The 121,896-nt window shown below is 51.9% G+C and overlaps 1 protein-coding gene across 3 annotated transcripts; it reads right to left on the bottom strand.

Moving 5' to 3' along the window:
• Positions 1–241: 241 nt before the first annotated feature.
• CUL9 (cullin 9) lies at positions 242–89,483 on the bottom strand. 3 transcript variants are annotated; one of them, XM_063444157.1, is made up of 41 exons: positions 89,407–89,483; positions 85,208–85,795; positions 84,863–85,017; positions 84,120–84,623; positions 79,409–79,544; positions 78,987–79,174; positions 77,423–77,795; positions 77,135–77,309; positions 74,064–74,271; positions 73,079–73,269; positions 70,052–70,275; positions 69,520–69,757; positions 69,044–69,149; positions 68,104–68,331; positions 67,753–67,843; positions 65,744–65,915; positions 62,165–62,270; positions 61,402–61,497; positions 61,147–61,322; positions 60,048–60,181; positions 59,266–59,451; positions 57,474–57,580; positions 57,085–57,267; positions 55,962–56,119; positions 50,327–50,534; positions 49,315–49,495; positions 49,024–49,169; positions 48,689–48,800; positions 48,367–48,566; positions 47,238–47,494; positions 44,610–44,964; positions 43,838–43,978; positions 33,780–33,944; positions 33,539–33,702; positions 29,819–29,912; positions 29,574–29,648; positions 29,388–29,498; positions 29,013–29,130; positions 7,456–7,589; positions 6,551–6,645; positions 242–1,040 (listed from the first exon to the last, which is right to left on the bottom strand). In XM_063444157.1, the coding sequence occupies exons 2-41, from the start codon at positions 85,785–85,787 to the stop codon at positions 839–841; spliced, it is 7,473 nt and encodes a 2,490-aa protein (XP_063300227.1). In that variant the 5' UTR covers positions 85,788–85,795; positions 89,407–89,483; the 3' UTR covers positions 242–838. The 3 variants fall into 3 exon arrangements, with proteins under 3 accessions (XP_063300227.1, XP_063300229.1, XP_063300230.1); XM_063444159.1 differs by having other exon boundaries at positions 69,520–69,754; XM_063444160.1 differs by having other exon boundaries at positions 78,987–79,144.
• Positions 89,484–121,896: the final 32,413 nt, after the last annotated feature.

Below are 121,896 nucleotides of genomic sequence, written 5' to 3'. Positions count from 1 at the left end.
AATATTCCAACAAGGAACGGACTCTGTCCGTGAGTTCAGCCACACGCTGCGTGCCCCGCGGCCTGACCCCACAATACATACACAACTGGAGAATCCCAATCAAGGAAAAAACTGCAGAAATTGTAATAAAAAATAACTCTTAATTATAAATATAAATGTATAGATTTTTCCAGCCTGTAGAGAGTCTGGAACTGAAGTCTTCAGTTACATGAATTAGCAGTAAATTAACTCCAGTCGTGCTGGAATCTGATCGGTAAGATGGCCCCGGATGTTAAGGACAGGCCCCAGGTACACAAAGGCTTTAAAAGAAAAGTATGAGTTAGGAGGAGAAGGCATCGAGAATAATTAAAGATCGAGTAAGGGCTATGAGAGATGGATTGGGAAAAAGGAAGTGTGACAAGGGATAGCAAAGTGTCTAACTTAAAGGACACCAAGATAAAACGGTTTTAGAGGAATGACTACAGGAGAATACAGCGAAAGTTCAGCTGTCCAATCAAACCAAATCCTTCTCCTCAAGTCTTACAAGTTTATAAGATCCAGGAGAAGATTAAGATCAGAATACAAATATAGGGTAAAAAAATTGGGTAATGTGAATGAATTGCAACAAAAGCGGAGCCAAGATAGAAGAGCAATCCTGTATGGAATGGGGAAAAGTAAGGGTTACAAGCAAATTGCAATATGAAAAGCTTGGGTCAGGGTAAAGCCCTATTAGACATGGAATTATGAGAAGCATGGTGGTGAAGGAGTGTGAGAGGTAGACAGGTCAGTGGGAACAGATAATCCCCTTGGCAATGGTTTGAAATGTAAATCAGGCTGCCCAAAGGGAATGGAAGAAGGTTTACTCATAGATATCTGCATCATCGTCCTCGAATATAAATGAATCTGGCTCAAGATTTTCTGATTCATCATCCTCATCATATGAAAAGTCATCCTCATCCAGGTCATCGTCATAATCCTCATGCCACTGTGGGACATATTCCTCGTCCTCGTCTTCCTGTTCGCCAGCGGTGTCACCAGAATCCGAGTCACCAACAACAGCACTGCCAAGAGAAGAACAGTAAGTGACACAAAGATGGAGAAGACTCTTAAAGCAGCACTGTCACGCCAGACTTACCTTTCTCCTATTGTTTCCTCTTCTCATCCTCTCTCAGAATCGGTTCTCCATTTCTTTAAAACAAAAGTCATAGAAAGTACTCACCCTTCTACTTGACACAGGAAATCGAGCAGACTTAAGCTCCTCCTTTGGTCAAAGAAAGTCAAGGTAGGAAAAATACACAAGACAAAGTAGTCCCTACTTTGTGTTATGTTTTAAAGAAAACTAGATCAGAAATAAAGAAAAGGAGAACCGATTCTGAAAGAGGAAACGACAGAGGAGAAAGGCAAGTTCGGTGTGACAGTGCCACTTTAAATATCTGAGGAGCTCTGCAGGAGGTCAGACTGAATGGACCCCAATCAGCTTGGGAGGGAGACCAGGAAAAGAGATCAGGGTGAATAGCGTGGGTGTGAGTGAAGGCTGAGATCAGGGTGAATAGCAGGGGTGTGAAGGCTGAGATCGGGGTGAATAGCGGGGGTGTGAGTGAAGGCTGAGATCGGGGTGAATAGCGGGGGTGTGAGTGAAGGCTGAGATCAGGGTGAATAGCGGGGGTGTGAGTGAAGGCTAAGATCAGGGTGAATAGCGGGGGTGTGAAGGCTGAGATCGGGGTGATTAGCGGGAGTGTGAAGGCTGAGATCGGGGTGATTAGCGGGGGTGTGAAGGCTGAGATCGGGGTGAATAGCGGGAGTGTGAAGGCTGAGATCGGGGTGAATAGCGGGAGTGTGAAGGCTGAGATCAGGGTGAATAGCGGGAGTGTGAAGGTTGAGATCGGGGTGAATAGCGGGAGTGTGAAGGCTGAGATCGGGGTGAATAGCGGGGGTGTGAAGGCTGAGATCGGGGTGAATAGCGGGAGTGTGAAGGCTGAGATCAGGGTGAATAGCGGGAGTGTGAAGGCTGAGATCGGGGTGAATAGCGGGAGTGTGAAGGCTGAGATCAGGGTGAATAGCGGGAGTGTGAAGGCTGAGATCGGGGTGAATAGCGGGAGTGTGAAGGCTGAGATCGGGGTGAATAGCGGGGGTGTGAAGGCTGAGATCGGGGTGAATAGCGGGGGTGTGAAGGCTGAGATCAGGGTGAATAGCGGGGTGTGAAGGCTGAGATCAGGGTGAATAGCGGGGATGTGAAGGCTGAGATCGGGGTGAATAGCGGGAGTGTGAAGGCTGAGATCAGGGTGAATAGCGGGATGTGAAGGCTGAGATCAGGGTGAATAGCGGGATGTGAAGGCAGAGATCAGGGTGAATAGCAGGGATGTGAAGGCAGAGATCAGGGTGAATAGCGGGAGCGTAAAGGCTGAGATCGGGGTGAATAGCGGGAGCGTAAAGGCTGAGATCGGGGTGAATAGCGGGGATGTGAAGGCGGAGATCAGGGTGAATAGCGGGGTGTGAAGGCTGAGATCAGGGTGAATAGCGGGGATGTGAAGGCTGAGATCAGGGTGAATAGCGGGGATGTGAAGGCTGAGATCAGGGTGAATAGCGGGGATGTGAAGGCAGAGATCAGGGTGAATAGCGGGGGTGTGAAGGCTGAGATCAGGGTGAATAGCGGGGGTGTGAAGGCTGAGATCAGGGTGAATAGCGGGGGTGTGAAGGCTGAGATCAGGGTGAATAGCGGGGATGTGAAGGCTGAGATCAGGGTGAATAGCGGGGGTGTGAAGGCTGAGATCAGGGTGAATAGCGGGGGTGTGAAGGCTGAGATCGGGGTGAATAGCGGGGGTGTGAAGGCTGAGATCGGGGTGAATAGCGGGGGTGTAAAGGCTGAGATCGGGGTGAATAGCGAGGGTGTGAAGGCTGAGAACGGGGTATATAGCGGGAGTGTGAAGGCTGAGAACGGGGTATATAGCGGGAGTGTGAAGGCTGAAATCGGGGTATATAGCGGGAGGTTGAAGGCTGAAATCGGGGTATATAGCGGGAGTGTGAAGGCAGAGATCAGGGTGAATAGCAGGGGTGTGAGTGAAGGCTGAGATCAGGGTGAATAGCGGGAGTGTGAAGGCTGAGATCAGGGTGAATAGCGGGAGTGTGAAGGCTGAGATCAGGGTGAATAGCGGGAGTGTGAAGGCTGAGATCAGGGTGAATAGCGGGAGTGTGAAGGCTGAGATCAGGGTGAATAGCGGGATGTGAAGGCAGAGATCAGGGTGAATAGCAGGGATGTGAAGGCAGAGATCAGGGTGAATAGCGGGGGGTGTGAAGGCTGAGATCAGGGTGAATAGCGGGAGCGTGAAGGCTGAGATCGGGGTGAATAGCGGGGATGTGAAGGCGGAGATCAGGGTGAATAGCGGGGTGTGAAGGCTGAGATCAGGGTGAATAGCGGGGATGTGAAGGCTGAGATCAGGGTGAATAGTGGGGATGTGAAGGCTGAGATCAGGGTGAATAGTGGGGATGTGAAGGCTGAGATCAGGGTGAATAGCGGGGGGTGTGAAGGCTGAGATCAGGGTGAATAGCGGGGGGTGTGAAGGCTGAGATCAGGGTGAATAGCGGGGGTGTGAAGGCTGAGATCGGGGTGAATAGCGGGAGTGTAAAGGCTGAGATCGGGGTGAATAGCGGGAGTGTAAAGGCTGAGATCGGGGTGATTAGCGGGAGTGTGAAGGCTGAGATCAGGGTGAATAGCGAGGGTGTGAAGGCTGAGATCGGGGTGAATAGCGAGGGTGTGAAGGCTGAGATCGGGGTGAATAGCGAGGGTGTGAAGGCTGAGAACGGGGTGAATAGCGAGGGTGTGAAGGCTGAGAACGGGGTGAATAGCGATGGTGTGAAGGCTGAAATCGGGGTATATAGCGGGAGTGTGAAGGCTGAAATCGGGGTATATAGCGGGAGTGTGAAGGCTGAGATCAGGGTGAATAGCGGGAGTGTGAAGGCTGAGATGAGGGTGAATAGCGGGAGTGTGAAGGCTGAGATGAGGGTGAATAGCGGGAGTGTGAAGGCTGAGATCAGGGTGAATAGCGGGAGTGTGAAGGCTGAGATCAGGGTGAATAGCGGGATGTGAAGGCAGAGATCAGGGTGAATAGCAGGGATGTGAAGGCAGAGATCAGGGTGAATAGCAGGGATGTGAAGGCAGAGATCAGGGTGAATAGCGGGGGGTGTGAAGGCTGAGATCAGGGTGAATAGCGGGAGCGTGAAGGCTGAGATCGAGGTGAATAGCGGGGATGTGAAGGCGGAGATCAGGGTGAATAGCGGGGTGTGAAGGCTGAGATCAGGGTGAATAGCGGGGATGTGAAGGCTGAGATCAGGGTGAATAGTGGGGATGTGAAGGCTGAGATCAGGGTGAATAGCGGGGGGTGTGAAGGCTGAGATCAGGGTGAATAGCGGGGGGTGTGAAGGCTGAGATCAGGGTGAATAGCGGGGGTGTGAAGGCTGAGATCGGGGTGAATAGCGGGAGTGTAAAGGCTGAGATCGGGGTGAATAGCGGGAGTGTGAAGGCTGAGATCGGGGTGAATAGCGGGGGTGTGAAGGCTGAGATCGGGGTAAATAGCAGAGGTGTGAAGGCGGAGATCAGGGTGAATAGCGGGGGGTGTGAAGGCTGAGAACGGGGTATATAGCGGGAGTGTGAAGGCTGAAATCGGGGTGATTAGCGGGAGTGTGAAGGCTGAGATCAGGGTGAATAGCGAGGGTGTGAAGGCTGAGATCGGGGTGAATAGCGAGGGTGTGAAGGCTGAGATCGGGGTGAATAGCGAGGGTGTGAAGGCTGAGAACGGGGTATATAGCGGGAGTGTGAAGGCTGAAATCGGGGTATATAGCGGGAGTGTGAAGGCTGAAATCGGGGTATATAGCGGGAGTGTGAAGGCTGAGATCAGGGTGAATAGCGGGGGGTGTGAAGGCTGAGATGAGGGTGAATAGCGGGAGTGTGAAGGCGGAGATCGGGGTGAATAGCGGGAGTGTGAAGGCTGAGATCGGGGTGAAAAGCGGGGGTGTGAAGGCTGAGATCGGGGTGAATAGCGGGGATGTGAAGGCTGAGATCAGGGTGAATAGCAGGAGTGTGAAGGCTGAGATCAGGGTGAATAGCAGGGATGTGAAGGCAGAGATCAGGGTGAATAGCGGGGGGTGTGAAGGCAGAGATCAGGGTGAATAGCGGGGGGGGTGAAGGCGGAGATCAGGGTGAATAGCGGGAGTGTGAAGGCTGAGATCGGGGTGAATAGCGGGGATGTGAAGGCGGAGATCAGGGTGAATAGCGGGAGTGTGAAGGCGGAGATCAGGGTGAATAGCGGGGTGTGAAGGCTGAGATCAGGGTGAATAGCGGGATGTGAAGGCAGAGATCAGGGTGAATAGCAGGGATGTGAAGGCAGAGATCAGGGTGAATAGCGGGGGGTGTGAAGGCAGAGATCAGGGTGAATAGCGGGAGTGTGAAGGCGGAGATCGGGGTGAATAGCGGGGATGTGAAGGCGGAGATCAGGGTGAATAGCGGGAGTGTGAAGGCGGAGAGATCAGGGTGAATAGCGGGGTGTGAAGGCGGAGATCGGGGTGAATAGCGGGGATGTGAAGGCGGAGATCAGGGTGAATAGCGGGAGTGTGAAGGCGGAGAGATCAGGGTGAATAGCGGGGTGTGAAGGCTGAGATCAGGGTGAATAGCGGGGATGTGAAGGCTGAGATCAGGGTGAATAGCGGGGGTGTGAAGGCTGAGATCAGGGTGAATAGCGGGGGTGTGAAGGTAGAGATCAGGGTGAATAGCGGGGGTGTGAAGGCGGAGATCAGGGTGAATAGCGGGGTGTGAAGGTAGAGATCAGGGTGAATAGCGGGGGTGTGAAGGTAGAGATCAGGGTGAATAGCGGGGGTGTGAAGGCTGAGATCAGGGTGAATAGCGGGGGTGTGAAGGTAGAGATCAGGGTGAATAGCGGGGGTGTGAAGGCTGAGATCGGGGTGAATAGCGGGGGGGTGAAGGCTGAGATCGGGGGTGTGAAGGCTGAGATCGGGGTGAATAGCGGGGGTGTGAAGGCTGAGATCGGGGTGAATAGCGGGGGTGTGAAGGCTGAGATCGGGGTGAATAGCGGGGGTGTGAAGGCTGAGATCGGGGTGAATAGCGGGGGTGTGAAGGCTGAGATCGGGGTGAATAGCGGGGGTGTGAAGGCTGAGATCAGGGTGAATAGCGGGGATGTTATGGAGATCGGCTGTGACTGGGATGAATAGCAGGGATGTTAATGAGTTAAGCTGTGACTGGGATGAATAGCGGGGATGTTAAGGAATTCTGCTGTGACTGGGATGAATAGCGGGGATGTTAAGGAGTTTGGCTGTGACTGGGATGAATAGCGGGGATGTTAAGGAGTTTGGCTGTGACTGGGATGAATAGCGGGGATGTTAAGGAGTTCGGCTGTGACTGGGATGAATAGCGGGGATGTTAAGGAGTTCGGCTGTGACTGGGATGAATAGCGGGGATGTTAAGGAGTTCGGCTGTGACTGGGATGAATAGCGGGGATGTTAAGGAGTTCGGCTGTGGCTAGAGTAAACAGCAGAGAAGCGAGAGAGGGTAAAAAGATCTTACTCTGTGGCCGTTGGGAAGGCAGCGCTGCCTGTTGGTACATTAGATAATTTGGGGTCTTTAAAGTCAGGCTGAGAGAAGAAGCCAACTCGAAAATCCTAAAAGAAAACAAGCAATACTTGAACCAAAGCTAGTTTGTATTTGGATTCCTTACTTGTCAAACCCTTTCTAAATATTGTTATTAAAGCAAAATAGGATATATTTCTAAGGACAATGACACATGTAAGATGAATCTGATTTACATTGTCGTCCTGTAGAAATACAAACCCTGCCACTGTATAATACATCGCCTCCTCAGCCTTCAAATACTGCGCTGCTACTTTCGCTGAATCACCTACCTCCAGATACTTTTCTCATTCGCCACCTGCCTGTTATAAGCTCAGGAGGTGATGGGATCAAGCTGACAGTAGCTGTGCAGTAATCATGTACATATAGATAGTTTAAAGGGCAACTCCAAACAAAAAACGGTTTGGTTAGACTAGAGTAAGCCTCTCTATCCTGCCCCTCTCCCTGGAGCTTCATTAAATAAATAAAATAAGGGATACACTTATTCCATGTTCCAGCATTGAGGTCAGGTTCTGCTCGGGGAGAGATGAAGGGTGAGGATGAGCTGAGGGCAGGATAGGGGTAGCACTGAGGAGGAGCGGACACCCAATATGCACAGAATTGACATTAGCCAGCCTGAAACTCTTGTTCTAGGCTAGCTAATGACGCCTCAATGATGCTAAGCTGAAACTCCACCTCCGGCAGCCAAAGTCATATGGAAACACTGCACATACAGACTCCTTGACCACTTCATATCACTGACGTGGTCATGGTGCATGGAGTAACCCTTTAATATAGTAATTGGGGTAAGGGCTTTTGAGTGCTACATGGGTATGGGCAAACAATGTCTGGCCGGTTCTCACCTGAGTTGAATGTTGCAGGATGCCACTCAGTCTCTCTTGTACCCGTCTCACCAGTTCCAGGCCACTGTTGTATTTGTCAGCACTCAGCAGTCGCACGCTGGATGACAGATCTTCACTCTGCAGTAGGCTGTCCTCTGAGGAAAGAAGTAGGCACTCCATCACAAGAATTGCGATAGCAAACAGTACTTATAGTGTCACTTTAATTAAATGACTGCATCATACCACAGGTATATGTCTGAAATGTTAGCCAAATCAGGGCAGAACCAGGCCTCCATTTGCCTTGTGTAGGTTGACTGAGTAACAAGGGAATGCAGTTAACAAACATTGTTAAAGGAACACTATAGTCACAAAACACTTTTAGTTGAATGGAACAGTTTTGGTGTATAGAACATGCCTCTTGCAGTCTCGCTGCTCAATTCTCTGCCATTAGGAGTTAAATCCCTTTGTTTATGAACCCTAGTTACACCTCCCTGTATGTGACTTACACAGCCTTCCTAAACACTTCCTGTAAAGATATGCAATTTACAGAGCGGGAGATAAAAACTTAAGTAAGTTCCACAGTAAAATCTGATTGAAAATAAAACCATTTCTTCATGGAGGCTGTGTGAGTCACAGACAGGGAAGGTGTGGCTAGAGCTGCATAAACAGAAACAATACAGGAAAGGCCCTGACAATATATTTATTGTTCCTGGTAGATATACCGCTTTGAGACCCTGAAGATTGGACTGAGTGAATTTCATTAGAGGAGTCAACATTTTCAAAAGACTTTTGCTCCGAGTCCTACCTTGATGATTGAGATAGGATACTACTGCCCGGTGGTCTGTTTGTACCAATATCCAAGTGTTTTTGAAATGGGAATAAATAGGGCTCTTTAAATTGCTCTCCAAGGTTGGCATGTAATTTTCGCTCTTTCTGAGACCATCTTCCTTATTTCCACATTGAACCATAATAAGCTACCCATCCATTAAGGCTCGCATCCGTGGTTACCATATTACAATTTGGCTCTAACGGAAAACTCGAGATCTTTTTTCTTTCGTCCACCATTTTAAATTGTCTATTATCTGTGGAATGAGGAGAAATCTCTGTTCCCAGTTGCCTATCTTCTTCTAAAACCATCTTAAAAACTATTTCAATTGGGCGGAGCCTGAACGGCAAACTGAACGGTCGCATCTTGAGAGAGCTCCTGCCACACATCGTGGAAAAATAATACCAAGACCCTAACCAAAGCCTGAAACCATGCCGGGGTACGCTACCCAGGTAGCGAGCGCCCTGGTGAATCATTTGATACCAGACATGGGCATCTTGGACGACCACAACTTGAATAAGGCACTTGGCGGCCTACGGGAGACGGAGAAGGGGAGAGGCGGCCGCTCTCTCCGATCCCGCACCGGGGTAACTGAGACGGAGACACAGAATACCAGCCTATCCCGCCCCCCCCCCCCCAGGACCGGCGGGGGTTATCCCGGTCCACCACTCAGAAGCAACTGGGCCACGACACCTAGACACAATGAACAGCATAATGGCGGACGCCACGTGCACACCAGAGTGCGACACAGAGGTGCCGGACCTCTCAACAAGACTCACAACTCTATCTAAAGCCTTCTGGGCAAAACGAAAGAAACGGGCACGGAAGCTCAAAGCAAGCAAACACTCACGAAGCGAAAAACCCAAGCAACCCCGCCGTAAGCGAGTTACTCCTCGCACTAACAGCGCACCAAGATGGCGCTGCAGGCGGAACTGCCCCTCGCCTACAAACAAGCACACGAAGGGACCGCACACACCTAAGCAAGGACGCAGGATTCTACGAACCCTCCACACACACAGCAACTGCCTGGGTCGAGCCAAACAGTCGCAGGAAGCACCCTACCTCACACAACGATGGAAGACTAAGATGATACAGCGGACCCCCATTTACCGCAGCCCCACCTCGTCCCCTGCTGGCTGACCTCCGACGTGAAGGATATGCGGACCAAAAACTGAGAACCCAGCACTGGTGGCGCCCCCACATACAGCAAGCTGAGCTATGGCACACGTACTTCGGCAGCTTCCCACTGCGGGACATCGGCTAAGCAGCCTACAGGGACATTCAGCTTGAAGGCTGTAACGGAGCTCCGTGTACTCCGACCGAGTACCCTCCGTTGATGGACGCTTCCTAGCTTGCGCCGAGGACCACAAGCACCGCACACTCCACAACCGCCGAAGCTTAACTGGAGCCTCGCCGTCTTCCTTCCACCCTGGATCGGCTTCTGTCCTCCAGGACCGTGTGGAGAAGACCTCTCCTCCAGGAGTGCGTATCCGGAACAAGCTCTTAAAAGAGCTAAGTGATTTAAAGCTCAGGGGAATATGCAGAGCAGAGCAATCCCCAGTGAGATATAGCAGTTCCCTCCAATAACGAGACAAGGCTACGTATTGAGGGTCAGAAGAGGTCTCAGGTGCTGGAACACCGAGCCTGGTTTTTATTGCAGTTGTTACAAATACAGGTCCATGTGGCGAAACCAGCTTCGCCACTGTGAACTGGAGAGGCCTGGCTGCTAGCCTCCTGCCCTGCGACTACGGCCCCTGGACATATTGCTCTAGAAACACTATATTTGGGCATGTAATAATTCATATTGCTGCTACTGGCCCTTTAAAAGCAGCGATGGACATATTGGGACTTTTGGGACTACTGTACCTTTAAGACTGTGGAGCGTAGTACAGTAATCCTGCCTTTAATACTTTAATGTCATGTATGTATTTTTGTATGCAGTTAACCTGGGTTATATATATGTACAGCATTCATCTGATTGTTCGGTAGAATCACTCCATTCATTGTATTGAGGAAACTACCGAACAACCAGACCACCCAGGACTAAGTGTGCCTCCAATTACCGTTTGCAACAATGTTGCAAACGGGTAATTGGCAATCAGTGTAGTGTGGTCTGTGTCCTCTGGGTGGCCGCCATTCGGGAAACAAACACGTGGCGGCGGCCATCTTAAACTACCGAACAGCGGTGTTTTGCCGTCGAGTGTCTGGAACTGAAATCGGACACTCGACTAGGCAAACACCGCTGAGACCTCCATACTCCCAGAAATTCGTATAGAAACTACCGAATGACCCGCCGTTCGGTAGAAAGAAACATACGAACTAGGGCATTCATGCGAATCCCCCTTAGTCTCTATAACCCAAGTAATTCGTCTGTTTCATTCACTTGTTTGTGACCGACCGCAGGGCCAAAATGCATGGAACTGTTTTCGGATACTTTACCCATGCGGTCGGTCAAATCTTTGGAACTTCATATCTCCCGAACCATTCATCCGAATGACCTGATTCTTGGATATGTTGTCCCCCTGAATAAGGGCTATCAGGGGATACCTGTTTTGGAGGTGTAGCATATGTATTTGGGGTACATCCAGGAATTGGGGAAAAGGATGTACGGTATAATTATGTTAAGTGCTAATCTAAGGGGAGGAAATGTGTGGGAGGTACATCCATGTGATTGGTTAAATTCATCCTCCCCCTGGGAGTGTCCTGTATGTACTTGTTTGTAATAAAAGCCAGACTGGGTGTCCCAGTCCAGAGTTCTTGCTTAACCCTCAAAGCGATGTGTCGTCTCGGTCTTTGGGGGAATGGGATTGTATGCTGACTGCCAAGAGTGTAAGCCGATGTCTGCTTTTCTTGTTCAGCTGTTCCAGTGTTCGTGTGGTTCCAGTCGGGAGAATGGTGTTTGCAGTAGCTGCCTGTGCATCTGGAAAGGGGATTATCGCCTAAACTGGGTTTTATCCTCTTGTAAGTGAAACGGTCCGTTACAGTCCACCCACAGGGAGGTATAAAACAACCAATCACACATCAGTTACATCCCACATATTCCCTCCCCTTATCCTGAGAGGAAACTATTATACATACAGTTAAAACATACTTTCTATCCAACTTTCAGAACTCTAAAACCATACATCACATTCACATAAAAATACATATCCACAATCAATCCATTCAGGGGAACAACATATTAAAAAATGGCATGAATCAGACCAGGGGTTCAAAAGTTAGTAAAATGATCTTTTAAAACCCCTGCCAGAATGGCTTTCCGGCTCAGACCGGTTTTACAGAGCCCTCCCTCCTGGAGACAATGGAGAAGTAATCCAATTACCTCCCAGGACAGAGACAGACTCCATTGAGCACATGGGACACAAAGACAGTAAAACACTTTAAAATACATAAAGTCCCCTTTTACACATAACACACATATCCCCAGATAGCTGGGATCTGAGCGCACAAAACTACCGAATAGCGCGCAGATCCTATTCGCACAGTTCAATTGCCATGGTGCTAAAGTCTTTCATTATATGAATAGGCTCCATGGCATAGCTATCTGGGGTATCACCGCTCACACAGGGCAAGTACCGAATTACCCCACTGTATTTAAAGGGCCAGAATGAGTGACATGCACTCTGTTAGGGCCGAATACTGTTTTTAAAGGGCCCAATCTCCCAGGGCCATAGTCATGAGGAAGGAGGCTGGCAAACAGGCTTCTCCACAATCCAGGGAAGCAGGGCAATTTATCATTTAAAGGGCCAGTTACAAATAGCAATTTGTAACAAATGCGACGCGTGCTTTAACCCAATCATATGGTGTCCGGCGGACATATACAGGCAATAATGTTCAATAACTACAGAACTCTGGTCATGTGCATTTGGACTAGAGTATTATCATTGCTCCGTGTTTTGTAGCACTACTGTTTACTTATTAGACGTTAAGTTTAAGCAGCACTCAGTACAACCAGTATCATTCACTCAGTTTACATAATAGACTTGGCATCCTCTCTTTAGCATCATGCTTATCACCTGACAATATACTAGATCACACCTGACAATATACTATAGCCACTAGACTTAATTTGCCTAGCATGTATTATAATCACAGAACGTTATCTTGTACAACCATCACAGACAGCAAGAAATACTTACATCTTATATGCTAACCTTGAGTGGCAACCCTCATAAGTTTAAGTCTATAATATTCTCGTTCATTAAGCATGATTGGTTACTATCCCTGCTTCTAGATTAAGCTACTGGCAATTTGCATGTTTTTATGACCTCTATGTTAATGCAATGCCTTACTATGACTAAGCTTGTTCTCTTACAAAAAATGTGCAGCACATCTTGACCTTATTTGTTTAACGTTGTCATTACAACTTTTGTCATAAGTCATGAAGTCAATAAGAAAGCCTGTAATTTAACACTGCACGCAAAAATAAAGAATTAAAAAAAACCAAAACCTATTTCAATTGGATGAATATTCCACTGGGCCGATGGTTGAAGTAAGAGACCCCAGCAGGCTCATAAAGATTCTTGCTGTCAGATAAGATTTCAGGAAAAGATCTGCAATTTTCTCTTGTATTCTCATGATCCACTCTGGAAAATAAATGTCACTTTCCCTTTGATAGTGTATTACCGCTGATAAAAATAGCTTCCTTTGGGATGAAGTTAGAGAGCTACTCTCCATGTTTACTTTCCAACCATGCTTGACCACCTTTTTTGTATCAAGAAACACTATGTGAGGAAATGGACCAATTATCAGGATATCGTCGTCTAGGTAATGATAGATTTAGATTCTTTGTTTTCTAAGAAAGGCAACCAGAGTAATCAGGATCTTCGAAAAAGTGCTTGGAGCCAGAATCCGGCTGAATGAGATATTCCTGAATTGATAATGTCTCCCTAAAACTCAGGAACTTGAGATGACTGTTTATAGGAATCTGACAGCATCCTTTAAGTCGATAAATGTCACCCAATCTCCCTTTTTTATATTCGGCAGGATAGAACTTATGGATTTCATCTTGAAAATTTGGGGGTTTAATAGGGGATTCAAATTTTATAGATCTGGAATAAGTCTCTATTTCCCATGTGGTTTTGGTTCTAGGAACACCGTTAAATAGAAGCCTTTGTAGCATTCTTTGTAAGCGATTTCTTCTATCACTTTGTTTTCTAGAAGCTGAAAAATTATTATTCTAATGCTCTTTCTTTTTCTCCTTTGGCAACTCGAGGTCAATTGAAAGTGTATGGTTCAGAGAAGTCATCAAATTTCATCCTGTATCCCTCTTTTAAAATCGAGAGGACCCAGGAATCTGTGACGTGTTTGGTCCAGACAGGATACAAAAAGTCTTCCTTCTAGAATACCTGGCTGGACCTGGAAATGTTAAGAAACCTTTTGTGGCAGCAGCAGCCACTTTTAAACTGTGTTTATTTGAATATGTATGTACCACTTTAAGAACCAAGTGTATGCATGCGTAATTTGTGATTCAGGTCTATGGCGTTCATATGCTGGCGGCATAAAAACCCGTCAGCATTTATGTAATCGTTCCACGAACAGTGAATTTCATCTCTGTTCGTGAAACGAACAAACTACCGAAGGGAGACCACACACAGGAGGTCGTGTGGCTCCCATTAAGGATTGCAACATTGTTGCAATCGGTAAATTAAGAGGATTCAGGGTGGCCGTCGTTTCGACTACCGACCACGCGGCGGTCAGACATCTTGGATCCTTTGTTAGCCCAGTGGTATTTGGTCGTCGAGCGCCTGGAACTAAAATCGGCTACTCGGCGGCACGAATACCGCTGGACTTCCAAGCCGTTCGGGAGCCCCGGTCCTTCGGTAAAGTGGTTCCCTACAGTTGATCGGTAGTTTGAATGTAACTTGAATGTAATGTTGGTTTCGTGCGGCATTCGGTTATTTTTGCTGGGATCTGAGCGGTACTTTCACAAAATGTACACTCAGACTCCAGCTATCTACCGAACGTCCGTTCGTTCGTTTGAATCAGACGAATATTATAAGAGTTATGCATTTTATTGTAAATTGTATGTTCTGCTGCACCGAGGGATAATCCACTTAACTGTATATTCTAGTGGGAGTATCCCTCGCGTGCAGCAGGGGCTGCTGGGAGAAATATCCAGATTGTTCAGTTTCCCATGTAGTCCCCTACTGTATAACCCCTGAAATGTCTGTAGGGAAACCCCTTGCATGGGAAATCCCATAAATACTGGAAGTGTGTGATTAAAGCCTCAGTTGACCTCCGAGCTATGTGTCGTCTAGTTCTTGGAGGGAAGGGATTGTAACTACGCTACCTGTCTTGTGCCTGTTTTGGATTTCCTTTCCTGTCTACCAGCGGAGATACCTTGGATAATACCTCTACTCCGCTACACCTTTATTGGAAGGTCTTGGACATGTTTCTCTAGCCGATTTTGATGATGTTTATTGTAAGTTTCTCTAGTTTGAATTCCTAGAATATTTCCTTCCAGGTCTATAAACTCTACTTTATTGAAATGAGCGATCTCTGTATCTTGTCTTTCCAGGTGGATGATGACTGTCTCCTATCTTTTTGTATTGTATTTCCATCCTTCAATTTCCTGAACAAAATATCTCCCTGCACAGGTAGAGCGTTAACAGATGCCTTTAAAGCGTAATCTGCTCCCTATGCATGTGGGCATAATGCTCTTCTGGAAGCTACTGAAAGAGCCAGACTTTTCACAACTATCTTTGTAACATCAAGTGATGAAAAAGTCAGTTGCCAACTTCAAGTGTTTTAGTCCTTCTATAAAACATAGAATGTGACGGCAGATAAGAACCATTCGGCCCATCTAGTCTGCCCAGTTTTCTAAATACTTTCATTAGTCCCTGGCCTTATCTTATAGTTAGGATAGCCTTATGCCTATCCCACGCATGCTTAAACTCCTTTACTGTGTTAACCTATACCACTTCAGCTGGAAGGCTATTCCATGCATCCACTACCCTCTCAGTAAAGTAATACTTCCTGATATTATTTTTAAACCTTTGTCCCTCTAATTTAAGACTATGTACTCTTGTTGTGGTAGTTTTTCTTCTTTTAAATATGGTCTCCTCCTTTACTGTGTCGATTCCCTTTATGTATTTAAATGTATATTCTCTTCATACTCCTCTTTCTAGCTGGATGCAAAGGTGAGCCGAGAGAGGTAGGCTTTTATTAGATCACATTCATTCTCTTTTTTTTTTTTCCCAAAGTCTCCCTGATTAGAGAAATGAATTGCTCTACTAACCCTGAATTCAAGGATCTAGGAATATAAGCCGATTCCTCCTCTTCCAGAATATCTGAATTTTCTTCTGACTCTCAAGGTGCTTGTTCAATTCTTTTGCAGGATTTAATTTTTTTAGTAGGAGATTGTCAGGATAACCAGCTGATCCAGCACGTAGAACTGTATCACACTTATGACTAAAAGGAAACATCTTGGGGGCGGCGCCTGACTTCCGGTGCGAATGGCGGCTTCTTGTTAGAGCTCCGCACTACCAGGTCCCTTAATAGCTAACATCAGCAGCAATTCCCACAATATTTACCTTTCAACGATCGCTGAATCATCCATTGCGGACGGAGAACACGTTGACATGGGAGGTGGAAGAAAATCTAAACATGGCTCCGCCGTAGCACCCATCTTTCGCAACCGCAAAGCGGGAGACCCATCGCAGGCAGATGAGAGCCGTGACTACGACTCCGATTCCACAGCCAGCGATATGAGCCACCAAAACCCTGCTAACCCTATCACTAAAGATGATCTCCACAATCTGCTACAGGAGATCAAACTGAATATGGCGACGGCATTTAATAAACACCTGGCCCCACTCAGGGCAGGCCTCACAGACCTTGTGCAGCGCACCAACGTCATAGAGGAGAAAATGGACCTCACCTCAACCAGGTCCGACGTGCACGAACAAGCTTTACGTGAACTCTGGGACCAAGTGAGACAACTGGAGGATGCCCAAGAAGACCTGAATAACCGGTCCCGGCGCAATAATATCAGAATCGGGGGAATCCCCGAATCCATCGACATGGAAGCCCTCTCCTCCACCCTCAGAGAAACATTCTGCAGCTTAATCCCAGAAGCACCACCGGCTGAACTCCTTTTGGATAGAGCCCATAGAGCATTGAGAGCCCCTACTCCTGGCATTGTGCAGCTGCGAGACGTGATAGTCCGGCTGCACTATTTTCATATCAAAGAAGCAATAATAAAAAAGCAGCCCGGGACAAGCCACTCCAGATAGAAGGACACCAAGTTCTCTTTTTCCAAGACCTGGCCCCCAGCACTCTGGACACAGCTCCCTACTTTTTTGCACTCACCTAGGAACTGACTCGACAGCGGATCCGCTACTCGTGGGGGCACCCGTTTCAGCTTATGGTGCGCAGAAATAACCAGACGTACACGCTGCATGACATCGCGGATGCCGGAGGATTCGCCGAACGGCTGGGTCTACCCCGCATCTACGCCAACGATGGCAGACCTGCCAACCGCACTCCGAGATCACCTCCACCCAGAGGAGACGGAGAGAGACCCCACCGACGCCAATCCCCGGCTGGAGATCTAAACACTGCTAATCGGGACTGACCAAACCAAGCCTGCTGATCCACACACTTAACCCAGGAACCACTGCACCCCCAAAGGGCACAAAGCGACACACACACATTCCCCTGGACATTTGCAGGCCGCTTGTCCAGGACACTCCTCAAACCGACCACCCATGATGGCCCGCATGGACAGCGCTTGAACACAAGCTAAGATACCCTTTCATTTTATTTTTGTAGTAGTCATGATTCTGGTTAGCCTGATATTACAAATGCTCTCCCTCATGCCTCAGCGAATATGACGGGGGCCCCCCTTCACCCAACAGCCCTAAGAACATCCCACCCACAATGATAATCACCTAGCGGGCGACAGGGCTCCCCTAACGAACCCCAGCAAGGATGCCACCCAGTTTAAAACCCACTATCACGCTCACTCGCCCGATCTCACCCCAGCAAAACCAAGGCCCAAACGAACGGTCTACGATATCGACCCACGCCTGATCGCTGATATATGTAACCCCCTGGACCACTTTGTCACTATGCCTAAGCCTGCATTGGGCCATCACCTGCTCCACACGCCCGAGGAGCGGGTGAAAGCAGCTCACGCTTGGGCCAGACCCTCAGCCATAGCGCATGAGACACCCTCCCTCACGGCAAAGGGGGTGGGGGACGGAGCGGGGTGGCGCCGACTAAGACTTCAATCACGCAGAATTGCAACGCATTATTACCTAAAGGCCTGTACGCGACTCTGCCTGACTGCCACTACCTCCTGTTACACCCTAGAGACCTTACCTTACACATCTACGGAGCAGTCAGGCGAATTACCCCATCACCTACTGGCCAAACGTAAGACCAGTAGCCTGGCCCACTAGGGCTTCCTATCTATACCTCTCCATCTTTTATCCCCACCCAAACCTACCCACTATGCCACTCACCTTGAAGTGCGTCTATCAACGCTAAGGGCCTGAACACACCCACTAAAAGACACAGACTGAGCACGCAGACAACACATAGACATCTTGTTACTACAGGAAACACACTACACAGCAGCCCACTCGTTCCCCCTCACCAACCGTTACTATAAACAGAGCTACCTTGCCAATTCCCTGGACACAAAGATAAGAGGGGTTGCAATCATACTGAAATCAACGTGCCCCCTGACGGACATCGAATGCGCTACAGACCCTCAGGGATGAAATGAAACAATAGAAGGGAAAATAGGCCCATTACAATACGCCTTCTGTTCGGTACATGCACCGACGGTTCCAGACGGAACGTTTTGGCAACAATTCGCAACACACTTGCAGGCATACTCCAGCAAACGCCTCATTGTTGGGGGAGAATGCAATGCAGTACACACACCAGCCATAGACAGATCATCACAACGCATCACCAGCTCACAACCCTCCAGGAACGATATTCACTTTGCCCAGTTCTTGGCCACGCAAACACTAATTGATGTATGGAGAGCCCAACAACCGTCTACACGGGACTTCACCTTTTACTCGCACCCACACGCCTCGCACTCTCGCATAGACCATTTCCTGATCTCCCCAAACGTACTACCTCAAGTGACCAAAACCAACATAGGTACCATATCACGGTCCGAATACGCAGACATATCGCTCACTATATCCCTGCCTGACCTCAAGCGACCATGGTCATGGAGACTTAACCCACTGCTCCTTCATGACACATTGATCAGAGACGCCGTTGCCATCACGGACTACTTTGACATTAACGCACCCACAGCACCTTCGCCAAGGGCCACGCACAAAAAACAGTAATCCGGGGCACGCTCATTAGCCTAGCTACTGCCCAATATATTCAACAAATCACAGAGACGTTGATAGAGCTACAGAAACTAGAACGCAAACAAACACGACCCACGGCCAGCCACACTAATCAAACTAAATGCTACCAGAGACCTACTTAAACTACATGCATACAAACACAACCAAAGCCCTCATGTGGCTTAAACAGAAGTACTACGAAAAAGGAAACAAAGCAGACTCTATGCTAGCCTGACGGCTCAAGCAACACATTGCAGCTAAAAGAATATCCACCATACGTACAAAGGATGGGTTGCTTAGCGACTCACCTGAACACATAGGCAAAACATTCCAACACTACTTCAAAACCTTATATAACCACTCCACACATCTCCAACAAGACTCCACCGCTCACCTGAAACATATCGACAACCTCCTCCAACGCATAAAACTACCAACCCTACACCACGAAACCAAACAAGCGATAGCATCCAAAGCCACGGTGGAGGAAATGGCGATTGCCCTTGGGGCCTGTAAATCCAATAAAAGCCCGGGATCGGATGGATACACCGCCCTTTATTACAAAGAGTATAGTTCCCTGCTCCTCAAACACCTCTGCGCTGTAATTAACACCTCCCTGAAAGGAGAACACTTGCCAACCGACATGACCACAGCGAACATCTGCCTGCTCCCCAAATCTAACAAAGACCACACAGAACCCGAACATTATAGAACCATATCCCTACTAAACGTAGACTTGAAAATCATAAGCAAGATAATGGCAAACAGACTTAATCCCTACCTGGGGAGCCTGATCCACCCCGACAAGGTAGGCTTCATACCCCATAGACAAGCCTCCGACAACACACGCAGAAACATAGACATCATATGGCTAGCGCAACATCGCCAAATCCCCACAGTTGTGATATCGTTAGACGCCGAAAAGGCGTTCAATCGCCTCTTATGGCCCTTCCTCTACCGCACATTTGACCAAATGGGATTCCCAAAGGAATTCCTTTCCTTTCTCCAAGCGACTTACCACTCCCCTCATGGAGCCCTCCTCCTACCCAACATCACCCCACCTAGGTTCCCAATTTCCAACGGCACACAACAGGGATGCCCCCTCTCACCTCTCTTATTCGCACTTTCCCTGGAGCCACTACTTCAGGCAATACGTACCAGCCCACAGATAGAAGGGGTGACTGTGAGGGACGAACCCTACAAAGTATCGGCCCACGCAGATGACATACTCCTAACACTAACCAACCCGGACCAATCAATCGACTCCCTCTTAGCCCTCATCCAAGAATACGCACAGGTAGCTGGATACAAATTAAACTTCGCTAAATCAGAAATCCTACCGATTCAACTCAAGGAACCATACTTAAACCATCTTAAACAAAAATATCCATTCCAGATATGCCCCTCAGCCATCACATATCTAGGGATACAACTGCCAGCTAACAACTAACAACTACATTATACGCAAGGAACAACACCCCGCTTCTCCACAAAGCACACAATGACTTACACCAATGGGCGGCGCTGGGCATATCCTGGCTGGGCCGCGTGACATTCAGATACGCAGCGTCGCATCAATCCCAATCATACAACAATCTGGCACAGCCCCACTCACTCAATTTGAACTGGACTGCGCAAACCACCCGACCAGAAAAGGTCAAATCTCCGACCTTTACACGACCCTAGCAACCCACCCCACCCAAATAACACACACATACATTGCAGCATGGGAAAAAGACCTGGAAACTCAAGAAGACAACTCCGACTGGGCTGACATATGGGAAGCCACAGCATCACTACCGATCTGTGACACGCACGTCGAACAGGCATACAAGATGCTGTTCCGCTGGTACCTTACACCCCAATGCTAAGCCATCATTCACCGATTCCAGCTTATGCTGGAAAATGTGCGGGGAAACTGTAACGTTCTTCCACTGCTGGTGGACCTGTTCTAAACTGAAACCCTTATGGATCAGCGTCACTACACTGATAATAAAACTCCTGAACAAATCCTACCCCTTAGACCCCTGGGCTCTCCTGCTGTCAAAACCCATAGAGTCCCTCACCAGAGCAGAGAACAAACTGGGCACACGCATTGCCCTGGCAACACGCAGGGCGATTGCGGAAGTCTGGTCCACAACCCACATCCCAACACAAGCAGTTGTCAAAAAATACAGTACAGCATGCTCATGGACAAACTTACAACACAACTCCAAGACACACCCAAATACTTCCACAAAGTGTGGGACTCATGGCTGGACGGAGATACCTCCCTACCATGGTAACGACACCAATATACTCAGGGGAAAAACACAATAAAGACAGAGGTCGAGGGACGGAATAGCTACAGACCAACAGAAGATTGTGTGCCAGGCACGGCTACCTTTAGCCCCACAATACCACAATACTAAACACCCGGCTGAGACGGCATGCGGTGGCGGAGATCCCTGATACCCGATCCACCTTTCCTCTCCTCTGATCTCCCTTCCTTTGATCTTCTCCCCCCCACTACTATGCCTATCTAGCAACTAACCCGACCAACCCCCGCACGGCACACTCAAAGATACAGACTACAACCATGCGTATGACGTTCCAACCAGGGCAAACAGGGCCCCCGGGGGGAAGAATGCCGCAAGCCCATAGCGGGCGGTTAAAACCCTAACGGGTACACAAAGAAGGACAATAAACCAACAAAGGACAATACTTCTGCCAAGTGGTGATCACCCACCGGACCACAACCAACACAACCACACTGGATAGGCAGCTACTACAAGATTATCGCAGAAGGGATAATGACGAACAGGGACCTAGATAGCACTACCACAAGGGTCCACTACAGCCATGAGCAGCACAGACCCAAAACCAAACCCCCAAAGGGGAGACCACCGCTCTACTGTTGAAACTATATGTCTACATGTGACTAAACCTATACTGTACAGAATGCTGTAATCCTTGATATACAAACCGTGCACTAACCCACCTTTTTCCATTTCTGTAAAACTGTTACTTTATGAAAAATGCAAAAATAAAGAATTCTTAAAAACAAAACAAGGGGAGGCGGGGCCTGACTGTAATGGAGGAAGGTTGCATCTCTACTGAGCTCCTTCATGAGCCTGCTATACATAGCTTATTGTGACCTCCCTGGTCCGTACTTCAACGACCCTTGGAGAGATTTATATCCCCCGATCTTATCGACACTCCTGGAGTCAGTGTGCGGCTCATTGGAGGCTCACACAACCCTCCAGAACACATGGGGCCTACAGCGCACCGAGTGAGAGAGGCGGCCGCTCTCCCGGCTTGGAAGTGCAAGGACAGAACCACCACAGATCACGAGCCCCGTTACCCCCCCACTTTGGACCGGTGGGGGTAATCCCGGTCCGCCCCAGGAGGGCAATCAAGACCCAGTAGTAGTGTGGGGCGAAACTCTACACACTGGCGGGGTCCACCGCAACTCACCAAATATGGTGGAGGACACATGTTGCCCTACCTCAAGCGACATAGAAAACAGGCTGGACAGACTCTTAGAAGCTTTCTGGCAGAAGCTGGAACGAAGAATGCGCCAAAATGTCTGGATACAGCCCAGTGGTCTCCCACAACTCCAGCCAGCAGCACAAGTGAGTCGGCGGCCATCAGAGCTCCCTGTGCAGAAGGCCCAAACATGGCGGCAGGTCGGAAGAGGAAGCCCACCGAAACGCAGAAGAGGCCTCAACTCTAAGCCTGCTATATATGGCCGTGACACCACTCCGGCAGCAAGCAGCAGGAGGAGGAGGAAAAAGCGATGAACACCTAAACCACGGAGGCTCAGTGCTGCTGGCATCCGCAACACACCTACACCACATCCGTCCACCTGCATGGCCCAACTCCTCGACCAGCACAAGATCTCCCACGGGTCGGGAGCCGGGGGGGAACCGTACCCAAGAGTGGAACCGCAGTCGGGCGTTCGATCCTTCCAGGCTACATGACAGACCCTCACTCTAAGCAGCACGAAACTGCACACGGGACACTTGGCCTCCAGGAACTATCGCTGCGCAATGAAGGATTGCCGATTACCGGTGTGGGCTGAGCGGGTGTGGTGCACAGCACGCATGCCATCGTTACAAGCTCCCCCTGATTAGGGCATGCCTACTGCCTCCCGGACTACTACACCCGACACAGGTTAAAATTGCTGGACACTCAGAGATGCACCTACACCCACCCACTTACCTAGTTATGTCCCACTACATAGCCCTATAAGGGGATGCGGGTCAGATACACTCATATAGCTCAAGTTCTTTCGTTTTTTTTAATTAATTTTCCTATCTGTTAGTATAGCATCACTTTTGACAACTATACTTATTGTCCATACATAAGTGGGACAGAGGAGGCCCTGCGATATAAATAGGAGCTGCCTCTTACCTAATAAAGCACTGGAGACGTGTAGATCTATTGTGAATTTTAAGGAGGGCACTACATGGGTGGGAGAGTGGTGACTATACCACATACTTAACACTTGACCTTTGTCTAATCAGGCACAGGAGAGGAGGGAGCATGAGGTGCTTAGTACTGAGGATACCTCCGGGTGGAATAAGCCAGGTACCCTATTGATATCTCTCTCTCTAATTCTCTGCCACTCAGAGTTTCACTATGACACACCTTATGCCGGTTTCTCCGTCCTTCCACTACCCAGGTGCAGCCCTACGAGGTTCAGTCCAAGTGTAGTACCACTAATTTGATTTTGTCTTGTTTAGTTATGCGACATCTATACATACCAAGCTCTCTCATTTCTTAGCAAACCTTTAAAGATAAATATGCCTAGCATGTTCAATCCATAGGTTTCCAAGTCTTGCAACATAACCTCTTTCAAAAAATAAATGTGTGCACGTAACTGCTGAATGCCCTACCACATGTAAACGCTGTACTACAAATTACTTGTCAACTGCTGTTGGAGCATGACAAGATTATATGTATTATCTTGCACAGCAAAAATAAAGAATAAAAAAAACAAAACAAAAAAAAAACGTCTTACCGGGCCTTAGAATGTAGGGGTCGGTGACAACAAAATGGGGGACAACGATAAGGGATAGCCAGAAGTCAGGGATACCAGAATACAGGGAAGTCAAAACGAAGCCAAAGTCAATAACCAGAAATAAAAGCTCAGGAACACACTATCTGACAACCACTAACAAACCACGACAGGGCAATGAGAAGTAAAAATGCGTTTAACCCCTTAAGGACACATGACGTGTCTGACATGTCATGATTCCCTTTTATTTCAGAAGTTTGGTCCTTAAGGGGTTAAATAGGGACGGGGCCTGACCGCAGAGCTGAGAGGAAGCTACCCTCAGCAGCTCCTGCAGAAATCAACAAACAAAGCAAACTTTAAAGGCCAAAACAGAGACCAAGCGTGACAGAAAGGCCACCACAAGTGCGGTGACACAGAGAGGAACAAGCTGACACCAAACATGTGACAACATGAGCACCTCTCACTCGCCAAGCATCTGAGGCCTACACACATGGCAGGCCGCAACGAGCCGCATACCTGACAAAGGGACCCCTCCAATACCACCCACGGAGGAGTGCAACACAAAAGCTGAAGCGGCGGGTAGCAACCCTACACAGGCCCCCACCAGGGAAGGAATTGACCCCAAGACGCCGCAGAGCCCGGGGAAAAATAGTAAAGGCTCCAAGGCAACCAAGGCCTCGGCAAGGTGCATATGGACTGTCTCACCAAACCGCTTCCAGCCATAGCACACGTTCACACCGTGAGAACTTTGTATCTGCTCAGATGTTACTTTACCTGTGAGCTGAATTCTGGTACCATGTAGCACTCTATGCCTAGTTTGCAGAATTCCTCACCCGTTAAACATGGTCTCAGATATCGATGATACCACAATCCTGAATGTTTAAATATAACCCGTTTGTAGGCTTGAAGCAGAAGCTAAGCATGTATGCGTATTTTGATACAGTTACAGGCATACAGCACCAGCGAGTTTTATATTACCTAACTAAGAACATAAGTGTTTATCACTAATAAAAGTGCCAGTCAGCACAGCCTGTTAAAAAACCCTTGTTTCACGTTCTTCACATGCCGACATACCTATGCATGATTCTCGTTACACCTACTTAACATGCTTCCTAGTTATACTGAAACATCACCAATCAGCCCAGCAAATACTAAAATGTATACTCTTGTTTACACCCCTCGTACAGTCGGTCAGTATAGCCAGATACTTACATTATGCCGCTCTGTCTCTCCGCCGACTACTTTACCTACACCTGTATTTTTCATAATATAAAAATTGTGCAAGCCTTCTCGTATGCTAAGCCTGAGGACTGCCTTTGGGGTACCTCAGTCCTCACTGTAATATCCGATTGCACTGCAAAAAAAAAAAAAAAAAAAAAATGCGTTTAAATAAGCCCTTTACAAATCAGATTGGCCGAAATCGGCCTTTGACCCCAGAATGTGCGTGCGCGTCTCCCGCGTGATGTCACACGCATGCCGACGTCCTCCTCAACATGGGCGGACGTGGGGCTATAGTTTAGTGTGGATCCGCAGCGGCCGGCATCTATCAACATGTTGCAGGAGTCAGGTACACTGACCCATGGCCGCTGACCGCAGTTACCGCAAGCTGAGGATGAATATGTTACAGAGATTTAAAGCCTTCGGCTATAGCCTCTGAAATCTATTTTTAAGGTCATCCTCAGTTAATATAATGGTTTAAGTTATCCTTGTGCTTTCTGGTTGACTGTTCCTGAGATTTGCTGGGGCAGTGGAATATAGGGCAAAATAATATTTATTATAGGCCCAACAGGCACTCTTAATCCACCAGAAATGAAATTAAGCGGCTCACCAATGTTTTTTCCCCATCAAAGATTTGATGGACTGCCTAGCATCCCGACCATGTACTGACATCAATCGCTGCTTCCTAGTACTTGCAAGCACCATAGGCACTGTACTAGAACACCATAACCACCATAGACACCCACAAGCCACCGCAGCTTGGTTGGGGATCTCGCCGTCCTCCACCCACACTGGACCCAAGACCCTCCAAGATCCAGCTTCTAGTAGGTTGACCTCTCCTAGTCAGGAAAGCGTAGCAGGAACAGCTCTTATAAGAGCTAGTGATTATACTCAGGGAAGTATTGTGATATAGCAATCCCCAGAGTGAATATAGCTCTCAAATCCCCCAAACATGAGCCAAGACTTCATGAATGGGAAAACGAATCTCTCTTTAATGGTAGCCACACTGGCCTTTTATGCAAGTCCCCATGCAAAGGGCACTCCCACATGGACCTTGTGGGGGACTCCAATACAAAGTCACAGACCAATGACAAAGGTGTTTAAATGTATGACAATCCCATATACAAACATACAATCCTTCCCCTCTGCCTGGGAGATAATTGGATCAGGAACTGTACTTATCTAATCCAATTATCTACAAGCACAGAAAAAAAACATACATTTTTACAAACCCCCAAAAAGGCCTTAAAACACACAAAAGCCCCACAAAAGTTACATCCCCTGATAGCCCTGATCTGGGTGACCAACATAACCAAAAATCACCCAGATCAGAGCAGGGGTTCAGGGATTTTTGACCGACTGTGCACATGGTTCTATGACCAAAACAGTTCCAGAGAATCAGGGGTAACGGTTTGTCTCCCTGTCTGGAGTACAAAAGTACATAACTCACATGAACGGAGCCTTTTAAAGTGCATCGGGCCCATAGTCCTGAGGCAAGAGGCTGGCGAGCAGGCCCCTCCAAGAACCAGTGACGAGGTTCAGTTCGTCACAAAAGATTTTTAGTGGACTGTGCATTTAAGCATGAAATAGACTTCCGCTTGCGCAGTCACAAATGCCCAACGCCGAGATCAGCTGCGCCCACTCCTGCCTCAAGAGCAGAAAAAGGGCTCACTAGAGATCAGTGCTCACCTCCTTCGCTACAAACTGAAATAAATGTAAACAAATAGCTGACAAAACCTAGAATGAGCGATTCTCCCTAAATTTTGCCATACATATAAAATCTTTCAGGGGGGTGCATACAAGGGGGGATTTTTAAGGTATAAGCTGACCTCCATAAAGCCATTATACGGTTGAGTCCCCAGAAAAAAGGGGAATTATTCAGTTGACCCCCAATACCTCCATAGTATGACATGTCCAGGTGAATCTTGCAAAGAGTATTTTCTGGAAAAAAAAAAAAGAATTGGAATATCATGCAAAAGTTAATTTATTTCAATAATGCAACGTAAAAGGGGAAACTAATATATGAGAGAGACGTATTACATGCAAAGCAAGATAGTTCAAGCCGTGATTTGTCATAAGTGCGATGATTATGGCTTACGGCTCATGAAAACCCCAAATCCTCAATGTCAGTAAATTAGAATATTACATGCAATCAATAAAACAAGGAGTGTACATAGAACAATATCAGACCTCTAAAAGTATAGGCATGCATATGGACTCAGTACTTGGTTTGGGCCCCTTTTGCATTTCTGCCTCAATGCGGCGTGGCATGGAAGCTATCAGCCTGTGGCACTGCTGAGGTGTTATGGAAGACCAGGATGCTTCGATAGCGGCCTTCAGCTCTTCTGCATTGTTCAGTCTCATGTCTCATCTTTCTCTTGGCAATGCCCCATAGATTCTCTATGGGGTTCAGGTCAGGAGAGTTTGCTGGCCAATCAAGCACAGTAATCCCACGGTCATTGAACCAGGCTTTGGTGCTTTTGGCAGTGTGGGCAGGTGCCAAGTCCTGCTGGAAAATGAAGTCAGCATCCCCATAAAGCTCGTCTGCGGAAGGAAGCATGAAGTGCTCCAAAATCTCCTGGTAGACGGCAGCGTTGACCCTGGACTTAATGAAGCACAGTGGACCAACACCAGCAGATGACATGGCTCCACAAATCAACACAGACTGTGGAAACGTCACACTGCAGTGTGTGCCTCTCCATTCTTCCTCCAGACTCTGGGTCCTTGGTTTCCAAATGAGATGCAAAAGTTGCTCTCATCAGAAAAGAGGACTTTGGACCACTGAGCAACAGACCAGGTCTGTTTTTCTTTAGCCCAGGTAAGACGCTTCTGACGTCATTTGTTGTTCAGGAGCGGCTTGACAAGAGGAATACGACATCTAAAGCCCATGTCCAGGATCCGTCTGTGTGTGGTTGCTCTTGATGCACTGACTCCAGCCTCAGTCCACTATTTGTGAAAGTCCCCAACACATTTGAATGGCCTTTTCCTGTTAATCCTCTCCAGGCTGCGGTCATCCCTGCTGCTTGTGCACCCTTTTCTTCCACACTTTTCCCTTCCACATAACTTTCTATTAATGTGCTTTGATACAGCACTTTGGGAACAGCCAACTTCCTTCGCAATTACCTTTTGAGGCTTTCCCTCCTTATGGAGGGTGTCAAGGTCAGCAGTCTTCACCATGATTGTGATTCCTACTGAACCAGACTGGGAGACCATTTAAAGGCTCAGAAACCCTTTGCAGGTGTTATGTCTTACTTAGCTGATTAGAGTGGGACACTGTGAGCCTAGAATATTGCACCTTTTCACAATATTCTAATTTACTGAGATTGTGGATTTGGGGATCCCATGAGCTGTAAGCCATAATCATCGCACTAATGACAAATCACGGCTTGAACTATCTTGCTTTGCATGTAATGCGTCTCTCTCGTATATTAGTTTCCCCTTTTACGTTGCATTACTGAAATAAATGAACTTTTGCACGATATTCTAATTTTTCGAGTATCACCTGTACGTTTCATACACCCCTTGAGCAGCTTTGGATCTCTTCGGCGCAAGTAACTCTACCCTCTCTCCGAATCTGTCCCTGCCTGCTGGAATAGCATCCAAATGTCTATATCGTTCAGACCCCAGGTGGTGAACACAGCATCACTCTCAAAGATTAATACAACTGCAGCGCCTTTATGGTTCCATCTTAAATATACATAAGTTGCCAAAACAACAGCAAACCCTGAGCATCGTCTCATGTGTCTCGTGCATTTAGTACTTCGTCTGAGACCGGTCAGAGCTCTGCGCCCTGCTGAGCAGCCTTCACACTGTACACACCGCACTACTGGTGGCAGCAATGTAGGTGCAATCGGTGCAGAGGACGAAAAACTAAATCCTTTCTTTTCATCACCACAAAGCAACCAGTCAAACGGGGTCTATCACAGGAGAAAAGAGCAGCAGAGAGCACTGACAGATTGGCCACACTAAGGAAACAGGAATTGTAGGGGAAAAAGTGCCATTGAGTGTCCAGCTGGGAAGTTATGTGAACATCCTGGCCGATCACTGCATAAGCTGATGGAGCAGCACCCCTGGCTTGCCATGATCAGAAAAAAGGTGTCTCTATAAATTGAACCAAAACCTGGGAAACAGTCCTAAAAAGCTGCCGCTTGAAATGTGTTCCACAACCAGCAAGACGTCTTACCACCTATAAAGGATTACTCACCCAGAAGGATTTGCAGTGCACTGACATGAAGTTCTAGATTTTCGGTTTGTGTTTCAAGCACATCGAGCCGTTCTGAATCCTGATTGTAATAACTGTATACACAGGAGTACCCCAACACCTGGAAAACAGAGGTGAAAGATTACAACTGGCTGTCACCAGGATTGGTCTGAAAACCAGGGGTCGGGGGACAGGAAGAAGAGGGACTGGGGAAAGATTGCTTCTATGGGAAGAAGAGGGATTAGGTAAACTGTACTATGGGAAGAAGAAGTGAAAGGAAGAGTGGTTTCTATGGGGAATGAAGATGGATGATGGTGAAGTGCAGAGATAAAATGAGGGGCTATTGGAGATTAGTTTGGAAGGGGGAGGGACTCTCACCTTGCGGCTCATCTCCAAGACCCGGCAGGCTGTGATGAGAAATGTCAGAGGGCGCAGTGGAGGTTCTACACTCAGAGTACATAGGCGATTTCGCAGAGAGACAGCAAAGTCCTAAGATGAGACATTTATTAACCTTCTCCACGGAAACACAATGAGCGGAAACAGATATGAATTGCATGTTCATACCTTGGCGTGGTGCTGGAACGTACATCGCTCATTGTAATCCTGGAACCGCTTCTCCTGTCTTGCGGCTTTACTGACCTACACGAGCAGAAATAATCAGTAAACTGTGCACATACTCCACACACAGCACAAACACTGATTGTCAACCTATCACTTAATGACACAGCACTACTTGGTCTAGGGCTGAACATCCCCATCACACATGTTCTAGGAGTCTCGCTATTCTCTTACCTAGTTATGATTCTTACCATGGCTGAGCAGTTGTAATAATCTTTATGGGTTGGTTTCCAGGGTTTGAGGCACCGCCAGCAGAATCCATGGTTACATTTGGCACATGTCATACTGAATAAATAAAGGAGATAACCCGGGTAAGGTAGATAACCAACAAGTTAATAGGAAATGGAGCATAATAATTATACCATATTGCCTCCTTCCTGCAACAGGCTACACTGGGTAAATACAGTCCTTCCTTCATACAGCAGGCTACCCCCAGTAAATACAGTCACTTCCTTCCTTCAGCAGGCTGCCCCCAGTAAATACAGTCCTTCCTTCAGCAGGCTGCTCCCAGTAAACACAGTCCTTCCTTCCTACAGCAGGCTGCCCCCAGTAAATACAGCCCTTCCTTCCTACAGCAGGCTGCCCCCAGTAAATACAGTCCTTCCTTCAGCAGGCTGCCCCCAGTAAATACAGTCCTTCCTTCAGCAGGCTGCCCCCAGTAAATACAGCCCCTTCCTTCCTACAGCAGGCTACCCCCAGTAAATACAGCCCTTCCTTCCTACAGCAGGCTGCCCCCAGTAAATACAGCCCTTCCTTCCTACAGCAGGCTGCCCCCAGTAAATACAGTCCTTCCTTCAGCAGGCTGCCCCCAGTAAATACAGTCCTTCCTTCAGCAGGCTGCCCCGCGTAAATACAGCCCCTTCCTTCCTACAGCAGGCTACCCCCAGTAAATACAGCCCTTCCTTCCTACAGCAGGCTGCCCCCAGTAAATACAGCCCCTTCCTTCCTACAGCAGGCTGCCCCCAGTAAATACAGCCCTTCCTTCCTACAGCAGGCTGCCCCCAGTAAATACAGTCCTTCCTTCAGCAGGCTACCCCCAGTAAATACAGTCCTTCCTTCCTACAGCAGGCTGCCCCCAGTAAATACAGTCCTTCCTTCAGCAGGCTACCCCCAGTAAATACAGTCCTTCCTTCCTACAGCAGGCTGCCCCCAGTAAATACAGTCCTTCCTTCCTACAGCAGGCTGCCCCCAGTAAATACAGTCCTTCCTTCCTACAGCAGGCTGCCCCCAGTAAATACAGTCCTTCCTTCAGCAGGCTACCCCCAGTAAATACAGTCCTTCCTTCCTACAGCAGGCTGCCCCCAGTAAATACAGTCCTTCCTTCAGCAGGCTACCCCCAGTAAATACAGTCCTTCCTTCCTACAGCAGGCTGCCCCCAGTAAATACAGCCCTTCCTTCCTACAGCAGGCTGCCCCCAGTAAATACAGTCCTTCCTTCAGCAGGCTACCCCCAGTAAATACAGTCCTTCCTTCCTACAGCAGGCTGCCCCCAGTAAATACAGTCCTTCCTACAGCAGGCTGCCCCCAGTAAATACAGTCCTTCCTTCCTACAGCAGGCTGCCCCCAGTAAATACAGTCCTTCCTTCCTACAGCAGGCTGCCCCCAGTAAATACAGTCCTTCCTTCCTACAGCAGGCTGCCCCCAGTAAATACAGTCCTTCCTACAGCAGGCTGCCCCCAGTAAATACAGCCCTTCCTACAGCAGGCTGCCCCCAGTAAATACAGTCCTTCCTTCAGCAGGCTACCCCCAGTAAATACAGTCCTTCCTTCCTACAGCAGGCTGCCCCCAGTAAATACAGCCCTTCCTTCCTACAGCAGGCTGCCCCCAGTAAATACAGTCCTTCCTTCAGCAGGCTACCCCCAGTAAATACAGTCCTTCCTTCCTACAGCAGGCTGCCCCCAGTAAATACAGTCCTTCCTTCAGCAGGCTACCCCCAGTAAATACAGTCCTTCCTTCCTACAGCAGGCTGCCCCCAGTAAATACAGCCCTTCCTTCCTACAGCAGGCTGCCCCCAGTAAATACAGTCCTTCCTTCAGCAGGCTACCCCCAGTAAATACAGTCCTTCCTTCCTACAGCAGGCTGCCCCCAGTAAATACAGTCCTTCCTACAGCAGGCTGCCCCCAGTAAATACAGTCCTTCCTTCCTACAGCAGGCTGCCCCCAGTAAATACAGTCCTTCCTTCCTACAGCAGGCTGCCCCCAGTAAATACAGTCCTTCCTACAGCAGGCTGCCCCCAGTAAATACAGCCCTTCCTACAGCAGGCTGCCCCCAGTAAATACAGTCCTTCCTTCCTACAGCAGGCTACCCCCAGTAAATACAGTCCTTCCTTCCTACAGCAGGCTGCCCCCAGTAAATACAGTCCTTCCTTCCTACAGCAGGCTGCCCCCAGTAAATACAGTCCTTCCTTCCTTCAGCAGGCTGCCCCCAGTAAATACAGTCACTTCCTTCCTTCAGCAGGCTGCCCCCAGTAAATACAGTCCTTCCTTCAGCAGGCTGCCCCCAGTAAATACAGCCCCTTCCTTCCTACAGCAGGCTACCCCCAGTAAATACAGCCCTTCCTTCCTACAGCAGGCTGCCCCCAGTAAATACAGTCCTTCCTTCAGCAGGCTGCCCCCAGTAAATACAGTCCTTCCTTCCTACAGCAGGCTACCCCCAGTAAATACAGCCCTTCCTTCCTACAGCAGGCTGCCCCCAGTAAATACAGTCCTTCCTTCCTACAGCAGGCTGCCCCCAGTAAATACAGTCCTTCCTTCCTTCAGCAGGCTGCCCCCAGTAAATACAGTCACTTCCTTCCTTCAGCAGGCTGCCCCCAGTAAATACAGTCCTTCCTTCAGCAGGCTGCCCCCAGTAAATACAGCCCCTTCCTTCCTACAGCAGGCTACCCCCAGTAAATACAGCCCTTCCTTCCTACAGCAGGCTGCCCCCAGTAAATACAGTCCTTCCTTCAGCAGGCTGCCCCCAGTAAATACAGTCCTTCCTTCCTACAGCAGGCTACCCCCAGTAAATACAGTCCTTCCTTCCTACAGCAGGCTGCCCCCAGTAAATACAGTCCTTCCTACAGCAGGCTGCCCCCAGTAAATACAGCCCTTCCTACAGCAGGCTGCCCCCAGTAAATACAGTCCTTCCTTCCTACAGCAGGCTACCCCCAGTAAATACAGTCCTTCCTTCCTACAGCAGGCTGCCCCCAGTAAATACAGTCCTTCCTTCCTACAGCAGGCTGCCCCCAGTAAATACAGTCCTTCCTTCCTTCAGCAGGCTGCCCCCAGTAAATACAGTCACTTCCTTCCTTCAGCAGGCTGCCCCCAGTAAATACAGTCCTTCCTTCAGCAGGCTGCCCCCAGTAAATACAGCCCCTTCCTTCCTACAGCAGGCTACCCCCAGTAAATACAGCCCTTCCTTCCTACAGCAGGCTGCCCCCAGTAAATACAGTCCTTCCTTCAGCAGGCTGCCCCCAGTAAATACAGTCCTTCCTTCCTACAGCAGGCTACCCCCAGTAAATACAGCCCTTCCTTCCTACAGCAGGCTGCCCCCAGTAAATACAGCCCTTCCTTCCTACAGCAGGCTGCCCCCAGTAAATACAGTCCTTCCTTCAGCAGGCTGCCCCCAGTAAATACAGTCCTTCCTTCCTACAGCAGGCTGCCCCCAGTAAATACAGTCCTTCCTTCCTACAGCAGGCTGCCCCCAGTAAATACAGTCCTTCCTTCCTACAGCAGGCTGCCCCCAGTAAATACAGTCCTTCCTTCAGCAGGCTGCCCCCAGTAAATACAGTCCTTCCTACAGCAGGCTGCTCCCGGTATATACAGTCCTATATCCTGGGTTCCATGCTCAATACATTGGCTACTTTTTTTCTGGGGGCACTGCCAAAAGCTTTAGCCAGTAGTTTCCCAAATCCCTTGTAAATTCGTAACGTACTGAAGACATCCCTCATTCTTTTCAATGGGGGCCTGACAACTTGGGCAGTGCTTCGATATGAGTTTGGTTAGGTGTTTGCTCTGTGCTTCCACAGTCATCCCTTCGTAGAAACCACCATCATCCATCCACTGAGACATGTGGCTGCAGCTCGCTGGGTAGTGAGCCTGAAATATAGAAATACATCAGCAGACAGGAATGTCAGGAAGTTGGGGGGAGGTCAGAGGACTCTGTGCACACTTACCTCTGGAAAACTACAACTGAAGCAGGAAAGCCAAGAACATTTGGAGCAGGCAGCCCCACTGCCAAGACCCTCTTTACACAGCACACGGTCACAGCCCTGGGGGTTCGTACACCACGTCAGGTTAGAGCAGCACTCAACAAATCCACGGAGCAGGGCCTTGTTATACTACAAATGGAAGAGAACATAGGATAAATATCTTTGGTATGTATAGCTGGGAGGGGAAAAAGAAGAGGGGGATATGATAAAATCTATCTTTCTCATACCGCGGAGACAGAGAAAACGGAGCAATAGCACCAGGTGCTGGAGACCCAACTCTGTGGTTAAAGGGACACTGTAGTCACCTAAACAACTTTAGCTTAATGAAGCAGTTTTAGTGTATAGATCATTCCCCTGCAATTTCACTGCTCAATTCACTGCCATTTAGGAGTTAAATCACTTTGTTTCTGTTTATGCAGCCCTAGCCACACCTCCCCTGGCTATGATTGACAGAGCCTGCATGAAAAAAAAAAAAAAACTGGTTTCACTTTCAATCAGATATAATTTACCTTAAACAATTGTATCTCTTTCTCTGTAAATTGAACTTTAATCACATACAGGAGGATCTTGCGGGGTCTAGCAAGCTATTAACATAGCAGGGGATAAGAAAATCTAAATTAAACAGAACTTGTAATAAAGGAAGGATAAACTTTAGATGACTCTTTACAGGAAGTGTTTAGGAAGGCTGTGCAAGTCATATGCAGTGAGGTGTGACTATGGTACATAAACAAAGTGATTTAACTCTTAAATGGCAGAGAATTGAGCAGCGAGACTGCAGGGACATGATCTTTACACCAAAACTGCTTCATTAAGATAAAGTTGTTTTAGTGACTATAGTGTCCCTTTGAACTACTGCAAAATTGTTTAACCCTGAAGGTAAGATAGCCCCAGGACAACAACTTACATGATCTAAGGTGTGAGAGGTGAGGGTGTTCCTATAACAGACTGAAAGCAATTAATATGTATAGCTCAGGGGGAGATGGGAGAGGGGGATATGATAAAATATAGACTGAAAGCCATTACTATGTATAGCTCGGGGGAAGAAGGGAGAGGGGTAGCAAATTTTTTCACATAGAGAGCCGGTCACTCAGAAACATTGACCCACCACAAGCTCAGCCAAGATGGCGGTGAGGAAGATGCAGAACAAAGGTTCTGCATCCCGACATGGACCAAGGCCTAACACAGGGGGTCATGCAGAAGATGCTAGACGACATGTCAGCCAAACTCCCTGCCCACCTAGACACCACAGTGGATGACCTCCGCAAGGAAATTTAGGACATTGGCACACGAACTTCCACCATGGAAGACAACATGGCCGACATGGTCACAGCTCACAACGACATAGCAAGCAAAGTAGAGGGAATCCTAGAGAGAATGGAGACTCAGGATACCAAGCTGGCGGGCCTTGAAGACAGCTCCCGGAGGAATAACCTCCACATGATGGCCTACGTTACAGGCCTCTTCAAAACTCTGGCCCCGGTCCTACTTAATGACATCCTCCTCCTAGACCGTATACACAGGACTGCGAAACCAAAGTTCCTACCACTGGACTCTCCCAGGGATCTCCTCCTCCGCATGCACTACTACCATGCAATAGAGAGCGTGCTGCGAGCCGGGAGAGCCAGGAAATCACTGCAGGAGCAATACAAATAGTTGGCAGTGTTCGCGGACATCTCGGCCTCCACGGAGGAGAGCTTTCAAAGACATTACAGAGCAGCTGCGGTCCAATCAAGTTAACTACAAATGTGTTAGTGGCTTTGGAATTGACATTTACATTTACACTCTGGCCAAACTTGGGACTACTGTTTCTGACTACAGCACAGGAACAATGGCAGGACTACCTTAAGCCCCATACATCCGCATGATCTGATCTGATACACTAACATAGAACCCGGCTTTCTCACAATTACATAGGTACACAACTAGAATTCAAGACTCTGGGTCGGGTGAGGGCATGAGATGCCAGATAGCAGAAGCCCCCAGGGGGGAAACCCAACTGAGACTGTGCAATCAAAGCTCAAACTATTGACCTACCACCCTCTTTGCTGGACCAGACGAATGCCCACGACCAGCCCACGCAAACCCAAACCCCCCACACAACCATTCCCCGTTCACACTCCACATCAAGATGAAATCCCATCCCAAGAATAGTATTCCAGAGACAGAACGCCAGGTTCACTCTCCATACTAAATTGAAAGCCATAGAAGTTCGAGGGGGGCACCAGGGACTTCCCACAGGTTATGGGAAGGATGGGAAGTTAGCACGGGGAGGGCCCTGGGGTAATTCCTCTTGAATCAAATCGAGAGGAACTCATGAGCAAAATGTGATGAACTTATCTGGCTTTCAATGATAATTACTCTGTATACAAACAGTCTCAAAAATAGTAATTACGCAACCTATGTTTACCCCACCCTTTGTCTTTCTGTACCCTGTGCATGCTTCTTCGAGCCCTTCTATCAAAGGGACAAAAAATAATAAAAATTGTCAAACTGAAAAAAGAAAAAAAAAAATAGCTTGGATGGATAAAGGAGAGGGGGATATGATAAAACAGACTGAAAGCCATTAATATGTATAGCGGGGGGAGAAGGGAGAGGGGGATATGATAAAACAGACTGAAAGCCATTAATATGTAAAGCTCGGAAGGGGGTGGGGGGGGGGTGGGGGGTGAGAAGGATATGATAAAACAGACTGAAAGCCATTAATATGTATAGCTCGGAAAGGGGGGGGGGTGGGGAGGGGGGGAGAAGGGAGAGGGGGATATGATAAAACAGACAAAGCAATTAATATGTATAGCTCGGGGGGAGAAGGGGATATGATAAAACAGACTGGAAGCCATTAATATGTATAGCTTTGGGGGGGGGTTGGGGGGGAAGAAGGAGATATGCTAAAACAGACTGAAAGCCATTAATATGTATAGCTCGGGGGGAGAAGGGAGAGGGGGATATGATAAAACAGACTGAAAGCCATTAATATGTATAGCTCGGAGGGAGAAGGGAGAGGGGGATATGATAAAACAGACTGAAAGCCATTAATATGTATAGCTCGGAGGGGGGGGGGGGAGGCGGGAGAGAAGGGAGAAGGGGATATGATAAAACTGACTGAAAGCCATTAATATGTATAGCTTGGAGGGAGGAGAAGGGAGAGGGGGATATGATAAAACAGACAAAGCAATTAATATGTATAGCTCGGTGGGAGAAGGGGATATGATAAAACAGACTGAAAGCCATTAATATGTATAGCTCGGGGGAGAAGGGAGAGGGGGATATGATAAAACAGACAAAGCAATTAATATGTATAGCTCGGTGGGAGAAGGGGATATGATAAAACAGACTGAAAGCCATTAATATGTATAGCTCGGGGGGGAGAAGGGAGAGGGGGATATGATAAAACAGACTGAAAGCCATTAATATGTATAACTCGGGGGGGGGGGGGGAGAAGGGAGAGGGGGATATGATAAAACAGACTAAAAGCCATTAATATGTATAGCTCGGGGGGGAGAAGGAAGAGGGGGATATGATAAAATGTAGACTGACAGACATGAATATGTAAAGCTCGGGGGGAGAAGGGAGAGGGGGATATGATAAAACAGACTGAAAGCCATTAATATGTATAGCTCGGGGGGGAGAAGGGAGAGGGGGATATGATAAAACAGACTGAAAGCCATTAATATGTAAAGCTCGGGGGGGGGAGAAGGGAGAGGGGGATATGATAAAACAGACTGAAAGCCATTAATATGTATAGCTTGGAGGGAGAAGGGAGAGGGGGATATGATAAAACAGACTGAAAGCCAGTAATATGTATAGCTTGAGGGGGGAGAAGGGAGAGGGGGATATGATAAAACAGACTGAAAGCCATTAATATGTATAGCTCGGAGAGAGAAGGGAGAGGGGGGATATGATAAAACAGACAAAGCAATTAATATGTATAGCTCGGTGGGAGAAGGGGATATGATAAAACAGACTGAAAGCCATTAATATGTATAGCTCGGGGGGGAGAAGGAAGAGGGGGATATGATAAAACAGACTGCAATTAATATGTATAGCTCGGAGAGAAGGGAGAGGGGGGATATGATAAAACAGACTGAAAGCCATTAATATGTATAGCTCGAGGGGGGGGGGAGAAGGGAGAGGGGGATATGATAAAACAGACTAAAAGCCATTAATATGTATAGCTCGGGGGGGAGAAGGAAGAGGGGGATATGATAAAATGTAGACTGACAGACATGAATATGTAAAGCTCGGGGGGAGAAGGGAGAGGGGGATATGATAAAACAGACTGAAAGCCATTAATATGTATAGCTCGGGGGGAGAAGGGAGAGGGGGATATGATAAAACAGACTGAAAGCCATTAATATGTATAGCTTGGAGGGAGAAGGGAGAGGGGGATATGATAAAACAGACTGAAAGCCAGTAATATGTATAGCTTGAGGGGGGAGAAGGGAGAGGGGGATATGATAAAACAGACTGAAAGCCATTAATATGTATAGCTCGGAGGGGAGAAGGGAGAGGGGGATATGATAAAACAGACTGCAATTAATATGTATAGCTCGGAGAGAAGGGAGAGGGGGGATATGATAAAACAGACTGAAAGCCAGTAATATGTATAGCTTGAGGGGGGAGAAGGGAGAGGGGGATATGATAAAACAGACTGAAAGCCATTAATATGTATAGCTCGGAGAGAGAAGGGAGAGGGGGGATATGATAAAACAGACAAAGCAATTAATATGTATAGCTCGGTGGGAGAAGGGGATATGATAAAACAGACTGAAAGCCATTAATATGTATAGCTCGGGGGGGAGAAGGAAGAGGGGGATATGATAAAACAGACTGCAATTAATATGTATAGCTCGGAGAGAAGGGAGAGGGGGGATATGATAAAACAGACTGAAAGCCATTAATATGTATAGCTCGAGGGGGGGGGGGGGGAGAAGGGAGAGGGGGATATGATAAAACAGACTAAAAGCCATTAATATGTATAGCTCGGAGGGGAGAAGGGAGAGGGGGATATGATAAAACAGACTGAAAGCCATTAATATGTATAGCTCGGAGAGAAGGGAGAGGGGGATATGATAAAACAGACTGAAAGCCATTAATATGTATAGCTTGGAGGGAGAAGGGAGAGGGGGATATGATAAAACAGACTGAAAGCCAGTAATATGTATAGCTTGAGGGGGGAGAAGGGAGAGGGGGATATGATAAAACAGACTGAAAGCCATTAATATGTATAGCTCGGAGGGGAGAAGGGAGAGGGGGATATGATAAAACAGACTGCAATTAATATGTATAGCTCGGAGAGAAGGGAGAGGGGGGATATGATAAAACAGACTGAAAGCCATTAATATGTATAGCTCGAGGGGGGGGGGGAGAAGGGAGAGGGGGATATGATAAAACAGACTAAAAGCCATTAATATGTATAGCTCGGGGGGGAGAAGGAAGAGGGGGATATGATAAAATGTAGACTGACAGACATGAATATGTAAAGCTCGGGGGGAGAAGGGAGAGGGGGATATGATAAAACAGACTGAAAGCCATTAATATGTATAGCTCGGGGGGAGAAGGGAGAGGGGGATATGATAAAACAGACTGAAAGCCATTAATATGTATAGCTTGGAGGGAGAAGGGAGAGGGGGATATGATAAAACAGACTGAAAGCCAGTAATATGTATAGCTTGAGGGGGGAGAAGGGAGAGGGGGATATGATAAAACAGACTGAAAGCCATTAATATGTATAGCTCGGAGAGAGAAGGGAGAGGGGGGATATGATAAAACAGACAAAGCAATTAATATGTATAGCTCGGTGGGAGAAGGGGATATGATAAAACAGACTGAAAGCCATTAATATGTATAGCTCGGGGGGGAGAAGGAAGAGGGGGATATGATAAAACAGACTGCAATTAATATGTATAGCTCGGAGAGAAGGGAGAGGGGGGATATGATAAAACAGACTGAAAGCCATTAATATGTATAGCTCGAGGGGGGGGGGGGGGAGAAGGGAGAGGGGGATATGATAAAACAGACTAAAAGCCATTAATATGTATAGCTCGGAGGGGAGAAGGGAGAGGGGGATATGATAAAACAGACTGAAAGCCATTAATATGTATAGCTCGGAGAGAAGGGAGAGGGGGATATGATAAAACAGACTGAAAGCCATTAATATGTATAGCTCGGAGGGGAGAAGGGAGATGGGGATATGATAAAACAGACTGCAATTAATATGTATAGCTCGGAGGGAGAAGGGAGAGGAGGATATGATAAAACAGACTGAAAGCCATTAATATGTATAGCTCGGGGGGGGGAGAGGGGGGGGGGGGAGGCGGGAGAGAAGGGAGAGGGGGATATGATAAAACAGACAAAGCAATTAATATGTATAGCTCGGGGGGAGAAGGGGATATGATAAAACAGACTGGAAGCCATTAATATGTATAGCTTGGAGGGAGGAGAAGGGAGAGGGGGATATGATAAAACAGACAAAGCAATTAATATGTATAGCTTGGAGGGAGAAGGGAGAGGGGGATATGATAAAACAGACTGAAAGCCAGTAATATGTATAGCTTGAGGGGGGAGAAGGGAGAGGGGGATATGATAAAACAGACTGAAAGCCATTAATATGTATAGCTCGGAGAGAGAAGGGAGAGGGGGGATATGATAAAACAGACAAAGCAATTAATATGTATAGCTCGGTGGGAGAAGGGGATATGATAAAACAGACTGAAAGCCATTAATATGTATAGCTCGGGGGGGAGAAGGAAGAGGGGGATATGATAAAACAGACTGCAATTAATATGTATAGCTCGGAGAGAAGGGAGAGGGGGGATATGATAAAACAGACTGAAAGCCATTAATATGTATAGCTCGAGGGGGGGGGGGGGAGAAGGGAGAGGGGGATATGATAAAACAGACTAAAAGCCATTAATATGTATAGCTCGGAGGGGAGAAGGGAGAGGGGGATATGATAAAACAGACTGAAAGCCATTAATATGTATAGCTCGGAGAGAAGGGAGAGGGGGATATGATAAAACAGACTGAAAGCCATTAATATGTATAGCTCGGAGGGGAGAAGGGAGATGGGGATATGATAAAACAGACTGCAATTAATATGTATAGCTCGGAGGGAGAAGGGAGAGGGGGATATGATAAAACAGACTGAAAGCCATTAATATGTATAGCTCGGGGGGGGGAGGGGGGGGGGGGGGAGGCGGGAGAGAAGGGAGAGGGGGATATGATAAAACAGACAAAGCAATTAATATGTATAGCTCGGGGGGAGAAGGGGATATGATAAAACAGACTGGAAGCCATTAATATGTATAGCTTGGAGGGAGGAGAAGGGAGAGGGGGATATGATAAAACAGACAAAGCAATTAATATGTATAGCTCGGTGGGAGAAGGGAATATGATAAAACAGACTGAAAGCCATTAATATGTATAGCTCGGAGGGAGAAGGGAGAGGGGGATATGATAAAACAGACTGAAAGCCATTAATATGTAAAGCTCGGGGGGGAGAAGGGAGAGGGGGATATGATAAAACAGACTGAAAGCCATTAATATGTATAGCTCGGGGGGGAGAAGGGAGAGGGGGATATGATAAAACAGACTGAAAGCCATTAATATGTATAGCTCGAGGGGCGGGGGGAGGGGGGGAAGAAGGGGATATGATAAAAAAGGACTGAAAGCCATTAATATGTATAGCTCGGAGGGAGAAGGGAGAGGGGGATATGATAAAACAGACTGAAAGCCATTAATATGTAAAGCTCGGGGGGGAGAAGGGAGAGGGGGATATGATAAAACAGACTGAAAGCCATTAATATGTATAGCTCGGGGGGGGGAGAAGGGAGAGGGGGATATGATAAAACAGACTGAAAGCCATTAACATGTATAGCTTGGAGGGAGAAGGGAGAGGGGGATATGATAAAACAGACAAAGCAATTAATATGTATAGCTCGGTGGGAGAAGGGAATATGATAAAACAGACTGAAAGCCATTAATATGTATAGCTCGGAGGGAGAAGGGAGAGGGGGATATGATAAAACAGACTGAAAGCCATTAATATGTAAAGCTCGGGGGGAGAAGGGAGAGGGGGATATGATAAAACAGACAAAGCAATTAATATGTATAGCTCGGGGGGAGAAGGGGATATGATAAAACAGACTGGAAGCCATTAATATGTATAGCTCGGGGGGGAGAAGGGAGAGGGGGATATGATAAAACAGACTGAAAGCCATTAATATGTATAGCTTGGAGGGAGGAGAAGGGAGAGGGGGATATGATAAAACAGACAAAGCAATTAATATGTATAGCTCGGTGGGAGAAGGGAATATGATAAAACAGACTGAAAGCCATTAATATGTATAGCTCGGAGGGAGAAGGGAGAGGGGGATATGATAAAACAGACTGAAAGCCATTAATATGTAAAGCTCGGGGGGGAGAAGGGAGAGGGGGATATGATAAAACAGACTGAAAGCCATTAATATGTATAGCTCGGGGGGGAGAAGGGAGAGGGGGATATGATAAAACAGACTGAAAGCCATTAATATGTATAGCTCGAGGGGCGGGGGGAGGGGGGGAAGAAGGGGATATGATAAAACAGACTGAAAGCCATTAATATGTATAGCTCGGAGGGAGAAGGGAGAGGGGGATATGATAAAACAGACTGAAAGCCATTAATATGTAAAGCTCGGGGGGGAGAAGGGAGAGGGGGATATGATAAAACAGACTGAAAGCCATTAATATGTATAGCTCGGGGGGGGGAGAAGGGAGAGGGGGATATGATAAAACAGACTGAAAGCCATTAACATGTATAGCTTGGAGGGAGAAGGGAGAGGGGGATATGATAAAACAGACTGAAAGCCAGTAATATGTATAGCTTGAGGGGGGAGAAGGGAGAGGGGGATATGATAAAACAGACTGAAAGCCATTAATATGTATAGCTCGGAGAGAGAAGGGAGAGGGGGGATATGATAAAACAGACAAAGCAATTAATATGTATAGCTCGGTGGGAGAAGGGGATATGATAAAACAGACTGAAAGCCATTAATATGTATAGCTCGGGGGGGGGAGGGAGAAGGGGATATGATAAAACAGACTGCAATTAATATGTATAGCTCGGAGAGAAGGGAGAGGGGGGATATGATAAAACAGACTGAAAGCCATTAATATGTATAGCTCGAGGGGTGGGGGGAGGGGGGGGAAGAAGGGGATATGATAAAACAGACTGAAAGCCATTAATATGTATAACTCGGGGGGGGGGGGGGGGGGGGGGGAAGAAGGGAGAGGGGGATATGATAAAACAGACTAAAAGCCATTAATATGTATAGCTCGGGGGGGAGAAGGAAGAGGGGGATATGATAAAACAGACTGAAAGCCATTAATATGTATAGCTCGGTGAGAAGGGAGAGGGGGTATGATGAAACAGACTGAAAGCCATTAATATGTATAGCTCGGAGGGGAGAAGGGAGAGGGGAATATGATAAAACAGACTAAAAGCCATTAATATGTATAGCTCGGGGGGGAGAAGGAAGAGGGGGTATGATAAAACAGACTGAAAGCCATTAATATGTATAGCTCGGAGGGGAGAAGGGAGAGGGGAATATGATAAAACAGACTAAAAGCCATTAATATGTATAGCTCGGGGGGGAGAAGGAAGAGGGGGATATGATAAAATGTAGACTGACAGACATGGATATGTATAGCTCGGAGGGGAGAAGGGAGAGGGGGATATGATAAAACAGACTGAAAGCCATTAATATGTATAGCTCGGGGGGGAGAATAGAGAGGGGGATATGATAAAATGTAGACTGACAGACATGGATATGTATAGCTCGGAGGGGAGAAGGGAGAGGGGGATATGATAAAACAGACTGAAAGCCATTAATATGTATAGCTCGGAGAGAAGGGAGAGGGGGTATGATAAAACAGACTGAAAGCCATTAATATGTATAGCTCGGAGGGGAGAAGGGAGAGGGGAATATGATAAAACAGACGGAAAGCCATTAATATGTATAACTCAGAGGGGGATCTCATTGTACCTTCTCAAGAACCTCCTTAGAGGAGATTATCTTGCAGATAAATTCTGAGGTGGGTTGTGCCAGGCAATCCGTGGTGGGGCATGTACAGTTTAGTACCAGGTTCTGCTCAATTCGCATTGTCAGATACTCCTTCCAGCAACTCTGAAGAAAGCAGGTATTAAAGACAACATGAGACCTCCACTACGAATATCAAATCTTTTTCAGTCACCAGAACATCACCCAATGTAAAATGGGGCCATGGGGGCGTGGGAACATTTTTACCAAAGACCATGTCCCGGTGTCCTGCAGCTATGAGATGAACAGCAATTTTGCCGGAATTTGTGTTTTATTTCTAAGAATTATTCAGTTTTCTTCATTTCCACATTAAAAATTAGAGTTTAATAAAAACCATACTTTGACTGTAACTAACTGTGCATATTATATAAGAGTAATTAATCCTGTCATACATGCATACAGGGCTCAAAATGTACATTTGTCCATTGGCTTTCAGCGGCCAAGATTTAATGCATGGTTACTAGCACCAGGTGTCTAATGTTAATCCCTAACACAAACATTCTCTCTGGGGTTTGACATATTGTCTGTATCGGTGAGATTATTCTGTTTCACCTAAGTCAATTTAGTCTGGAATAGGGGAAGCACCTGTTTTTACCATTTAATGTCCTTTATGGAAAAATAATATATATATTAAGATTACCGATTTCTGAATGAACTGGAGGTGGAACAGCAGCTTCAATGCAAAGTTTGTGACAGGACTTCACTGTGTGAGGCTCACCTTACAGCAGAAGTGCCGGCAGCAGAGAGTTGGAGGGCTGTCTGTGGCACTCACAGGGCTCATACACACTGGACACGCTGGCAGGGGGCTGTCCGGGAGGTGCATCTCTTGCACTTCTAATCCCGAGGCCATGAGCAGTATCTGTGGGTCGTCCGTGTATCGCTGAATAAGAAGGTCCACATTCCACTTGCAGTGGATGAGAAGGTGTTGGGCCGTGTCTGGACTGATGCTCAATGTTTCTGACACTTGGTTAACCATCTGAGACATAAGCGCCCAAACTTCTTCCTGGCTCAGTGTGCGCCCCATGGGAAGCAGAACAGTCTCCAGCACTCCGTGCTCCGCTCCCCCAGCCGAGCTGCAATGCACAAAGGACACGGGTGTAATATGTACCGAAAAAAGCACAAATAAACACAGACTCCCAATTGAGGCGAATGTGTGATGTCTACCAGATATCCAAAATAGGGGGTAACCCTGGTTAAACTTGAAAAGAAAGAAAAAAGTGATTGAGGGTTCTAACAAGTAGACCCAAGATCATAACATGGATATCTGAAAAAAATGGTCTAGATAAAAATAAACATAAATAAATAAACAATTACTTTATTAGATGTTGATATACAAAAAACCTAACTACTTGCTCGCTAATAAAACAAAATATGTGAATCCCAGGGGGGAGCTATAGAAAGCTCAAAATGTCAAAGTACCATACTGAGCCATCTAACATAAAAGTGCCTGAGGTAGAATAAGATAATGCCAGTGGCTGATCCTATCAGGGAGGTGTATACCAAGACCACCCAGTATAGGACAAATCCTTTTATACCTCTGAAAGAATGGCTGTAGTTGCAGAACATCTACATAAAATGTAACAAAGTGTATCCAGTATTAAACAATAGTAGCGCTTATATGAAGATTGCAACAAATAGAAAAAAGAAACGCTAGAGAGACTATATAAGAAAACTGGACTGAATCCTGGTATACTCAGCATAAGGTAGCTCAAAGTACTACACCTGGGGGAGTCTTACTCCCCCCGAATAGCTGACTAGGTGACTGAAACTACAATAGTCTAATAAGTCTATCTTACTAGTACTAAAATAAAGGAGGACAATATAGCTAATAAACTAAATGTAACCACTTAGTAAAAAATGCTCCCTGATAGGTAGAAGACTGCTGACTAAGTAGCTGAAACGGCAAATATCTTATATATAATCTATCCTTCTAGTACTCAAAATCATGCAGACAGACCACGTAGCTGAATAGACCAAATGTAGCCACTTAGTTGAAATGCTCGCTAATAAGTAGAAAACTGCAACAAAAAGGCTCCTAATAACAGCTGACAGGACCCCCCATAATCAATGGTTAGACTATTAGACTATTGTAGTTTCGGTCACCTAGTCAGCTATTCGGGGGGAGTAAGACTCCCCCAGGTGTAGTACTTTGAGCTACCTTATGCTGAGTATACCAGGATTCAGTCCAGTTTTCTTATATAGTCTCTCTAGCGTTTCTTTTTTCTATTTGTTGCAATCTTCATACAAGCGCTACTATTGTTTAATACTGGATACACTTTGTTACATTTTATGTAGATGTTCTGCAACTACAGCCATTCTTTCAGAGGTATAAAAGGATTTGTCCTATACTGGGTGGTCTTGGTATACACCTCCCTGATAGGATCAGCCACTGGCATTATCTTATTCTACCTCAGGCACTTTTATGTTAGATGGCTCAGTATGGTATTTTGACATTTTGAGCTTTCTATAGCTCCCCCCTGGGATTCACATATTTTGTTTTATTAGCGAGCAAGTAGTTAGGTTTTTTTGTATATCAACATCTAATAAAGTAATTGTTTATTTATTTATGTTTATTTTTATCTAGACCATTTTTTTTAGATATCCATGTTATGATCTTGGGTCTACTTAATATGTACCGAACACACAACAAAAGGACATTTAGATAATGTAAGCTAGAAGGCTTTGTAATTAGAGGATACTCTGAAGAGAGATAAACCAATAATTCTCTATTGCAATACTTCAAAAAGGCACACTAAGCACTATATGACAAAGAGGTTAATAAAGACGCCCACAGTCTGGTCCAGTTTCTCTATTTTATTAGCAATGTCAAATTAATCCAAATTTGGATGGGATTGATCGGCAGGGAGCGTCAGCCAACATAAAACCAAACACCATAACCACTACATGTGCTGTAGAGCCAGCAGACCTCACCCAGGCGCGGCCAGAGCTGTGGGTAGACTGCTATGGAGGTCATAGGATGTCACATGAATGCTTCAATGGCTTATTCATTCGGTCCCATCATCCTATGTAATAAGTGGAATTCCTGCATGGGATAAATACCTGCTGGGATTAAAAAAAAAAAAAAATCATAAACCATAGTTTGTGATCTCACGGCCGGGTGAGATCAAGGTCTGCTGGTAAGACTCACTATGGTTTGTGGTTTTTTTTTATCCAAGCAGGTATTTTTCTCCAGCAGAAATTCCACTTATTACATAGGATGATGGGACCGAATGAATAAGCCATTGAAGCATTAATGAGACATCCTATGACCTCCAAAGCAGTCTACCCACAGCTCTGGCTATTGCATGGCATTAGGAATAATGGTACTGCACGCTCAGTCTCCTACCTAGTGGGGGAGGACTTCATGCTGGAGTCCTGCTTCTTCTTGCTGGAGTTTTGAAAGCTGATGTGGGCTTTGCCTTTGTGTGGTGTGGAAGGATCCTTTGAGAGATATTCCAGGATGTGCGGACTTTCCTCGCTGCGACGCACGTAGCCCTGGCTGATGAGATGCATGATACAAGACAGGACATCAGTATGGCTACAACCAAAGCTTAGGAATGGGGGGCTTTTCCTGGATTCCAGCTTCTGACATGCTTCAGTCACCTGAAAGGTAAACAACCAATCACAGCTCAGAATAGGAACATCCATGGAGAGAATTCAGACAGGGCTTAGCTGCACCCTGACAACAGAGATAAATAACAAGGGGGGGGGGGGGGCAGCTTCACCATTAGGATTTAGTTTACAAGTTCTCAGCTAATTTATGCTAGTTCTGCATAAAATCAAAGTATCTGGACAGATTTGTCTCCTTTCAGTCTCATTTGCTGTATTTAAAATTAGCAATTTCTGGGTTTCAGTTCCCCATTGGCGTTTGTTAAAGTGAACCTACAATTAAAGAAGTAAAACAAAAACAAAGTTACCTTACATCGCCAGGTTATACACTGAATACATCGTACATCACACAGACACACAATGTATTCAATGCAAAATACGGACATAAACCCGTTTAGCTGGAACAGAGGGGCTAACTCCTGTCACGTGTGATTTGCTCTGCTTGGGGACAGGGAAACCTCCTGTGTGACGCCAACACACTGGCTTTGTTTACAGCTTGCTGGCATCTGAACAAAGTGACGTCAGTCATTCCTATACTTCCTAGCCAGCGCTAGCAGCATTGACTAGTGAGTTAACATAGCAATTGCCATATGTGGAGAGCAGGACCGCCCGTGGGAGTCTCTTTGGCTTATCCTTGTCAGGCAAATACACAGCATAGAGTCTATTTTTAATAACCATTTGCTAGCACAACGTAAGAGCAGACGTAGTGTGGGTCATGACAGATTCTCTGTAAACCTCCGTCTCCGCTCGGTCTATGCTGACCCTGTGTAGATATCAATATAATGCAAGGAGAGTACTTATTGAACTCTGGATGTCCTGGCGAATCCAGGTGATTATACCAGAGACATGCCGGACAGGTTTCTTACCCTGAAAACCAGGTTATCAATATGGATTTCTTTTTCCTCCTTCATAATTTGTGTGATCAGGCAAAAAATTATATTTCTTTTTCTTTCCAACGATCGTCCCTCATCCTCTTCTACATTTAGATAAGTCTGCTTCGGGAGAAATTGTAAGATTTTTCCTGGACCTCTCTCTATCAGTTCCTCATCATTTAAACACAAACGTCCTGTGAAAGATAGAAAAACAGCCAATAAAGAGGAGAAACTTTCAAAGTGAAAAAAAAAGAATGGAAATGGTCACTGGGTTGTGAGACGAAGACCCTATTATGCTGTAAAAGAGATGGCTCACCTTTCTGGTTATGGGTTAGGATGCTACCCTTGGCAGTAAGTGGGGCCAGCGCATGGTTCATTAGAACTGGTGACAGTCCCGTAGATTGAAGGATGGACTCCTCTGAAATTTCCTGGGAATAAAGGGAAGTGTGAAACTCACAGTAGCGCGGATGCGGTCTGTTAGTGAAGCAAGATGGCTGCTTTCCCTCTTTAAATTCTTGCAAAGCGAGAAAACACCTCAATCAAATCGTTTTTTGTTTTTTAATTTTTGCTCTCTTTTGATATATCTGCCCTTTCTTGTGGAGTTTTGGAATACCATGCCCCATCATTTTCCAAGCATTCAATGCATCTCACCTCTTGCTGGTTAAAAAGCAGCAAAATAACCATCTGCAGCGTGGACACACGGAGAGTCAAGTCTCCATATTGCAACTCTACGTTTCCCAACCATGTCCACTGTAATCGGCGGCTCTGTGCAAAATCGAAGCCAAGCACAGACTGACCTACAGGACATTCAGATATTAGACACTGAGAATACTTTGCGTACATTGATGTCAGTTTACCTCTCTGCTTCCTCATGAACATTACATGATATATTGCATATGTGTGCCTACGTTACTCAGACAGTATCAGTATTCCAGCACTTACTCTTCGAGTAGAAATCTGTAAAGTGCTGCAGGCTGACGCCAAGCGATTCTGGTAGATGTTTGTTCGGATCATTCATGTAGCAGAAGGAAGACACAGCCCAGCATCGGGGGGACAGGACAGAAATCTGGACGTCCAAAACCTCTTGGTCCTCAGCTAAAGGCACTGAGTCTTCATCCATGAGCTGGGTGCAGAATGATCATAGGGCACAGAAACAAGAAATGAGTCTCTCAAAACATCCAGCACTTCCTTGGACCTCACCTTATCATACGCCTCCTTAATCTTAAAGGGACATTTAAGTCACCGGAACAACTACAGCTTATTGAATTTGTTCTGGTGAGTATAATCATTACCTTCAGGCTTTTTGCTGTAAACACTGTCTTTTCAGAGAAAATACAGTGTTTACATTACAGCCTAGTGATCCCTCCACTGGCCACTCCTTAGATGGCTGCTAGAGGTGCTTCCTGGGGCAGTGCTGCACAGTGTGACTGACATTCAGGGTCTCCCCCCTCTGCATGCAGACACTGAACTTTCCCTTTATAGAGATGCATTGATTTAATACATCTTTATGATGAGATGCTGATTGGCCAGGGCTGTATTTAGCTCTGCCCCTGATCTGCCTTTTTGACAGTCTCAGCCAATCCTATGGGAAAGCATTGTGATTGCCTCAGAACAACACTTCTGATGAGGTCAGTCAAGCAGGCAGATCGGGGCATAGCCAGCAGCTGCAGACGTGAACAAAAGTAAGAATTTGCTATATTTCGGAGGGCAAGGGGTAGCCAGATGGTGATTTTAACACTATAGGGTAAAAAATACATGTTTGTATTCCTGACCCTATAGTGTTCCTTTACATAATTTACCCATTACTTGCTCTCCCAGCTATTCAATGGCCTTGCTTTATCTCATTGGCATCCTCTACAAACCCCCTAAACGCATTTCCTCAACAATTATTTTCTTATTGCTTCTTTTTACCCTCTTTTTCCACTTCCTCATCATTCTCTCTCCACTCCCTTACCTCACACTCCTCTTCCTCAGACAGTAGTCCTGTATCAAGCTCCTGAAGACTGTATAGATGTTGTTCCCTCTGCAAATCCTTTGACTCCTGTAGGTTTTTTAGCATCTGCTGTGGGAATCTGTTCGGGAAACAAATCCCAATGTGGTCGACCACAGAATTCTCTAGCCAGCAAGGACCCAGGGAGAGGAGCCGATCTGCCAAGTAATGCCTGAAAAGCAAAGCATCAGTGGAATGAGCCAGACCTTTTCTGCAATATGAAGCATCATGGGAATGAGCTGCCCCGACCGTGTCTGCAATATGAAGCATCATGGGAATGAGCTGCCCAGACCGTGTCTGCAATATGAAGCATCATGGGAATGAGCTGCCCAGACCGTGTCTGCAATATGAAGCATCATGGGAATGAGCTGCCAGACCGTGTCTGCAATATGAAGCATCATGGGAATGACCTGCCAGACCGTGTCTGCAATATGAAGCATCATGGGAATGGGCTGCCCAGACCGTGTCTGCAATATGAAGCATCATGGGAATGGGCTGCCCAGACCGTGTCTGCAATATGAAGCATCATGGGAATGACCTGCCAGACCGTGTCTGCAATATGAAGCATCATGGGAATGGGCTGCCAGACCGTGTCTGCAATATGAAGCATCATGGGAATGAGCTGCCAGACCGTGTCTGCAATATGAAGCATCATTGGAATGAGCTGCCCAGACCGTGTCTGCAATATGAAGCATCATGGGAATGGGCTGCCCAGACCGTGTCTGCAATATGAAGCATCATGGGAATGGGCTGCCAGACCGTGTCTGCAATATGAAGCATCATGGGAATGGGCTGCCAGACCGTGTCTGCAATATGAAGCATCATGGGAATGGGCTGCCAGACCGTGTCTGCAATATGAAGCATCATGGGAATGGGCTGCCAGACCGAGTCTGCAATATGAAGCATCATGGGAATGAGCTGCCCAGACACTGTCTGTAATATGAAGCATCATGGGAATGGGCTGCCCAGACAGTGTCTGCAATATGAAGCATCATGGGAATGAGCTGCCAGACCGTGTCTGCAATATGAAGCATCATGGGAATGAGCTGCCAGACCGTGTCTGCAATATGAAGCATCATGGGAATGAGCTGCCCCGACCGTGTCTGCAATATGAAGCATCATGGGAATGAGCTGCCAGACCGTGTCTGCAATATGAAGCATCATGGGAATGAGCTGCCAGACCGTGTCTGCAATATGAAGCATCATGGGAATGAGCTGCCCAGACACTGTCTGTAATATGAAGCATCATGGGAATGGGCTGCCCAGACAGTGTCTGCAATATGAAGCATCATGGGAATGAGCTGCCAGACCGTGTCTGCAATATGAAGCATCATGGGAATGAGCTGCCAGACCGTGTCTGCAATATGAAGCATCATGGGAATGAGCTGCCCCGACCGTGTCTGCAATATGAAGCATCATGGGAATGAGCTGCCAGACCGTGTCTGCAATATGAAGCATCATGGGAATGAGCTGCCAGACCGTGTCTGCAATATGAAACATTATGGGAATGGGCTGCCCAGACCGTGTCTGCAATATGAAGCATCATGGGAATGGGCTGCCCAGACCGTGTCTGCAATATGAAGCATCATGGGAATGGGCTGCCAGACCGTGTCTGCAATATGAAGCATCATGGGAATGGGCTGCCAGACCGTGTCTGCAATATGAAGCATCATGGGAATGACCTGCCAGACCGTGTCTGCAATATGAAGCATCATGGGAATGACCTGCCAGACCGTGTCTGCAATATGAAGCATCATGGGAATGAGCTGCCCAGACCGTGTCTGCAATATGAAGCATCATGGGAATGAGCTGCCAGACCGTGTCTGCAATATGAAGCATCATGGGAATGGGCTGCCCAAACCGTGTCTGCAATATGAAGCATCATTGGAATGAGCTGCCAGACCGTGTCTGCAATATGAAGCATCATGGGAATGGGCTGCCCAGACCGTGTCTGCAATATGAAGCATCATGGGAATGAGCTGCCCAGACCGTGTCTGCAATATGAAGCATCATGGGAATGAGCTGCCAGACCGTGTCTGCAATATGAAGCATCATGGGAATGGGCTGCCAGACCGTGTCTGCAATATGAAGCATCATGGGAATGACCTGCCAGACCGTGTCTGCAATATGAAGCATCATGGGAATGACCTGCCAGACCGTGTCTGCAATATGAAGCATCATGGGAATGAGCTGCCCAGACCGTGTCTGCAATATGAAGCATCATGGGAATGAGCTGCCAGACCGTGTCTGCAATATGAAGCATCATGGGAATGGGCTGCCCAAACCGTGTCTGCAATATGAAGCATCATTGGAATGAGCTGCCAGACCGTGTCTGCAATATGAAGCATCATGGGAATGGGCTGCCCAAACCGTGTCTGCAATATGAAGCATCATGGGAATGAGCTGCCCAGACCGTGTCTGCAATATGAAGCATCATGGGAATGGGCTGCCAGACCGTGTCTGCAATATGAAGCATCATGGGAATGGGCTGCCAGACCGTGTCTGCAATATGAAGCATCATGGGAATGGGCTGCCAGACCGTGTCTGCAATATGAAGCATCATGGGAATGAGCTGCCCAGACGGTGTCTGCAATATGAAGCATCATGGGAATGGGCTGCCAGACCGTGTCTGCAATATGAAGCATCATGGGAATGGGCTGCCCAGACCGTGTCTGCAATATGAAGCATCAAGGGAATGGGCTGCCAGACCGTGTCTGCAATTTGAAGCATCATGGGAATGAGCTGCCCAGACCGTGTCTGCAATATGAAGCATCATGGGAATGAGCTGCCCAGACCGTGTCTGCAATATGAAGCATCATGGGAATGAGCTGCCCAGACACTGTCTGCAATATGAAGCATCATGGGAATGGGCTGCCCAGACCGTGTCTGCAACAAGAAGCATCATGGGAATGAGCTGCCCAGACCGTGTCTGCAATATGAAGCATCATGGGAATGGGCTGCCCAGACCGTGTCTGCAATATGAAGCATCATGGGAATGGGCTGCCCAGACCGTGTCTGCAATATGAAGCATCATGGGAATGGGCTGCCCAGACCGTGTCTGCAATATGAAGCATCATGGGAATGGGCTGCCCAGACTGTGTCTGCAATATGAAGCATCATGGGAATGAGCTGCCCAGACCGTGTCTGCAATATGAAGCATCATGGGAATGAGCTGCCCAGACCATGTCTGCAATATGAAGCATCATGGGAATGAGCTGCCCAGACCGTGTCTGCAATATGAAGCATCATGGGAATGGGCTGCCCAGACCGTGTCTGCAATATGAAGCATCATGGGAATGGGCTGCCCAGACCGTGTCTGCAATATGAAGCATCATGGGAACGGGCTGCCAGACCGTGTCTGCAATATGAAGCATCATGGGAACGGGCTGCCAGACCGTGTCTGCAATATGAAGCATCATGGGAATGGGCTGCCCAGACAGTGTCTGCAATATGAAGCATCATGGGAATGAGCTGCCCAGACCGTGTCTGCAATATGAAGCATCATGGGAATGAGCTGCCAGACCGTGTCTGCAATATGAAGCATCATGGGAATGAGCTGCCAGACCGTGTCTGCAATATGAAGCATCATGGGAATAGGCTGCCAGACCGTGTCTGCAATATGAAGCATCATGGGAATGGGCTGCCCAGACTGTGTCTGCAATATGAAGCATCATGGGAATGAGCTGCCCAGACCGTGTCTGCAATATGAAGCATCATGGGAATGAGCTGCCCAGACCATGTCTGCAATATGAAGCATCATGGGAATGGGCTGCCCAGACCGTGTCTGCAATATGAAGCATCATGGGAATGGGCTGCCCAGACCGTGTCTGCAATATGAAGCATCATGGGAACGGGCTGCCAGACCGTGTCTGCAATATGAAGCATCATGGGAACGGGCTGCCAGACCGTGTCTGCAATATGAAGCATCATGGGAATGGGCTGCCAGACCGTGTCTGCAATATGAAGCATCATGGGAATGGGCTGCCCAGACAGTGTCTGCAATATGAAGCATCATGGGAATGAGCTGCCCAGACCGTGTCTGCAATATGAAGCATCATGGGAATGAGCTGCCAGACCGTGTCTGCAATATGAAGCATCATGGGAATGGGCTGCCCAGACCGTGTCTGCAATATGAAGCATCATGGGAACGGGCTGCCAGACCGTGTCTGCAATATGAAGCATCATGGGAACGGGCTGCCAGACCGTGTCTGCAATATGAAGCATCATGGGAATGGGCTGCCAGACCGTGTCTGCAATATGAAGCATCATGGGAATGGGCTGCCCAGACAGTGTCTGCAATATGAAGCATCATGGGAATGAGCTGCCCAGACCGTGTCTGCAATATGAAGCATCATGGGAATGAGCTGCCAGACCGTGTCTGCAATATGAAGCATCATGGGAATGAGCTGCCAGACCGTGTCTGCAATATGAAGCATCATGGGAATAGGCTGCCAGACCGTGTCTGCAATATGAAGCATCATGGGAATGGGCTGCCCAGACTGTGTCTGCAATATGAAGCATCATGGGAATGAGCTGCCCAGACCGTGTCTGCAATATGAAGCATCATGGGAATGAGCTGCCCAGACCGTGTCTGCAATATGAAGCATCATGGGAATGGGCTGCCCAGACCGTGTCTGCAATATGAAGCATCATGGGAATGGGCTGCCCAGACCGTGTCTGCAATATGAAGCATCATGGGAACGGGCTGCCAGACCGTGTCTGCAATATGAAGCATCATGGGAACGGGCTGCCAGACCGTGTCTGCAATATGAAGCATCATGGGAATGGGCTGCCAGACCGTGTCTGCAATATGAAGCATCATGGGAATGGGCTGCCCAGACAGTGTCTGCAATATGAAGCATCATGGGAATGAGCTGCCCAGACCGTGTCTGCAATATGAAGCATCATGGGAATGAGCTGCCAGACCGTGTCTGCAATATGAAGCATCATGGGAATGAGCTGCCAGACCGTGTCTGCAATATGAAGCATCATGGGAATAGGCTGCCAGACCGTGTCTGCAATATGAAGCATCATGGGAATGAGCTGCCCAGACCGTGTCTGCAATATGAAGCATCATGGGAATGAGCTGCCCAGACCGTGTCTGCAATATGAAGCATCATGGGAATGAGCTGCCCAGACCGTGTCTGCAATATGAAGCATCATGGGAATGAGCTGCCCAGACCGTGTCTGCAATATGAAGCATCATGGGAATGAGCTGCCCAGACCGTGTCTGCAATATGAAGCATCATGGGAATAGGCTGCCAGACCGTGTCTGCAATATGAAGCATCATGGGAATGGGCTGCCCAGACCGTGTCTGCAATATGAAGCATCATGGGAATAGGCTGCCAGACCGTGTCTGCAATATGAAGCATCATGGGAATGAGCTGCCCAGACACTGTCTGCAATATGAAGCATCATGGGAATGGGCTGCCCAGACACTGTCTGCAATATGAAGCATCATGGGATTGAGACACGGAGAGATCGGCTATAATGTAGCAAGAGATAGACAAGTCTAATTGAAAGTCTTTATCTCAATGCTCATATATCTTGCCATATATTTATTCACTATCTCAAAGACTTACTGTGTATTCCACTAACCTGTAGAAATGCTCAAATGAGTTGGCGAGTTCAAGATCAGAAAGGAAGAGGATAAACTCCAGGAACTGCTGCAACTGGTCCAACGCTCGCAAGTCAGATGAGTCTGAACGGACCTCCTGCATCCTCTGGTCAATATAGCGAGCAAAGCGCTCCATGACCTGCAAAGAGATAAAAATATGACCTCTCCACCGGGCGCAGAGATTACAACCCCGCCCTCTCCACCGGGCGCAGAGATTACAACCCGCCCTCTCCACCGGGCGCAGAGATTACAACCCGCCCTCTCCACCGGGCGCAGAGATTACAACCCGCCCTCTCCACCGGGCGCAGAGATTACAACCCGCCCTCTCCACCGGGCGCAGAGATTACAACCCGCCCTCTCCACCGGGCGCAGAGATTACAACCCGCCCTCTCCACCGGGCGCAGAGATTACAACCCGCCCTCTCCACCGGGCGCAGAGATTACAACCCGCCCTCTCCACCGGGCGCAGAGATTACAACCCGCCCTCTCCACCGGGCGCAGAGATTACAACCCGCCCTCTCCACCGGGCGCAGAGATTACAACCCGCCCTCTCCACCGGGCGCAGAGATTACAACCCGCCCTCTCCACCGGGCGCAGAGATTACAACCCGCCCTCTCCACCGGGCGCAGAGATTACAACCCGCCCTCTCCACCGGGCGCAGAGATTACAACCCGCCCTCTCCACCGGGCGCAGAGATTACAACCCGCCCTCTCCACCGGGCGCAGAGATTACAACCCGCCCTCTCCACCGGGCGCAGAGATTACAACCCGCCCTCTCCACCGGGCGCATAGATTACAACCCGCCCTCTCCACCGGGCGCAGAGATTACAACCCGCCCTCTCCACCGGCGCAGAGATTACAACCCGCCCTCTCCACCGGGCGCAGAGATTACAACCCGCCCTCTCCACCGGGCGCAGAGATTACAACCCGCCCTCTCCACCGGGCGCAGAGATTACAACCCGCCCTCTACACTGAGCCAGTGTAGTACTTGGCTCAGTGTAGAGGGTGGGTTGTAATCTCTGGCAAATAATAAAGGCTTCAAAGCTACGCAATTCCCGGTTTAGCCAATAACTTTGTTACTATGAGGACAGGATTTGGATACTTACATGCAAAGCTGTTAAAAAGGAAAGTTGTAAAAGACCCTCACAAAACCCTTGGCGAAGAGAGAGTAAAAATAGGGTCTGTTGTCCAAACAGCTCCTCCATGGCCCGTCTGAGCCCGAGATAAACTGAGCAAAACCGAGGAACCACATCTTCGTCATTCCAGGAAGACTCCAGGAATTTTTGAACCTGAAACGAAGACCAGGAGTTAAAGTGAGACGGATTCCTCTGGGAACCCCTTGGTCACTACCAGACTGACTTCAAAGGAGACTCCAGATCACAAGCAGCCCAGTTCTTCAGGGGACTCCTAAATCAAAAAGAGCCAGATTCCTGAGGAAACCCACAGATCACAAGCAGGCTGATTATTTTGAGGATCCTCAGAATATATACTGTACCTGTTTCTGCACTACTCCTTGCCAGCATTCAGCGATGCCACCCATGCTGCTAACACTGGGGCTGGAGACCTTTACTGGCACAGCAGCCACTTCTCGACTCTTCACATCTGAGGGGACACATCAGTGAGATGGAGAGAAGGAAGATGGCTAGCTGTGACACAGGGGGGACTAGTAATGATGCTGCAAAGGGATATGACTAGCTGTAAAACAGGGGGACTAGTAATGATGCTGCAGAGGGATATGAATAGCTGTAAAACAAGGGGACTAGTAAAGATGCTGTGGAGGAAGAGAAGCAAGGTGGCTAGCTGTGACACAGGGGGGACTAGTAATGATGCTGCAAAGGGATATGACTAGCTGTAAAACAGGGGGACTAGTAATGATGCTGTGGAGGAAGAGAAGCAAGGTGGCTAGCTGTGACACAGGGGGACTAGTAAAGATGCTGCGGAGGTAGAGAAGGGAGATGGCTAGCTGTGACACGGGGGACTAGTAATGATGCTGCAGAGGGATATGGCTAGCTGTAAAACAGGGGGACTAGTAATGATGCTGTGGATAGAGAGAAGCAAGATGGCTAGCTGTAACATAGGGGGACTAGTAAAGATGCTGCGGTGGGAGAGAAGGGAGATGGCTAGCTGTGACACAGGGGGACTAGTAAAGACGCTGCGGAGGAAGAGAAGGGAGATGGCTAGCTGTGAGACAGGGGGACTAGTAAAAATGCTGCGTAGGAAGAGAAGGGAGATAGCTAGCTGTGAGACAGGGGGACTAGTAAAGATGCTGCGGAGGGAGAGAAGGGAGATGGCTAGCTGTGACACAGGGGGACTAGTGATGCTGAGGAGGGAGATGGCTAGCTGTGACGCAGGGGGACAAATAAAGATGCTGCAAAGGAAGATGGCTAGCACAGGGGGACTAGTAAAGACGCTGCGGAGGAAGAGAAGGGAGATGGCTAGCTGTGAGACAGGGGGACTAGTAAAGATGCTGCGTAGGAAGAGAAGGGAGATAGCTAGCTGTGAGACAGGGGGACTAGTAAAGATGCTGCGTAGGAAGAGAAGGGAGATGGCTAGCTGTGAGACAGGGGGACTAGTAAAGATGCTGCGTAGGAAGAGAAGGGAGATAGCTAGCTGTGAGACAGGGGGACTAGTAAAGATGCTGCGGAGGGAGAGAAGGGAGATGGCTAGCTGTGACACAGGGGGACTAGTGATGCTGAGGAGGGAGATGGCTAGCTGTGACGCAGGGGGACAAATAAAGATGCTGCAAAGGAAGATGGCTAGCACAGGGGGACTAGTAAAGACGCTGCGGAGGAAGAGAAGGGAGATGGCTAGCTGTGAGACAGGGGGACTAGTAAAGATGCTGCGTAGGAAGAGAAGGGAGATAGCTAGCTGTGAGACAGGGGGACTAGTAAAGATGCTGCGGAGGGAGAGAAGGGAGATGGCTAGCTGTGACACAGGGGGACTAGTGATGCTGAGGAGGGAGATGGCTAGCTGTGACGCAGGGGGACAAATAAAGATGCTGCAAAGGAAGATGGCTAGCACAGGGGGACTAGTAAAGACGCTGCGGAGGAAGAGAAGGGAGATGGCTAGCTGTGAGACAGGGGGACTAGTAAAGATGCTGCGTAGGAAGAGAAGGGAGATAGCTAGCTGTGAGACAGGGGGACTAGTGATGCTGAGGAGGGAGATGGCTAGCTGTGACGCAGGGGGACAAATAAAGATGCTGCAAAGGAAGATGGCTAGCACAGGGGGACTAGTAATGACGCTGCGGAGGGAGTTGGCCGATGACAAAACCAAAATGTGACACTTACTGGCTTTGCTTGGGGGCCTCAATGTTTCTATGTCTGGGAGACTGGTGTCCACATGGACCAGCAGATGAGTTAATCTTCTCACACGTGAGTTAAACACAGAGGATCGAGACCTAGGGCGGCCAGACAGCTGCTTGTTCTCCAGGTACTTGTTGAGAAGCCAACTAAGGGGGCTCAATCCATCAGTGTCTGAAACAATAAATGGCAGGAGTCTGGCAAAATCTAGATTTAAAAGCTGTTAATTATCAGACTGGACACTTTGTCAACCTATGTTACTGAAACTAAGTCACTGAACTTTGCAGGAGACCATCTGGATTTACATGGCAGAGTGGAGGACATGAGACTATAAGGAGGACATGGTAAGAATGTTTTCTAAGGAGAGCTCAACAGGTGAGAGATGGCTAATATTAAAGACTTTCCTATGGGCTCTCCATGCTCTGCTCCCATCAACCCAGTTACATGGCCTAACCTGATTGTTCATTCCAGCAGTCTGCGACAATATAGAGGGGCCAGCTGGCAAGTCCTCCAGTAGATGGTAGATAACAATAAATGGCGGCTTCCATATTTTGGTCACTGCTCATGCCTTCCTATTGGTCAGTAGGGAACAACCATTCAACTCCCAGAGAGTCCATTGGCTGAGGTATTTACCAAATCACCTGATCACTGTGTAATGCTAACTGGCAGCGTGAGCCAAGAATAGCCAATACAGATGGTGACTGGGTTTGCATATTCCATAAGATGAACTGGGATAGTAAGGCTCGCTCACTGCCTTATATACACAGTACCTGGAGTAGTTATGCTTTGCACTAAAGGTGTGATTAGTGCCTCCCAGCAGGTCCGTCCCAGAGCCTGAGCAGCTTCATCATCCGAAAGGAAACGCTCAGCGAACTCCTGCTCATGTGACAAGGCACGATTCAATCTGCAACAAAAACACGTAAAAAGCACAGAATACACCGGCAGTGACTGCCAGCACAGAATACACCGACAGTGACTGCCAGCACAGAATACACCGACAGTGACTGGCCAACACAGAATACACCGACAGTGACTGCCAGCACAGAATACACTGACTGAGTGGCCAGGACCGCACAGAATACACCGACAGTGACTGGCCAACACAGAATACACCGACAGTGACTGGCCAACACAGAATACACCGACAGTGACTGGCCAACACAGAATACACCGACAGTGACTGGCCAACACAGAATACACCGACAGTGACTGGCCAACACAGAATACACCGACAGTGAGTGGCCAGGACCGCACAGAATACACTGACTGTGACTGGCCAGCACAGAATACACCGACTGTGACTGGCCAGCACAGAATACACCGACTGTGACTGGCCAGCACAGAATACACCGGCAGTGACTGGCCAGCACAGAATACACTGACTGGCCAGGACCGCACAGAATACACTGACGGTGACTGTCCAGGACCGCACAGATTACACTGACAGTGACTGTCCAGGACCACACAGATTACACTGACAGTGACTGTCCAGGACCGCACAGATTACACTGACAGTGACTGTCCAGGACCGCACAGAATACACTGACAGTGACTGGCCAGGACCGCACAGAATACACTGACGGTGACTGGCCAGGACCGCACAGAATACACTGACGGTGACTGACCAGGACCGCACAGAATACACTGACGGTGACTGGCCAGGACCGCACAGAATACACTGACGGTGACTGGCCAGGACCGCACAGAATACACCGACGGTGACTGGCCAGGACCGCACAGAATACACCGACGGTGACTGGCCAGGACCGCACAGAATACACCGACGGTGACTGGCCAGGACCGCACAGAATACACCGACGGTGACTGGCCAGGACCGCAGAATTCATAGAACACGTTTTCCCCATTTACCTGTTGAAGAGCTGAAGTAAGCATTCCCTCTTCTCACAGATCTCCTGTCCCCAGCTGTGAGCACGGCTCGTGTAGAATAAAAATGTCCGGCGGCAAAGCTGCTCCTTAAACACGGGCCAGAAGGTTGGCTTTGGTCCCAAGACTTCCAGACCACGGACACGCGTGTCAATACCACCCTAGAACATAAGCTTTAAATAATTTCCTGTGACAAGAGGATGTGATATACACAATAAAATCTGCCACCCAACTATTTACCTGCTGGCAACGTTTGATCTTGATCTGAATGATGGGCCAGAATCGTGTGAGGTTTTCCAGAAGGAGGACACGTCCGGCTGTGCTGGGGATGTTCACCTGACCAGTACCAATCAATACAGTAATTAGAATATACATATTACATGCCACGTGTGCTTAATAATTATGGAAGTGGCAGAAAGGAACAGAATGTATGAGAGTTACACATAAAAATACAACAACCTGGATATATGCAAATCTGAACGAAATTATAAAAGTATACAATATGAAGTTGTGGGGCAGCAAAGATACAGTTGGCACATGGAGGCAGAGGGAGTCCCATTTGTGGAGATGGCTATGGAGAATGTTACGTCTATCTTCCACAAAGGACTCCAAGTCTTCTCCCTGCATTTTACTTTTCTACCAACTCCCTTTCCTTGTTCACCCCCATATTCCCACTAATCGGGAAATCACTCCCTCAGATGCAGTTTGTTCAATTAACAGCCAACTGCGGTGAATAGAAAAGTAAATAAAAAGCTCTGATTTGGACAAATTCTTAGCTATAGTCCCAGACTGAATATTGCGGTTTATGGAATAATAGAAACCAGTGACAATAACAATATATCTAGCTCAAACACATTATGTTAATAGAGAGTTGTGTGTGAGATTATCTGTCCTAGGGCTAAGGTTACACAGTAGCAGGAGTATCAGGCCATTTGTTAGATGAATAATGAACTGTCTGATGAAATCCCCTATAAACACATTTCAGTATTAGCAGGTCACGCACCGTGTTTAACTCTGTATTAATGCTGGATGGACTCTCCCCTCCCATCACTACTAGCCGAGCTGGCATGTAACTGGAATCCTCAGTGGCCACAGTAATGAAGAGCTGTCTACAGGAATACAGAGCAAACACAGTAACTTATCACATCGCAGATTGCATTCCACAGGGAGAGACCGAAACATTATCACTCTCTCACTCACACTCCTGAACCCTTCTCGTCACCCTCTCTCACACACTCCTGAACCCTCCTGCTCACCCTCTCTCGCTCACACTCCTGAACCCTCCTCGTCACCCTCTCTCACTCACACTCCTGAACCCTCCTCGTCACCCTCTCTCTCACTCACACTCCTGAACCCTCCTCGTCACCCTCTCTCACACACTCCTGAACCCTCCTGCTCACCCTCTCTCGCTCACACTCCTGAACCCTCCTCGTCACCCTCTCTCACTCACACTCCTGAACCCTCCTCGTCACCCTCTCTCTCACTCACACTCCTGAACCTTACTCGTCACCCTCTCTCACACACTCCTGAACCCTCCTGCTCACCCTCTCTCGCTCACTCCTGAACCCTCCTCGTCACCCTCTCTCACACACTCCTGAATCCTCCTCGTCACACTCTCTCACTCACACTCCTGAACCCTTCTCGTCACCCTCTCTCACACACTCCTGAACCCTCCTGCTCACCCTCTCTCGCTCACACTCCTGAACCCTCCTCGTCACCCTCTCTCACTCACACTCCTGAACCCTCCTCGTCACCCTCTCTCTCACTCACACTCCTGAACCCTCCTCGTCACCCTCTCTCTCACTCACACTCCTGAACCCTCCTCGTCACCCTCTCTCTCACTCACACTCCTGAACCCTCCTCGTCACCCTCTCTCTCACTCACACTCCTGAACCCTCCTCGTCACCCTCTCTCACTCACACTCCTGAACCCTCCTCGTCACCCTCTCTCTCTCACACTCCTGAACCCTCCTCGTCACCCTCTCTCACTCACACTCCTGAACCCTCCTCGTCACCCTCTCTCACTCACACTCCTGAACCCTCCTCATCACCCTCTCTCACTCACACTCCTGAACCCTCCTCGTCACCCTCTCTCACGCACACTCCTGAACCCTCCTCATGACCCTCTCTCACTCACACTCCTGAACCCTCCTCATCACCCTCTCTCACGCATACTCCTGAACCCTCCTCGTCACCCTCTCTCACTCACACTCCTGAACCCTCCTCATCACCCTCTCTCACTCACACTCCTGAACCCTCCTCGTCACCCTCTCTCACTCACACTCCTGAACCCTCCTCATGACCCTCTCTCACTCACACTCCTGAACCCTCCTCATCACCCTCTCTCACTCACACTCCTGAACCCTTCTCGTCACCCTCTCTCACACACTCCTGAACCCTCCTGCTCACCCTCTCTCGCTCACACTCCTGAACCCTCCTCGTCACCCTCTCTCACTCACACTCCTGAACCCTCCTCGTCACCCTCTCTCACTCACACTCCTGAACCCTCCTCGTCACCCTCTCTCACTCACACTCATGAACCCTCCTCGTCACTCTCTCACTCACACTCCTGAACCCTCCTCGTCACCCTCTCTCACACACTCCTGAAACCCTCCTGGTCACCCTCTCTCACTCACACTCCTGAACCCTTCTCGTCACCCTCTCTCACTCACACTCCTGAACCTTACTCGTCACCCTCTCTCACACACTCCTGAACCCTCCTGCTCACCCTCTCTCGCTCACTCCTGAACCCTCCTCGTCACCCTCTCTCACACACTCCTGAATCCTCCTCGTCACACTCTCTCACTCACACTCCTGAACCTTACTCGTCACCCTCTCTCACACACTCCTGAACCCTCCTGCTCACCCTCTCTCGCTCACTCCTGAACCCTCCTCGTCACCCTCTCACACTCCTGAACCCTCCTCGTCACACTCTCTCACACACTCCTGAATCCTCCTCGTCACACTCTCTCACTCACACTCCTGAACCCTCCTCGTCACACTCTCTCACTCACACTCCTGAACCCTCCTCGTCACCCTCTCTCACTCACACTCCTGAACCCTCCTCGTCACCCTCTCTCACTCACTCCTGAACCCTCCTCGTCACCCTCTCTCACTCACTCCTGAACCCTCCTCGTCACCCTCTCTCACTCACTCCTGAACCCTCCTCGTCACCCTCTCTCACTCACACTCCTGAACCCTCCTCGTCACACTCTCTCACACTCCTGAACCCTCCTCGTCACACTCTCTCACTCACACTCCTGAACCCTCCTCGTCACCCTCTCTCACACACACTCCTGAACCCTCCTCGTCATCCTCACTCACACTCCTGAACCCTCCTCGTCACCCTCTCTCACTCACACTCCTGAACCCTCGTCACCCTCTCTCACTCACACTCCTGAACCCTCCTCGTCACCCTCTCTCTCTCACACTCCTGAACCCTCCTCGTAACATTCTCTCACTCATACTCCTGAACCTTCATCGGATAGCTTGGATCTGAGCGTCCAAGTTGTCCAAATAGCGCTTCAATCCCACGAACACAGCCGAATCGCCAACGGGGTAAAGTTTTGACCGACCTCACACGAGGCGTCAGCCCAAATTAATTACAGGGATTCAGTGGTAGCGGCCGGTCACTTTCAGGAGTTCCATACGAACGAATTAACAAACTCATCCTCCTGCTTGTTGGTAGCGTTTGTTTGTATGGTTCATGCGAACAACCCTACCGAACGGCACTCTCCTGACACGTGTGGATAAGAAGCAGGCGTTCGCCAAAGTTCAGCGGTGTTCGGGAGTAAGAGTGTCCGATTGTGGTTCCATGAACTCGACGACCGAACAACGCTGCCAGCAGTCTTGCGAACAAGATGGCCGCCAAGTCAGTTCCCACTTGTTCGTGCATATGAACGGCAGCTACCCAGCCGACCACTTAGAACCCTCGATGATTGAGGTGTCAGGAGAGTCACACTTCTGAACCCCCCCTCGTCACACTCACGAACCCTCCTCTTCACACACTCTCTCATACTCCTGAACCCTCCTCTTCACACACTCTCTCTCATACTCCTGAACCCTCCTCGTCACACACTCTAACTCATACTCCTGAAGTCCCTGCTCCTCGATAAACATTCCATACAAAGACACCCAGTCCCTACTCCACGATACCCATTCCATACAGACGCCCAGTCCCTACTCCTCGATACACATTCCATACACAGACTCCAAGTCACTACTCTTCAATGTGCGCTCCATACACAAAAATAAGCAGGATTTGTAAAGAAAAGACACAAGGCAGAGATTTTTAAGGAGATAAAGCAAATAACTTAATATGAATATCGTAAAAATTATACACCTTATAAAACAGGAACAAATACCGGTATATTTGGAAAACTATTAAATGACAGAAAAATCCCAGTTAAAAGGCTGACTTAAATATATTTAATTCTTCTTATCTAGCAGTAAACACTAACACTAAATCACTACTAATTTATACCCATTTAAATTCCAGTATCAGTAGGTTACTTGACCAATCGCTGCTTCTCAACATACATTCCATCCCGTCACATGCCGATGCTTGCCTTATTACCAGTCACCTGATTATTACTCCACGATGCATGTAAATGTTGATATAATGGGATCCAGTACTTCCACTAGATTCCCAGTAAGATTTGGGGTTCCCATCTGTCAGCTTGCTGGCACGGTAAGGATTGGATGACACCTCAATTTTCTCCCAGCATTTGTCTTCTTTCACTTCCACACTGGACCCTGAAGAAGAAACATGTTGGATTAAAGGTATAGCCACCAAGACCACTTTATCTTAAAGTGGTGCGGCTGCAGTGATTCTGTCCCTTTAACCCTGAAATGTAAAACATTGCAGTCATTTTAGAAAGTGAATGTTTACATTAAAGGGTTAACTCTAAAGAAAACTCAGTCACATGACGCAGAAGCCCCATAGGAAAGTTTGAATAAGCGCATCTGAGGAGCATTGAACTGGGTGCGCCTCCTCGGTAACATAACAGGAGGGAGAGAGGCGAGCAGTGTCGAGGGAACCTCGGTGACATAACAGGAGGGAGAGAGGCGAGCAGTGTCGAGGGAACCTCGGTGACATAACAGGAGGGAGAGAGACGAGCAGTGTCGAGGGAACCTCGGTGACATAACAGGAGGCAGAGAGGCGAGCAGTGTCGAGGGAACCTCGGTGACATAACAGGAGGGAGAGAGGCGAGCAGTGTCGAGGGAACCTCGGTGACATAACAGGAGGGAGAGAGGCGAGCAGTGTCGAGGAAACCTCGGTGACATAACAGGAAGGAGAGAGGCGAGCAGTGTCGAGGGAACCTCGGTGACATAACAGGAGGCAGAGAGGCGAGCAGTGTCGATGGAACCTCGGTGACATAACAGGAGGCAGAGAGGCGAGCAGTGTCGAGGGAACCTCGGTGACATAACAGGAGGCAGAGAGGCGAGCAGTGTTGATGGAACCTCGGTGACATAACAGGAGGGAGAGAGGCGAGCAGTGTCGAGGGAACCTCGGTGACATAACAGGAGGGAGAGAGACGAGCAGTGTCGAGGGAACCTCGGTGACATAACAGGAGGCAGAGAGGCGAGCAGTGTCGAGGGAACCTCGGTGACATAACAGGAGGGAGAGAGGCGAGCAGTGTCGAGGGAACCTCGGTGACATAACAGGAGGGAGAGAGGCGAGCAGTGTCGAGGAAACCTCGGTGACATAACAGGAAGGAGAGAGGCGAGCAGTGTCGAGGGAACCTCGGTGACATAACAGGAGGCAGAGAGGCGAGCAGTGTCGATGGAACCTCGGTGACATAACAGGAGGCAGAGAGGCGAGCAGTGTCGAGGGAACCTCGGTGACATAACAGGAGGCAGAGAGGCGAGCAGTGTTGATGGAACCTCGGTGACATAACAGGAGGGAGAGAGGCGAGCAGTGTCGAGGGAACCTCGGTGACATAACAAGAGGCAGAGAGGCGAGCAATGTCGAGGGAACCTCGGTGACATAACAGGAGGGAGAGAGGCGAGCAGTGTCGAGGGAACCTCGGTGACATAACAAGAGGCAGAGAGGCGAGCAGTGTCGAGGGAACCTCGGTGACATAACAGGAGGGAGAGAGGCGAGCAGTGTCGAGGGAACCTCGGTGACATAACAAGAGGCAGAGAGGCGAGCAGTGTCGATGGAACCTCGGTGCTGGAAAAAGTAAAACTCCTCCCCCCATTTTTTTATGGCAAATACGGGGGGATATATTTAGAGATAGGGGGACACTATAGTGTTAGGAATACAGATTTCTAATCAGAAAGCTACAGTGTATTTGGATAAAAGAAAGGAAGAGGAAAGACGGATTACCATGGACAGATCACTAAGGCAGAATGCAAAGAGGGCAGGAGACATGGATGGTGATCACTAGGGCATATTATGGGGATGTTCCAAGTTACATAAGAAAATGAATTTGTGGTAATGAGAAGAGTTGGGTACTTTTATCAGATGATACGGGCTGACACCTTTCTAATGGCCGGTTTAAATGCATACAGCTAAGTTTGAGGTTTGTGAGAAGTAAACTCATTACATGGATGAATTGCATTCAATATGGCAGCAATAAGAACTCACCTTGGCAAAGATTTCTCAAAAAGACATTGAAGAAAGGGATGTTAATTTGGTGTTGGGTACGCCTGTGTTCCTCTATCTGCCCCAAAACCATCTGAAAGGTATAGGATGGCAGGTTACACCCATGTTGTAAGCAGGATACAGTAACAGCAAACTAGGCACATGCTCTGATCTGAGGAAATATTGACACGTGGGAGGTAAAGAAACAATGGCTGCATAACATTAGGGCTGAGTTTCAGGCAGTGCAGCAGTGTTTGAATGAGGTGACAGTCCCATTACTATGATGGGAAGAGACAGCAGGTACATCATTACATAGGAGTACCCTAGATGAGAAAACACAGGATGTGGCATCACCTGGATACACCCGGCTAGAATGCTGGTTGCCATCTTTTGGTACAGGCTGGCGTACTTCTCAGAGTCTGTGAGAAGGTCTTTCAACTCCGACGCCTGCAGGATGGTAGCACTCTGCTTTTCCAGTACTTTGTTCAGGGTTTCCTTGGCACCAAGCCGGCACATGACAACAGCACAATCCTTATTGGCGGAGGCCAAACGAAGAAGGAAAGTGACCATTTCCTGGAGAAGCTGTACAGACATGGGTGAAAACATGCAAAAGTTCAGAAGCCATGAGGATTAAATTCTCTCCTTCCACCTAGAGTTCCCCAATACATTTCATCCTAATCCCCTTCTTGTGTCTTCTCTGTCTCACTGATCCCAGGTCCCTTCCCTTAGGCTAATGTTCTGCATTCTATGTTCTTCTCATAAAAGGGGCTTATCACATTCCCAAATTCTTACCTTAAGGGGACAGCCATGTTGGCTTGATTTGCATGAATATTCCTCCCCATTACCTTTAGTGGAAGCTGATAATATGTCCTGGCAGCTTCAGAAGGAGGATTGAGAAGAATGGAGATAAGCTTGGGGCAGGGGAGCCAAAAATAAGCAGGATTTGTAAAGAAAAAGGTACAATGCAGATAGGAGATAAAGCAAATAACTTAATATGAATATCATCAAAATTATACACCTTATAAAACAGAAACAATTATATTTGGAAAACTATTAAATGACAAAAAAATCCCAAAGTTAAAAGGCTGACTCTAATATATTTAATTCTTCTTATCTAGCAGTATGGAACCTGACTGGTGCTGGGCTCCATTTTCCATAACCTTTACATCGAATCACTATGGGAAATGTCCTGTAAGGATTGGCTGTGAAAGACATCCCACTGCAGGAGCAGACAGACAGCAGAGTCCTCCTACATATAACCCAGCCCCGAGCAAGGCGCTCCTCGCCACCTCACCTCTTGGTCATTGCTGTTGCTTCCCAAATAGTTGAGACATGGCTCTATGCTCCTGTGCCAGGAAAGGCCGTCCTCTTGGTAAAAATCCAAAGCCTTGTTCAGAATTCTTGGTAAAGAGAAAAGACCATTTACTGCTATTAGCCAACATGCCAACTATGTGACACTGATGGAGGATGAGAGACACTTATTACATTGAGCCAATCTCACTGATACCTACACACGCTGCCTGTGCCCGTCTTGCTCGCTCACACGGGCCACCCACACCTGTTGCGCGCGCGCGCACACACACACACACACACACACACACACCCTGAGCCCGTCTCGCTCACACACTCACGCAAGGGGGCGCCCAAGCCTGTCTTGCGCGCACAAACACACATCGACCGCCCGTGCCCGTCTCGCGCACGCGCACACACACACACACACACACAGCTTGTGCGTCACACATAGAAGGTGGATGTCTAGACCCCTCTTACCGATACACAGAGAGCTGAAGACGCTTCTCAGTTCTTAGTTGCTCCAAGCAAGACAGGAGTTGCAGGAAGAAGTCGCTGTCAGTAAGGAGCTGGCTGACATCACAGCGCATGGAGGAGGCATCATCACAAACGCAGCGTTCCAGAGATGGGAGGAGATCTCTACATGTCCGACTGTCCTTCAGACTAGAGAGCAATGCCGGTAACTCCATCTCCTGCACAGCCTGTGTTTGACTGTCTTCTGAAAGGGAAAAATTACTAAGAATCTATTGCTAGCCCCAACAGTCCAACTGAGAGCAGCTAATCCCAGTATGATGGGCTGGAATGAGTATTACATCATGGGATATTTGGGCCGTTTCCAACCTTTTCCTGCCATGACAGAGAAAGGTGAATGCACTCTCTCTGTCTGGCACGTCACTGACCTTCCCTGCCCAATGCACATAGAATGTTCTACATACAAATAGAGGAATTCATTGACCATAGCACCCAGAATGTGGCCATGTTGGCAATTGCCCAGACCAAGCAACATTCTCACCCGTGGCCTCGCTGTCAGTTTTCTCCTGACCATTCTTCAACAGCTCCGTCAGCTGTCTCTGCATGAACACGTCCCACCTGCCATGCATGGAGTTACTGGAATCCTCTGCAAAGCTCTGCAGGACGGAGGACAACGCACAGCTGGACAGCTGCTCGGCCAAACCCTTGTGATTTTCAATCAGCATGTGAACAACAAGGAGCCCGTTATAAACGGAGGAGAAGCACCTGTGCGACATACAACAAGAGTCAGTGTTAGTGAATGCTGTGCGACATACAACAAGAGTCAGTGTTAGTGAATGCTGTGCGACATACAACAAGAGTCAGTGTAAGTGAATGCTGTGCGACATACAACAAGAGTCAGTGTTAGTGAATGCTGTGCGACATACAACAAGAGTCAGTGTTAGTGAATGCTGTGCGACATACAACAAGAGTCAGTGTTAGTGAATGCTGTGCGACATACAACAAGAGTCAGTGTTAGTGAATGCTGTGCGACATACAACAAGAGTCAGTGTTAGTGAATGCTGTGCGACATACAACAAGAGTCAGTGTTAGTGAATGCTGTGCGACATACAACAAGAGTCAGTGTTAGTGAATGCTGTGCGACATACAACAAGAGTCAGTGTTAGTGAATGCTGCGCGACATACAACAAGAGTCAGTGTTAGTGAATGCTGTGCGACATACAACAAGAGTCAGTGTTAGTGAATGCCCTCCAGGAATAAAAATCACTTTACCAAAATATGTAGCAGGTACTTGCAACATCCTGGCAGTGAAAGCAGTAACTGCTAACAGTGATATAGAAAGGGTAGTAGATACCTGGAATAGCCTTCCAGTGGGAGCAGTAACAGTGATATAGAAAGGATAGTAGATACCTGGAATGGCCTCCCAGTGGGAGCAGTAACAGTGATATAGAAAGGGTAGTAGATACCTGGAATAGCCTTCCAGTGGGAGCAGGAACAGTGATATAGAAAGGGTAGTAGATACCTGGAATAGCCTTCCAATGGGAGCAGTAACAGTGATATAGAAAGGGTAGAAGATACCTGGAATAGCCTTCCAGTGGGAGCAGTAACAGTGATATAGAAAGGGTAGTAGATACCTGGAATAGCCTTTCAGTGGGAGCAGTAACAGTGATATAGAAAGGGTAGTAAATACCTGGAATAGCCTTCCAGTGGGAGCAGGAACAGTGATATAGAAAGGGTAGAAGATACCTGGAATAGCCTTCCAGTGGGAGCAGTAACAGTGATATAGAAAGGGTAGTAGATACCTGGAATAGCCTTCCAGTGGGAGCAGTAACAGTGATATAGAAAGGGTAGTAGATACCTGGAATAGCCTTCCAGTGGGAGCAGTAACAGTGATATAGAAAGGGTAGTAGATACCTGGAATAGCCTTCCAGTGGGAGCAGTAACAGTGATATAGAAAGGGTAGTAGATACCTGGAATAGCCTTCCAGTGGGAGCAGGAACAGTGATATAGAAAGGGTAGTAGATACCTGGAATAGCCTTCCAGTGGAAGCAGTAACAGTGATATAGAAAGGGTAGTAGATACCTGGAATAGCCTTCCAGTGGGAGCAGGAACAGTGATATTGAAAGGGTAGTAGATACCTGGAATAGCCTTCCAGTGGGAGCAGTAACAGTGATATAGAAAGGGTAGTAGATACCTGGAATAGCCTTCCAGTGGAAGCAGTAACAGTGATATAGAAAGGGTAGTAGATACCTGGAATAGCCTTCCAGTGGGAGCAGTAACAGTGATATAGAAAGGGTAGTAGATACCTGGAATAGCCTTCCAGTGGGAGCAGGAACAGTGATATAGAAAGGGTAGTAGATAACTGGAATAGCCTTCCAGTGGGAGCAGTAATGGTGATATAGAAAGAGTAGTAGATACCTGGAATAGCCTTCCAGTGGGAGCAGTAACGGTGATATAGAAAGGGTAGTAGATACCTGGAATAGCCTCCCAGTAGGAGCAGTAATGGTGATATAGAAAGAGTAGTAGATACCTGGAATAGCCTTCCAGTGGGAGCAGTAATGGTGATATAGAAAGAGTAGTAGATACCTGGAATAGCCTTCCAGTGGGAGCAGTAACAGTGATATAGAAAGGGTAGTAGATACCTGGAATAGCCTTCCAGTGGGAGCAGTAACAGTGATATAGAAAGGGTAGTAGATACCTGGAATAGCCTTCCAGTGGGAGCAGTAACAGTGATATAGAAAGGGTAGTAGATACCTGGAATAGCCTTCCAGTGGGAGCAGTAACAGTGATATAGAAAGGGTAGTAGATACCTGGAATAGCCTTCCAGTGGGAGCAGTAACAGTGATATAGAAAGGGTAGTAGATACCTGGAATAACCTTCCAGTGGGAGCAGCAACAGTGATATAGAAAGGGTAGTAGATACCTGGAATAGCCTTCCAGAGGGAGCGGTAACAGTGATATAGAAAGGGTAGTAGATACCTGGAATATCCTTCCAGTGGGAGCAGTAACAGTGATATAAAAAGGGTAGTAGATACCTGGAATAGCCTTCCAGTGGGAGCAGTAACAGTGATATAGAAAGGGTAGTAGATACCTGGAATAGCCTTCCAGTGGGAGCAGTAACAGTGATATAGAAAGGGTAGTAGATACCTGGAATATCCTTCCAGTGGGAGCGGTAACAGTGATATAGAAAGGGTAGTAGATACCTGGAATATCCTTCCAGTGGGAGCAGTAACAGTGATATAAAAAGGGTAGTAGATACCTGGAATATTCTTCCAGTGGGAGCAGTAACAGTGATATAGAAAGGGTAGTAGATACCTGGAATAGCCTTCCAGTGGAAGCAATAACAGTGATATAGAAAGGGTAGTAGATACCTGGAATAGCCTTCCAGTGGAAGCAGTACAAACTAACAGTAAATCCATAAAAAGCAGACAAGATAATGTTGATGAAATAATCAATATAAATCGCTCCTACTCCAGATACAAACTATTTATTAATCTTTGTGGGTAAAGCTTTTCTATCGGCTGTAAGGGGCTGATTGTACACATAGGGCAATGAGTGTTCACACCTACCCTGGGGTAGCCAGCATCTTACTGATGGCCTCGGGAATTGCTTTCAGGAGATTGGTGGAGCTGGCACTGGCAGCCGATCCGATACTGCAGAAGATCTCTTTCATCACCTGAGAATCGGAGGGATTGAGAGTATAGCGCCGGGATCCACCACGGAGCTCGCAACTTCCTACGCCCGTCAATACCTTGAGAACCTACAAAAGAGAATTCTGAATGGATTCTATGGCAGAAAACAGCCGGTATTGGGAGATCCCGACTTCTACATAACATGAATCTCCAGGACATAGAAAACTTTCCAAACGCACCTAGATATCCTCTTTATCCAAACTCACCCGAAGTTCAACTTACATTCTCGGCAACTTCGAATCGCAGGTAATCTCCTGCTTCCAGAACTCACGTTATCCCCACCCGGCTCCCGCACCCCACGTTATCCCTACCCGGCTCCCGCACCCCACGTTATCCCCACCCGGCTCCCGCACCCCACGTTATCCCCACCCGGCTCCCGCACCCATGTTATCCCCACCCAGCCCCTGCACCCCATGTGATCCCCACCCGGTTCCCGCACCCCACGTTATCCCCACCCGGCTCCCGCACGCCACGTTATCCCCACCCGGCTCCCGCACCCCACGTTATACCCACCCGGCTCCCGCACCCCACGTTATACCCACCCGGCTCCCGCACCCCACGTTATACCCACCCGGCTCCCGCACCCCACGTTATCCCCACCCGGCTCCCGCACCCCACGTTATCCCCACCCGGCTCCCGCACCCCACGTTATCCCCACCCGGCTCCCGCACCCCACGTTATCCCCACCCGGCTCCCGCACCCCACGTTATCCCCACCCAGCCCCTGCACCCCACGTTATCCCCACCCAGCCCCTGCACCCCATGTTATCCCCACCCAGCCCCTGCACCCCATATTGTTGTCTGAATCCCACATCTCACTAGCGCTGCCTGGTTACCCCGACGCAGACCCTTCTATTACTTACAGAAAGGCCTGCATGCTGCATTGCTGCAGACGCCTGGTGTTCATGCATGCACCCCAGCACTGCGCGCACGCCTCCTTCTGTAGCAAACAGGACGCGCCAGTCGTATTTTGACATCATGACATATGTCAGCTGCAGACACGTGACCACCAGTAGTTTCTCCTTCACCTGGTTAGTAAGAAGTTCCACCAGCATCTTCACAATCTTCTCTCTGATTGGACGAACACAAGTTCTCTTTATAAACCACACGGCACAAGATGGCAATCCCCAGTGTGTTCCACTGCTCTCTTTCTTTATTTGTCAAATTATTATTGAGTGGTACAGATTAAGTACAAACTAAACAAACAGTGTAATCACCAAAACTTATATATTAACAGGAAAGTAGAAGTCGGAAGTCAGTGTACAGCTCACTAAACAAACATTTTTTAAATGAAAGAATTAAGAATTATATCAGGCTAGACAGTCCTGTCTAATCTATGCACGTGTCATTATACGCAAAAAACGGAGATATAACACATATAGATTAAAGGTTAGAGCAGGGCTCAACAAACCCCAGGTCACCATGGCGTTGTGGAATTTTATCCTGGCACCTGGGATATGTCGGACTGAAGCAGCGAGGAAGAATGCAGGCAGCCGGCCTGCTGTGGGAGAGCAGAGGCGAACCGGCGTCTGCTGTGTGGAATGGAGCGAGCCGTCACCTTCCTGCTGTGTGCCCTCGCACACACCGCAGTAATTCCGGGAGTCGGAATATGAAGTTATGAAGTTATTCCGGCCCTGCATCACTAAACAGTGCGCGACACGGAGCAGAGCAGGGAGATGACATCAACCTCACTGGACCTCGGGGAAACCTATCCACTCCAGCTCACCTAAAGTAGGGAGGATGAGTGGATTTCAATTAAAATAATTTGAAAAAATAAAAATTTAAACTTCTGAGTGTGTGTCTGTTTAGGTGACCAGTCCTCCTCTGATTGCATGGGAAAGGTGATTTTTATCACCTTTTTTCTCGTGCCGTGACGCTCTCACCATGACTGGACCCGGCTGTCACGGCAAGGGTGCATAATCTTTTGATACATCTCTGCACCCATCCTACTTCCGGCTATAGAGAATATCTGTCTTTACGTCCCACAGTGGAACGCACGCCATCAGCTGGAAAGGATTAATCGATCATGCTGGCTTTCTTGTCACCAGAAGCCATCACAGATACCTGAAGAAGTCCCTCTCGGACGAAACGCGTTGGATCCTAGCTTATTGTGGACTTTTATATTCTTATTTTTACTATCTTAAGCTGTTGCTGCATTCCATAATGAGTGGAGATATGCTTTTAACTTACCTTCAGTCTGCAAGTGCATTCTAAATAAATTTTCTAAAGTTTTAATTTTACTTCACCATATGTGGTCTTGTTTCCTTTTATTTACACAAGGATCTACATCTTCTACATCATCTGGAATTTTTCCTGATCCATTTAACCCCGGGTGGGGTGATAAGCCTGATACCACCATTTGTTTGTGAGTTTGCTACTTACACCACATTTATTATTTTATTTAAACTATATTACGCTATGTTATGTTCATTGTTATTATAGATCTTCCATTGATCTACTGATCCTGGTCGGCTTTTCCAGGTGGTTTACATATATTTTATCCATACACTAGGGTTTCCCCACTTCTGTTTTGTTTCATTGTATAATAGGTGTTTGTGAGGTACACCTGGGAACACTTTTCATTTTTACGTATTATATTTGCACTTTAGTGAATATATTTGTCTTGTTTTTTACTGTATCTCTAACGATACTGAAGTGTGCCTGGTACTTGCTTGAGGGGCCAGAATCTAATTCTAAGCGAGTCACCATCTTTGCTACCAGAGACCCCCTGGGGCAGAAGGTTTTACTTTGAAGAGCTGAGTAAGTGACTAGGACTTTGTTATTTTGAATCAATGCATCTCTATGGGGTACATTGAGCATCTCTATGCCGAGCGTGAAGACGCTCTAAATAGGTGCTGCATACTGTGCAGAACTGGACGTGTTACTTATGAGCAATGTACACACTGTCTTTTCTCTGAAAAGGCAGTGTTTACATTGAAAAGTCTGAAGGGACAGGCTGTAGACACCACGACGTTAAGCTGCAGTGGTTCTGGTGACTTGTGTGTCCCTTTAAGAATTGTATTTTGTCGCTGAAAATTAAGCATAGTTAGTATAATTAAAAAAAAAAAAAGCTAGCCCTGGGTTCGAGAGAGGTATATAACGATTCTAACTAGTATACACTAGCCAGATTTTATGAAAACTGAGAATGGCCACATTGCAGTACTGTGCATCATACTGTGCAGGCTGAGCATTAGGCCTTCATAGCAATAGACAGATTGTAAATTAATCTGCAAGAGTGATAACACTATGGTTCTAGCAGATCAGTACAGGAGATGCTCAGTGGTAATATATCAACCCATCCCCTGCCCCCTTTCTACTTATTTTGGACACCAATCATTGACTAACACTGTGCTATTTTTATAAAAGGCCCAAAGCATCCACATCTGGCAGATTAGTGAAGGAGTAATGCACACACAGCTCCGTTTCCTGGCTGTTTGCAGAATTCGCATTTTTATTTGGATGTTCGAATGAATTTCAGTCCCTTTCCTAACCGAATCTGGCCCTTTACAAAGGTTATTTAGCCGCCCTCATATCGGTCACCACCAGATTAATTTACTTCCCCTTCCCCTCCTCCCTATATAAAGACACAACATTTATCAGCAACGCAGCAAAATCCAAGCAATGCATTGGCATAAAAAGCTGTGTTTTAATAGAGACGGACATTGTGAAGGAAGCCAACCGAATTGAGGAATGGAACTCTAACAAGTCACACTCTGAGGCCATCAGAGTATCACGCAGGGCATCCTGGGAGCTAAAAAACACAGGAAGTTTCTGTCACTTTCACTGCACCACAAAAATTAATAAACACCCACCTTTTTATATAAAGAGATCAATATCTGCACATTTTCAGGGTAACAGGTCTGTTACATCCCTAGATTTGTTTCAATCTGTGCCAGTCTTTTGGAAACGGTCTACAAGCCTTCACAATGCTTACCTGACAGAACGCCCCTCGCTCTTCAAGCCCTGACCCTCGTCACCAGATTGCTGCTCCAGAATTTGGATGATAAAGCCCAGAGCCTCTGCTCCACACACACTCCTTGCTTTCTCAAGCATCTCGACCAGCATCTCCAGGGATGCCCCAGTCAGGTGGCCCTTGAAGGTACCAAAGCCTGTTGAGCATTAACATCAAAGGGTAAGTGAGTCTACTAAAACGTATGTTTCTTATATTCCCTCTATCTATCCCAAGGTCCTTTCCTTTCACAAACCACAACAATAAACACACCTTTACTCTTCTCAGAAGCAAGCTCTGTGGTCTGAATTCCCTCCAGAGAGAGCAGGTTGTTCAGAAGCTGAAGATCCGACACATCAGCGTCTGGTGGTGCTCCAAACCGTTCTATTTTAGGTGAATCCTCTGTCTTTGGTTTCTTAGATACCAGTCCTCCCTGTGCAGAGTTATCTTGAAAGGACGTGTCCGAGTTTAGGTTTTGTCGATCCCCACCCCGTGTGCAGAGAAAGTACTTGGCGTAGATGTGAGAGTTTTGTAGGTCACTCAGAATACAGCCATGACATCGCTCTTCCAAGAAATTAAGAATCTTTTGGGCTAAATTCACAGACACCAGCATCTGCATGACAGCTTGTTCATCCAGGGTCGATGGCTGGGAACAGAGGAGAGAAACAAGAATGGGTTTGGTGACTGACCACATATCCCTCAGTCTTACTGGCAATGTATAGGACATCGCCCACTAAAACCATCTACTCCTGTACAAATAATTGGAGAATGACTGGAGGTACTGAAATCATAAAATATCACAAGCATATCATGACATAATGGCACATAGTTCCACCCAGGCTGCACTGTTAAATGATTACTAAGAAGTCCATGCCAAGCTTCCCGTCTCTGTCCCTCAGCTAGCATTTTACAGCGCACTCCCTACATAACACACTAGCAAGCTTCCCATCTGTCTTTCAGCTAGCATTTTACAGCGCACTCACCTACATCAGGCTTCCCCAAACTCCGGCCCTCCAGATGTTGCTGAACTACAACTCCCATGATTCTCAGCCTATTTGATTCATAGAATCATGGGAGTTGTAGTTCAGCAACATCTGAAGGGTTGGAGTTTGGGGAAGCCTACCCTACATAATACACTAGCAAGCTTCCCGTCTGTCCCTCAGCTAGCATTTTACAGGACACACTATTCTCGCACTCCCTACATAATACACTAGCAAGCTTCCCGTCTGTCCCTCAGCTAGCATTTTACAGGACACACTATTCTCGCACTCCCTATATAATACACTAGCAAGCTTCCCGTCAGTCCCTCAGCTAGCATTTTACAGGACACGCTATTCTCGCACTCCCTACATAATACACTAGCAAGCTTCCCGTCAGTCCCTCAGCTAGCATTTTACAGGACACGCTATTCTCGCACTCCCTACATAATACACTAGCAAGCTTCCCGTCTGTCCCTCAGCTAGCATTTTACAGGACACACTATTCTCGCACTCCCTACATAATACACTAGCAAGCTTCCCGTCAGTCCCTCAGCTAGCATTTTACAGGACACACTATTCTCGCACTCCCTATATAATACACTAGCAAGCTTCCCGTCAGTCCCTCAGCTAGCATTTTACAGGACACACTATTCTCGCACTCCCTACATAATACACTAGCAAGCTTCCCGTCTGTCCCTCAGCTAGCATTTTACAGGACACGCTATTCTCGCACTCCCTACATAATACACTAGCAAGCTTCCCGTCTGTCCCTCAGCTAGCATTTTACAGGACACACTATTCTCGCACTCCCTACATAACACACTAGCAAGCTTGCTGCCCTCCCAGCCATCACTAACCTCTCCGTCCTGACTCTGTCCAATGAGGCTATACACTTCTTGCTGCTCCTGTGGTTCCAATCTCCTGATGAAGAAGAGAAGCTCCCACCATTCATCTTGTCTGAGGACTGCACTCTCACAAGCGCTCATGGCCAAGTAGGGGAGATTATACAGACCCCCTGAGGGTTTAGAGTGCAATGCCTGGGTCACTGTGAAGAAAACTCAAAGTGCTGAACTGAAAAAAAGACTAAAGTGTAAACTGCTAACAGGAGCTGAAATACGGGGTTCACTAGGCACAGCCTACGGTGAACGGATATCGCTGCACAACTAATGAATATCAAAAAACATTTCCTAACCATGCAATCGGCTAATACCGATTTCTACAGGCCTAGAGCACTAAACACAGAAAGGCTCAGATAAGAACCCAACTGTCGGGCACTCACCGGGGGAAAACTTCAGATTTTCAGTCAGCGATGAAGCTCTGTCCTGTGTGTCCTCCTCACCCTGGTTTCCAGAGCCAATGATCTCAATCATATACCAATGGACCCAGTATGTACGGCTGGTAGACTGCCACAGCACCTTAAATTAAAGCAGGGGGCACTAGCAAACACTGAACATATTCATTGCTCTGTACATTTGCAATCTCTGAGCTCCGATTTTATTCAGAAAGTTTAATTCATCAGCTCTGATATTATAGGAAACATCCAGAAAATAAGCATATAAATGGTAAACACACAATATAATTCAGACATTTTATTCCCAACAGCACCAGACATTCATCCCGGTCTGGTAACCGAGGTAAAAAAAAACCAAAAACCCACTATTGTAGCCGGAATCAAGCTCGGGATCCAAAGGTCAGTGCAATACACATTGGTCTTAACACAAGCTAATGCAGGTCTCTTCTGAGGATCACCCGAGGGCCCCTGACACGCGCGTTTCGCCCACAGCTCATCAGAGGGGAGGATTTATAGATGAAAATGAAGGAAAGGGACCTCAGTTAGGAAAAAGAACAAATGAGTCATTTATTACATGTGAGTTTACAGAGGAAGAGGTTCTATTTCAACTGTCAAAAGTAAAGACAAATAAGTCAATGGGACCTGCTGGAATACACCCAAAGCTATTAAAAGAGCCTAGTGGTGTACTAGCAAAACCATTAACAGATTTATTTAACCAATCATTGTTAACAGGAGTAGTCCCAGAAGATTGGAAGTTAGCAAATGTTGTGCCTATTCACAAGAAAGGTAATAGGGTGGAGTCTGGCAACTATAGGCCAGTAAGCCTTACTTCAGTAGTGGGGAAAGTGATGGAAACCATGTTAAAGGATAGGATTGTTGAACATCTAAAAACACATGGATTTCAAGATCAGAGACAACATGGGGTTACTTCAGGGAGATCATGCCAAACTAATCTTATTGATTTTTTTGATTGGGTAACTAAAATTATAGATAAGGGTGGTGCAGTAGACATTGCTTACCTCGATTTCAGTAAGGCTTTTGACACTGTTGCACATAGAAGGCTTATCAATAAACTGCAATCTTTAAGTTTGGATTCCAATATTGTTGAATGGGTAAGGCAGTGGCTGAGTGACAGGCAACAGAGGGTTGTAGTCAATGGAGTATATTCAAAGCTTGGGCTTGTCACCAGTGGGGTACCTCAGGGATCTGTACTTGGACCCATTCTCTTTAATATTTTTATTAGTGATATTGCAGAAGGTCTTGATGGTAAGGTGTGTCTTTTTGCGGATGATACTAAGAAATGTAACAGGGTTGATGTTCCAGGAGGGATAAGCCAAATGGCTAATGATTTAGGTAAACGAGAAAAATGGTCAGAGTTGTGGCAACTGACATTTAATGTGGATAAGTGCAAGATAATGCATCTTGGACGTAAAAACCCAAGGGCAGAGTACAGAATATTTGATAGAGTCCTAACCTCAACATCTGAGGAAAGGGATTTAGGGGTGATTATTTCTGAGGACTTAAAGGATCACTATAGTGTAAGGAAAACAAGCTTGTTTTGCTGACACTATAACATCCTTAGGATATCACCCCCACCCCCCAGGCGCTGTAGGGGTTAAAACCCCTTTAGCCACGTACCTTAATCCAGCGCAGGGCTCCCTTGGCGCTGGTGACCTCTCCTCCCCCGCCGACGTCCGCTCCTGAGTGGAGCGGAATGCGCAGCAAAAGTCGCGCACGCATTCAAACAGTCCATAGGAAAGCATTTCTCAATGCTTTTCTATTGACGTTCTGCACACTGGATGCGAATTTCGCATCCAGCGGCTGTCAGTGAGACAGCCACTAGAGGTTGGATTAACCCTGCAATGTAAACATAGCAGTTTCTCTGAGACTGCTATGTTTACATCTGAAGGGTTAAAACCTGAGGGAACTGGACCCAGACCACTTCATTGAGCTGAAGTGGTCTGGGTGACTATAGTGACCCTTTAAAGGTAGGCAGACAATGTAATAGAGCAGCAGGAAATGCTAGCAGAATGCTTGGTTGTATAGGGAGAGTTATTAGCAGTAGAAAGAGGGAAGTGCTCATGCCATTGCACAGAACACTGGAGAGACCTCACTTGGAGTATTGTACGCAGTACTGGAGACCGTATCTTCAGAAGGATATTGATACCTTAGAGAGAGTTCAAAGAAGGGCTGCTAAACTGGTTCATGGATTGCAGGATAAAACTTACCAGGAAAGGTTAAAGGATCTTAACATGTATAGCTTGGAGGAAAGACGAGACAGGGGGGATATGATAGAAACATTTAAATACATAAAGGGAATCAACACAGTAAAGGAGGAGACTATATTTAAAAGAAGAAAAAACTACCACAACAAGAGGACATAGTCTTAAATTAGAGGGACAAAGGTTTAAAATAATATCAGGAAGTATTACTTTACTGAGAGGGTAGTGGATGTGGACAATGGAGTACCCTTTGACGTGCAAGTCTCCAATCTCAATGTATTTTGCCTCCTCTGCTTGGACCACATAGAATAGCATACATATGCTGAATATCGGAAAATATTACTGGCTGTCCATCATGAGTACAGTACGCAGACACATAGAAAATGATTTAATCTCCCACTGTTACTGCTAACCCGATCTGCCTGACATAACTGAACTCTTTGATAACATGTCCCTGCAGGAATGAATAGGAGCCCCAAACACACACACTCTACAGCCACACAGGGTCCTTCCGACTACGAAAGAAGCAGCGCTGTCTGAGTGCGTTGCTTTCCGATTGATTTTATTGGCAGTCCTGATAGTTGAATATGCAGCAAGAGATACATTGCAAATCTTTAGTAATACATTTTTTATACCAGTATAAGGGACACTATAGTCACCAGAACAACTCCAGCTCATTGCATGTGTCCTGGATAGTATAATCATTCCCTTCAGGCTTTTTGCTGTAAACACTGTCTTTTCAGAGAAAATGCAGAGTTTACATTACAGCCTAGTGATAACGTCACTGGCCACTCCCCAGATGGCTGCAAGAGGTACTTCCTGGGGCAGTGCTGCACAGTGTGACTGACAGTCAGTGTCTCCACACTCTGCATGCAGACACTGAACTTTCTTCATAGAGATTCATTGATTGAACACCGGGCTGTGTTTGACTTGTGCTGGCTCTTCTCCTGATCTGCCTCCTTGACAGTCTCAGCCAATCCTTTGGGGAAGCATTGTGATTTGCACAGACCACCACTACTGATGATGTCAGCAGACAGGGGCAGAGCCAGCAGAGTTAGATTGTACTATATTTAGGGGGATGGGGGGAGCTAGATAGTGCTAGATACATGTTTGTGTTCCTGACCCTATAAATTTATTTTGAATGGTTACCAGGAGTTTTAATATTTTGCTTATACACACACACACACACACACACACACACCTTTTTATCCTGTAACTGGCCACAATCTTAGCTCCCTGCCAATCCTTGTAATAAGCTGGGATAACTTTAAAGAGACAGTACCACTTTTAAGGCAATGGTTAATTTGTAAGACACTGGAATTAAGGAGATCTTGTTTTTTACTTTATACGTTGCCTTGGCACACTCAGCATTGTATGCAATGTGCATGTAATAAGCTAGATGTGGTTTTCACGCTCTGTGTAGAATGTCAGGGTATCCCTATTTCTGGGGAAACACCACACATGAAGACCCAATATTGCTCTACATCAGGGGTGCCTAAAAAGGTAGGACCCCAAATATTGTAGAACTACAACACCCATGATGCTTTGCACACCTTTTGACTGGCAAAGCATCATACAAGCTGTAGTTTTAAAACTTCTGGGGATCTACCTTTTGGGCACTCCTGCTCTACATTGTGCTCATCGAATCTATAAATAGTTTTCGGTGCCATTGTAGTGTTTTCAGGAATGGTCCCACTATAATCATAACAACGGTTTCATAAGCTTTCACCCTATCCAGAAAGGCTTATTAATGCCGTGATTGATGGGAGCGGGTTTGCAAATTTCTGATATCCGTCTTGCTCATGTTGCTTGCGTACAACACATATACATAGACCTGATGGAAATATCACTCCTGGCAGGATCTGAGCTGGAGGATTGCTGGTGGACAGTCAGTGGCTTGGCCGATCACTGCACACAGCCCAATTTACTAAACTGCCATTTCAATCGCAGAATTCTCTGCTAAACAGGGGTTTAGGGGATGACATGCATTCAGACAGTATTGGCTTCATCAGGTCCTGGATTTGGGGTCAGGCCAGTGGGGACAACAAAGACCAACAGCAGATAAAGCAAACCTCAAACATGCCACACACACTCCAGGGATCACCCAAAACATGCAGTTCCAGGCACTGTTCTCTTTGGCCTTTAGCCCCGACACTGGCACAGCTGCTATAGGAAGGACAGGGCTAGGAGCACAACGTCTGCACCTCTGGCAGGTGCAACTTCTATATGCTCCCAGCATGCACTCTGACTCACTGAATGCCAAGACCACAAGGAGCTATAACTGAAGTCTGCCCCTGCTGAAAGTGCAGACTAAACCACCAGGGATCCAGGACCCCATCTGGCTGTGCAGAGCTCCGCCCATTGGCTGAAAGCATCACAGGAGTGCTCTGGGCCAATTATTCTTAAACAGTTTGACTACAACCACTGGAAGGCTGCCAGAGCATTTCTCTCACCATAACGGCTACAGCAGTACTTACCTGTACAGGGGGCATTCCGTTGTTGCTCTGACGGAATACGCCCTCGTCTCCAGTGCTGACCTCCTCATAATCCTCCAGCATTCGCACACTCATTCCTGGCTTCAGAGCTTCCTGGATGTAATCCACATAGGCATTCCGGGAGGGAAAATCTGAAGGAGACAAAAACGGCTTCCCTTGTTTCTTCTTTGGGGGGGAGGGTCGCAGTGATGTCATCGCTGCCATCTGGAGAGTGTTGCTGGCTGGCACCTTGGGTTGAAAGATGGATCTGAGAATACGAGGCTGGTAATTTTCTCGAGGAAGTTCTGAATCCGAAGTCCGCTCATTGACCCAACCCATGACCCGCACCAGCTCGCAGATTAAGCTCCCCATGGCCATACTGAAGTCAAACTGGCGCTGAAGGCGGTTCTTTTCTCCGTATTCTGGGCAGTCACTGCTGAGCTGGTCCAACAGAGATGTAACGCACAAATAACGTTTCACAAGAGAAAAGAGCTGCTTCCCCGGAATCTGTCAGTAAAAGACATACAAATCAACAGGCACAGAGTACTAACCAGAAGCACCATCCAGAGCAGTCACAAACCGTGGGAGAGTTACTAAGCATCGCATACAATCTGCAACTAATAATTATTATGGTCTACAGAGAGCTAGCAGCAGCCAGTCTGTGACTGGTATGTAGCATGTGAACTGGACCCTTATTATAACACTTCCCCAGTGATTGAAGCTCACCTCTCAGCTTACTCACTTACCTGAGGCAGGTGTATGCCTTCAAAAGAGATACAGTGCTCTTCAGAGCTAGTGGTCTCTGCAAAAAGCTGCAGTAATGTGTAACGGGATTCAAAATCCATGTGTTGTTCAATACCGTCCTGCTGACTGAGGGATAATAAGACATGGGCACGACTCCCTACCGAAAAGAGACAATTATATACAACAAGAAAGTGAAACTGACTGCCAGGTATATGTAAGCAAGGCGTGGGTAGATATCACCATCCCCCGTGCCCGGATTACCCAAAACTCAACCCTCCCAGTGCCTATTTCCTGGGCATCTGTGATGTAACCATCAGTGTAACACATGCAACTTTCCCATTGCTCACCAGCATCATGCGATGCCAGGGCTCGCAGCATCTTCCCAGCATTTTTCCGGATCTGTTTCTCTTGGTTGCACAGCATCTTCATCAGCAGGTCCAGGGCTCCGGTCTCCTTGAATACTCCAGCCAGAGAGCCAATGCTGGCATAGGCACTGAGTACATGAATGGTGTTAAGGATTGAGGCATCAGGGCCACTACTCTGGGACATCTGCCTGGCAGCTCTCTGGACCAGCATCCTGACATCTTCTCTCATTTCTCTGAGAGCTCCATCATCGGGTGCCCGGGAAGCCTTTTCTTCAGGTATTCCCGAGCCCTCAGGTTTCCGTTTCCCCAGCAGCGTAGGGCAGTTGGTATACACCTCCTCAGCTGACATCCACATCAGAATGTTGGTAGATTTGTTCTCGGTCAGCGAGGCTGCTCCACTATTCCCCGCCACTTCCTCCAGATTATGTATTGCCCATCGGATCAGATATTCTGTGTGTCCTTCTGGGCTCCACCTCTGGCGCAGCAATTCCTCTGGCTGAGCCTGCAGTTTAGGACCCAGCTGCACCAGGAGGTTCCCATTCCTCCTATCTCCAACCAACATGACGGAGACTGATAAAAAAAAAAAAAAAAAAAGAATATGATTTAAATAATATTGAGAGAAAAATCTAGGTATCTCTAGGCCTCACTCAGTCTACGGTCACCCACTCACTCTATTCTCACTGTCACTCTTCTCACTTTCAGTCACTTCTTCACGACGACCACAAAGCTCCCTATCTCTCATGTCATTCAGTTCTCCCTCTATTCTCACAGTCACCAAGTGGCCTCTCCCTTCCCCTTACTGTGACTGAGTGCCCCCCTTCTCGCAATCACCGAATGCCCCCTCATGATCAGTCAGATTGCCTCCTCCCTTCCCATTACAGTCACTAAGTGTCCCCTCAGAGTCAAAGTGTCCCCTCCCCCTCCCAAACACCCAGAGCCCCCCCTCCTCCACCTCACAGACACCCAGAGCCCTCCACCTCACAGACACCCAGTGCCCCCCTCCCTCTCACAGTCACCCAGTGCCCCCCTCCCTCTCACAGTCACCCAGTGCCCCCCTCCCTCTCACAGTCACCCAGTGCCCCCCCTCCCTCTCACAGTCACCCAGTGCCCCCCCTCCCTCTCACAGTCACCCAGTGCCCCCCCTCCCTCTCACAGTCACCCAGTGCCCCCCCTCCCTCTCAGTCATCCAGTGCCCCCCTCCCTCTCACAGTCATCCAGTGCCCCCCTCCCTCTCACAGTCACCCAGTGCCCCCCCTCCCTCTCACAGTCACCCAGTGCCCCCCCTCCCTCTCACAGTCACCCAGTGCCCCCCTCCCTCTCACAGTCACCCAGTGCCCCCCTCCCTCTCACAGTCACCCAGTGCCCCCCCTCCCTCTCACAGACACCCAGTGCCCCCTCCCTCTCACAGACACCCAATGCCCCCTCCCTCTCACAGACACCCAGTGCCCCCTCCCTCTCACAGACACCCAGTGCCCCCTCCCTCTCACAGTCACCCAGTGCCCCCCCTCCCTCTCACAGTCACCCAGTGCCCCCCTCCCTCTCAGTCACCCAGTGCCCCCCCTCCCTCTCACAGTCACCCAGTGCCCCCCTCCCTCTCACAGTCACCCAGTGCCCCCCTCCCTCTCACAGTCACCCAGTGCCCCCCTCCCTCTCACAGTCACCCAGTGCCCCCCTCCCTCTCACAGTCACCCAGTGCCCCCCTCCCTCTCACAGTCACCCAGTGCCCCCCCTCCTCTCACAGACACCCAGTGCCCCCTCCCTCTCACAGACACCCAGTGCCCCCTCCCTCTCACAGACACCCAGTGCCGCCCTCCCTCTCACAGACACCCAGTGCCGCCCTCCCTCTCAGTCACCCAGTGCCCCCTCCCTCTCACAGTCACCCAGTGCCCCCCTCCCTCTCACAGTCACCCAGTGCCCCCCCTCCCTCTCACAGTCACCCAGTGCCCCCCTCCCTCTCACAGACACCCAGTGCCCCCCCCTCCCTCTCACAGTCATCCAGTGCCCCCCCTCCCTCTCACAGTCACCCAGTGCCCCCCTCCCTCTCACAGACACCCAGTGCCCCCCCTCCCTCTCACAGACACCCAGTGCCCCCCCTCCCTCTCACAGACACCCAGTGCCCCCCTCCCTCTCACAGTCACCCAGTGCCCCCCCTCCCTCTCACAGACACCCAGTGCCCCCCCTCCCTCTCACAGTCACCCAGTGCCCCCCTCCCTCTCACAGTCACCCAGTGCCCCCCTCCCTCTCACAGTCATCCAGTGCCCCCCTCCCTCTCACAGACACCCAGTGCCCCCCTCCCTCTCACAGACACCCAGTGCCCCCCTCCCTCTCAGTCACCCAGTGCCCCCCTCCCTCTCACAGACACCCAGTGCCCCCCTCCCTCTCACAGACACCCAGTGCCCCCCTCCCTCTCAGTCACCCAGTGCCCCCCTCCCTCTCACAGTCACCCAGTGCCCCCCTCCCTCTCACAGTCACCCAGTGCCCCCCTCCCTCTCACAGTCACCCAGTGCCCCCCTCCCTCTCACAGTCATCCAGTGCCCCCCTCCCTCTCACAGTCACCCAGTGCCCCCCCTCCCTCTCACAGTCACCCAGTGCCCCCCCTCCCTCTCACAGACACCCAGTGCCCCCCTCCCTCTCACAGACACCCAGTGCCCCCCTCCCTCTCACAGACACCCAGTGCCCCCCTCCCTCTCAGTCACCCAGTGCCCCCCTCCCTCTCACAGACACCCAGTGCCCCCCTCCCTCTCACAGACACCCAGTGCCCCCCTCCCTCTCAGTCACCCAGTGCCCCCCTCCCTCTCACAGTCACCCAGTGCCCCCCTCCCTCTCATTCACCCAGTGCCCCCCTCCCTCTCACAGTCACCCAGTGCCCCCCTCCCTCTCACAGTCACCCAGTGCCCCCCTCCCTCTCACAGTCACCCAGTGCCCCCCTCCCTCTCACAGTCATCCAGTGCCCCCCTCCCTCTCACAGTCACCCAGTGCCCCCCCTCCCTCTCACAGTCACCCAGTGCCCCCCCTCCCTCTCACAGACACCCAGTGCCCCCCCTCCCTCTCACAGACACCCAGTGCCCCCCTCCCTCTCACAGTCACCCAGTGCCCCCCTCCCTCTCACAGACACCCAGTGCCCCCCCCTCCCTCTCACAGACACCCAGTGCCCCCCCTCCCTCTCACAGACACCCAGTGCCCCCCTCCCTCTCACAGTCACCCAGTGCCCCCCTCCCTCTCACAGACACCCAGTGCCCCCCTCCCTCTCACAGTCACCCAGTGCCCCCCTCCCTCTCACAGTCACCCAGTGCCCCCCCTCCCTCTCACAGTCACCCAGTGCCCCCCTCCCTCTCACAGTCACCCAGTGCCCCCCTCCCTCTCACAGTCACCCAGTGCCCCCCTCCCTCTCACAGACACCCAGTGCCCCCCTCCCTCTCACAGTCACCCAGTGCCCCCCTCCCTCTCACAGTCATCCAGTGCCCCCCTCCCTCTCACAGTCACCCAGTGCCCCCCTCCCTCTCACAGACACCCAGTGCCCCCCTCCCTCTCACAGTCACCCAGTGCCCCCCTCCCTCTCACAGTCATCCAGTGCCCCCCTCCCTCTCACAGACACCCAGTGCCCCCCTCCCTCTCACAGACACCCAGTGCCCCCCTCCCTCTCAGTCACCCAGTGCCCCCCTCCCTCTCACAGACACCCAGTGCCCCCCTCCCTCTCACAGTCACCCAGTGCCCCCCTCCCTCTCACAGTCACCCAGTGCCCCCCTCCCTCTCACAGTCACCCAGTGCCCCCCTCCCTCTCACAGTCACCCAGTGCCCCCCCCTCCCTCTCACAGACACCCAGTGCCCCCCTCCCTCTCACAGACACCCAGTGCCCCCCTCCCTCTCACAGACACCCAGTGCCCCCCCCTCCCTCTCACAGACACCCAGTGCCCCCCTCCCTCTCACAGACACCCAGTGCCCCCCTCCCTCTCACAGACACCCAGTGCCCCCCTCCCTCTCAGTCACCCAGTGCCCCCCTCCCTCTCACAGACACCCAGTGCCCCCCTCCCTCTCACAGTCACCCAGTGCCCCCCTCCCTCTCAGTCACCCAGTGCCCCCCTCCCTCTCACAGTCACCCAGTGCCCCCCTCCCTCTCACAGTCATCCAGTGCCCCCCTCCCTCCCGCTGTCACTCACTCAGTCAGTCCCTGTCACACTCACCCTGGCCGCTCGCTGTTTCCGGTCCAGTGTCGTCACTTCCGGGTCAGAGAGAGCACGTGACCGTGTGCCGCGTCCAATCAGCTCCTTCTCAGTGAAAACGAGGCTCAAAGTGGGCGGAGCTACTGAGTCAGCTGACAGCGCGGGGTTCGGGGTGTATAGGGAGGGAGAGCGGGGTTCGGGGTGTATAGGGAGGGAGAGCGGGGTTCGGGGTGTATAGGGAGAGGGAGAGCGGGGTTCGGGGTGTATAGGGAGGGAGAGCGGGGTTCGGGGTGTATAGGGAGAGGGAGAGCGGGGTTCGGGTGTATAGGGAGAGGGAGAGCGGGGTTCGGGGTGTATAGGGAGGGAGAGCGGGGTTCGGGGTGTATAGGGAGGGAGAGCGGGGTTCGGGGTGTATAGGGAGGGAGAGCGGGGTTCGGGGTGTATAGGGAGGGGGAGCGGGGTTCGGGGTGTATAGGGAGGGGGAGCGAGGTTCGGGGTGTATAGGGAGGGAGAGCGGGGTTCGGGGTGTATAGGGATGGAGAGCGGGGTTCGGGGAGTATAGGGAGGGAGAGTGGGGTTCGGGGAGTATAGGGAGGGAGAGTGGGGTTCGGGGTGTATAGGGAGAGGGAGCGGGGTTCGGGGTGTATAGGGAGGGAGAGCGGGGTTCGGGGTGTATAGGGAGGGGGAGCGGGGTTCGGGGTGTATAGGGAGGGAGAGCGGGGTTCGGGGTGTATAGGGAGAGGGAGCGGGGTTCGGGGTGTATAGGGAGAGGGAGCGGGGTTCGGGGTGTATAGGGAGGGGGAGCGGGGTTCGGGGTGTATAGGGAGAGGGAGCGGGGTTCGGGGTGTATAGGGATGGAGAGCGGGGTTCGGGGAGTATAGGGAGGGAGAGCGGGGTTCGGGGTGTATAGGGAGGGGGAGCGGGGTTCGGGGTGTATAGGGAGGGAGAGCGGGGTTCGGGTGTATAGGGAGGGAGAGCGGGGTTCGGGGTGTATAGGGAGGGAGAGCGGGGTTCGGGTGTATAGGGAGGGAGAGCGGGGTTCGGGGTGTATAGGGAGAGGGAGCGGGGTTCGGGGTGTATAGGGAGGGGGAGCGGGGTTCGGGGTGTATAGGGAGAGGGAGCGGGGTTCGGGGTGTATAGGGATGGAGAGCGGGGTTCGGGGAGTATAGGGAGGGAGAGTGGGGTTCGGGGAGTATAGGGAGGGAGAGTGGGGTTCGGGGTGTATAGGGAGAGGGAGCGGGGTTCGGGGTGTATAGGGAGGGAGAGCGGGGTTCGGGGTGTATAGGGAGGGGGAGCGGGGTTCGGGGTGTATAGGGAGGGAGAGCGGGGTTCGGGGTGTATAGGGAGAGGGAGCGGGGTTCGGGGTGTATAGGGAGAGGGAGCGGGGTTCGGGGTGTATAGGGAGGGGGTTCGGGGTGTATAGGGAGAGGGAGCGGGGTTCGGGGTGTATAGGGATGGAGAGCGGGGTTCGGGGAGTATAGGGAGGGAGAGTGGGGTTCGGGGAGTATAGGGAGGGAGAGTGGGGTTCGGGGTGTATAGGGAGAGGGAGCGGGGTTCGGGGTGTATAGGGAGGGAGAGCGGGGTTCGGGGTGTATAGGGATGGAGAGCGGGGTTCGGGTGTATAGGGAGGGAGAGCGGGGTTCGGGGTGTATAGGGAGGGGGAGCGGGGTTCGGGGTGTATAGGGAGGGAGAGCGGAGTTCGGGGTGTATAGGGAGGGAGAGCGGGGTTCGGGGTGTATAGGGAGGGAGAGCGGGGTTCGGGGTGTATAGGGAGGGGGAGCGGGGTTCGGGGTGTATAGGGAGGGAGAGCGGGGTTCGGGGTGTATAGGGAGGGGGAGCGGGGATCGGGGTGTATAGGGAGGGAGAGCGGGGTTCGGGGTGTATAGGGAGGGAGAGCGGGGTTCGGGGTGTATAGGGAGGGAGAGCGGGGTTCGGGGTGTATAGGGAGGGGGTTCGGGGTGTATAGGGAGGGAGAGCGGGGTTCGGGGTGTATAGGGAGGGAGAGCGGGGTTCGGGGTGTATAGGGAGGGAGAGCGGGGTTCGGGTGTATAGGGAGGGAGAGCGGGGTTCGGGTGTATAGGATGAGAGAGCGGGGTTCGGGGTGTATAGGGAGGGAGAGCGGGGTTCGGGGTGTATAGGGAGGGAGAGCGGGGTTCGGGGTGTATAGGGAGGGAGAGCGGGGTTCGGGGTGTATAGGGAGGGAGAGCGGGGTTCGGGGTGTATAGGGAGGGAGAGCGGGGTTCGGGGTGTATAGGGAGGGAGAGCGGGGTTCGGGGTGTATAGGGAGGGGGAGCGGGGTTCGGGGTGTATAGGGAGAGGGAGCGGGGTTCGGGGTGTATAGGGAGGGAGAGCGTGGTTCGGGGTGTATAGGGAGGGAGAGCGGGGTTCGGGGTGTATAGGGAGGGAGAGCGGGGTTCGGGGTGTATAGGGAGGGGGAGCGGGGTTCGGGGTGTATAGGGAGGGAGAGCGGGGTTCGGGGTGTATAGGGATGGAGAGCGGGGTTCGGGGTGTATAGGGAGGGAGAGCGGGGTTCGGGGTGTATAGGGAGGGAGAGCGGGGTTCGGGGTGTATAGGGAGGGAGAGCGGGGTTCGGGGTGTATAGGGAGGGAGAGCGGGGTTCGGGGTGTATAGGGAGGGAGAGCGGGGTTCGGGGTGTATAGGGAGGGGGAGCGGGGTTCGGGGTGTATAGGGAGGGAGAGCGGGGTTCGGGGTGTATAGGGAGGGAGAGCGGGGTTCGGGGTGTATAGGGAGGGGGAGCGGGGTTCGGGGTGTATAGGGAGGGGGAGCGGGGTTCGGGGTGTATAGGGAGGGGAGCGGGGTTCGGGGTGTATAGGGAGGGAGAGCGGGGTTCTGGGTGTATAGGGAGGGAGAGCGGGGTTCTGGGTGTATAGGGAGGGAGAGCGGGGTTCGGGGTGTATAGGGAGAGCGGGGTTCGGGGTGTATAGGGAGGGGGAGCGGGGTTCGGGGTGTATAGGGAGGGGGAGCGGGGTTCGGGGTGTATAGGGAGGGGGAGCGAGGTTCGGGGTGTATAGGGAGGGGGAGCGGGGTTCGGGGTGTATAGGGAGGGAGAGCGGGGTTCGGGGTGTATAGGGAGGGAGAGCGGGGTTCGGGGTGTATAGGGAGGGGGAGCGGGGTTCGGGGTGTATAGGGAGGGAGAGCGGGGTTCGGGGTGTATAGGGATGGAGAGCGGGGTTCGGGGTGTATAGGGAGGGAGAGCGGGGTTCGGGGTGTATAGGGAGGGAGAGCGGGGTTCGGGGTGTATAGGGAGAGGGAGCGGGGTTCGGGGTGTATAGGGAGGGAGAGCGGGGTTCGGGGTGTATAGGGAGGGAGAGCGGGGTTCGGGGTGTATAGGGAGGGAGAGCGGGGTTCGGGTGTATAGGGAGGGAGAGCGGGGTTCGGGGTGTATAGGGAGGGAGAGCGGGGTTCGGGGTGTATAGGGAGAGGGAGCGGGGTTCGGGGTGTATAGGGAGGGGGAGCGGGGTTCGGGGTGTATAGGGAGAGGGAGCGGGGTTCGGGGTGTATAGGGATGGAGAGCGGGGTTCGGGGAGTATAGGGAGGGAGAGTGGGGTTCGGGGAGTATAGGGAGGGAGAGTGGGGTTCGGGGTGTATAGGGAGAGGGAGCGGGGTTCGGGGTGTATAGGGAGGGAGAGCGGGGTTCGGGGTGTATAGGGAGGGGGAGCGGGGTTCGGGGTGTATAGGGAGGGAGAGCGGGGTTCGGGGTGTATAGGGAGAGGGAGCGGGGTTCGGGGTGTATAGGGAGAGGGAGCGGGGTTCGGGGTGTATAGGGAGGGGGAGCGGGGTTCGGGGTGTATAGGGAGAGGGAGCGGGGTTCGGGGTGTATAGGGATGGAGAGCGGGGTTCGGGGAGTATAGGGAGGGAGAGTGGGGTTCGGGGAGTATAGGGAGGGAGAGTGGGGTTCGGGGTGTATAGGGAGAGGGAGCGGGGTTCGGGGTGTATAGGGAGGGAGAGCGGGGTTCGGGGTGTATAGGGAGGGGGAGCGGGGTTCGGGGTGTATAGGGAGGGAGAGCGGAGTTCGGGGTGTATAGGGAGGGAGAGCGGGGTTCGGGGTGTATAGGGAGGGAGAGCGGGGTTCGGGGTGTATAGGGAGGGGGAGCGGGGTTCGGGGTGTATAGGGAGGGAGAGCGGGGTTCGGGGTGTATAGGGAGGGGGAGCGGGGATCGGGGTGTATAGGGAGGGAGAGCGGGGTTCGGGGTGTATAGGGAGGGAGAGCGGGGTTCGGGGTGTATAGGGAGGGGGTGCGGGGTTCGGGGTGTATAGGGAGGGAGAGCGGGGTTCGGGGTGTATAGGGAGGGAGAGCGGGGTTCGGGGTGTATAGGGAGGGAGAGCGGGGTTCGGGTGTATAGGGAGGGAGAGCGGGGTTCGGGGTGTATAGGGAGGGAGAGCGGGGTTCGGGGTGTATAGGGAAGGAGAGCGGGGTTTGGGTGTATAGGGAGGGAGAGCGGGGTTCGGGGTGTATAGGGAGGGAGAGCGGGGTTCGGGTGTATAGGATGAGAGAGCGGGGTTCGGGGTGTATAGGTAGGGAGAGCGGGGTTCGGGGTGTATAGGGAGGGAGAGCGGGGTTCGGGGTGTATAGGGAGGGAGAGCGGGGTTCGGGGTGTATAGGGAGGGAGAGCGGGGTTCGGGGTGTATAGGGAGGGGGAGCGGGGTTAGGGGTGTATAGGGAGGGAGAGCGGGGTTCGGGGTGTATAGGGAGGGGGAGCGGGGTTCGGGGTGTATAGGGAGGGAGAGCGGGGTTCGGGGTGTATAGGGAGGGAGAGCGGGGTTCGGGGTGTATAGGGAGGGAGAGCGGGGTTCGGGGTGTATAGGGAGGGAGAGCGGGGTTCGGGGTGTATAGGGAGGGAGAGCGGGGTTCGGGGTGTATAGGGAGGGAGAGCGGGGTTCGGGGTGTATAGGGAGGGGGAGCGGGGTTCGGGGTGTATAGGGAGGGAGAGCGGGGTTCGGGGTGTATAGGGAGGGAGAGCGGGGTTCGGGGTGTATAGGGAGGGGGAGCGGGGTTCGGGGTGTATAGGGAGAGAGAGCGGGGTTCGGGGTGTATAGGGAGAGGGAGCGGGGTTCGGGGTGTATAGGGAGAGGGAGCGGGGTTCGGGGTGTATAGGGATGGAGAGCGGGGTTCGGGGTGTATAGGGAGGGAGAGCGGGGTTCGGGGTGTATAGGGAGGGAGAGCGGGGTTCGGGGTGTATAGGGAGGGAGAGCGGGGTTCGGGGTGTATAGGGAGGGAGAGCGGGGTTCGGGGTGTATAGGGAGGGGGAGCGGGGTTCGGGGTGTATAGGGAGGGAGAGCGGGGTTCGGGGTGTATAGGGAGGGAGAGCGGGGTTCGGGGTGTATAGGGAGGGGGAGCGGGGTTCGGGGTGTATAGGGAGGGGGAGCGGGGTTCGGGGTGTATAGGGAGGGGAGCGGGGTTCGGGGTGTATAGGGAGGGAGAGCGGGGTTCTGGGTGTATAGGGAGGGAGAGCGGGGTTCGGGGTGTATAGGGAGAGCGGGGTTCGGGGTGTATAGGGAGGGGGAGCGGGGTTCGGGGTGTATAGGGAGGGGGAGCGGGGTTCGGGGTGTATAGGGAGGGGGAGCGAGGTTCGGGGTGTATAGGGAGGGGGAGCGGGGTTCGGGGTGTATAGGGAGGGAGAGCGGGGTTCGGGGTGTATAGGGAGGGAGAGCGGGGTTCGGGGTGTATAGGGAGGGGGAGCGGGGTTCGGGGTGTATAGGGAGGGAGAGCGGGGTTCGGGGTGTATAGGGATGGAGAGCGGGGTTCGGGGTGTATAGGGGAGGGAGAGCGGGGTTCGGGGTGTATAGGGGAGGGAGAGCGGGGTTCGGGGTGTATAGGGAGAGGGAGCGGGGTTCGGGGTGTATAGGGAGGGAGAGCGGGGTTCGGGGTGTATAGGGAGGGAGAGCGGGGTTCGGGGTGTATAGGGAGGGAGAGCGGGGTTCGGGTGTATAGGGAGGGAGAGCGGGGTTCGGGGTGTATAGGGAGGGAGAGCGGGGTTCGGGGTGTATAGGGGAGAGGGAGCGGGGTTCGGGGTGTATAGGGAGGGGGAGCGGGGTTCGGGGTGTATAGGGAGAGGGAGCGGGGTTCGGGGTGTATAGGGATGGAGAGCGGGGTTCGGGGAGTATAGGGAGGGAGAGTGGGGTTCGGGGAGTATAGGGAGGGGAGAGTGGGGTTCGGGGTGTATAGGGAGAGGGAGCGGGGTTCGGGGTGTATAGGGAGGGAGAGCGGGGTTCGGGGTGTATAGGGAGGGGGAGCGGGGTTCGGGGTGTATAGGGAGGGAGAGCGGGGTTCGGGGTGTATAGGGAGAGGGAGCGGGGTTCGGGGTGTATAGGGAGAGGGAGCGGGGTTCGGGGTGTATAGGGAGGGGGAGCGGGGTTCGGGGTGTATAGGGAGAGGGAGCGGGGTTCGGGGTGTATAGGGATGGAGAGCGGGGTTCGGGGAGTATAGGGAGGGAGAGTGGGGTTCGGGGAGTATAGGGAGGGAGAGTGGGGTTCGGGGTGTATAGGGAGAGGGAGCGGGGTTCGGGGTGTATAGGGAGGGAGAGCGGGGTTCGGGGTGTATAGGGATGGAGAGCGGGGTTCGGGGTGTATAGGGAGGGAGAGCGGGGTTCGGGGTGTATAGGGAGGGGGAGCGGGGTTCGGGGTGTATAGGGAGGGAGAGCGGAGTTCGGGGTGTATAGGGAGGGAGAGCGGGGTTCGGGGTGTATAGGGAGGGAGAGCGGGGTTCGGGGTGTATAGGGAGGGGGAGCGGGGTTCGGGGTGTATAGGGAGGGAGAGCGGGGTTCGGGGTGTATAGGGAGGGGGAGCGGGGATCGGGGTGTATAGGGAGGGAGAGCGGGGTTCGGGGTGTATAGGGAGGGAGAGCGGGGTTCGGGGTGTATAGGGAGGGGGTGCGGGGTTCGGGGTGTATAGGGAGGGAGAGCGGGGTTCGGGGTGTATAGGGAGGGAGAGCGGGGTTCGGGGTGTATAGGGAGGGAGAGCGGGGTTCGGGTGTATAGGGAGGGAGAGCGGGGTTCGGGGTGTATAGGGAGGGAGAGCGGGGTTCGGGGTGTATAGGGAAGGAGAGCGGGGTTTGGGTGTATAGGGAGGGAGAGCGGGGTTCGGGGTGTATAGGGAGGGAGAGCGGGGTTCGGGTGTATAGGGAGGGAGAGCGGGGTTCGGGGTGTATAGGGAGGGAGAGCGGGGTTCGGGGTGTATAGGGAGGGAGAGCGGGGTTCGGGGTGTATAGGGAGGGAGAGCGGGGTTCGGGGTGTATAGGGAGGGAGAGCGGGGTTCGGGGTGTATAGGGAGGGGGAGCGGGGTTCGGGGTGTATAGGGAGGGAGAGCGGGGTTCGGGGTGTATAGGGAGGGAGAGCGGGGGTTCGGGGTGTATAGGGAGGGAGAGCGGGGTTCGGGGTGTATAGGGAGGGGGAGCGGGGTTCGGGGTGTATAGGGAGGGAGAGCGGGGTTCGGGGTGTATAGGGAGGGAGAGCGGGGTTCGGGGTGTATAGGGAGGGAGAGCGGGGTTCGGGGTGTATAGGGAGGGAGAGCGGGGTTCGGGGTGTATAGGGAGGGGGAGCGGGGTTCGGGGTGTATAGGGAGGGAGAGCGGGGTTCGGGGTGTATAGGGAGGGAGAGCGGGGTTCGGGGTGTATAGGGAGGGAGAGCGGGGTTCGGGGTGTATAGGGAGAGGGAGCGGGGTTCGGGGTGTATAGGGAGGGAGAGCGGGGTTCGGGGTGTATAGGGAGGGGGAGCGGGGTTCGGGGTGTATAGGGAGGGAGAGCGGGGTTCGGGGTGTATAGGGAGGGAGAGCGGGGTTCGGGGTGTATAGGGAGGGAGAGCGGGGTTCGGGGTGTATAGGGAGGGGGAGCGGGGTTCGGGGTGTATAGGGAGGGAGAGCGGGGTTCGGGGTGTATAGGGATGGAGAGCGGGGTTCGGGGTGTATAGGGAGGGAGAGCGGGGTTCGGGGTGTATAGGGAGGGAGAGCGGGGTTCGGGGTGTATAGGGAGGGGGAGCGGGGTTCGGGGTGTATAGGGAGGGAGAGCGGGGTTCGGGGTGTATAGGGAGGGAGAGCGGGGTTCGGGGTGTATAGGGAGGGAGAGCGGGGTTCGGGGTGTATAGGGAGGGAGAGCGGGGTTCGGGGTGTATAGGGAGGGAGAGCGGGGTTCGGGGTGTATAGGGAGGGAGAGCGGGGTTCGGGGTGTATAGGGAGGGGGAGCGGGGTTCGGGGTGTATAGGGAGGGAGAGCGGGGTTCGGGGTGTATAGGGAGGGAGAGCGGGGTTCGGGGTGTATAGGGAGGGGGAGCGGGGTTCGGGGTGTATAGGGAGGGAGAGCGGGGTTCGGGGTGTATAGGGAGGGGGAGCGGGGTTCGGGGTGTATAGGGAGGGGGAGCGGGGTTCGGGGTGTATAGGGAGGGAGAGCGGGGTTCGGGGTGTATAGGGAGGGAGAGCGGGGTTCGGGGTGTATAGGGAGGGAGAGCGGGGTTCGGGGTGTATAGGGAGGGGGAGCGGGGTTCGGGGTGTATAGGGAGGGAGAGCGGGGTTCGGGGTGTATAGGGAGGGAGAGCGGGGTTCGGGGTGTATAGGGAGGGAGAGCGGGGTTCGGGGTGTATAGGGAGGGAGAGCGGGGTTCGGGGTGTATAGGGAGGGAGAGCGGGGTTCGGGGTGTATAGGGAGGGAGAGCGGGGTTCGGGGTGTATAGGGAGGGGGAGCGGGGTTCGGGGTGTATAGGGAGGGAGAGCGGGGTTCGGGGTGTATAGGGAGGGAGAGCGGGGTTCGGGGTGTATAGGGAGGGAGAGCGGGGTTCGGGGTGTATAGGGAGGGGGAGCGGGGTTCGGGGTGTATAGGGAGGGAGAGCGGGGTTCGGGGTGTATAGGGAGGGAGAGCGGGGTTCGGGGTGTATAGGGAGGGGGAGCGGGGTTCGGGGTGTATAGGGAGGGAGAGCGGGGTTCGGGGTGTATAGGGAGGGAGAGCGGGGTTCGGGGTGTATAGGGAGGGAGAGCGGGGTTCGGGGTGTATAGGGAGGGAGAGCGGGGTTCGGGGTGTATAGGGAGGGAGAGCGGGGTTCGGGGTGTATAGGGAGGGAGAGCGGGGTTCGGGGTGTATAGGGAGGGAGAGCGGGGTTCGGGGTGTATAGGGAGGGAGAGCGGGGTTCGGGGTGTATAGGGAGGGGGAGCGGGGTTCGGGGTGTATAGGGAGGGAGAGCGGGGTTCGGGGTGTATAGGGAGGGAGAGCGGGGTTCGGGGTGTATAGGGAGGGAGAGCGGGGTTCGGGGTGTATAGGGAGGGAGAGCGGGGTTCGGGGTGTATAGGGAGGGAGAGCGGGGTTCGGGTGTATAGGGAGGGAGAGCGGGGTTCGGGGTGTATAGGGAGGGAGAGCGGGGTTCGGGGTGTATAGGGAGGGAGAGCGGGGTTCGGGGTGTATAGGGAGGGAGAGCGGGGTTCGGGGTGTATAGGGAGGGAGAGCGGGGTTCGGGGTGTATAGGGAGGGAGAGCGGGGTTCGGGGTGTATAGGGAGGGAGAGCGGGGTTCGGGGTGTATAGGGAGGGAGAGCGGGGTTAGGGGTGTATAGGGAGGGAGAGCGGGGTTCGGGGTGTATAGGGAGGGGGAGCGGGGTTCGGGGTGTATAGGGAGGGAGAGCGGGGTTCGGGGTGTATAGGGAGGGAGAGCGGGGTTCGGGGTGTATAGGGAGGGAGAGCGGGGTTCGGGGTGTATAGGGAGGGAGAGCGGGGTTCGGGGTGTATAGGGAGGGAGAGCGGGGTTCGGGGTGTATAGGGAGGGAGAGCGGGGTTCGGGGTGTATAGGGAGGGGGAGCGGGGTTCGGGGTGTATAGGGAGGGAGAGCGGGGTTCGGGGTGTATAGGGAGGGAGAGCGGGGTTCGGGGTGTATAGGGAGGGGGAGCGGGGTTCGGGGTGTATAGGGAGGGAGAGCGGGGTTCGGGGTGTATAGGGAGAGGGAGCGGGGTTCGGGGTGTATAGGGAGAGGGAGCGGGGTTCGGGGTGTATAGGGAGGGAGAGCGTGGTTCGGGGTGTATAGGGAGGGAGAGCGGGGTTCGGGGTGTATAGGGAGGGAGAGCGGGGTTCGGGGTGTATAGGGAGGGGGAGCGGGGTTCGGGGTGTATAGGGAGGGAGAGCGGGGTTCGGGGTGTATAGGGATGGAGAGCGGGGTTCGGGGTGTATAGGGAGGGAGAGCGGGGTTCGGGGTGTATAGGGAGGGAGAGCGGGGTTCGGGGTGTATAGGGAGGGAGAGCGGGGTTCGGGGTGTATAGGGAGGGAGAGCGGGGTTCGGGGTGTATAGGGAGGGGGAGCGGGGTTCGGGGTGTATAGGGAGGGAGAGCGGGGTTCGGGGTGTATAGGGAGGGAGAGCGGGGTTCGGGGTGTATAGGGAGGGGGAGCGGGGTTCGGGGTGTATAGGGAGGGGGAGCGGGGTTCGGGGTGTATAGGGAGGGGGAGCGGGGTTCGGGGTGTATAGGGAGGGAGAGCGGGGTTCTGGGTGTATAGGGAGGGAGAGCGGGGTTCGGGGTGTATAGGGAGGGAGAGCGGGGTTCGGGGTGTATAGGGAGGGGGAGCGGGGTTCGGGGTGTATAGGGAGGGGGAGCGGGGTTCGGGGTGTATAGGGAGGGAGAGCGGGGTTCGGGGTGTATAGGGAGGGAGAGCGGGGTTCGGGGTGTATAGGGAGGGAGAGCGGGGTTCGGGGTGTATAGGGAGGGAGAGCGGGGTTCGGGGTGTATAGGGAGGGAGAGCGGGGTTCGGGGTGTATAGGGAGGGAGAGCGGGGTTCGGGGTGTATAGGGAGGGAGAGCGGGGTTCGGGGTGTATAGGGAGGGAGAGCGGGGTTCGGGGTGTATAGGGAGGGAGAGCGGGGTTCGGGGTGTATAGGGAGGGGGAGCGGGGTTCGGGGTGTATAGGGAGGGGGAGCGGGGTTCGGGGTGTATAGGGAGGGAGAGCGGGGTTCGGGGTGTATAGGGAGGGAGAGCGGGGTTCGGGGTGTATAGGGAGGGAGAGCGGGGTTCGGGTGTATAGGGAGGGAGAGCGGGGTTCGGGGTGTATAGGGAGGGAGAGCGGGGTTCGGGGTGTATAGGGAGAGCGGGGTTCGGGGTGTATAGGGAGGGGGAGCGGGGTTCGGGGTGTATAGGGAGGGAGAGCGGGGTTCGGGGTGTATAGGGAGGGAGAGCGGGGTTCGGGGTGTATAGGGAGGGAGAGCGGGGTTCGGGGTGTATAGGGAGGGATAGCGGGGTTAGGGGTGTATAGGGAGGGAGAGCGGGGTTCGGGGTGTATAGGGAGGGGGAGCGGGGTTCGGGGTGTATAGGGAGGGAGAGCGGGGTTCGGGGTGTATAGGGAGGGAGAGCGGGGTTCGGGGTGTATAGGGAGGGGGAGCGGGGTTCGGGGTGTATAGGGAGGGAGAGCGGGGTTCGGGGTGTATAGGGAGGGAGAGCGGGGTTCGGGGTGTATAGGGAGAGAGAGCGGGGTTCGGGGTGTATAGGGAGGGAGAGCGGGGTTCGGGGTGTATAGGGAGGGAGAGCGGGGTTAGGGGTGTATAGGGAGGGAGAGCGGGGTTCGGGGTGTATAGGGAGGGAGAGCGGGGTTCGGGTGTATAGGGAGGGAGAGCGGGGTTCGGGGTGTATAGGGAGGGAGAGCGGGGTTCGGGGTGTATAGGGAGGGAGAGCGGGGTTCGGGGTGTATAGGGAGGGAGAGCGGGGTTCGGGGTGTATAGGGAGGGAGAGCGGGGTTCGGGGTGTATAGGGAGGGAGAGCGGGGTTCGGGGTGTATAGGGAGGGAGAGCGGGGTTCGGGGTGTATAGGGAGGGAGAGCGGGGTTCGGGGTGTATAGGGAGGGAGAGCGGGGTTCGGGGTGTATAGGGAGGGAGAGCTGGGTTCGGGGTGTATAGGGAGGGAGAGCGGGGTTCGGGGTGTATAGGGAGGGGGAGCGGGGTTAGGGAGGGGGAGCGGGGTTCTGGTGTATAGGGAGGGAAAGCGGGGTTCGGGGTGTATAGGGAGGGGGAGCGGGGTTCGGGGTGTATAGGGAGGGAGAGCGGGGTTCTGGTGTATAGGGAGGGAGAGCGGGGTTCGGGGTGTATAGGGAGGGAGAGCGGGGTTCGGGTGTATAGGGAGGGAGAGCGGGGTTCGGGTGTATAGGGAGGGAGAGCGGGGTTCGGGGTGTATAGGGAGGGAGAGCGGGGTTCGGGGTGTATAGGGAGGGAGAGCGGGGTTCGGGGTGTATAGGGAGGGAGAGCGGGGTTCGGGGTGTATAGGGAGGGAGAGCGGGGTTCGGGGTGTATAGGGAGGGAGAGCGGGGTTCGGGGTGTATAGGGAGGGAGAGCGGGGTTCGGGGTGTATAGGGAGGGAGAGCGGAGTTCGGGGTGTATAGGGAGGGAGAGCGGGGTTCGGGGTGTATAGGGAGGGGGTGCGGGGTTCGGGGTGTATAGGGAGGGGGAGCGGGGTTCGGGGTGTATAGGGAGGGAGAGCGGGGTTCGGGGTGTATAGGGAGGGAGAGCGGGGTTCGGGGTGTATAGGGAGGGAGAGCGGGGTTCGGGGTGTATAGGGAGGGAGAGCGGGGTTCGGGGTGTATAGGGAGGGAGAGCTGGGTTCGGGTGTATAGGGAGGGAGAGCGGGGTTCGGGGTGTATAGGGAGGGAGAGCGGGGTTCGGGGTGTATAGGGAGGGAGAGCTGGGTTCGGGTGTATAGGGAGGGAGAGCTGGGTTCGGGGTGTATAGGGAGGGAGAGCGGGGTTCGGGGTGTATAGGGAGGGAGAGCGGGGTTCGGGGTGTATAGGGAGGGAGAGCGGGGTTCGGGGTGTATAGGGAGGGAGAGCGGGGTTCGGGGTGTATAGGGAGGGAGAGCTGGGTTCGGGTGTATAGGGAGGGAGAGCGGGGTTCGGGGTGTATAGGGAGGGAGAGCGGGGTTCGGGGTGTATAGGGAGGGAGAGCGGGGTTCGGGGTGTATAGGGAGGGAGAGCGGGGTTCGGGTGTTTAGGGAGGGGGAGCGGGGTTCGGGGTGTATAGGGAGGGAGAGCGGGGTGTATAGGGAGAGCGGGGTTCCGGGTGTATAGGGAGGGAGAGCGGGGTTCGGGGTGTATAGGGAGGGAGAGCGGGGTTCGGGGTGTATAAGGAGGGAGAGCGGGGTTCGGGGTGTATAGGGAGGGAGAGCGGGGTTCAGGGTTTATAGGGAGGGGGAGCGGGGTTCGGGGTGTATAGGGAGGGGGAGCGGTGTTCGGGGTGTATAGGGAGGGGGAGCGGGGTTCGGGGTGTATAGGGAGGGGGAGCGGGGTTCGGGGTGTATAGGGAGGGGGAGCGGGGTTCGGGGTGTATAGGGAGGGGGAGCGGGGTTTGGGGTGTATAGGGAGGGGGAGCGGGGTTCGGGGTGTATCGGGAGGGAGAGCGGGGTTCGGGGTGTATAGGGAGGGGGAGCGGGGTTCGGGGTGTATCGGGAGGGAGAGCGGGGTTCGGGGTGTATAGCGAGGGGGAGCGGGGTTAGGGGTGTATCGGGAGAGAGAGCGGGGTTCGGGGTGTATAGGGAGGGAGAGCGGGGTTCGGGGTGTATAGGGAGGGGGAGCGGGGTTCGGGGTGTATAGGGAGAGAGAGCGGGGTTCGGGGTGTATAGGGAGGGGGAGCGGGGTTCGGGGTGTATAGGGAGGGGGAGCGGGGTTCGGGGTGTATAGGGAGGGGGAGCGGGGTTCGGGGTGTATAGGGAGGGAGAGCGGGGTTCGGGTTGTATAGGGAGGGAGAGCGGGGTTCGGGGTGTATAGGGAGGGAGAGCGGGGTTCGGGGTGTATAGGGAGGGGGAGCGGGGTTCGGGGTGTATAGGGAGGGGGAGCGGGGTTCGGGGTGTATAGGGAGGGAGAGCGGGGTTCGGGGTGTATAGGGAGGGAGAGCGGAGTTCGGGGTGTATAGGGAGGGAGAGCGGGGTTCGGGGTGTATAGGGAGAGAGAGCGGGGTTCGGGGTGTATAGGGAGGGAGAGCGGGGTTCGGGTGTATAGGGAGGGAGAGCGGAGTTCGGGGTGTATAGGGAGGGATAGCGGGGTTAGGGGTGTATAGGGAGGGATAGCGGGGTTAGGGGTGTATAGGGAGGGAGAGCGGGGTTCGGGGTGTATAGGGAGGGAGAGCGGGGTTCGGGGTGTATAGGGAGGGAGAGCGGGGTTCGGGTGTATAAGGAGGGAGAGCGGGGTTCGGGGTGTATAGGGAGGGAGAGCGGGGTTCAGGGTTTATAGGGAGGGGGAGCGGGGTTCGGGGTGTATAGGGAGGGGGAGCGGGGTTCGGGGTGTATAGGGAGGGGGAGCGGGGTTCGGGGTGTATAGGGAGGGGGAGCGGGGTTTGGGGTGTATAGGGAGGGGGAGCGGGGTTTGGGGTGTATAGGGAGGGGGAGCGGGGTTCGGGGTGTATCGGGAGGGAGAGCGGGGTTCGGGGTGTATAGGGAGGGGGAGCGGGGTTCGGGGTGTATCGGGAGGGAGAGCGGGGTTCGGGGTGTATAGCGAGGGGGAGCGGGGTTAGGGGTGTATCGGGAGAGAGAGCGGGGTTCGGGGTGTATAGGGAGGGAGAGCGGGGTTCGGGGTGTATAGGGAGGGGGAGCGGGTTCGGGGTGTATAGGGAGAGAGAGCGGGGTTCGGGGTGTATAGGGAGGGGGAGCGGGGTTCGGGGTGTATAGGGAGGGGGAGCGGGGTTAGGGGTGTATAGGGAGGGGGAGCGGGGTTCGGGGTGTATAGGGAGGGGGAGCGGGGTTCGGGGTGTATAGGGAGGGAGAGCGGGGTTCGGGGTGTATAGGGAGGGAGAGCGGGGTTCGGGGTGTATAGGGAGGGAGAGCGGGGTTCGGGGTGTATAGGGAGGGAGAGCGGGGTTCGGGGTGTATAGGGAGGGAGAGCGGGGTTCGGGGTGTATAGGGAGGGAGAGCGGGGTTCGGGGTGTATAGGGAGGGGGAGCGGGGTTCGGGGTGTATAGGGAGGGAGAGCGGGGTTCGGGGTGTATAGGGAGGGAGAGCGGGGTTCGGGGTGTATAGGGAGGGAGAGCGGGGTTCGGGGTGTATAGGGAGGGGGAGCGGGGTTCGGGTGTATAGGGAGGGGGAGCGGGGTTCTGGTGTATAGGGAGGGAGAGCGGGGTTCGGGGTGTATAGGGAGGGGGAGCGGGGTTCGGGGTGTATAGGGAGGGAGAGCGGGGTTCTGGTGTATAGGGAGGGAGAGCGGGGTTCGGGGTGTATAGGGAGGGAGAGCGGGGTTCGGGTGTATAGGGAGGGAGAGCGGGGTTCGGGTGTATAGGGAGGGAGAGCGGGGTTCGGGGTGTATAGGGAGGGAGAGCGGGGTTCGGGGTGTATAGGGAGGGAGAGCGGGGTTCGGGGTGTATAGGGAGGGAGAGCGGGGTTCGGGGTGTATAGGGAGGGAGAGCGGGGTTCGGGGTGTATAGGGAGGGAGAGCGGGGTTCGGGGTGTATAGGGAGGGAGAGCGGGGTTCGGGGTGTATAGGGAGGGAGAGCGGGGTTCGGGGTGTATAGGGAGGGGGTGCGGGGTTCGGGGTGTATAGGGAGGGGGAGCGGGGTTCGGGGTGTATAGGGAGGGAGAGCGGGGTTCGGGGTGTATAGGGAGGGAGAGCGGGGTTCGGGGTGTATAGGGAGGGAGAGCGGGGTTCGGGGTGTATAGGGAGGGAGAGCGGGGTTCGGGGTGTATAGGGAGGGAGAGCGGGGTTCGGGGTGTATAGGGAGGGAGAGCGGGGTTCGGGGTGTATAGGGAGGGAGAGCTGGGTTCGGGTGTATAGGGAGGGAGAGCGGGGTTCGGGGTGTATAGGGAGGGAGAGCGGGGTTCGGGGTGTATAGGGAGGGAGAGCGGGGTTCGGGGTGTATAGGGAGGGAGAGCGGGGTTCGGGGTGTATAGGGAGGGAGAGCTGGGTTCGGGGTGTATAGGGAGGGAGAGCGGGGTTCGGGGTGTATAGGGAGGGAGAGCTGGGTTCGGGGTGTATAGGGAGGGAGAGCGGGGTTCGGGGTGTATAGGGAGGGAGAGCGGGGTTCGGGGTGTATAGGGAGGGAGAGCGGGGTTCGGGGTGTATAGGGAGGGAGAGCGGGGTTCGGGTGTTTAGGGAGGGGGAGCGGGGTTCGGGTGTTTAGGGAGGGGGAGCGGGGTTCGGGGTGTATAGGGAGGGAGAGCGGGGTTCGGGTGTATAGGGAGGGGGAGCGGGGTTCGGGTGTATAGGGAGGGAGAGCGGGGTTCGGGTGTATAGGGAGGGAGAGCGGGGTTCGGGTGTATAGGGAGGGAGAGCGGGGTTCGGGGTGTATAGGGAGGGAGAGCGGGGTTCGGGGTGTATAGGGAGGGAGAGCGGGGTTCGGGGTGTATAGGGAGGGAGAGCGGGGTTCGGGGTGTATAGGGAGGGAGAGCGGGGTTCGGGGTGTATAGGGAGGGAGAGCGGGGTTCGGGGTGTATAGGGAGGGGGTGCGGGGTTCGGGGTGTATAGGGAGGGGGAGCGGGGTTCGGGGTGTATAGGGAGGGAGAGCGGGGTTCGGGGTGTATAGGGAGGGAGAGCGGGGTTCGGGGTGTATAGGGAGGGAGAGCTGGGTTCGGGTGTATAGGGAGGGAGAGCGGGGTTCGGTGTGTATAGGGAGGGAGAGCGGGGTTCGGGGTGTATAGGGAGGGAGAGCGGGGTTCGGGGTGTATAGGGAGGGAGAGCGGGGTTCGGGGTGTATAGGGAGGGAGAGCTGGGTTCGGGTGTATAGGGAGGGAGAGCGGGGTTCGGGGTGTATAGGGAGGGAGAGCGGGGTTCGGGGTTTATAGGGAGGGAGAGCGGGGTTCGGGGTGTATAGGGAGGGAGAGCGGGGTTCGGGGTGTATAGGGAGGGAGAGCGGGGTTCAGGGTTTATAGGGAGGGGGAGCGGGGTTCGGGGTGTATAGGGAGGGGGAGCGGGGTTCGGGGTGTATAGGGAGGGGGAGCGGGGTTCGGGGTGTATAGGGAGGGAGAGCGGGGTTCGGGGTGTATAGGGAGGGAGAGCGGGTTCGAGGTGTATAGGGAGGGAGAGCGGGTTCGAGGTGTATAGGGAGGGGGAGCGGGGTTCGGGGTGTATAGGGAGAGAGAGCGGGGTTCGGGGTGTATAGGGAGGGGAAGCGGGGTTTGGGGTGTATAGGGAGAGTGAGCGGGGTTCGGGGTGTATAGGGAGGGAGATCGGGCTTCGGGGTGTATAGGGAGAGAGAGCGGGGTTCGGGGTGTATAGGGAGAGGGAGCGGGGTTCGGGGTGTATAGGGAGAGGGAGCGGGGTTCGGGGTGTATAGGGAGGGGGAGCGGGGTTCGGGGTGTATAGGGAGGGAGAGCGGGGTTCGGGGTGTATAGGGAGGGAGAGCGGGGTTCAGGGTTTATAGGGAGGGGGAGCGGGGTTCGGGGTGTATAGGGAGGGGGAGCGGGGTTCGGGGTGTATAGGGAGGGGGAGCGGGGTTCGGGGTGTATAGGGAGGGGGAGCGGGGTTCGGGGTGTATAGGGAGGGGGAGCGGGGTTCGGGGTGTATAGGGAGGGGGAGCGGGGTTCGGGGTGTATAGGGAGGGAGAGCGGGGTTCGGGGTGTATAGGGAGGGAGAGCGGGTTCGAGGTGTATAGGGAGGGAGAGCGGGTTCGAGGTGTATAGGGAGGGGGAGCGGGGTTCGGGGTGTATAGGGAGAGAGAGCGGGGTTCGGGGTGTATAGGGAGGGGGAGCGGGGTTTGGGGTGTATAGGGAGAGTGAGCGGGGTTCGGGGTGTATAGGGAGGGAGATCGGGCTTCGGGGTGTATAGGGAGAGAGAGCGGGGTTCGGGGTGTATAGGGAGAGAGAGCGGGGTTCGGGGTGTATAGGGAGGGAGAGCGGGCTTCGGGGTGTATAGGGAGGGAGAGCGGGGTTCGGGGTGTATAGGGAGGGAGAGCGGGGTTCGGGGTGTATAGGGAGGGGGTGCGGGTTCGGGGTGTATAGGGAGGGAGAGCGGGGTTCGGGGTGTATAGGGAGGGAGAGCGGGTTCGGGGTGTATAGGGAGGGGGAGCGAGGTTCGGGGTGTATAGGGAGAGAGAGCGGGGTTCGGTGGTGTATAGGGAGGGGGAGCGAGGTTCGGGGTGTATAGGGAGAGAGAGCGGGGTTCGGTGGTGTATAGGGAGGGGGAGCGGGGTTCGGGGTGTATAGGGAGAGAGAGCGGGGTTCGGGGTGTATAGGGAGGGAGAGCGGGCTTCGGGGTGTATAGGGAGAGAGAGCGGGCTTCGGGTTGTATAGGGAGAGAGAGCGGGGTTCGGGGTGTATAGGGAGGGAGAGCGGGGTTCGGGTGTATAGGGAGGGAGAGCGGGGTTCGGGTGTATAGGGAGGGAGAGCGGGGTTCGGGGTGTATAGGGAGGGAGAGCGGGGTTCGGGGTGTATAGGGAGGGAGAGCGGGGTTCGGGGTGTATAGGGAGGGAGAGCGGGGTTCGGGGTGTATAGGGAGGGAGAGCGGGGTTCGGGGTGTATAGGGAGGGAGAGCGGGGTTCGGGTGTATAGGGAGGGAGAGCGGGGTTCGGGGTGTATAGGGAGGGAGAGCGGGGTTCGGGGTGTATAGGGAGGGAGAGCGGGGTTCGGGGTGTATAGGGAGGGAGAGCGGGGTTCGGGGTGTATAGGGAGGGAGAGCGGGGTTCGGGGTGTATAGGGAGGGAGAGCGGGGTTCGGGGTGTATAGGGAGGGAGAGCGGGGTTCGGGGTGTATAGGGAGGGAGAGCGGGGTTCGGGTGTTTAGGGAGGGGGAGCGGGGTTCGGGTGTTTAGGGAGGGGGAGCGGGGTTCGGGGTGTATAGGGAGGGAGAGCGGGGTTCGGGGTGTATAGGGAGGGAGAGCGGGGTTCGGGGTGTATAGGGAGGGAGAGCGGGGTTCGGGGTGTATAGGGAGAGAGAGCGGGGTTCGGGGTGTATAGGGAGGGAGAGCGGGGTTCGGGTGTATAGGGAGGGAGAGCGGAGTTCGGGGTGTATAGGGAGGGATAGCGGGGTTAGGGGTGTATAGGGAGGGATAGCGGGGTTAGGGGTGTATAGGGAGGGAGAGCGGGGTTCGGGGTGTATAGGGAGGGAGAGCGGGGTTCGGGGTGTATAGGGAGGGAGAGCGGGGTTCGGGGTGTATAGGGAGGGAGAGCGGGGTTCGGGTGTATAAGGAGGGAGAGCGGGGTTCGGGGTGTATAGGGAGGGAGAGCGGGGTTCGGGGTTTATAGGGAGGGGGAGCGGGGTTCGGGGTGTATAGGGAGTGGGAGCGGGGTTCGGGGTGTATAGGGAGGGGGAGCGGGATTCGGGGTGTATAGGGAGGGGGAGCGGGGTTCGGGGTGTATAGGGAGGGGGAGCGGGGTTTGGGGTGTATAGGGAGGGGGAGCGGGGTTCGGGGTGTATAGGGAGGGGGAGCGGGGTTCGGGGTGTATAGGGAGGGAGAGCGGGGTTCGGGGTGTATAGGGAGGGAGAGCGGGGTTCGGGGTGTATAGGGAGGGAGAGCGGGGTTCGGGGTGTATAGGGAGGGAGAGCGGGGTTCGGGGTGTATAGGGAGGGAGAGCGGGGTTCGGGGTGTATAGGGAGGGGGAGCGGGGTTCGGGGTGTATAGGGAGGGGGAGCGGGGTTCGGGGTGTATAGGGAGGGGGAGCGGGGTTCGGGGTGTATAGGGAGAGAGAGCGGGGTTCGGTGGTGTATAGGGAGGGGGAGCGGGGTTCGGGGTGTATAGGGAGAGAGAGCGGGGTTCGGGGTGTATAGGGAGGGAGAGCGGGCTTCGGGGTGTATAGGGAGAGAGAGCGGGCTTCGGGTTGTATAGGGAGAGAGAGCGGGGTTCGGGGTGTATAGGGAGGGAGAGCGGGGTTCGGGTGTATAGGGAGGGAGAGCGGGGTTCGGGTGTATAGGGAGGGAGAGCGGGGTTCGGGGTGTATAGGGAGGGAGAGCGGGGTTCGGGGTGTATAGGGAGGGAGAGCGGGGTTCGGGGTGTATAGGGAGGGAGAGCGGGGTTCGGGGTGTATAGGGAGGGAGAGCGGGGTTCGGGGTGTATAGGGAGGGAGAGCGGGGTTCGGGTGTATAGGGAGGGAGAGCGGGGTTCGGGGTGTATAGGGAGGGAGAGCGGGGTTCGGGGTGTATAGGGAGGGAGAGCGGGGTTCGGGGTGTATAGGGAGGGAGAGCGGGGTTCGGGGTGTATAGGGAGGGAGAGCGGGGTTCGGGGTGTATAGGGAGGGAGAGCGGGGTTCGGGGTGTATAGGGAGGGAGAGCGGGGTTCGGGGTGTATAGGGAGGGAGAGCGGGGTTCGGGTGTTTAGGGAGGGGGAGCGGGGTTCGGGTGTTTAGGGAGGGGGAGCGGGGTTCGGGGTGTATAGGGAGGGAGAGCGGGGTTCGGGGTGTATAGGGAGGGAGAGCGGGGTTCGGGGTGTATAGGGAGGGAGAGCGGGGTTCGGGGTGTATAGGGAGAGAGAGCGGGGTTCGGGGTGTATAGGGAGGGAGAGCGGGGTTCGGGTGTATAGGGAGGGAGAGCGGAGTTCGGGGTGTATAGGGAGGGATAGCGGGGTTAGGGGTGTATAGGGAGGGATAGCGGGGTTAGGGGTGTATAGGGAGGGAGAGCGGGGTTCGGGGTGTATAGGGAGGGAGAGCGGGGTTCGGGGTGTATAGGGAGGGAGAGCGGGGTTCGGGGTGTATAGGGAGGGAGAGCGGGGTTCGGGTGTATAAGGAGGGAGAGCGGGGTTCGGGGTGTATAGGGAGGGAGAGCGGGGTTCAGGGTTTATAGGGAGGGGGAGCGGGGTTCGGGGTGTATAGGGAGTGGGAGCGGGGTTCGGGGTGTATAGGGAGGGGGAGCGGGATTCGGGGTGTATAGGGAGGGGGAGCGGGGTTCGGGGTGTATAGGGAGGGGGAGCGGGGTTTGGGGTGTATAGGGAGGGGGAGCGGGGTTCGGGGTGTATAGGGAGGGAGAGCGGGGTTCGGGGTGTATAGGGAGAGAGAGCGGGGTTCGGGGTGTATAGGGAGAGAGAGCGGGGTTCGGGGTGTATAGGGAGGGAGAGCGGGCTTCGGGGTGTATAGGGAGGGAGAGCGGGGTTCGGGGTGTATAGGGAGGGAGAGCGGGGTTCGGGGTGTATAGGGAGGGGGTGCGGGTTCGGGGTGTATAGGGAGGGAGAGCGGGGTTCGGGGTGTATAGGGAGGGAGAGCGGGTTCGGGGTGTATAGGGAGGGGGAGCGAGGTTCGGGGTGTATAGGGAGAGAGAGCGGGGTTCGGGGTGTATAGGGAGGGAGAGCGGGGTTCGGGTGTTTAGGGAGGGGGAGCGGGGTTCGGGTGTTTAGGGAGGGGGAGCGGGGTTCGGGGTGTATAGGGAGGGAGAGCGGGGTTCGGGGTGTATAGGGAGGGAGAGCGGGGTTCGGGGTGTATAGGGAGGGAGAGCGGGGTTCGGGGTGTATAGGGAGAGAGAGCGGGGTTCGGGGTGTATAGGGAGGGAGAGCGGGGTTCGGGTGTATAGGGAGGGAGAGCGGAGTTCGGGGTGTATAGGGAGGGATAGCGGGGTTAGGGGTGTATAGGGAGGGATAGCGGGGTTAGGGGTGTATAGGGAGGGAGAGCGGGGTTCGGGGTGTATAGGGAGGGAGAGCGGGGTTCGGGGTGTATAGGGAGGGAGAGCGGGGTTCGGGGTGTATAGGGAGGGAGAGCGGGGTTCGGGTGTATAAGGAGGGAGAGCGGGGTTCGGGGTGTATAGGGAGGGAGAGCGGGGTTCAGGGTTTATAGGGAGGGGGAGCGGGGTTCGGGGTGTATAGGGAGTGGGAGCGGGGTTCGGGGTGTATAGGGAGGGGGAGCGGGATTCGGGGTGTATAGGGAGGGGGAGCGGGGTTCGGGGTGTATAGGGAGGGGGAGCGGGGTTTGGGGTGTATAGGGAGGGGGAGCGGGGTTCGGGGTGTATAGGGAGGGGGAGCGGGGTTCGGGGTGTATAGGGAGGGAGAGCGGGGTTCGGGGTGTATAGGGAGGGAGAGCGGGGTTCGGGGTGTATAGGGAGGGAGAGCGGGGTTCGGGGTGTATAGGGAGGGAGAGCGGGGTTCGGGGTGTATAGGGAGGGAGAGCGGGGTTCGGGGTGTATAGGGAGGGGGAGCGGGGTTCGGGGTGTATAGGGAGGGGGAGCGGGGTTCGGGGTGTATAGGGAGGGGGAGCGGGGTTCGGGGTGTATAGGGAGGGAGAGCGGGGTTCGGGGTGTATAGGGAGGGAGAGCGGGGTTCGGGGTGTATAGGGAGGGAGAGCGGGGTTCGGGGTGTATAGGGAGGGAGAGCGGGGTTCGGGGTGTATAGGGAGGGGGAGCGGGGTTCGGGGTGTATAGGGAGGGAGAGCGGGGTGTATAGGGTGGGAGAGCGGGGTTCCGGGTGTATAGGGAGGGAGAGCGGGGTTCGGGGTTGTTACAAATCGCTATTTGTAACTGGCCCTTTAAATGAGAAATTGCCCTGCTTCCCTGGATTGTGGAGAAGCCTATTTGCCAGCCTCCTTCCTTATGACTATGGCCCTGTGTGAGCGGTGATACCCCAGATGGCTATGCCATGGAGCCTATTCATATAATGAAAGACTATGGGAAAGACTTTAGCTCCATGGCAATTGAACTGTGTGAATAGGATCTGCGCGCTATTCGGTAGTTTTGTGCGCTCAGATCCCAGCTATCTGGGGATATGTGAAATGTCTGTGTGTTATGTGTAAAATGTGACTTTATGTATTTTAAAGTGTTTTATGTTGTTTTGCAACCATGTGGTTAATGGAGTCTGCCTCTAGTCCTGGATAATTGAATTACTTCCCCCCATTGTCTCCAGGATAGAGGGCCCTGTAAAACCATGCTTCCAGAAGGTCAAATGCACATTTGTACTAACTTCTGAACCCCTGGTCCAATTCGTATGATTTTTGAGTATGTTGTTCCCCTGAATGGATTGATTGTGAATATGTATTTTTATGCGAATGTGATGTATATTTTGGGAGTTATGAATGTTGTGTAAAAACTGTATTTTTACTGTCTGTGATAATTATGTTAATCCCTTGTGTAGCATAATTATATCACAGACATAGGGGAGGATTTTGTGTGTAATTACTGGGAGTGGTTTTAATGATGTACGTGTATGATTGGTTGTTTTGTCCCGCCCTGTGGGTGGTCCTGTATTTTCAAAATGGTAATAAAAACCAGGCTGGGTGTTCCAGCACCTCAGACCTCTTCTGACCCTCAATACGTAGCCGTGTCTCGTTATTGGAGGGAACTGCTATATCACACTGGGGATTGCTATGCGCTGCATATTCCCCTGAGCTCTTAATCACTTAGCTCTTTTAAGAGCTTGTTCCTGTTACGCTCTCCTGGAGGAGAGGTCTTCCCCACACGGTCCTGGAGGACAGAAGCCGATCCAGGGTGGAAGGAAGACGGCGCGGCTCCAGTTAAGCTACGGCGGTTGTGGAGCCTGCGGTGGTTGTGGTGTCGTCTGCAGTGCTTGGAGTCCTCTGAGAGCGCTAGGAGCATCCATCAACGGAGGGTACTCGGTCGGAGTACACGGAGCTCCGTTACATTGGTGGCAGCGGTGGGATGGCGTCCTAGTGCGAGGAGAAGCAGCTCAGAGACACTGGTAACGTTTGGAGTTACAATTGAGGGCAACGCTAGCCATTGGGCAGCGCCCCTGGCTACAATAGGATGGAATCAGCTGGTTTGCGGACAGCGTTCCATGATGAGGAGGAGAAGGAGGCCGCAGATTACAGGGATGCAGCCAGAAGGGAACTCTGGTATGATGCCCTGGAAGAGGCCCAGTGGCGGCGAGGTGAGGGCCTCCCCAGTGATGAGCAGCGGCTACAGAAGCGTGTGGCAATGCGAATATGTCTATTGGGGGAGCAGCCCCTAGATGAGTGGGTGGCAAGACTGGAGACCCTGGTATGGCGAGAGATCGGGCTAGACAACGCATACCAGGCCCTCTGGTGGCATACCATTCGACTTACTCCCTGGACGGCCGAGCACGACCTACCGGAGGGGGATGATTATGATGGTCCTGGTCTACTTCAGGATGCCATGGAGGAGGATCTTGATTTCGGCAGCACGGAGGAGTCTAGGTTTTGGGACATCTACGACTACCGGATGGGCATGTATGTCTGGGCTGACGAACGCGAGGTGAGAGAAGACATGACCCACCTGGTAACAAGGGAGTGGGAGCTGGAGCAAGACTACCTACACCTGCTCAGCTCCGTGCAGCCCCAACCTACCCGACAAGCAGAACCAGGTCTAGAGCCCTTCAGCTGGAAGGATATCGTAGAGGTTTACTGGGAAGATCCCCAACCCCAGAGTGAGTGTCAGGGAGCCGAAGGTGCCGTCCTTCCCCCCCAGCAGCAGTGTGTCCTACAGAGAGCAGAGACAGTTGGTCCCTCTCTACAGCAACAGGACAATGGTAAGGGAGTGGAGACAGGCGGTCTCCCTCTCCAGCGGCAGTGTGTACCCCAGGGGGCCGAAGGTGCCGACCTTCCCCCCCAGCAGCAGTGTGTCCTACAGAGAGCAGAGACAGTTGGTCCCTCTCTACAGCAACAGGACAATGTTACGGGAGTGGAGACAGGCGGTCTCCCTCTCCAGCGGCAGCCTGTGTTTCCGGGAAAGGAGCACAGCACACCCTCTCCCCAGCGGCAGCTTACCCTAACAAGGGGAGACACCAATCCCCCAGACGGCGCAGATGGGACCGTGGTCTCTGTGCCTGACCTACAGGGATGCTGGACAGCCTTTCCAGATCCCCAACTACCCTCACCGGGACACCCAGAGGAGGGGGTAAGTACAAATTCCCCTCCCCAGGTAACTCCTAGCGTGGCACCAGAGTTAACAGAGGCAATGTTAACCCCTACTGACGTCCATGTTCCCTTGGCTACTGAGCCGGACTATGTCCCAAGCATCCCAGCAGACGAGCTGGCAGCTGGGCAGAGTGCAGTCGGCCTCTGCCCTACCTTTGTCCCTGGTCCAGAGCCGGATGTCCCGCAGGCTACCCCAGCCGAAGAGCTGGCAGCTGGGCAGAGTGCAGTCGGCCTCTTCCCTACCTTTGTCCCTGGTCCAGAGCCTGATGTCCTGCAGGCTACCCCAGCAGAAGAGCTGGCAGCTGGGCAGATTGCAGTCGGCCTCTGCCCTACCTTTTTCCCTGGTCCAGAGCCTGATGTCCTGCAGGCTACCCCAGCAGAAGAGCTGGCATCTGGGCAGAGTGCAGTTGGCCTCTGCCCTTCAAGTACCCTCAGCATGTGGCCTCATTACCACAGCCAAATACCCAGGTGCAGTGACTGTGTGTTGTGGGTGGGCTGTTCCTGTACTTTGATGTTGTGGGGGGGCTACTCGGACATCTGTTTATTGTGGGTTGGTGGATCGACTAACGGAGGCACTGACCGACAGAAGGTCAGATGCCTGGTTAGTCTTCCCCCCAAAGGGGAGATGTGTTACAAATCGCTATTTGTAACTGGCCCTTTAAATGAGAAATTGCCCTGCTTCCCTGGATTGTGGAGAAGCCTATTTGCCAGCCTCCTTCCTTATGACTATGGCCCTGTGTGAGCGGTGATACCCCAGATGGCTATGCCATGGAGCCTATTCATATAATGAAAGACTATGGGAAAGACTTTAGCTCCATGGCAATTGAACTGTGTGAATAGGATCTGCGCGCTATTCGGTAGTTTTGTGCGCTCAGATCCCAGCTATCTGGGGATATGTGAAATGTCTGTGTGTTATGTGTAAAATGTGACTTTATGTATTTTAAAGTGTTTTATGTTGTTTTGCAACCATGTGGTTAATGGAGTCTGCCTCTAGTCCTGGATAATTGAATTACTTCCCCCCATTGTCTCCAGGATAGAGGGCCCTGTAAAACCATGCTTCCAGAAGGTCAAATGCACATTTGTACTAACTTCTGAACCCCTGGTCCAATTCGTATGATTTTTGAGTATGTTGTTCCCCTGAATGGATTGATTGTGAATATGTATTTTTATGCGAATGTGATGTATATTTTGGGAGTTATGAATGTTGTGTAAAAACTGTATTTTTACTGTCTGTGATAATTATGTTAATCCCTTGTGTAGCATAATTATATCACAGACATAGGGGAGGATTTTGTGTGTAATTACTGGGAGTGGTTTTAATGATGTACGTGTATGATTGGTTGTTTTGTCCCGCCCTGTGGGTGGTCCTGTATTTTCAAAATGGTAATAAAAACCAGGCTGGGTGTTCCAGCACCTCAGACCTCTTCTGACCCTCAATACGTAGCCGTGTCTCGTTATTGGAGGGAACTGCTATATCACACTGGGGATTGCTATGCGCTGCATATTCCCCTGAGCTCTTAATCACTTAGCTCTTTTAAGAGCTTGTTCCTGTTACGCTCTCCTGGAGGAGAGGTCTTCCCCACACGGTCCTGGAGGACAGAAGCCGATCCAGGGTGGAAGGAAGACGGCGCGGCTCCAGTTAAGCTACGGCGGTTGTGGAGCCTGCGGTGGTTGTGGTGTCGTCTGCAGTGCTTGGAGTCCTCTGAGAGCGCTAGGAGCATCCATCAACGGAGGGTACTCGGTCGGAGTACACGGAGCTCCGTTACATTGGTGGCAGCGGTGGGATGGCGTCCTAGTGCGAGGAGAAGCAGCTCAGAGACACTGGTAACGTTTGGAGTTACAATTGAGGGCAACGCTAGCCATTGGGCAGCGCCCCTGGCTACAATAGGATGGAATCAGCTGGTTTGCGGACAGCGTTCCATGATGAGGAGGAGAAGGAGGCCGCAGATTACAGGGATGCAGCCAGAAGGGAACTCTGGTATGATGCCCTGGAAGAGGCCCAGTGGCGGCGAGGTGAGGGCCTCCCCAGTGATGAGCAGCGGCTACAGAAGCGTGTGGCAATGCGAATATGTCTATTGGGGGAGCAGCCCCTAGATGAGTGGGTGGCAAGACTGGAGACCCTGGTATGGCGAGAGATCGGGCTAGACAACGCATACCAGGCCCTCTGGTGGCATACCATTCGACTTACTCCCTGGACGGCCGAGCACGACCTACCGGAGGGGGATGATTATGATGGTCCTGGTCTACTTCAGGATGCCATGGAGGAGGATCTTGATTTCGGCAGCACGGAGGAGTCTAGGTTTTGGGACATCTACGACTACCGGATGGGCATGTATGTCTGGGCTGACGAACGCGAGGTGAGAGAAGACATGACCCACCTGGTAACAAGGGAGTGGGAGCTGGAGCAAGACTACCTACACCTGCTCAGCTCCGTGCAGCCCCAACCTACCCGACAAGCAGAACCAGGTCTAGAGCCCTTCAGCTGGAAGGATATCGTAGAGGTTTACTGGGAAGATCCCCAACCCCAGAGTGAGTGTCAGGGAGCCGAAGGTGCCGTCCTTCCCCCCCAGCAGCAGTGTGTCCTACAGAGAGCAGAGACAGTTGGTCCCTCTCTACAGCAACAGGACAATGGTAAGGGAGTGGAGACAGGCGGTCTCCCTCTCCAGCGGCAGTGTGTACCCCAGGGGGCCGAAGGTGCCGACCTTCCCCCCCAGCAGCAGTGTGTCCTACAGAGAGCAGAGACAGTTGGTCCCTCTCTACAGCAACAGGACAATGTTACGGGAGTGGAGACAGGCGGTCTCCCTCTCCAGCGGCAGCCTGTGTTTCCGGGAAAGGAGCACAGCACACCCTCTCCCCAGCGGCAGCTTACCCTAACAAGGGGAGACACCAATCCCCCAGACGGCGCAGATGGGACCGTGGTCTCTGTGCCTGACCTACAGGGATGCTGGACAGCCTTTCCAGATCCCCAACTACCCTCACCGGGACACCCAGAGGAGGGGGTAAGTACAAATTCCCCTCCCCAGGTAACTCCTAGCGTGGCACCAGAGTTAACAGAGGCAATGTTAACCCCTACTGACGTCCATGTTCCCTTGGCTACTGAGCCGGACTATGTCCCAAGCATCCCAGCAGACGAGCTGGCAGCTGGGCAGAGTGCAGTCGGCCTCTGCCCTACCTTTGTCCCTGGTCCAGAGCCGGATGTCCCGCAGGCTACCCCAGCCGAAGAGCTGGCAGCTGGGCAGAGTGCAGTCGGCCTCTGCCCTACCTTTGTCCCTGGTCCAGAGCCTGATGTCCTGCAGGCTACCCCAGCAGAAGAGCTGGCAGCTGGGCAGATTGCAGTCGGCCTCTGCCCTACCTTTTTCCCTGGTCCAGAGCCTGATGTCCTGCAGGCTACCCCAGCAGAAGAGCTGGCATCTGGGCAGAGTGCAGTTGGCCTCTGCCCTTCAAGTACCCTCGGCATGTGGCCTCATTACCACAGCCAAATACCCAGGTGCAGTGACTGTGTGTTGTGGGTGGGCTGTTCCTGTACTTTGATGTTGTGGGGGGGCTACTCGGACATCTGTTTATTGTGGGTTGGTGGATCGACTAACGGAGGCACTGACCGACAGAAGGTCAGATGCCTGGTTAGTCTTCCCCCCAAAGGGGAGATGTGTTACAAATCGCTATTTGTAACTGGCCCTTTAAATGAGAAATTGCCCTGCTTCCCTGGATTGTGGAGAAGCCTATTTGCCAGCCTCCTTCCTTATGACTATGGCCCTGTGTGAGCGGTGATACCCCAGATGGCTATGCCATGGAGCCTATTCATATAATGAAAGACTATGGGAAAGACTTTAGCTCCATGGCAATTGAACTGTGTGAATAGGATCTGCGCGCTATTCGGTAGTTTTGTGCGCTCAGATCCCAGCTATCTGGGGATATGTGAAATGTCTGTGTGTTATGTGTAAAATGTGACTTTATGTATTTTAAAGTGTTTTATGTTGTTTTGCAACCATGTGGTTAATGGAGTCTGCCTCTAGTCCTGGATAATTGAATTACTTCCCCCCATTGTCTCCAGGATAGAGGGCCCTGTAAAACCATGCTTCCAGAAGGTCAAATGCACATTTGTACTAACTTCTGAACCCCTGGTCCAATTCGTATGATTTTTGAGTATGTTGTTCCCCTGAATGGATTGATTGTGAATATGTATTTTTATGCGAATGTGATGTATATTTTGGGAGTTATGAATGTTGTGTAAAAACTGTATTTTTACTGTCTGTGATAATTATGTTAATCCCTTGTGTAGCATAATTATATCACAGACATAGGGGAGGATTTTGTGTGTAATTACTGGGAGTGGTTTTAATGATGTACGTGTATGATTGGTTGTTTTGTCCCGCCCTGTGGGTGGTCCTGTATTTTCAAAATGGTAATAAAAACCAGGCTGGGTGTTCCAGCACCTCAGACCTCTTCTGACCCTCAATACGTAGCCGTGTCTCGTTATTGGAGGGAACTGCTATATCACACTGGGGATTGCTATGCGCTGCATATTCCCCTGAGCTCTTAATCACTTAGCTCTTTTAAGAGCTTGTTCCTGTTACGCTCTCCTGGAGGAGAGGTCTTCCCCACACGGTCCTGGAGGACAGAAGCCGATCCAGCCGGTTCGGGGTGTATAGGGAGGGAGAGTGGGGTGTGTAGGGAGGGAGAGCGGGGTTCGGGGTGTATAGGGAGGGAGAGCGGGGTTCGGGTGTATAGGGAGGGAGAGCGGAGTTCGGGGTGTATAGGGAGGGAGAGCGGAGTTCGGGGTGTATAGGGAGGGAGAGCGGAGTTCGGGGTGTATAGGGAGGGAGAGCGGGGTTAGGGGTGTATAGGGAGGGAGAGCGGGGTTAGGGGTGTATAGGGAGGGAGAGCGGGGTTCGGGGTGTATAGGGAGGGAGAGCGGGGTTCGGGTGTATAGGGAGGGAGAGCGGGGTTCGGGTGTATAAGGAGGGAGAGAGGGGTTCGGGGTGTATAGGGAGGGAGAGAGGGGTTCGGGTGTATAGGGAGGGAGAGAGGGGTTCGGGTGTATAGGGAGGGAGAGTGGGGTTCGGGGTGTATAGGGAGGGGGAGCGGGGTTCGGGGTGTATAGGGAGGGAGAGAGGGGTTCGGGGTGTATAGGGAAGGGAGGGAGAGCGGGGTTCGGGGTGTACAGGGAGAGAGCGGGGTGTATAGGGAGGGGGAACGGGGTTCGGGGTGTATAGGGAGGGGGAGCGGGGTTCGGGGTGTATAGGGAGGGAGAGCGGGGTTCGGGGTGTATAGGGAGTGGGAGCGGGGTTCGGGGTGTATAGGGAGGGGGAGCGGGGTTCGGGGTGTATGGGGAGGGGGAGCGGGGTTCGGGGTGTATGGGGAGGGGGAGCGGGGTTCGGGGTGTATGGGGAGGGGGAGCGGGGTTCGGGGTGTATAGGTAGAGAGAGCGGGGTTCGGGGTGTATAGGGAGGGAGAGCGGGTTCGGGGTGTATAGGGAGGGGGAGCGGGGTTCGGGGTGTATAGGGAGGGGGAGCGGGGTTCGGGGTGTATAGGTAGAGAGAGCGGGGTTTGGGGTGTATAGGGAGGGAGAGCGGGTTCGGGGTGTATAGGGAGAGAGAGCGGGGTTCGGGGTGTATAGGGAGAGACAGCGGGGTTCGGAGTGTATAGGGAGGGAGAGCGGGGTTCGGGGTGTATAGGGAGGGAGATTGGGGTTCGGGGTGTATAGGGAGGGAGAGCGGGGTTCGGGGTGTATAGGGAGGGGGAGCGGGGTTCGGGGTGTATAGGATGAGAGAGCGGGGTTCGGGGTGTATAGGGAGGGAGAGCGGGGTTTGTATAGGGAGGGAGAGCGGGGTTCTCTCTTCTTTGCAGTACATAATGAGGGTTACCCCCTTTTTGGATATGGTCTGGACACACTACATAGTCCCTGTTTAAGGGATATTTTCTTTTTTCTTTCTTATATATGGAGGCAGAGCGGGATTTGGGGTGTATTGGGAGGCAGAGCGAGGTTCGGGGTGTATTGGGAGGCAGAGCGGGGTTCGGGGTGTATTGGGAGGCAGAGCGAGGTTCGGGGTGTATTGGGAGGCAGAGCGGGGTTCGGGGTGTATTGGGAGGCAGAGCGAGGTTCGGGGTGTATTGGGAGGCAGAGCGAGGTTCGGGGTGTATTGGGAGGCAGAGCGAGGTTCGGGGTGTATTGGGAGGCAGAGCGGGGTTTGGGGTGTATTGGGAGGCAGAGCGGGGTTTGGGGTGTATTGGGAGGCAGAGCGGGGTTCGGGGTGTATTGGGAGGCAGAGCGAGGTTCGGGGTGTATAGGGAGGGGGAGCGGGGTTCGGGGTGTATAGGGAGGGGGAGCAGGGTTCGGGGTGTATAGGGAGGGAGAGCGGGGTTCGGGGTGTATAGGGAGGCAGAGCGAGGTTCGGGGGTGTATTGGGAGGCAGAGCGGGGTTCGGGGGTGTATTGGGAGGCAGAGCGGGGTTCGGGGGTGTATTGGGAGGCAGAGCGGGGTTCGGGGGTGTATTGGGAGGCAGTACACAATTAGTTTATTTACCAAATGTTCTGATCAGTGGCTGGGCTGCAATACAGTCAGGAGGCACTAGATGGCAGTAGCAGCCTATGGTTATAGTTTTGACATGTGGCAATATTTGTTGGAGTACCTGGTTCTAACCAGCCCCCCAGACTGCAGATTGTTTTAGAGCCCCTTTAGATGTGCCCCTGGACTCCTTTATTTTGCGTTTGGGGATGGATAGAAAGCTGTGTGTGGAAGGCTTGAATCTAATATCTGATGAGCGTGCATGTTTTAGCCAGATAATGTCTTCCAGATGAGATTCTTGTGAGATGTTTTCATTGCAATCTGTGACCCCTGGCAGCTGTTCCCTGTCTCAGCCCGTTTCACACCCCTATGGCTCTCAAACATTTAGAAATCTCCCAGCTAGTGAGTGAAATCAAGTTTCAGATAGGTTAACAGGCCAGGTAGCCGTGTTTAACCCCTTAAGGACCAAACTTCTGGAATAAAAGGGAATCATGACGTGTCAGACATGTCATGTGTCCTTAAGGGGTTAAAGATACAGCTAATCTTCAAAGCTAACCTCACTAAGTGTGAAATTCTACCACTTAATGTCGCCCACAATTTAGAGAAACAACTTAAGGGCTCCTTTGCCTTCAGCTGGGCATCCAACTCCATCAAATACCTGGGGGTACACCTGCCAAAAAGACTAAATCGCCTCTATGAGCTCAACTTTCCCCCACTCCTAAAAGCTATATCCTCTGATTTGATAAAATGGCACAAACCGGGATTCAGCTGGTTCTGCAGAGTAAATATCATTAAAATGAATGTGCTCCCTCGCCTGCTTTATCCCCTCCATGCCCATAGCTATCCCGAATACTTTTCTAAACGCAGTTCGCAAGACCATCACAACATTCATTTGGGCCCACACTCGCCCCTGAATAGCATACTCCCTCCTAACGACAACACGCGAGGAGGGGGGAGTAGGCCTGCCAGACTTTGACACTTACCACAAAGCCGTACACCTAGCCAGAATCTATGAGTGGACTAACACTTCATCATCTTACCAATGGAAGACAATAGAGGGATCTTTCCTCAGAGTGCCCTTACACACCGCGCCATGGCATAAAACAACGATACAATGGCTCTCAAATAAACAACACCCCACAATAGGGACGACTCTTAAGATATGGCAAACCTTACGCGGACAAAGCGCACTCTCATCACATCCCTCACCGCTTTATCCCATCACACACAATCCTCTCTTCGAACCTGGACTGACGGGGAGATTACTTGACCAAGTTCGCCCAAACCCACATGTCCAACTTAGAGAGGTGGTGAAAGATGTATCCATTACACCTATC

The sequence above is a fragment of the Pelobates fuscus genome, chromosome 2 (genome assembly GCF_036172605.1).
Source record: "Pelobates fuscus isolate aPelFus1 chromosome 2, aPelFus1.pri, whole genome shotgun sequence".
Lineage (NCBI taxonomy): Eukaryota > Metazoa > Chordata > Amphibia > Anura > Pelobatidae > Pelobates > Pelobates fuscus.
The sequence above is the reverse complement of the archived record's forward strand: the minus strand, read 5'-3'. Positions and strand labels throughout refer to the sequence as shown.

Excerpts from the sequence above, each read along its gene's own strand:
- CUL9 (XM_063444157.1), bottom strand. The coding sequence starts at position 85,787 with ATGTTGGTTGGAGATAGGAGGAATGGGAACCTCCTGGTGCAGCTGGGT. Across the intron at positions 49,496-50,326 it reads CTGAGGAAGAGGAGTGTGAG|CTCATGGATGAAGACTCAGT; the intron begins GTAAGGGAGTGG and ends TTCTGCACCCAG. Across the intron at positions 33,703-33,779 it reads TCAGTTGTAGTTTTCCAGAG|GCTCACTACCCAGCGAGCTG; the intron begins GTAAGTGTGCAC and ends TCTATATTTCAG.